Source organism: Pantherophis guttatus, chromosome 1 (genome assembly GCF_059756535.1).
Source record: "Pantherophis guttatus breed Tessera chromosome 1, ASM5975653v1, whole genome shotgun sequence".
Taxonomy (NCBI): Eukaryota; Metazoa; Chordata; class Lepidosauria; order Squamata; family Colubridae; genus Pantherophis; species Pantherophis guttatus.
The window spans coordinates 9,071,574-9,215,752 of NC_142063.1; positions in this window are offsets into that span (position 1 = coordinate 9,071,574).

Consider the following 144,179-nt stretch of genomic DNA (forward strand, 5'->3'; position numbering starts at 1 on the left):
GAGTGTGCCCACCTTTTATACCTGTGGGCGGGGATTCAGGTAAGGAGGGGTCTATGGGAGGAGCTGACCTGGTGGGTGTCTGGGTTAACCCTTGCACTACTGCGCTATAGCTGATCCCTGGCACGGGCAGAGCATTTATGCCTGACACCTTCAAGATGATTTTTCCTACTCTGGTCCTTCAGCTCATTCAATGGTGCACTCATTGCCACCGTATCTGTGTCCATCCCCCTTGCTCCTGGTCTTCTCCTTCTCCTTCTCCTTCTCCTTCTCCTTCTCCTTCTCCTTCTCCTTCTCCATCTCCATCATCTCCATCTCCATCTCCACCTCCACCTCCTTCTCCATTTCCATCTCCTTCTCCTCCTTCTCCTCCTTCTCCAGCTCCTTCTCCTTCTCCAGCTCCAGCTCCTTCTCCGTCTCCTTAACTCCTTCTCCATCTCCTTCTCCATCTCCATCTCTTTAACCCCTTCTTCTTACTCCTTCCCTCCTCCTCCTCTTCCTTCCTTTCATCTTCCCCAGCATCAACCTGTCATAAGTAACTTTTTTCAGGGTGAATGGTTGTAACTTGAGGACTTCCAGTAGTCAATCCTAAAAAATGCACCATTTCCCCACCCTTTTAATATCATCATTATTCATTCTAAGGCTAGTTGCTAATCACGAGCCTGATTTTCTCTACATTTAATCTGAATCCCATTTTCCCTCCCTCTCCTTGATTTTCAGCATTAGAGGTTGCAGATAATTTACTACCAAATAATTTTGCATCCTAGTCTATAAATCGGTAGACCCAACTTTGAAATCCCAGTCCTGCTTCTTCTCGAATACGCTGGGATTTTCAAGCTCATCCCTTGCCCTCTTGCAAATTTGGACACCCATTCGCCCTGTGAAGAAGTTAGTCTGATAGTCTGATTTACACAATATGTTTGTGTAACTTTAGAGAAGTTGTAAAGTGTCAGGGGCCTGGAGGAGAGCAAATTTTGTCTTCCTGTTCAAAAAAAAAAAAAAAAAAAAAAGAATAAGAAAGATCCGGCAAACGAATTAAAATGATGCCCGAGAAGACTGGAAAGCAGATCATAAAAAGACTGAACCGTAAACATTGAATAAAAAGCATGGATTATTAGACAGAAGTGAGTTTCTCAATCTCTCCCCCTCCTCTTCCCTCCCCCCCTCTCTCTCTTCTCCGCAAAAGATGTAATATATCTTGATTTGATAAAGTACCCCATGACATCTGATTAACAAGCTAGTTAAGGGTGCGCCAAATGGCAAGATATTAAGTGCCATAAAAATTATTCCTAAAATGCTCCATCAAGCTGGAAAGATGGATGGAGTAAGCCACAGTGTTTCTCAACTGTGGCAGTTTGAAGATGGGTGGACTTCAATTCCCAGAATTCCCTACCCAGCATGCTTTAAGATGGACAGACTTCCAGAATTCTCCAGTCAGCAGGCTTTAAGATAAGTGGACTTCAATTCCCAGAATTCCCCACCCAGCATGCTTTAAGATGGACAGACTTCCAGAATTCTCCAGTCAGCAGGCTTTAAGATAAGTGGACTTCAATTCCCAGAATTCCCCACCCAGCATGCTTTCAGATGGATAGACTTCCAGAATTCTCCAGCCAACAAGCTTTAAGATGAGTGGACTTCAATTCCCAGAATTCCCCACCCAGGATGCTTTAAGATGGATAGACTTCCAGAATTCTCCAGCCAACAAGCTTTAAGATGAGTGGACTTCAATTCCCAGAATTCCCCACCCAGGATGCTTTAAGATGGATAGACTTCCAGAATTCTCCAGCCAGCAAGCTTTAAGATGAGTGGACTTCAATTCCCAGAATTCCCCACCCAGCATGCTTTAAGATGGACAGACTTCCAGAATTCTCCAGTCAGCAGGCTTTAAGATGAGTGGACTTCAATTCCCAGAATTCCCCACCCAGGATGCTTTCACATGGATAGACTTCCAGAATTCTCCAGCCAGCAAGCTTTAAGATGGATGGACTTCAATTCCCAGAATTCCCCACCCAGGATGCTTTAAGATGGATAGACTTCCAGAATTCTCCAGCCAGCAAGCTTTAAGATGAGTGGACTTCAATTCCCAGAATTCCCCACCCAGCATGCTTTAAGATGGATGAACTTCAACTTCCAGAAGCTGGCTGGGGAATTATGATATTTTCTGCAGCCGCCGTTTTAGTGAATCACCGTGGCTGTTAAGCAAACCTGAAATAAATGCCGTATTTATTTATTTTTTTGGTAAAAAAATTATAAACTGTGATCCCCTGATCACAGGATACTGGAAATGCAGACCGGTTGTCAAACACACAACATACGACAATCACGTGATTGCGAGGAGGGAGGTGTGAATGTGTGTTGTAAAAGGGTTTTTTTTTGTCCTGTTGTAACTTTAAATGGTCACTAAACCACCGTCGTAAGCCGAGGATTACTTGTATTTGAATGGACATCGCCCCCCCCCGTCTCATCGTCACAATTCAAGGCAGCTAATAACGACTGAAAGCACAACACAACAACAATACGGCGCTAAATAGGGAATCGGCCGCCATGTTTTCCCTCGTTCCTTGAAAGAGTTAATTCAACTTCCTGTACTGTTTTAAGTTTTAATTTATTATTTTTTTTGGTTATTTGGTCTCGTTTGTCTTTATATTTATATTCTTTTAATGCTTGCAGGCCAACCTGGGGGATCCAGGTCCCAGAAGGCAAGGCAGCAATCCAATGCCCGAAGAAACTCATAAATTTTAATTAATTAGAATGCCAGAAAGAATCCATTTAAGGTGGATTAATTTTTGGCTTTCTTTCTTTCTTTCTTTCTTTCTTTCTTTCTTTCTTTCTTTCTTTCTTTCTTTCTTTCTTTCTTTCTTTCTTTCTCTGAAAGCAGAAGCAAGAAAGCCCATCTCGCCGCAGCAGTGAACTCTGCCCGTTCTCAGAAGCCCTCTTTCCCTGCTCCAGAGATTCAAAGTGAAAGCCGAGCTCGGGGGTCTCCCCTCCTCTCTCTCCGTGATTTCAACCCGGGCTTTCGTTCGTTCAGAGTCAAGCCTCTGATGTTCAGGCCTGATTGTCAAAGCCTGCATTGGCCTCTGAGCGTGTACAGAGTGCATCCCCGTGTCGAAGGGGAAGGGAAGATGCTTGCTCCATCCTCCTCTTTCGATCGGAGATGCTGAAAGACACTCTTGGAGGCAGGGAGGGTGGATCGGGGCTCCCCGGCTTGTATTTTCACCGGAATAAAGCAATTTCCAGACCTGTGTTTTGCAAACAAGCCGCTCTCTATATCCCCAGCGGTTACCATGGTGACTGCAATCTCTCTCTCTCTCTCTCTCTCTCTCTTTCTCTCTCTCTCCTCCCCTTTTCATTCTTGCTCTTCCCAGAGACGAGAGAAATTCAGGAACGCGGGCTTCTCTCGAAGAGAAGCAGTCGTGAGTGGATTTTTGCAGAAGGAAACCTCGGAAGGCTGCGGTGGAGACTCAGGGCTGGCTGAAAAGGTCTAAGGACCACCAAATGCCCTCTGTTTTCAGGGATGCTCCTGGCTGGAGCCAAGTTGAGTGAAAGAAAGGAAGGACGGAAGGACCAGGAGCCAAGGGAAAAGGCTTGCTGGGAGGCTCCGCCCATTTCCATCAAGCCCCACCCATTTCCACCAGGCTCCACCCCTCTCTATCAGGCTCTATCTTCACCCTTCACCCATCAAGTTCTGTCCATTTCCATCAAGCTCCGCCCACCTCAAGTAGGCCCTGTCTTCCCATCTCCATAAGGTTCTGCCTATTTCTGGGCTCTGCCCAAGTTCTGTCTCCACCCATCTTCCTCAGGCTCGGCCCAGCTCCAGCAATCTCCATTAGGCTCCGCCCAGATCAAACAGGTTCTGTCTCCACCCATTTCCATTAAGTTCTGCCATCTTGATCAGGCTCCGCCCAGATCAACAAGACACTGTCTCTGACTTCATTTCCCATCTCCATAAGGTTCCGCCTATTTCTGGGCTCCGCCCAGATCAAGCAGGTTCTGTCTCCACTCATCTCCGTCAAATTCTGTCCATCTCCATCACGCTCCGCCTATTTTCAGGCTTCCCCCCAGATCAAATAAGCTCTGTCTCCACCCATCTCCATCGGGCTCCTCCCAGATCAAGCAGGTTCTGTCTCCGCCCATCTCCATCAAGTTCTATCAGGCTCCGCCCAGATCAACAAGAAACTGTCCATTTCTTCAGATTCCACCCGTTTCCACCAGGCTCTGCCCAGGTCAACTAGGCTGGATCTCTTCCCATCTCCATCAGATTCTGTTCATTTCCATCAGGCTTCTCCTACGTCAACCAGGCTCTGCCCAAATCATCCTGCTTCTATCTCCGCCCATTTCCATCATGCCGCACCCATTTCCATCAGGCTCCGCCCAGATCAACTAGGCTGGGTCTCCTCCCATCTCCATCAGATTCTGCTCATTTCCATCAGGCTTCTCCTACGTCAACCAAGCTCCGCCCAAATCATTCTGCTTCTATCTCCGCCCATTTCCATAAAGCCCCACCCATTTCCATCAGGCTCCGCCCAGATCAACTAGGCTGGGTCTCTTCCCATCTCCATCAGATTCTGCTCGTTTCCATCAGGCTTCTCCTATGTCAACCAGGCTCCCTCTTTAGGCCCCATGCTCCATTTCCTGCTCCAGAGGACGTCCTGCCTTTTAGCAAATCCGATTTCCATCACCCTCAAAACACAGATATTTATCCTAAAATAAATTGTCTCTAAGTAGCGTTGTCTGCAGAATATGGTCAAAAAAGTCAAGATGGCCGCTGCCATAAGACAGGGGAAACTCTGGCTGGTTTTTTTAATGTGGATCACACACAAAAACGAACAGACAGGCCTTCCACTGATCCCCATAGCCGCCATTTTGACTTATTTGCACCTCCTGTAAGTATCTCTTCTTCTAAAGCCTTGCGCCTTTTCATGAGACTTTTCCAGTGGGGGGGGGACAAAACCCTCAACTCCACCCTCAACCGAACAAACCCTTCATTTTGTTTTTATTCCCTTGAAAATATACCTCCCTAGCTCACCCCCCCCCCCACCCCTGTTTTTCTCTGGCCATTCTGCATTCCCATCAGAAATAAATCTTAAAAAAAAACAGGTGATTAAAACAACCAGCCATGCGCAACGGACAAATGGGATTCGTCTGTCCCTCCTTCCGTAAACAGGCACACCCACGCGCCCACGCAGCAACAACACCGAAAACGGGAGACCACAAATAACGAAATGCAAACATGATTTGCATCCCGAGGTTTTCACAAGAAGGAACTGCGTGGCGTTGAAGAAAAACCCTGAATGATTTGATGAACGAGGAAAGTGTTCGAGAAGGAGTAGGCTTTGCGCGTCTGCCCTCTTTCCTGAGGATTTTTTTGCAAAATAATAATAATAATAATAATAATAATAATAATAATAATAATAATAATAATAATAATTTTTTTTTTTTTAAGAAAAAATCACAAAGTACCGGGATTTGCAAATTGAAGTTGAGCGACTGTGGAAAAAGAAATCGTGTGTTGTCCCGATTGTAATTGGAGCCCTTGGAGCAATACCCAAAGGGCTACCCCGCTATTTAGAAATCCTAAATTTGCCGGACTTGAACATTTTGACTCTACAAAAAACCACCTTACTCAGAACACCTTACATCCTCCGACGATACCTTAACAGTTCCTAGGTCCTTGGTTAGGACTCGAGCTGCTGAGCTATTAACCAGCCTCAAAGGCTGTGAATCTCACTAAAGATTAAATAATAATAATAATAATAATAATAATAATAATAATAATAATAATAATAATAGTAATAGTAATAAAGTATCTTCTTGCAAGGAACTTGCAGGCCTGTGTTATCACAAACCTCGCTCGCTGCCGAATCTAGAAGAATGTTTTTATTTGGGGTATTGATTTTGGACAAACATCCCCGGGCTCCGGACCAAGAATCTTTGGCTCTCGTTACCTTTGGCTGATCTCAAAAGAGCACATTGCAAGAAAATCAACCTCTTTGTCTTCCCACCAAGGTACAAAGCAGCTTGGAAAAGATCCAGGGCTTTGGCAGGCAGCTGTTCGAAGGGCCTGGAGGTGACTCGCATACACAACAGGAACCGCTTGGTGTGAGAGTTGTAGTTTGTGTCAGATCACCGGCTGGAGGCAGAGGAATCTCTGGAGACGGTTGGGTGAAGGGTCTGTTTCCCAGTGTCTGCAAAAAACTTTAGGTTGTCCCAAAAGTTTTCAAAAAGCAACTGGACTTTGTTTTTCCTTGAAGACGTTTCGCTTCTCATCCAAGAAGCTTCTTCAGTTCTGATTGAATGGTGGCGGATGGAAGGATTTATATTCCTTGCAGTCATCTGGTCGTTCACACTCTCTTTGAGAGTCATTGAGGCCACTTGGAGGTTTATCTGTGCCCTCCGGGGTCACCTGAATAGTGCAAATGGGTGCAGAACGTTCTTGGAACTGCTGAAAGGACAGATCTGTATCAGTGGTAGGTTGCCCCCGGTTCGGACCGGTTTGCAAGAACCGGTAGTAAAACCGTCAGGAGGCTCTGGCCACCTCCCCCCGGATATTGTCATAGGTGATCTGCACATGCACAGAAGCTTCTGCGCATGCATGATCCCGTTGCGAACCGGTAGTAAAGATAAGTAGAACCCACCCCTGATCTGTACATTGGAGAAACAAAACAGCCACTTCACAAACGCATGGCACAACATAGGAGAACAAACCCATCAGGAACAAGATTCAGCGGTCCATCTGCATTTGAAAAAACAAACACTGCTCTTTTGAAGACAGCGAAGTCCATATTCTGGACCGCTGATTTGAAAGAGGGGTCAAAGAGGCCATCTACATTAAGGTTGAACAGCCCTCTCTCAAGAGGGGGACGGATACGACACCACCTATCTCCTGTTTATAATCCTTTCAGCAGTTCCAAAAAGGCATGAGTGTGATCCAAGTCCCCCTTGCTGGTTCCTTAAAAAAAAAAAAAAAAAAAAAGTTCCCTCTCTATCCTGTCGCCTGCCTTATGGAACTGCCTTCCCTTGCAGATTCGGACAGTTCCGTTCCTGAAGTCTTTCTATTAGGCTACAAACACCTGACTTCCCACCCCAACCATCTCGGCATCGGGGCCAGGATATGACTAAAGCCTTTCGCGTCTGTCGGATACGTTCATAAGGTATCTGTTCTGCCGGCTTTGATTTGTGCCTTTCGATTGATTCTGCATTATTGATTGCCTATTACGCTTTCTTTTCGCCTTCCCCGGTCTCCGGTTCCTGGGCTGGATGGATAACTGTGTGAAGCAAAGCAGCTAATAAATATTATACAGCCAGCTCAGCCCATTAACTCCAGCGACCCGCTGCTCCCGACAGCTTCTGCCTTTGAATGCAATCAGTCAGTCTGCAAAGGTGCGCCTAGCATCCTTCTGGCGATGCGATGCGATCTGGTCTTTGATCCATCCTGACTTTTCCGTCCCATCACAGCAGGGAGGAAGTCCAAATCAGTCAATCAGAAGAGCGCTGGAGGGGACCTCGGAGGTCTTCTAGTCCAACCCCCTGCTTGAGCAGGAGACCCTATTAGACAAAGGTCTATTCTTAAAAACCTCCAGTGATGAAGCATCTGCAGCTTCTGGAGGCAAGTTGTTCCACTGATGAATTAATAGAACAACAGAGTTGGACGGGACTTTAGAGGACTTCTAGTCCAACTTTTATTTATTTTTATTTATTTATTTTCATATTTGTATACCGCCCTACTCCCGAAGGACTCAGGGCGGTGAACAGCCATAATAAATACAAATACATATAGAAGTTAAAAACTATTAAGAAACAGATTAATTAACTTGCTGCTCAAGCAGGAGATCCTAAACAATATGGAGCCTGGTGGTGCAGCAGACTAATAGCCTGTTATTAACATTCAGCTGCCTGCAATTACTGCAAGTTCGAATCTCCCCAGGCTCAAGGTTGACTCAGCCTTCCATCCTTTCTAAGGTAGGTAAATTGAGGACCCAGATTGTGGGGGCAATAAGCTGACTTTGTATAAATATACAAAATGAAGGCTATTGCTTAACGCACTGTAAGCCGCCCTGAGTCTCCGGAGAAGGGCGGCATATAAATAAATAAATAAAAAAAATTGAGACAACTGGCTGTCCAATCTCTTCTTAAAAACCACCAGTGATAGAGCGCTTGAAGGCATGCTGGTTCCACTGGTTAATTGCCCTCGCGGTTGGGAAGTTTCTCCTTAATTCCAGGTTGCTTCTCTCTTTGATTAATTTCCATCCATTGTTTCTTGTTCTGCCTTCAGGTGCTTTGGAGAATAGCTTGACTCCCTCTTCTTTGTGGCAGGCCCTCAAATACTGGAAGACTGCGATCATGTCTCCCCTAGTCCTTCTTTTCTCAACTTTCCTGCAACCGTTCTTCATATGTTTTCGTTTCCGGGCCTTTAATCATCTTAGTTGCTCTTCTCTGCACTATTTCCAAAGTCTCAACATCTTTTTTTTGTAATGTGGTGACCAACACTGAATGCAGCAGCAGTAGGTTTCACATATTCTTACCACCGGTTCGTTGCACGCCTGCTTCGCGGGCGCGCCTTCCGCACATGTGCCCACCTTCCGCCTATGCACCCAGCCTTGAAAACGTGGCTAAACAGAATGGTATTACACCAGGGCGGGTGGGCAGGGGCAGGGGCGGGGGCGGGCCCACCCTCAGTCACCGCTACCAGTTCTCCCGAACCGCTCCGAACCGGCTGAATACCACCACTGGAATGCAGTATTCTAAGTGTGGCCTTAAGGTAAAGGTAAGAGTGCCCCTCGCACATATGTGCTAGCCGTTCCCGACTCTAGGGGGCGGTGCTCATTTCCGTTTCAAAGCCAAAGGGCCAGGACTGTCCGAAGACGTCTCCATGGTCATGTGGTCGGCATGACTAAACGCCAAAGGCGCACGGAACGCTGTTACCTTCCCACCAAAGGTGGTCCCTATTTTTCTACTTGCATTTTTTACCTGCTTTCGAACTGCTAGGTTGGCAGAAGCTGGGACAAGGAACGGGAGCTCACTCTGTTACGCGGCGCTAGGGATTCGAACCGCCGAACTGCCGACCTTTCGATCGACAAGCTCAGCGTCTTAGCCACCGCGTCTCTTGTAAATGTGGCCTTACCAAGGCTTTATAAAGCGGTACTAATGCTTCCAGTGATTTTGATTCTATGTTTATACAACCGAGGATTGTATTAGCTTTTTGGGCTGCCGTCGCACATGGCTGGCTCATGTTTTAAGTGATCGTCCGCTAAGTCTCCAAGTCATAGCTCTGGCCTTTGATCCATCCTGACTTTTCCCCCACCTGGAGGCCTTCGTCCAATCCCAGCAGGGAGGAAGTCCAAATTCCCACGCCGGTTCTCCAACGTTTGCTCTGCTTCCTTCTGACCCCACAGCGCCTTCCCTGTGCTTTTTGCGCCAGCTTCAGGAAAGGGGGTAGGGGTGCCTGTTTCCCTTCCTGTCCATCTTCATGATGGATGGTCCTTCTTCTGCCAGCGCACTTCATCAAGGCAATTGAAGAGCTGCGCGAGAGATCCTTGGCGAAGCGAGATGGAGGTGCCTGGCTCAGAATCCTTTTGGCCAGAAGGAAAAGCGAAGGGGAGGGCCAGTCCTTGGGCATCCAGGAGAAGGCATGGAGGGGGGGTGGAGGAGGGGCTGGATTTGGCACAGAGAAGCCCACTTTTCACCCTCTTGCATTGACTTGGCTTGGCCAATGACCAGCGGCGGTGAAACAATTCGGCTGTTGTGGAATTTTGCAAGCCCAGGAGATTATTTCTATGCGCGGTGCAGCTTTTGCCAACGTGAGTCTCTTGCCAGAGAGGGGGATTAATTGGGATGTGCGGGAGGGGGGGCTGTTTTCATGTTGAGAGATTCTGAGAAAATAACAACAACTGTCACAACGTTAATAATACAGTCCTTCGCCTCAGAAAGCATCACAGGATCACAGAAACCCAGAATCATGGAATCATAATATTGTAAAGTCACGGAATCGTAGAAACCCAGGATGACAGATTAAAAATCACAGCATCGTAACATCACAGAATCACAGAAGAGAAATAAACTTGGATGGGAGCAAGAAAAGAAGAAAAGAGAGGGAGGGAGGGAGGAAGGATGGAAAGGAAAGAAGGAAAGGGAAAGAAAAGAAAAGGGAAGGAATTAGAAGGGAGGGGATGGGAAGGAAAGGAAGGAAGGAAGGAAGGAAGGGAAAGGAAAGGAAAGGAAGGAAGGGATGGAAAGAAAAGGAAAGGGAAAGGAAGGAAGGAAGGAAGGGGAGGAGGAGGACAGGAGGAGAGGAGAGGAAAGGAAGATGTAAGTAAGAAAGGAAGGATGGAGGGAGGAGTAGGAAAGGAAAAAGAAGGAAAGGAAATGAAAAGAAAAGGGAAGGAATTAGAAGGGAGGGGATGGGAAGGAAAGGAAGGAAGGAAGGAAGGGAAAGGTAAGGAAAGGAAGGAAGGGATGGAAAGGAAAGGGAAAGGAAGGAAGGAAGGAAGGAAGGAAGGAAGGAAGGGGAGGAGGAGGACAGGGGAGGAGAGGAGAGCAAAGGAAGATGTAAGTAAGAAAGGAAGGATGGAGGGAGGAGTAGGAAAGGAAAGAGAAGAGAAGGAAAGGAAAAGAAAAGGGAAGGAATTAGAAGGGAGGGGATGGGAAGGAAAGGAAGGAAGGAAGGAAAGGGAAAGGAAAGGAAAGGAAGGAAGGAAGGAAGGGATGGAAAGGAAAGGGAAAGGGAGGAAGGAAGGAAGGAAGGGGAGGAGGAGGACAGGGGAGGAGAAGAGAGCAAAGGAAGATGTAAGTAAGAAAGGAAGGATGGAGGGAGGAGTAGGAAAGGAAAGAGAAGAGAAGGAAAGGAAAAGAAAAGGGAAGGAATTAGAAGGGAGGGGATGGGAAGGAAAGGAAGGAAGGAAGGAAGGAAAGGAAAGGAAAGGAAAGGAAAGGAAAGGAAAGGAAAGGAAAGGAAGAATGGAAGGAAGGGAAACAGAAGGGAAGGGAATGAAAGGAAAGGAAAGGAAGAAGGAAGGAAGAAAGGGAAGGGAAGGAAGAAGGAAAGAAGAAAGGAAGGAAGGAAAAAAAGAAAGAAGAAAGAAAGAAAGAAAAGTGATCATCCTCATAGCTGAACCTTAAAAGTGGCCTCCGCTCTTACGACCTTCAGAAAGTCTGCAAAGCCCTTCTGCTTTTCTAGACCCCACAGAGATGGATGGCTTAGGGCTGCCTATCGGTTTATGCCACAATTATTTAGACATTATATATTAAATGCATCGGATTGTATTGATCCATGCCGGTTCATTCGTTACCGCTGCTTTCCGTGCACACTCCTTAAGAATGGCAGGAGCATATATATATATATACATGTTATAATTTAACCATAACGTTCGTATTTAAATCAACCCTGAAGCTTCCTTCCAAAGGGCCAGCCGTGACTGAGAGGTCTGCAAACTTTCCAGACTCTCCCCCCCCCCAATATATTACATATATATATATTGTCATCAAGAGGCTCCCTCTTGTAGATAAGATAGCAGCACAAGTCAGGGGTCTTATTACGATTAATAGCAGCTGCAGCTCAAGAGCCATCATTTATTTAGTTTTACGTTTGCGCAAAGGTGCAATGGAAGCTAAGATAAATATTGAGCAGCAGACACGCAAAGAACGTTGATATTTAATCATTCATGGCTTGTAGCGGATAGCAAGGGACCCCGGAGAGGGGGAAAAATAATAATGCAGGGATATTTGGGCCAAATGGGGTCACCTGCAGGCAACAGAGTAGACAAGTGTCACTTAAAGTAGGGCGTGAGGAACCCTAGAGTTCCCCAAGCTGGGTGACTTTGGGACGATCACTAGGAGACTGTGAGTTCTAGACTTGCTTTAACTATGAAAGCCAGATAGATGACTTTGGACAATCACTAGGAGATGGTGAGTTCTAGTCCCGCCTTAGACATGAAAACCAGCTGGGTGACTTTGGGTCGATCACCAGGAGACGGTGAGTTCTAGATCTGCTTTAGCTATGAAAGTCAGCTGGATGACTTTGAACAATCACTAGGAGACGGTGAGTTCTAGTCCTGCCTCAGTCATGAAAGCTGGGTGACTATGGGCCAATCACTCTCTCACTGCTCAATCCACCTCACATGGTGGTTGTTTTGAAGAAAATAGGACGAGGAAGTAATATTAGGGTTCCCCAAGCTGGGTGACTCTGGGCCAATCACCAGGAGACGGTGAGTTCTAGTCCCGCCTTAGACATGAAAACCAGCTGAGTGACTTTAGGTAACCACCAGGAAACAGGGAGTTCTAGTTCCATCTTAGTCATGAAAACTAGTTGGGTGACTCTGGGCCAATCACCAGGAGACGGTGAGTTCTAGTCCCGCCTTAGACATGAAAACCAGCTGGGTGACTTTAGGCAACCACCAGGAAACAGGGAGTTCTAGTTCCATCTTAGTCATGAAAACTAGTTGGGTGACTCTGGGCCAATCACCAGGAGACGGTGAGTTCTAGTCCTGCCTTAGGGATGAAAGCCAGTTGGGTGACTTTAGGCAACCACCAGGAAACAGGGAGTTCTAGTTCCATCTTAGTCATAAAAACTAGTTGGGTGACTTTGGGCCAATCACTAGGAGATGGTGAGTTCTAGTCCCGCCTTAGACATGAAAACCAGCTGGGTGACTTTGGGCCAATCACTAGGAGATGGTGAGTTCTAGTTCCGCCTTAGACATGAAAACCAGCTGGGTGACTTTGGGCCGATCACCAGGAGACGGTGAGTTCTAGATCTGCTTTAGCTATGAAAGCCAGCTGGATGACTTTGAACAATCACTAGGAGACGGTGAGTTCTAGTCCTGCCTCAGTCATGAAAGCTGGGTGACTATGGGCCAATCACTCTCTCACTGCTCAATCCACCTCACATGGTGGTTGTTTTGAAGAAAATAGGACGAGGAAGTAATATTAGGGTTCCCCAAGCTGGGTGACTCTGGGCCAATCACCAGGAGATGGTGAGTTCTAGTCCTGCCTTAGGGATGAAAGCCAGTTGGGTGACTTTAGGCAACCACCAGGAAACAGGGAGTTCTAATTCCATCTTAGTCATGAAAACTAGTTGGGTGATTTTGGGCCAATCACCAGGAGACGGTGAGTTCTAGTCCTGCCTTAGGGATGAAAGCCAGTTGGGTGACTTTAGGCAACCACCAGGAAACAGGGAGTTCTAGTTCCATCTTAGTCATGAAAACTAGTTGGGTGACTCTGGGCCAATCACCAGGAGACGGTGAGTTCTAGTCCCGCCTTAGACATGAAAACCAGCTGGGTGACTTTAGGCAACCACCAGGAAACAGGGAGTTCTAGTTCCATCTTAGTCATGAAAACTAGTTGGGTGACTCTGGGCCAATCACCAGGAGACGGTGAGTTCTAGTCCTGCCTTAGGGATGAAAGCCAGTTGGGTGACTTTAGGCAACCACCAGGAAACAGGGAGTTCTAGTTCCATCTTAGTCATAAAAACTAGTTGGGTGACTTTGGGCCAATCACCAGGAGATGGTGAGTTCTAGTCTCGCCGTAGGACATGAAAGCCAGCTGGGTGACTTTAGGCAACCACCAGGAAACAGGGAGTTCTAGTTCCATCTTAGTCATAAAAACTAGTTGGGTGACTTTAGGCCAATCATCAGGAGGCGGTGAATTCTAGTGTTGCCTTAGACACGGTAACCAGTTCGGTGACTTTGGCCCAATCACCAGGAGATGGTGAGTTCTAGTCCCATTTTAGCCATGGAAACCTGCTTGGGTGATTAGCCCAACCCACCTCACAGGGTTATGATGGGGAAAATAGAAGGCGAAAGGAGTATTCGATAAATTCACTGCCTTCAATTATTTACGAAAATAATAAAGGCGGGATTTAAAAAGTTTTTCTTTAAAAAAAAAACGGATTCAAACGCAAAGCGGTCCAATTGAAAATTGAATCCAGTTGTTACCATCGTGTTGCCCCTTCGGTGAACATCCCCACATTTGATGCCGGACACAATATCTAACAACGTCTTCTGAATCCTTCCTTCTTCTCTTCTATTAAGAAAACACAACATCCTTCGCTTTTGATTCTCCGAGCTTAGAGAATTGCAATCCGTGGCTCGTTTCATCCTCCTTTTAACATGCTGCTAATTTGGACCGAACGTCTGTCTATCCCATTCTATTTCTCAGTGCTAGTTCTTTTCCTTATATTTAAATTTTTATTGGTTTTTTTTTTTTTAAATAATCACCCCAAAAATAAATAAATAAACAAACAGGCTTCTCGGCTTTTTAGTTAAAATCAAGATCTGTTGTTATCTTTTTCGTTTCATTCTTCTTATTTTAGAGCTGCTTATTCTGGGTGGCATTCTGTGTTTTTCAGACCAGCAGACATTTTCTCCCATTAGTTCTCTTTATGGTCAGAAAAGTCAAGATGGCGGCCACAGTGGCATGAGTGAACCTGAGGTATTTTTTTGTATCTTCTGTTTGACCATGTCCTGCAGTGCCTCTGTGCTGAGGTAGATATTTCTCTCAAACCATCCTCTAAGCTGCGTCTCTCAATCTCAGTAGCTTGAAGATGTGTGGACTTCAAGTCCCAGAATTCTCCAGGCAGTATACTGACTGGGGAATTCTGGGACTTGAAGTCCTCAGATCTTGTTGGGGAAATCTGGGATATCTGACTGGGGAATTCTGGGACTTGAAGTACTCATATCTCACTAGGGAATTCTGGGATATCTGGCTTGGGGGAATTCTGAGACTTGAAGTCCTCAGATCTGATTGGGGAATTCTGGAATATCTTGCTGGGGAATTCTGGGACTTGAAGTCTTCATATCTGACTGGGGAATTCTGGGACTTGAAGTCCTCAGATCTGATTGGGGAATTCTGGAATATCTTGCTGGGGAATTCTGGGACTTGAAGTCTTCATATCTGACTGGGGAATTCTGGGACTTGAAGTCCTCAGATCTGATTGGGGAATTCTGGAATATCTTGCTGGGGAATTCTGGGACTTGAAGTCTTCATATCTGACTGGGGAATTCTGGGACTTGAAGTCCTCAGATCTGATTGGGGAATTCTGGAATATCTTGCTGGGGAATTCTGGGACTTGAAGTCTTCATATCTGGCTGGGGAATTCTGGGATATCTGGCTTGGGGGAATTCTGGGATATCTGGCTTGGGGGAATTCTGGGGCTTGAAATCCTCATACCTGGCTAGGGAATTCTGGGATATCTGGGGAATTCTGGGACTTGAAGTCCTCATATCTGGCTGGGGAATTCTGGGATATCTGGGGAATTCTGGGACTTGAAGTCCTCATATCTGGCTAGGGAATTCTGGGACATCTGGTTGGGGAATTCTGGGGCTTGAAGTCCTCCTATCTAATTACGGACATGATTTTTTTTTAACCTGGCACCTTTAAAAAAAAATTTTTTTTTAATCGGTACATTTCTGTCGCTATGCTTGCTAACCACCCGGAGTGATTTGATTAAGGTGGGCGGTCAAATCAATTTGTCTCATAGATAAACAAGCAAACAAAGAAAGCTAAATTATACCCTGCCACAATCTCTGACAAACTCTGGCAGGGTATTCAAAATAAAATAAAATAAAATAAAATGCCACAATTCTGTTGAAAACTCATATAAATAATAACAAGCCACGATTTTAAAAAAAAGGAAAAGAAAAGGGGTACATTGCATTAACACAATCCCTATGTTGAACAATGTTCTGCTTCTGTCCGATTGTCACATCGGCAACCACTTGTCTCTAAATTGCTTGATCAGGGGGTTGGACTAGAAGACCTCTAAGGTCCCTTCCTGCTCTATTCTGACATTGATTGGTTTTTAAGAAGCATCTGGACCAGTGGTGAAATGTAAAATTTGTTACTACAGGTTCTGTGGGCGTGGCTTGGTGTGTGTGTAGGGGGGTAATATGACTGAGTGGGCGTGGCCAACTTTTTTTTTTTTTTTTTACTTTTAAAACCATTTTTTCTACAACCTCTTCGGCTGAAGAGGTTGTAAAAAAAATGCTTTTAAAAGCCTCTGTCGATTCCAGCTGAGTTGCCTGATCAGCAGAGGCTTTCTTTTTTTTTAAAAAAGCCTCTGACGATCCCAGCTGATTTGCCTGATCGGCAGAGGCTTTCTTTTTTCTTTTTTAAAGCCTCTGACGATCCCAGCTGATTTGCCTGATTGGCAGAGGCTTTCTTTTTTTTTAAAGCCTCTGACGAGCCCAGCTGACTTGCCTGATCGGCAGAGGCTTTCTTTTTTCTTTTTTAAAGCCTCTGATGATCCCAGCTGACTTGCCTGATCGGCAGAGGCTTTCTTTCTTTTTTTTAAAGCCTCTGACGATCCCAGCTGACTTGCCTGATCGGCAGAGGCTTTCTTTTTTTTTTAAAGCCTCTGACGAGCCCAGCTGACTTGCCTGATCGGCAGAGGCTTTCTTTTTTCTTTTTTAAAGCCTCTGACGATCCCAGCTGACTTGCCTGATCCGCAGAGGCTTTCTTTTTTCTTTTTTAAAGCCTCTGACGATCCCAGCTGACTTGCCTGATCCGCAGAGGCTTTCTTTCTTTTTTTTAAAGCCTCTGATGATCCCAGCTGACTTGCCTGATCCGCAGAGGCTTTCTTTTTTCTTTTTTAAAGCCTCTGACGATCCCAGCTGACTTGCCTGATCCGCAGAGGCTTTCTTTTTTCTTTTTTAAAGCCTCTGACGATCCCAGCTGACTTGCCTGATCCGCAGAGGCTTTCTTTCTTTTTTTTAAAGCCTCTGATGATCCCAGCTGACTTGCCTGATCCGCAGAGGCTTTCTTTCTTTTTTTTAAAGCCTCTGATGATCCCAGCTGACTTGCCTGATCCGCAGAGGTTTTCTTTTTTCTTTTTTAAAGCCTCTGATGATCCCAGCTGACTTGCCTGATCGGCAGAGGCTTTCTTTTTTCTTTTTAAGCCTCTGATGATCCCAGCTGACCCGCGCGATCATCAGAAGCTTTTTTTTTTAACCTTTAAAAGCATTTTTTTTGGCCAAAGAGGTTGTAGAAAAAATGCTTTTAAAAATAAAAAAAAAGCCTCTGATGATTGCACAGCTCAGCTGGACAATGGGGGAGGGGGCAGGGATTTTTGCTACTGGTTCTCTGAACCACCTGCCTCCATCGCTACTGGATCGGGCAATCCGGTCCGAACCGGGAGCATTTCACCCCTGGACTGGACATACACTTGTCTGAAATGGTCTAAGGGCATGATGGAGAACCTATGGCAGGTGTGCCAGGGGTGGCACGCAGAGCCAGCTGCTCTTCTGTTTCCTGCGTGCACATGCACACCGCCTGGCTAGTCTTCATGGACGACAGAATGCTTGAAAATAGCCAGAAAACCAGCCAGAAAACAGGCTGTTTTCAGGCCATTTTCCGGCTCTTTGGGGGGCATTTTTCAGGCCAAATCCAGCCTGAAAATGGCCCCAAAAACGGCCTGAAAATGACTCCCAAAAACGGCCAAAAATGCCCAAAAAGCATGCATGTGCGTGCCGACCAGCTGGACTTCGGGTTTCCGGCACTCTGGCCTGCACACATGCACGCACATGCACACATGTTCCAGTTTGGGCAAGGTTACTGGTCTAAAGCAGGGGTGAAATGCTCCCGGTTCGGACCGGATCGCCTGATCCGGTAGCAATGGCGGCCGGTGGTTCGGAGAATTGGTAGCAAAAATCCCTGCACCCCCCCCACCATGCCCAGCTGAGCCGCATGATCATCAGAGGCTTTTTTTTTAACTTTTAAAAGCATTTTTTCTACAACCTCTTCCGACGAAAAAATACTTTTAAAAGTAAAAAAAAAAAGCCTCTGATGATCGCGCGGCTCAGCTGGGATCGTCAGAGGCTCTTCAAAGCATTTTTTTCTGCAACCTCTTGGCTGAAGAGGTGGTAAAAAAAATGCTTTGAAAAGTCTCTGACGATCCCAGCTGAGTTGCCTGATCATCAGAGAGGCTTTTCAAAGCATTTTTTAAAAAGCCTCTCTGACGATCCCAGCTGAGTTTCCTGATCTGCAGAGGCTTTTCAAAGCATTAGAAAAAAATGCTTTGAAAAGTAAAAAAAAAAGCCTCTGATGATTGTGCGGCTCAGCTGGGATCGTCAGAGGCTTTTCAAAGCATTTTTTTCTGCAACCTCTTGGCCGAAGAGGTGGTTAAAAAAATGCTTTGAAAAGCCTCTGACGATCCCAGCTGAGTTGCCTGATCATCAGAGAGGCTTTTCAAAGCATTTTTTAAAAAGCCTCTCTGACGATCCCAGCTGAGTTTCCTGATCTGCAGAGGCTTTTCAAAGCATTAGAAAAAAATGCTTTGAAAAGTAAAAAAAAAAAAGCCTCTGATGATTGTGCGGCTCAGCTGGGATCGTCAGAGGCTCTTCAAAGCATTTTTTTCTGCAACCTCTTGGCCGAAGAGGTGGTTAAAAAATGCTTTGAAAAGTTATTTAAAAAAAAAAAAAAGTTGGCCACGCCCACCCAGGCACATTACCCTCCCCCCCACCAAGCCACGCCCACAGAACCGGTAGTAACACATTTTACATTTCACCCCTGGTCTAAGGTCTCCTGCTTGAGCAGGGGGTTGGACTAGAAGACCTCCAAGGTCCCTTCCAGCTCCATATCTGACTGATTGCTAGCTTGAAGCGGTTCTCCACACGAACTGGGAGAAAGGTCACACCCTCCGTGTTATCAGCCGCCGCAAGCCGACCGCCGACGCTCAATTAAGCAGTTTGGCTAATTAGCGAAGGAAACTGTCGGCTGTGTTTAATCCTCTTGATCCGCCAACCGGATCTGTCAGCAGTTGTCGGAGCCCTTTTATCGCCTGCTTTGTCAATGTCCCCATCCGGGGATGACAAGCCGAAACCTCAGTCGCGCGAGATGGAATTGCAAACCGTAATCAGATCTCAGGGTTTCCTTAAGCCTGTTTTTGTACAAAGCAGAGCGGCTGTTTTACAGGTTGCGACGTAAGTAAAGGAGCCGGGAGAAGTTATGGCGCCTCGCGGCAAGAAGGAAAACACAGGTAGTCCTCGACTTACAACCGTAATTGAGCCCCAACGTTACTGCGAAACGTTGGCTGAGTGAGCTTTGCCCCATTCTACGACCTTTCTGGCCGCCGTTGTTCAGCGAATCCCGGCGGCCGTTAAATTAGTCACACGGTTGTGAAGTGAACCTGGCTTCGCCGTGGATCACCTGGCTCATCGGAAGGTCGCAAAACGGGATTGCATAAATATGAGTTCGGTTGCCAAGTGTGAGACTTGGGATCACGTGCTGCGACGGTCGTCAGGGTGGAAACACGGTCGTTGAGTCGCTTTTTTTCAGTGCAGTTCTAACTTTGGACGGTCACTAAATGAACGGTTTGTAAGTCGAGGGCTACCTGTTTTGACTACAAAAGGAAAAAGGAAAAAAGCAGAAGCAAATTGGCAGGATGGATAGGATTCGAAGGGGTAAGTTGTCGCCTTACAACAGTCCAGATCCTTCTCGTGGGGGGGGGATGCTTAAATCTGGCCTGGCCCGCAGTGCTTCTGGCAGCCAAAATGGGGCATGGGGGGGGCATGTGTGTGGCCCCCCCCACACCCTGTTTTCAGCCTGGACGGCCTCCTGCAGCACCCTGCCGGCCGAAACGGGGCACATGGCGAGGAGGTACTGCAGGAGGCCGTCCAGGCTGAAAACGGGGCCCAGAGAGGCCACAAATAGCCCCCCGTGCCCCGTTTTGCCAATGGGAGGCACTGTGGGCTGGTCCTTTGTTATTTCCAGGCCAGCCCCATTGGTCAGATTTAAGCCCCCTGCGGTCCAGATCCAGCCAATGAGCCTTGAGTTTGACACCCCTGGACCAATGGTGAAATCCAAATTTTTTTACTACCGGTTCTGTGGGCGTGGCTTGGTGGGCATGGTGTGGCTTGGTAGGCGTGGCAGGGGAAAGATACTGCAAAATCTCCATTCCCACTCACTCTAGGGGAAGGATACTGCAAAATCTCCATTCCTACCCACTCTAGGGGAAGGATACTGCAAAATCCCCATTTCTTCCCCACTCCTGGGGGAAGGATATTGCAAAATCTCCATTCCCACCCCACTCTGGGGCCAGCCAGAGGTGGTATTTGCCAGTTCTCCGAACTACTCAAACTCTCCGCTACCGGTTCTCTAAACTGCTCAAAATTTCTGCTACCAGTTCGCCAGAACCTGCTGGATTTCACCCCTGCCCTGGACTAGAAGATTTTGAAGGTCCCTTCCAGCTCTATTCTAAGTGATTGATGGATGGACATGATAGCAGTATTCCAGTATTATTTGAGGGGCTACCCCAAAGAAGAGTGGGGGGGGTCAATTTATTTTCCAGAGCAACTGAAGGCAGGACAAAAAGCAACGGATGGAAACTAAACAAGGAGAGAAGCAACCTGGAATTAAGGAGAAAATTCCTAACGGTGAGGGCAATTAACCAGTGGAACCGCCAAAAGGGTGAGGCCCTTCCATGCAGAAGCCGGGAGGAGGCGGCTTCGTGGACGAGAGGGAGGGGAGCCTGTAGCGCCCGAGGCTGATGACCCCTCCTGTCCTCTGCCGTTTCCCTGCCTCCCCTCCCCGCTTTCCATCAGAAAACCCAAGAAAGAAGGGGACCCAAAGATCAAAACAGGAAAAGGACATTAAAATGAGAAACAATTTACAAGGCTAAGAAAACTCCGATCTCCTGTTCGCAGCCAACGCCGTGAGACGGTTCGGCTTGTTCCACAGAATTCTTTTTACGACTGTCTTGATCACAGGCGGTCCTTGATTTGCAACCGCCGTCGGGATCAGAATGTCTGTGGCTAAGCAAGACGGTTGTTAAGTGAATCGCGCCTCGCGCAATCCCCTCTTTTTGGCGACCTTCGGACAAGCCAAGTCAACAGCCCGATTCACTTAATAACCCAGGGGTGTCAAACTCAATTTCATTCAGGGCTGTGGTTGACCTTGGGGGGGGTGGAGATGGGGGGGCTGGGTGGGTGTGGCCGACTGGGTGGCATGTTTCCTCTTTGCACTGGGTAGACCGGGTCGAAGCCACGCAGGCCGGCCCCTTAGAATAGAATAGAATAGAATAGAATAGAATAGAATAGAATTACAGAATAGAGAATAGAATAGAATAGAAAATAGAATAGAATAGAATAGAAAATAGAATAGAATAGAATAGAATAGAATAGAATTACAGAATAGAGAATAGAATAGAATAGAATAGAAAATAGAATAGAATAGAATAGAAAATAGAATAGAATAGAATAGAATTACAGAATAGAAAATAGAATAGAATAGAATTACAGAATAGAAAATAGAATAGAATAGAATTACAGAATAGAAAATAGAATAGAATAGAATAAAAAATAGAATAGAATAGAATAGAAAATAGAATAGAATAGAATTACAGAATAGAAAATAGAATAGAATAGAATAGAAAATAGAATAGAATAGAATTACAGAATAGAAAATAGAATAGAATAGAATAGAATTACAGAATAGAAAATAGAATAGAATAGAATTACAGAATAGAAAATAGAATAGAATAGAATAGAAAATAGAATAGAAAATAGAATAGAATAGAAAATAGAATAGAATAGAATAGAAAATAGAATAGAATAGAATAGAATTACAGAATAGAATAGAATAGAGAATAGAATAGAACAGAACAGAACAGAACAGAATAGAACAGAACAGAACAGAACAGAACAGAACAGAATAGAATAGAAAACTCACTTTAACAACCGTTGCGTTTAGCAAGAGGAATTTTGTGGCTCAATTGTGGGTCGTAAGTCGAGGACCGTCTGTCCTGAAATTGGATTGTTGCCACTGCCATTTTGACTTTTTTGCCCTCCCTGGGGAGATGCTCCAGGGAGGAGGCAAGTTCTAGATGGCCTCGTTTCTCCTTCCTCCAAGTCTTCTCCCCCCTCCCGCTTTTTTTTTTTTTCATTAGCAGCGTCTCCCTGATGCTGTTTGGCCGGGCTCTGAAGAAGAAGAAGAAGAGACGATTTTTATGATGTTTTTACTTCCTTCTCCATCCCTCTCCGGGAATCTTTTCCGGCGTTGCGTTCGCTTAGTGTCAGTGTTGTCAGAGGGAATTTCACGGGCCTAATTAAAGCCGCCGAGCGCGGGTTTGCCGCGGTTCCCTGGGGAAGCCTCCCACCTTCTCCTGTCAACATCACGGCGATAAAACAACATTACGGCAAAAGCGACAAACTTGACAGTGTGACGGGGCTGCGAACGGCAGATGTTTTCCCCTCAGGGAAGAAAATAATTTTGCCAAAGTTACAATGCCAGCGGCTGGAGCTCACACGAAAGAGCCGAGGCAGTGGGACCCGGCCGAGGAGGTCATCTCGGCCATTGGGGTCTGTGTTCGAATCTCGGGAGCCATGGAGATACGGCTGTCGCGGGCACGGCCCTTCATGCCATCAGATCTGTAGAAGAATTCATCTTATCCCACTTTGTTTTACATGTAACTCAAGGCGCTGAACGAAGTTAATATTACTAATATTTTCTTTAAAAACCCACCCCCAACCCTGTGAGGTGGGTTGGGCTGTGAGGGAGTGATTGGCACCCAGAGTCACCCAGCCAGCTTTCATGGCTAAGGTGGGACTAGAACTCACCGTCTCCTGTAATTTAATGATCTTAAATCGAGTCACCCAAGAATACCTACAGTCCGAGACCCACACTTCCCCTTCCTGCCCATTATCCCTTGCATTGTTAGAGATGCCACCCCCTCCCCCCTTCATGGCCTTTTTCTGTTGCTCCCCTCTGGGAGGAGGCTTTTATTTTATTTTATTTTATTTTATTTTATTTTATTTTATTTTATTTTATTTTATTTTATTTTATTTTATTTTATTTTATTTTATTTTATTTTATTTTATTTTATTTATTATTTATTTATTATTTATTATTATTATTTAATTTGATTTATATGCCGCCCTTCTCCGGAGACTCAGGGCGGCTTACAGTGCGTTAAGCAATAGCCTTCATCCTTTTGTATATTTTATACAAAGTCAGCTTATTGCCCCCACAAACTGGGTCCTCAATTTACCTACCTTAGAAAGGATGGAAGGCTGAGTCAACCTTGAGCCTGGGGAGATTCGATCTTACTTTAATTGCAGACAGCTGGTGTTAAATTACAGAGCTCTGTCTGTTGAGCTATCCAGGCTCAAGAGGCTTAATTTATTTTATTTTATTTTATTTTATTTTATTTTATTTTATTTTATTTATTTTATTTTATTTTATTTATTTTATTTTATTTTATTTTATTTTATTTTATTTTATTTATTTTATTTTATTTTATTTTATTTTATTTTATTTATTTTATTTTATTTTATTTTATTTTATTTTATTTTATTTTATTTTATTGTTTTGTTTTGTTTTATTTTATTTTATTTTATTTATTCTGTCATGGTTGTGTAGTATATATTGGAGGGTGTGGCCCTTTGAAATGCAACGAAATTTCATTTTAATGAATACTGATGAGTGTACATTCAAAGTGACAATAAAATTATTGTTCTATTCTATTCTATTCTATTCTATTCTACTCTACTCTACTCTACTCTGTAATTCTCTTCTATTCTATAAATCTATTGTATTGTATTGTATTGTATTGTATTGTATTGTATTGTATTGTATTGTATTATTCTATTCTATTCTGTAATTCTCTCTTCTCTTCTCTTCTCTTCTCTTCTCTTCTCTTCTCTTCTCTTCTCTTCTCTTCTCTTCTCTTCTCTTCTCTTCTCTTCTCTTCCCCAATTCTCTTCTCCAATTCTCTTCTGTAATTCTATTGCATTGCATTGCATTCCATTCTCCTCTCCTCTCCCCTCCCCTCCCCTCCCCTCCTCTCTTCTCCAATTCTCTTCTGTAATTGAATTGAATTGTATTGCATTGCATTGTACTGTACTGTATTGTATGTATCCTATCCTATCCTATCCTATCCTGTATTTCTGTCCTCTTCTCTTCTTCTCTTCTCTTCTCTTCTCTTCTCTTCTCTTCTCTTCTCTTCTCTTCTCTTCTCTTCTCTTCTCTTCTCTTCTCTCCCTGGCATCTATTTCGGGGGTGGGGGGTAGAAAAAGGGAGGATTTGTGGGAAAGCAGAGAAGACGCGGGGGTGTGGGGGGGGGGAAAGAGAAGCAGGAGGAGGAAGCAGGCCTCCCTTTCTTTCTCCACCCCTCCCAACTCACAGGAGCCCCCCTCCCCCTCCAGGCCCATCTTCAGCTCCAGCTGCCGGTCCTGGAAACGAAGCCTTAATGATGCCCGGAGGGGCCTCTGCTCAGCCTCTGCTGCGTGTGTCTCCGGTGTGGCGGTGTGGCATTGTCGAGCTGAGGCGGCACAAATGCTGCTGTGTGCCGCTAGGTAGTTGGGGGGCTCTTTGACCTCAAGCAGCCCTTTGGAGGGGGCGGGCAGCTTTCTCCGTCCTTCTCCCTGTTCTTCCCCCCCCCAAAAAACAGCTCAGAAGGTGGAAGCATTTACAGTTATCCTCATTTAAGCTGAAGAGCGAGGCAAGAAGTCCTCCACTTACGCCTGCAATTGAGCCCCCAATGTCTGTTGCTGAGCGAGACGTTTGTTAAGACGTTGGAAAATCCTGCTTTGTCATCCATTTGTCCTTTCTCCTTTTCTTCCTCCCCTCTATTTTTTTCTCCCTTCCTTCCTCCTTTCTTCCCATTCTCTCCCCTTTCCCCTTTTTCTCACTTCTTTCGTTCTTTCCTCCCTCTCCTCCTTTCCTTCTTTTCCTTCCTTCCTCCCTCCCTCCTTTCTTCCCATTCTCTCCCCTTTCCCCTTTTTCTTCTTCCTTCCTTCTTCCCTTTCTCTCCCTCCCTCTCTTTTCCTTCCTTCCTTTCTTCCTTCCTTCCTTCCTTCCTTGCTTCCTTCCTTCCTGCCTGGCCGCCTCCCTCCCTCCCTTTATTCCTCCCTTCATCCCTTTGCTATCCCTCCCCCCATCTTCCTTCCTTTTTTCTTTCCTTGTTTTCTTCCTTCCCTCCTCCCTCCCTCCCTTCTTCACCTTCTTTCCTTCTTCCCTTTCTTCCTTGGTTTCTCGCTACCTGCCTGGCTGCTCCTTCCCACTCTTCTTTCCTCCTCCCTCCCTCCCTTTCCTTCCTTCCTCCTTCCCTCCCTCCCTCCTTCCCTCCCTCCCTCCTTCCCTCCCTCCTTCCTTCCTTCCTTCCATCCATCCATCTCTATCCCATCTTCCTTCCTTCCTCCCTCCCTCCTTCCCTCCTTTCTTCCCATTCTCTCCCCTTTCCCCTTTTTCTTCTTCCTTCCTTCTTCCCTTTCTCTCCCTCCCTCCCTTTTCCTTCCTTTCTTCCTTCTTTCCTTCCTTCCTTCCTGCCTGCCTGGCCACCTCCCTCCCTCCCTTTATTCCTCCCTTCATCCCTTTGCTATCCCTCCTCCCCATCTTCCTTCATTCTTTCTTTCCTTGTTTTCTTCCTTCCTTCCTCCCTCCCTCCCTTCTTCACCTTCCTTCCTTCTTCCCTTCTTCTCTTTCTTCCTTGGTTCCTCTCTGCCTGCCTGGCTGCTCCTTCCCACTCTTCTTTCCTCCTCCCTCCCTCCCTTTCCTCCCTCCCTCCCTCCCTCCCTCCCTCCTTCCTTCCTTCCTTCCATCCATCCATCCATCTCTGTCCCATCTTCCTTCCTTCCTTCCTTCCTTCTTTCTCTGTCCCATCTTCCTTCCTTCCTTCCTTTTCTGTCCCATCTTCCTTCCTTCCTTCCTTCCTTCTCTGTCCAATCTTCCTTCCTTCCTTCTCTGTCCCATCTTCCTTCCTTCCTTCCTTCCCTCCTTCCTTCCTTCCTTCCTTTCTTTCTTCCTTCCTTCCTTCCTTCCTTCCTCCCTCCCTCCCTCCCTCATTTCCCTTCCTGCTTTCATCACCCACCCTTTTCCTCCCTCATCCTCCATGGGGACTCCACTGTCTGACAGGACGGACGGGAGAGGGAAGGGGGAGAGCCGGGGAGGGGGAGAGCCGGGGAGGGGTGGGCCCCTCCTGAATCCGTATTAACACGCCTCTTGGATGAATTATTTATAAAACAGGTGACCTCATTCATTCAGCCTGATTACACGGGGTGTCACTCCAATTATCGCAGGAGCCTTCAAAGGACCGATGGGAGGCTCAGCCGAGGCGTGCTCTGTGTTTGTGTATATGTGTATGTGTCATATTGTCTGTGTGTATGTGTGTGTGTGTGTGTGAGAGAGAGAGAGAGAGAGATTGTGTGTGTGTCTGTGTGTGTTGTTAGGAAGACTTCAGTGGAACGTGTCACTTTGCCGGATCAGCGGCACGAAGTGGCTTCTTGGTTTCCTCCATAATTAAACGCCACGCTCGCCTGGCCTCCTTGCCTCGGTTTCTCCTTTGTCGTTTGTGTCACCGTGCAGTTAATGACCCACCTTTGTTCCAGATCGCAAGCAAACAGGCACGCACTCACGCGCGCTGCTGAATTCGCCCTTCTTGGTGAGATTTTCTTCGCAGCGCTGCAGGTCTGATGCGCCATTCCCGCCTTCGCTCTCTGATCTATGGACTAGAGATTGCTTGGTGGTCCCCACTCCCTTCAAGCCTTTTCCTAAGCTTGGCTCAGGTCAGGGGTTTCAAACTCAAGGCCCACAGGCCGGATACCATCGGGCTGGCCTGGAAACAGCAAAGGACCAGCTTTGCTGGAGCTCAGGGGAGAGGCACTGGCAGTGGCTCGGTTAAACATTTGGTTGCTTGACCCAAAAAGAATAGAATAGAATAGAGTAGAGTAGAGTAGAGTAGAGTAGAGTAGAGTAGAGTAGAGTAGAGTAGAGTAGAGTAGAGTAGAGTAGAATAGAAAATAGAGAACACAATAGAATAGAATAGAAAATAGAGAACACAATAGAATAGAATAGAAAATAGAGAACACAATAGAATAGAATAGAAAATAGAGAACACAATAGAATAGAAAATAGAGAACACAATAGAATAGAATAGAAAATAGAGAACACAATAGAATAGAATAGAAAATAGAGAACACAATAGAATAGAAAATAGAGAATAGAATAGAGTAGAATAGAATAGAAAATAGAGAATAGAATAGAATAGAATAGAAAATAGAGAATACAATAGAATAGAATAGAAAATAGAGAATAGAATAGAATAGAATAGAGTAGAGTAGAGTAGAGTAGAGTAGAATAGAAAATAGAGAACACAATAGAATAGAATAGAAAATAGAGAACACAATAGAATAGAAAATAGAGAACACAATAGAATAGAATAGAAAATAGAGAACACAATAGAATAGAAAATAGAGAATAGAATAGAGTAGAATAGAATAGAAAATAGAGAATAGAATAGAATAGAATAGAAAATAGAGAATACAATAGAATAGAATAGAAAATAGAGAATAGAATAGAATAGAATAGAGTAGAGTAGAGTAGAGTAGAGTAGAATAGAAAATAGAGAACACAATAGAATAGAATAGAAAATAGAGAACACAATAGAATAGAAAATAGAGAACACAATAGAATAGAATAGAAAATAGAGAACACAATAGAATAGAAAATAGAGAACACAATAGAATAGAATAGAAAATAGAGAACACAATAGAATAGAAAATAGAGAATAGAATAGAGTAGAATAGAATAGAAAATAGAGAATAGAATAGAATAGAATAGAAAATAGAGAATACAATAGAATAGAATAGAAAATAGAGAATAGAATAGAATAGAAAATAGAGAATAGAATAGAATAGAATAGAATAGAAAATAGAGAATAGAATAGAATAGAATAGAATAGAATAGAATAGAATAACAAGAGTTGGAAGGGACCTTGGAGGTCTTCTAGTCCAACCCCCTGCTTAGGCAGGAAACCCTACCCCACTTCAGATTATCCAACATCTTAAAAACTTCCAGTATTGAAGCATTTATAACTTCTGGTGGCAAGTTGTTCCACTGATTAATGGTTCTAACTGTTGTCAAGAAATTTCTCCTTAGTTCTAAGTTGCTTCTCTCCTTGGTTAGTTTCCATCCGTTGCTTCCTGTCTGGGTTATGACAGCCATGAGTTGTTCTTTTCTCTTAATTTAATTTTTCCAACCATTCCTAGCAGGTTAGCCATTTGTCGTTGTGTTTTTTTTTTCCTGCTTCTATAAGAGGCTTTTTGTGCAAACATCCAGAGAGGTGTTTTTGGAAACTTTATATCTCTTCCGTATTCTCAAATGTGGTCCTTCTAATAGAGGGGTCTGCAACTTTAAATGCTCAAAGAGCCATTTGGACCCGTTTCCTACAGAAAAGAAAACACCGGGAGCCACAAAACCTGGGTGGGCGTGGCCAACTCGATGTCACTCACTTCTACCAGTCACATGACCCCCCCTAGCCACGCCTACCCTGCCGGTCATTCGGGCAGAGAACCAGTTGTTAAAAAACACCGGGAACCACAAAATCCTTTTGACATATCTCCCTCCCTCACTCCCCCTCTCCCTCTCTCTCTGCATCTCTTTATGTGTCTCTCTCTCCCCCTTTCTCTGTATCTCGCTGTCTCTGCCCTGATCGCTTCTCCATCTTCCGCCACCATCCTTATCTTCTCAGGCCAGGCGAGGAGTGACCGGGAGGGGAGGGCGAAGGGCGAGGCCAGCCAGTGGTGGGATCACTTGACAGGGAGCCACAGCAGAGGGCCCAAAGAGCTGCATACGGCTCCAGAGCCGCAGGTTGCTGACCCCTGATCTAATAAAATGTGGATTTTTTCCGCCTAAATCCACATTATTGTTTGGAAATACCCAGGGATGAAATGTAAAATTTGTTACTACCGGTTCTATGGATGGGGCTTGGTGGTGGGGAGGTAATGTGACTGGGTGGGCGTGGCCAACTTTAAAAAAAAACAACCTTTTCAAAGCATTTTTCTGCAAAAAAAATGCTTTGAAAAGCCTCTGCCAATCAGGCAACTCAGCTGGGATCGTCAGAGGCTTTTCAAAGCATTATTTTAACCACCTCTTTGGCTGAAGAGGTTGCAGAAAAAAATGCTTTGAAAAGCCACTGATGATCCCAGGTGAGCCGCACAATCATCAGAGGCTTTTTTTTTTTTACTTTTAAAAGCATTTTTTCAGCTGAAGAGGTTGTAGAAAAAATGCTTTTAAAAGTAAAACAATTTTTGTTACCGGTTCTCCGAATCACCCGCCGCCATCGCAACCGGATCGGGCGATCCGGTCTGAACCAGGAGCATTTCACCCCTGGAAATACCCCATGCCATCCAAACCTCAGCTCACGGGTTTTCTACTGCAAAAACATCTTTTGTTTCTCGGCAAGACCCGTTTTCCTTCACCCAAACCGAACGACAAAGCTGCCAAATACAACTTCACACCCGCTCTTCTTTTTTTATTCCTTTGCATCTGGCAACACCTCATATTTAACGCCAGATTTTTCCACCACCACCACCTCCTCTTGCCGTGCAAATTTAAATCTATCTTTTTTTTTTTGCCCTCGCTTCAATAGCACATCATGAACACCAGTTGTCAAAACAGGTATTGTCTGAAATGAAAACACCGTTCTAGGCAAAACATTCATTTGTGGAAAATCCTCCCTAAGAGCGACAATTTTAATTTTCCCCTCCCATCTTATCATGTCCTTCTTCATTTCATTCCACGTCTTAGCATAATTACCTGAAAATAACATACGTATGCAAATCGTTTACTTTCCCCGCCCTTAAAAACCGGTTTTATCCATTGGTTCTGTCCAGTGGGGAAATCTAAAATTTGTTACTACCGGTTCTGTGGGCGTGGCTTGGCGGGGTGGCGGGGTAATGTGACTGGGTGGGCGTGGCCAATTTTTTTTTTTTACTTTTAAAACCATTTTTTCTACAACCTCTTCGGCGAAGAGGTTGTAAAAAAATGCTTTCAAAAGCCTCTGATGATCCCAGCTGAGTTACCTGATCATCAGAGGCTTTTTTTTCTTTTAAATGCCTCTGACGATCAGGCAACTCAGCTTGGATCGTCAGAGGCATTTAAAAGAAAAAAAAAGCCTCTGACGATCAGGCAACTCAGCTTGGATCGTCAGGCATCACCTTGGATCGTCAAACTCAGCTTGACGATCAGGCAACTCAGCTTGGATCGTCAGAGGCATTTAAAAGAAAAAAAAAGCCTCTGACGATCAGGCAACTCAGCTTGGATCGTCAGGCATCACCTTGGATCGTCAAACTCAGCTTGACGATCAGGCAACTCAGCTTGGATCATCAGAGGCATTTAAAAGAAAAAAAAAAGCCTCTGACGATCAGGCAACTGGCCACCCATTCAGGTTATCTCTTCACCCTGAAAAGGCTGAAGAGGTGGGTTATGCAGCAAGCTACTTCCAGACCCATGTGCTGCCTTGCTAATAGCAGAGTTGGAAGGGACCTTGGAGGTCTTCTAGTCCAACTCCCTGCTTAAGCAGGAGACCCTATCCCAGTGATGGCTAACCTTTTTGCCATCGCGTGCCAGGAGAGGGGGGGGCAGGAGAGGGGCACGCGCACAGGAAGTGACATTTTTTGCTGTCCCCAGCCTCCAGAACCTCTCTAGGAGTCTCTATGAGCCTCTCTAGGAGTCTGTAGGAGCCTCTCTAGGAGTCTCTGGAGGCTGGGGACAGGAAAAAACGTCACTTCCTGTCCCACCGAGAGTGGGGAAATGGGCCCTTTCAGCCTCCGTAGGGCCTGCAAGGGAGTGGGAAAGGCTGTTTTCGCCCTTCCCAGATACACAGAGAGGATCTGGAGCCAGGTAAGAAAGAAAAACAGGTCTTCCCCACCCCCCCAGGCCCTCCAGAGGCAGGAAACAGCCTGTTTCCCTACTTCTGGTGGGCCCAGAAGGCCCGAAAATCAGCTGGCCGGCACACACATGCGCCCCAGAGCTGAGCTGGCGTGCCCACTAATATGGCTCCACATGCCACCTGTGGCACGCGTGCCATAGGTTCGCCATCACGGCCCTATCCCATTTCAGACAAATGGCTGTCCAATGTCTTCTTGAAAGCTTCCAGTGGTGGAGCAGCCACAACTTCTGGAGGCAAGCTGTTCCATTGGTTAATTGCCCTCACTGTCAGGAAATTTCTCCTTAGTTTTAGGTTAGTTCTTTCCTTAATTAGTTTCCATCCATTGTTTGTTTCTTGCCTTCTGAAGCTTTGGAGAACAGGTTGACCCCTCCTCTTCTTTGTAGGAGCCCCTCAAATACTAAAAGACTGCTATGAGGTTGACCTCCGAAACCACTAGCTGAGATGGACCACAGGCCGGTCACCTATGGAAAAAGCAGGACGTGGCCACTGAGGTTTAAGTCAAATCTGGAGGTGGCAACCAGATGCTAGAGTGAGCCAAATTCCTCTTTTTTTCCCCTCTCTGTCAGAATAACAGAGTTGGGAGGGACCCTGGAGGTCTTCTAGTCCAACCCCTTGTCCAAGCAGGAAAACCCTATCCCATTTCAGACAAATGGCTGTACAAGCCCTTCTTAAAAACCTCCAGTGTTTTTAAGAAGAGACAATTTCTGAAGGCAAACCGTTCCACCGATGAATTGTTCTCACTATCAGGAAATTTCTCCCTAAGTTCTAAGTTGCTTCTCTCCTTGATTAATTTCCATCCCTTGTGTTAAGGATATTGTTGTTGTGTTACCAACCAGCAGAGTAGATTGCACAGTGAAACGTTGCTGAGAGCAATGAATAAGAGTTATGCAAACTGGTGGATCAAAAGCTTACTTTATAGTAGAAAAACAGTCTCATAGTCTTTAAACAAATCCCAAGTCTTTGCCAGTAAATCAGTCCAGTAGTTACAGAATCTTCAAACAGTAGTTGGTTAGAATAACAAACTCACTCTGGTTCACAAACCACGATGGTTGCAGATCCACCAAACAATGATTACAGATAGCACCTCCTCTCAATGGTAGCTTATCATCACAGCTTCATCATCTCATCATCTTCATAGCAGCTTCATCATCAACAGCAGACTGAATACGTTACAGTACCTTGCTTAAATATTCTCACAACCGGTAATTATGTAATTACAGCATGACTTAGCATTAAAGCCACATAATACAGTTACAGCTTAAAGTTACAATACACTTATATTGCCTGTACAACATAGTTAGGCTCAAACCATATCCTAACACCTTGCTTCTTGTCCTGTCTTCTGGTGCTTTGGAAAATAGATTGACTCCCTCTTCTTTGGGGGCAGCCCCTCAAATACTGGAAGACTGCTATTATTAGCCGCCCTGAGTCTTTGGAGAGGAGCGGCATATAAATTGAATTAATTAAATTAAATTAAATTAAATCATGTCTCCCCCTGTATCCCCCGTCCTTCTTTTCCTTGGACTAGACTAGTGGTGAAATTCAAAAATTTTCCCTTCCGGTTCTGTGGATGTGGCTTTGTGGCAGGGGTGAAATCCAACAGGTTCTGAGAGGTTCTGCTGAACTGGTAGCGGAAATTTTGAGTAGTTTGGAGAACCGGCAAATACCACCTCTGGCTGGCCCCAGAGTGGGGTGGGAATGGAGATTTTGCAATATCCTTCCCCTGGAGTGGGGTGGGAATGGAGATTTTGCAGTATCCTTCCCCTGCCATGCCCACCAAGCCACGCCCACCAAGCCACACCATGCCCACCAAGCCACGCCCACAGAACCGGTAGTAAAAAAAATTGGATTTCACCGCTGCTTTGTGGGCCTGGCTTGTGACCGTGTGGGCGTAGCTTGGTGGTCATGACTGAGCGGGCGTGAATTGGTGGTCATGTGACCGGGTGGGCATGGCTGCACAACTGACTCACACACAATGTAAAAGCAGCTGGACTTCACACAAAATGGCCCCTGCAACAAGTAGGAACCTCACAGACAATCAGGCACAGCTGATTGTCTCACAGCTGATTGTTAGTAAAAAAAAAATGCTAAAGAAAAGTAAAAAAAAAAAGTTCCGAAGATTGACCGGCACAGCTGATTGTCAAACAGCTGATGGTCAGAACTTTTTTTTTTTTTTACCTTTTTAAGTATTTTTTTTACTACCGATTCCGGTGGTAGTAAAAAAGTAAAAAACAGAGTTCCAACCACAGCTGATTGTCGTACTTTTAAAAGCATTTTTTTACTACTGGTTCAGGCGAATGGTAGCAATTATTACTACCGGTTCAGGCGAACTGGCCCGAACCGGTAACATGTCACCCCTGGACTAGACATACCCAATTCCTTCAACCGTTCTTTGTATGTTTTAGCTCCTTGCAACTTGTTGAGACTAAATTCCCCTTTAGCCTAAATGCCACTTTTGCAAATTTGGGCATTTTCTGCTGGCTTCCTTCTCTCTTCTTTGCAAGAGTGAGTAAAAAGGAGCAGCTGTCTTCCACCAGGTCCCCCCCTCCCTACTCCAAGCAATATCTGTTGTATCTTGCTTGTGAATTAAAATGAAAATTCACCGGAGTCACTCAGCCGGATAATGTTCTGTTCAGAATCCAAGCTGGTCCTTCTTCCCCTCTGATGCCCCCAAACTCCCACCCCACTTCCGAGGGACGTTTTTATCTGACAATAAATAGGAATTGATCTGGGTAAATGAAGCAACATTGTTTGAGGAACGGATGGGGGGGACTTTCTTCAGCCTCTGAGCAGTGGTGAAATCCAATTTTTTTTCTGCTGGTTCTGTGGGTGTGGCTGGGTGGGCGAGGCTAGGTGGGCATGGCAGGGGAAGGATACTGCAAAATACCCATTCCCACCCCACTCCTGGGGGAAGGATATTGCAAAATCTCCATTCCATCCCTACTCCAGGGGAAGGATATTACAAAATTCCCATTCCTTCCCTACTCCTGGGGGAAGGATATTGCAAAATCTCCATTCTCTCCCTACTCCTGGGGGAAGGATATTGCAAAATACCCATTCCCTCCCCACTCCTGGGGGAAGGATATTGCAAAATCACCATTCCCACCCCACTCCTGGGGGAAGGATATTGCAAAATCTCCATTTCCACCCCACTCCTGGGGGAAGGATATTGCAAAATACCCATTCCCTCCCCACTCCTGGGGGAAGGATATTGCAAAATCTCCATTCCCTCCCTACTCCAGGGGATGGATATTGCAAAATACCCATTCCCACCCCACTCCTGGGGGAAGGATATTGCAAAATCACCATTCCCACCCCACTCCTGGGGGAAGGATATTGCAAAATCTCCATTCCCACCCCACTCCAGGGGAAGGATACTGCAAAATACCCATTCCCTCCCCACTCCTGGGGGAAGGATATTGCAAAATCTCCATTCCCACCCCACTCCTGGGGGAAGGATATTGCAAAATCTCCATTTCCATCCCACTCCTGGGGGAAGGATATTGCAAAATCTCCATTCCCACCCCACTCCTGGGGGAAGGATATTGCAAAATACCCATTCCCTCCCTACTCCAGGGGAAGGATATTGCAAAATCTCCATTCCCACCCCACTCCCAGCCGGAGTGGTATTTGCCGGTTCTCCGAACTAGTCAAAATTTCTACTACCGGTTCTCCAGAACCTGCTGGATTTCACCCCTGCTCTGAGCTATTGGGAGGTGCAGGCTGGGGAAGTTGGGGGTTAAAAGGCCAGATGGGAAGAGGGACCGAGAGACCCCAAAAGGAGGACAGGGATGGGCTCTCCAGCTCCAACTGAGTTCTCAAATTTCTTGGAGGAAATGGATGGGCAGCAAGGTTGACTTGACTTGGGTTGAACAACAACGTGAAGCCGCCTTGGACCTGGATGGACAGGAGACCACCAGGAAATCTTCAGATACCTTAGGTGTTGGGAGAAAAAAACCAAGGGGAAAGGAACCCTCTGGAAAGTCACTCCTGTTCTGTGGTCCAACTGAGAAGATGCAAGTGTCCACGAAGGGGGCCAAAGTCCCTTTCAGATCTTTAGTTTAGAGCAGAGTTTCTCAACCTTGAGAAGTAAGAGATGTGGACTTCAACTCCCAGAATTCCTCATCAGGCAGGCAGGCAGGCAGGCAGGCAGGAAGGAAGGAAGGAAGGAAGGAAGGAAGGGGAGAGAGACAGGAAATGGCAGAAGGAAAGGAGGGAGGAAGGAGAGAAGGAAGAAGAGAGGGGAGAAGGAAGGAAAGAAGGAAGGGGAAAGAGAGGGAAGAAGTGAAGGAAGGAGAGAGAGGGAAGGAAGGAAGGAAGGAAGGAAGGAAGGAAGGAAGGAAGGAAGGAAGGAAGGGGAGAGAGACAGGAAATGGCAGAAGAAAAGGAGGGAGGAAGGAGAGAAGGAAGAAGGGAGGGGAGAAGGAAGGGGAAAGAGAGGGAAGAAGTGAAGGAAGGAGAGAGAGGGAAGGAAGGAAGGAGAGGGAGAGAAGGAAGGCAAGAGAGAGGAAAGGAAAGGAAAGAGAGAGGGGGAAGTAAGAAAGGAGAGAGAGGGAAGGAAGGAAGGAGAGAAGAAAGAAAGGAAGAAAGGAAAGAAGAAGTGAGAGAGAAGGAAGGAAGGAGAGAGGGGGAAAAATGAAGGAAGGAGAGAGGGAAGGAAGGAAGAAAGGAAAGAGAGAGAGAGAAGGAAGGCAAGAGAGAGAGGAAAGGAAAGAGAAGGGGGAAGTGAGAAAGGAGAGAGTGGGAAGGAAGAAAGGAGAGAAGGAAGAAAGGGAAAAAGAAGAGAAAGAAGAGAAAGAAGGGAGGAGAGGGAGGGAGGGAAGGAAGGGAGGAAGGAGTGAGAGAAAAGGAAGGAAGGGGGAGAGGGAAGGAAGGGGAGAGAGAGGGAAGAAGGAAGGAAGGAAGGAGAGAGAGTGATAAGAAAGGAAGGGAGAGGGAATGAAGAAAGGAAGGAGAGAGAAAGAAGGAAGGCAGGAGAGAGGAAAGGAAAGGAAGGAAGAAAAGTGTGTGTGTGAGAGAAAAGGAACGAAGGACAGAGAGGGAAGGAAGGGAGGGAGGTTTAGAACAAAATTCAGGGTTGCTCTTTTTAATTTTGAGTTCACAACATGGAACATTGGATTTAATTACAGGATGAATGGGAAAGAACTAAAATTACCAGAAAAAAATCTCAATAATCCAAGCTATTAATTTCCCAGGGAAGCTCTGGGCTCCCCTTTGCTGGATGTATGCCAACAAAGGCCAAACAATGGGTGCTGCATTGGGGGGGGGGGTTGGACTTGATGACCTCGGGGTACCCTTCCACTTCTAGGATTCTGTTGTAAAGCAGCCTGTGGAATCCCAGAACTTTTCAAAAATGGTGTCTCCACTTTCTAAAAAGTTAGCGAGGGTTCACCCAGTTGCAACGAGTATCCTGAGTAGACAAAAGCTTGGATTTCATCAAAAGCAGACAAAATAAATAAAAAAAAAGGCCAGAGACGGCCTCCTTTTGGAATGCCTTTTTTTTTTTTAAAGAAACATGGCCTGATTTATGGCAAAATTCCAAAGAGTAAAAACCATCAGACCCAGCAGAAGAAGAAAAAAATACATGTGGGAATAGAAAGATTCATTCTGGATCCCCCAGCTGGAATCAGGGACTGAAGAAAAGAAATAATCCATTTTGGGAGAAATAGACAGAAGGGTCTGTGAACTGATTCCCTCCCCCTCCCCCGCATCAAATTCTCTGAATGCCTCATAAAAAAAAGTTCAAAATATCTTTAGCAACATGTTGATTTTATAAGTCGAAATCAGTGGTGGGATTCAGCCGGTTCGGGTTGGTTCGGGCAAACCAGTAGTTAAATTGCTAGATAGATAGAGACAGAGAGCGTGAGAGATAAAGATGGGTAGATAGATAGGTAGGTCGGTAGGTAGGTAGGTCCATAGATGGATAAGAAAGAGAGAGAGGGGGGGAAGAGTTAGGTAGATAGAAAGAGAAATAGAAGATAGAGAGATGATAGATAGCTAAAATAGATAGAATAGATAGATAGAGAGATGATAGATAGATAGAGAGAGAGAGAGAGAGAGAGAGGTAGAGACAGAGATGGGTAGTTAGGTAGGTCGGTCGGTTGGTCTATAGATAGATAAGAGAGAGAGAGAGGGAGAGAGAGAGAGGGAGGGAAGGAGGGAAGGAGAGAGTTAGGTAGATAGAAATAGAAGATAGAGAGATGATAGGTAGCTAAAATAGTTAGATAGAATAGGTAGGTAGGTAGATAGGTAGATAGATAGATAGATAGATAGATAGATAGATAGATAGATAGATAGATAGATAGATAAAGAGAGAGATGGAGGGAGTGAGAGATAGAGATGGGTAATAGGTAGGTAGGTAGGTAGGTAGGTAGGTAGGTCAGTCGGTCGATCGGTCCATAGATTGATAAGAGAGAGAGAGGGAGAGAGAGAGAGAGAGAGAGGGAGAGGGGGAGGGAGAGAGAGAGTTAGGTAGATAGGTAGAGAAATAGAAGATAGAGAGATGATAGTTAACTAAAACAGATAGATTAGATAGATAGATAGATAGATAGATAGATAGATAGATAGATGATAGATAGATAAAGAGAGAGAGAGACAGAGGGAGTGAGAGATAGAGATGGGTAATAGGTGGGTAGGTAGATAGGTAGGTCAGTCGGTCGATCGGTCCATAGATAGATAAGAGAGAGAGAGAGAGGAAGAGAGAGAGAGAGAGAGGGAAAGAGGGATGGAGAGAGAGAGGTAGATAGGTAGAGAAATAGAAGATAGAGAGATGATAGATAGCTAAAACAGATAGATAGATAGATAGATAGATAGATAGATAGATAGATAGATAGATAGAATAATAGAGTTGGAAGGGACCTTGGAGGTCTTCTAGTCTAACTCCCTGCTCGAGCAGGAGACCTTCAAGGTCCCTTCCAACTCCATTCTTCTGGTCTGCCTTGGGCCAACTCCATCAGGACATCTTCCCCATCCCTTCCAGGCCACAAGAGCTGTCCGAGGTGCTGAAATCGCCTGCCAATCCTAGCTATGGCAATGGGTCTCATCCCTCCTCTCCTCTTGAGGACCCAACCAAGGCGGAGAATGCCCAAAACACGAAAAAAAAAAGAGAGATCCAGCTGAGGACCACCCCACCCAACCCTGAAAGATTGGAAAAACTGTTCACGGCTTCCTCAGTCACCTGGAAGGCCGAGCCCATCTTACCTTGCTACGTATTTCCTCGCGTGGGAAGACGCGTCTTGTTTTATTCATGGCGCCAGAAGCGACACATCGGCCAAGTTCTCCCGTGCGCGCCGAAGAGGAAAAGGCCCCAATGGGTCCCCAGTGCCAGAGAAGCAAAATTGGAAATCAGATCTAGATGGTTGCACTGCCGAGAAGAAGAATCGAGCAATTAGGCTCAGATGAACAGAGTTGGAAGGGACCTTGTAGGTCATCTAGTCCAACCCCCCGCCTAAGTAGAAGACCCTACACCGTTTCAGACCAGTTTCTTCTTGAAAGCCTCCAGTGATGAAGCTCCCACAACTTCCGAAGGCAACTTCTGTTCCATGGGTTGATTGTTCTCGCTGTCAGAAAATTTCTCCTTATGTCCAGGTTGAATCTCTCCTGGATCAGTTTCCATCCGTTATTCCTTGTCTGGCCTTTGGGTACTTTGGAGAATAGGTTGACCTCTTCCTCCTCTGTGGCAGCCCCTCAAATATCGGAAGACGGCTATCATGTCCTCCCTGGTCTTTCTCTTCACTAGACCGGCCATGCCCAGTTCCTGCAACCGTTCATCGTATGTTTTAGCCTCCAGTTCCCTCATCATCTTTCTTGCTCTTCTCTGCACTCTTTCTAGAGTCTCAACATCTTTTTTTATAGTGTGGTGACCAAAACTGGATGCAGTACTCTAGGTGTGGGCTTACTAAGGCTTTATAGAGGGGTATTAGTACCTCACATCAGGGGTGAAATGCTCCCGGTTCGGACCGGATCGCCCGATCTGGTAGCAATGACGGCGGGTAGTTCGGAGAACCGGTAGCAAAAATCCCTACCTCCCCCATGCCCAGCTGAGCCGTGCGATTATCAGAGGCTTTTTTTTTCTCTTAAAAGCATTTTTTCTACAACCTCTAAGAGGTTTAAAAGCCTCTGATGATCCCAGCTGAGTTGCCTGATCGTCAGAGCCTTTTAAAAGCATTTTTTTTTTTACAACCTCTTCGGCCGAAGAGGTTGTAGAAAAAAATGCTTTTAAAAGTAAAAAAAAAAATAATAGTTGGCCACGCCCACCCAGTCACATTACCCACCACCACCAGGCCACGCCCACAGAACCGGTAGTAACAAATTTTACATTTCACCACTGCCTCACGTAATCTTGATTGAATCCAGTGGTGGGATTCAGCCGGTTCGGGCCGGTTCAAGCGAACTGGTAGTTACATTGCTGGCTGGCTCCACCCCTCCCCTCCCTTTCCAAGAGTCTCCACGCACCCAATTTTGGCTTCCAGGTAAGTGCAGGGAGGCCTACTAGGCCCAAAATGGGGTGTGGGGAGGTGTGGCATTCCTCTCCCCCCCCCCGGCAGCCCGTTTTTGCTCCCGGAGGGGTGCAGCAGGCCAAGTGCTGCCTGCCACACCCCCTGGCCACGCCCACCATGGCCACGCCCACCCAGCCAGTCATTAGGGCAGAGAACCGATCGTTAAATTATTTGAATCCCACCACTGATTGAATCCCTCTGTTAATGCAGTTTAGGATTGCATTGGCTTTTTTGGCTGCCGCTACACACTGTTGGCTCATAGCTCAACAGACTAAAAGCCTGTTATTAACATTCAGCTGCCTGCAATTATTGCAAGTTCGAATCTCGCCAGGCTCAAGGTTGACTCAGCCTTCCATCCTTTCTAAGGTAGGTAAATTGAGGACCCAGTTTGTGGGGGCAATAAGCTGACTTTGTATAAAATATACAAAAGTATGAAGGCTATTGCTTAACGCATTGTAAGCCGCCCTGAGTCTCCAGAGAAGGGCGGCATATAAATCAAATTAAAATAAATAAATAAAATAAATAAATATTTAACTGGTCATCCACTAAGACTGCAAGATCCTTCTCACAGTTATTATTGGTATTAAGCCTGGTTTTACCCAGTCCATATGTGTACTTTGGGTTTGTCTTGCCTAAGTGTAGGGCTTTATTTTTCTCTGCATTGAATTTCATTTTGTTAGATAGGGCCCAGTGCAGTGGTGGGCTGCTACCGGTTTGCACCAGTTCGCAAGAACCGCTAATAAAAATTTGTAGTAGTTCGGAGAACCGGTAATAACATTGGCTGGCAATGCCCCCAAACCAGTCCCAGCCCGGTCGCGGCTCGCTTACCCCGCCCACCTCATCAGAGGCTTTTTTTTTTTTTTTTTACTTTTAAAAGCATTTTTTTCTACAACCTCTTCGGCTGAAAAAATGCTTTTAAAAGTTAAAAAAAAAAAAGCCTCTGATGATCGCGCGGCTCAGCTGGGATCGTCAGAGCCTTTTAAAAGCATTTCTTCCTGCAACCTCTTCGGCCGAGGTTGTAGGGGGAAAAAAAATGCCTTTAAAAGCCTCTGGCGATCCCAGCTGAGTTGCCTGATCATCAGAGGCTTCTAAAAGCATTTTTTTTTCCTGCAACCTCTTAAGGTTGCAGAAAAAATGCTTTTAAAAGTTAAAAAAAAAAAAGTTGGCCACGCCCACCCAGTCACATTACCCCCCACCACCAAGCCACGCCCACAAAATAAGCCACGCCCACAGAACCAGTATTAAAAAATTTTAGGACCTACCCCTGGCCCAGTGTGCTCCTGGAGAGACACCAAGGCCTCCATTCCCCCACCCCCACAAATATTGGATATTTATCTTTTTCAACACCAGCATTTTATATCTTTATCTTTCTTTATCTTTCTTTGATTTATATACCGCCCTACTCCCGAAGGACTCAGGGCGGTGAACAGCCAAAACAGTAAAAATACATAAATACAAAATTTAAAAACAGAATAAAATCGAATTAGACAATTTGGCCCAGACAAATTAAAACACCCCAATCACTTAAAAACTGATTAAAATTTACATAATTAAAAAGAGGGAAAAAGATTAGGCCAGGCCCGCCTGGTGGAATAAAAAGGTCTTGAGAGCATGGCGGAAGGTGCGCAGATCTGGGATCCTCCGTATCTCCGGGGGGAGCTCGTTCCAGATTGCAGGTGCCCCCACAGAGAAGGCTCTCCCCCTGGGGGCCACCAGTCAACATTGTTTGGCCGACGGCACCCGGAGGAGGCCCTCTCTATGAGAGCGTACCGGCCGATGGGAGGCTATTGGTGGTAGTAGGCGGTCCCGTAAATAACCAGGCCCTAAGCCATGGAGCGCTCTAAAGGTGGTAACCAAAACCTTGAAGCACACCTGGAAGACCACTGGGAGCCAGTGCGACTCGCGCAGGAGAGGTGTTACATGGGAATGCCATGTCGCTCCCATTACCACCCGCGCGGCCGCACTCTGCGCCAGTTGGAGCCTCCGGGTGCTCCTCAAGGGGAGCCCCATGTAGAGAGCATTACAATAGTCCAGGCAGGAGGTGACGAGGGCATGAGTGACCGTGCGTAATGAGTCCCGATCCAGAAAGGGACGCAACTGGCGAATCAGGCGGACCTGATAAAAAATCCTCCCGGTCACGGCCGTCAAGTGCTCTTCTAAAGACAGCCGTGAATCCAGGAGGACGCCCAAGTTGTGAGCCCTCTCCGCGGGGGCCAATGATTCGCCCCCAATAGTCAGTGATGGCGCCAACTGACTATATCGGGACGTCGGAAACCACAGCCACTCGGTCTTGATTTTCACCTACCTATCTTGTTGGGGTTTTTTTGCCTAATTTCCTCCCCCCCCATCTTTTCCCTTGCTTTAGTTTGGCATTGGCGTTTGATGGCTTTTCAGCCGTGCTTCTGGAACAGGTCGTCCTCGACTTACGACCACAACAGGGTTCAACATTTCCATCACTAAGCGAGGTAGTTGTTCCGGGGAGTTTCGCCCCCATTTTGGGACCTTGCTTGCCACAGCTGTCAAGGGAATCCACTGCAGGTGTTAAGTGAGGGAAAGGGTTGTTCAGCGAATCCAGCTTCGCCCACTGACGTTGCTTCTCGGAAGGCCGCCAAAGGAAACCACATGAGTCCCGGACAATGCAACCGTCATAAATATGAGGCAGTTGCCAAGTGCCTGAATTTTGATCATGTGATCCAATGGGATGCTGTCACTGTTGTAAGTGTGAAATATGGTCATAAGTCAGTTTTTTCAGTGCCATTGTAACTTCAAGTGGTCACTGAACAACTGGTTATAAGGTCTCCCTCCCTCCCTTCTCATTTCTTCTCTCCCTCCCTCCCTTCCTTCCTTCCTTCCTTCCTTCCTTCCTTCCTTCCTTCCTTCCTTCCATCCATCACTTCCATCACCCTCCTTCCTCCCTCCCTCCCTCCCTCCCATTTCCTTCCTTCTTCCTTTCCATCCATCCTTCCTTCTCTCACTTTCATCTCCCTCCTCCCTTCCTCCCCCCTCCCTCCGTCCCTTCTTCCCTTTCTCCCTCGGTACAATGGGGCAAAACTCACTTAACTAATGTCTCGCTTAGCAACAGAAATTTTGGGCTTAATTGTGGCCCTAAGTTGAGGCCTACCTGTACAACTCAGTGAGACACATGCAGATCTGTACGTTGGGGAAACAAAACAGCCACTTCACAAGCACATGGCACAACATAAGAGAACAAACCCATCAGGACAAGACTCAGCAGTCTATCTGCATTTGAAAGACAAAGGCCACTCTTTTGAAGACAGCAGTCCACATTTTGGACAGAGAGGACAACTAGTTTGAAAGAGGGGTCAAAGAGGCCATCTGGGCCAAAATTGAACGGCCCTCTCTCAACAGAGGGGGAGGGATACGACACCACCTATCCCCAGTCTACAACACTGTCCTTCCAGCCGTTCCAAGAAAGTCCCACAGCCATTTGCACCACTGAGAAGACCTTGAGGGCACAGATAAACCTCCAGGTGACCTTAACGATTCTTAGAGAGAGCGCTAACAACCAGAGGACTGCCAGGAATGGCAGTCCTCCACCATTCAGCTAGAACTGAAGAAGCTTCTTGAATGAGAAGCGAAACGTCTTCAAGGAAAAAACAAAGAAAGTCCGGTTGCCTTTTGGGAGAGCCAGCATTGTGACTTGGGTGAGTTAAGGGGCAACTCCAATGTTGGGGAGAGCGTTGTTAGGTGTGGCTGCTCGTTGCTAAGGAATCTGGCCTGATTGTGCGAATCTGCCTGCTTTTTGCTTAGCAACCCACTTAGCAACCTTCCAGCTGTTCAGGGTTTGTTTGTTTTTTACCGTTTTTGACAAAAACCCGAACAGCCTCCTTGCCTCCTTCGAAAGAAGGAGGAGGAGGAGAAAGAAGAGAAGGAAATATGGAGGAGAAGGAGGAAGAGGAGGAGGAGGAGGAGGAGGAGGCGGAAGAGAAGAAAAAGATGGAGGAGGAAGAGACAGAGAAGGAAAGGAGGAGGAGAAGACCTGTCAATGACCTTGTAGGTTTACTACAGGTAATGTCTGCTCTTAAACTGAGTTTAGAAGGACATGGTCTGATCCCAGGTCGTGGTTAGATTGCTCTTCTACATGAGATTCCACTGGGAATCTCAGATCTTCTCCCTGTCTCAGCCTTTGTTATTTTATAATGTAATAATCCACCCCAAGGCCAAATTCTCCTCCTTCTCCTCCACCACTCCTTCTCTTTTTCTTTCTCCTTCTCCTCCTCCTTCTTTCTCCTCCTCCTCTTTCTTCTCCACCACTCCTTCTCCTTTTCTTTCTCCTTCTCCTCCTCCTTCTTTCTCCTCCTCCTCTTTCTTCTCCACCACTCCTTCTCCTTTTCTTTCTCCTTCTCCTCCTCCTTCTTTCTCCTCCTCCTCTTTCTTCTCCACCACTCCTTCTCCTTTTCTTTCTCCTTCTCCTCCTCCTTCTTTCTCCTCCTCTTCTTTCTTCTCCACCACTCCTTCTCCTTTTCTTTCTCCTTCTCCTCCTCCTTCTTTCTCCTCCTCCTCTTTCTTCTCCACCACTCCTTCTCCTTTTCTTTCTCCTTCTCCTCCTCCTCTTCCTTCTTTCTCCTCCTCCTCTTTCTTCTCCACCACTCCTTCTTCTTCTCTTTCTCCTTCTCCTCCTCCTCCTTCTTTCTCCTTCTCCTTCTCCTCCTTTTCCTTCCCCTTCTTTTTCCTCCTCCTTCTCCACCTTCTCCACCAACCCTTTTCCTCCTCCACACCTTCTCCTTTTCTTTCTCCTTCTTTTTCTCCTTCTCCTTCTTTTTCCTCCTTCTCCTTCTCCTTCTCCACCACTCCTCCTCCTTCTCCTCCACCACTTCTTCTCCATCACTCCTTCTCCTTCTTTTTCTCCTCCTCCTCCTCCTTCTTTCTCCTCCTTCTCCTTTTCTTTCTCCTTCTCCTTCTCCTCCTTTTCCTTCCCCTTCTTTTTCCTCCTCCTTCTCCACCTTCTCCACCAATCCTTCTCCTCCTACTTCGCCACCCCTTCTCTTTTTCTTTCTCCTTCTTTTTCTCCTTCTCCTTCTTTTTCCTCCTTCTCCTTCTCTTTCTCCACCACTCCTTCTCCTTCTTTCTCCTCCTCCTCCTCCACCACTCCTCCTCCTCCACCACCACTTCTTCTCCACCACTCCTTCTCCTTCACTTTCTCCTTCTCCTCCTCCTTCACCATTCCTTCTCTTTCTCATTTTCCTTCTTCTCCTTCTCCTCCTTCTCCACCACTCCTTCTCTTTCTCCTCCTTCTCCACCACTCCTCCTCCCATTTTTCTCCTCCTCTTCCTCCTCCATTAAATTAGTGCATTTTCCATTGGGACTCAGGTGGCAAACACATCTGATCGACAAACACATGAAAAAGTAGGATCCTCTCTTCGGAAGGATTGGCTGGGTGGATCCCCAAACTTCAGAATTCCCGTGAACCAAGAGTTCCGGGGCCACCTGCAGCTTATCAGCCGAGCCCTGACTTGGGATAGAAACAGTGGTGGGATTCAACAGCTGGTTCTCTGCCCTAATGACCGGCTGGGCGGACGTAGCCATGGTGGGCATGGCCAGGGGCTGTGACAGCCAGCACTCGGCCTCCTGCAGCCTCCTGGGAGTAAAAATGGGCCGCGTGGGGGGGGGGGCACACCACACACACACACACACACACACACGTGTGTCCCATTTTCGGCCTAGTAGGTCTCCCTGCACTTACCTGGGAGCCAAAATGGGGCATGTTGGGACTCCTGGAAGGAGCGGGGCCAGGCAGCAATTTAACAACTGTTTTACCCGAACCGGCTGAATCCCACCACTGCTTAGAACGGACAAGTCCAACACAAAAAAAGGCCTATGTTGACGAAGACATCAGCTTCCGCATCCAGCTTTGGTTGCCATAATATAAAAAAGATGTGGAGACTCTAGAAAGAGTGCAGAGAAGAGCAACAAAGAGGATTAGGAGACTGGAGGCTAAAATATGCGAAGAACGGTTGCAGGAACTGGGTATATCGCTAGACTAGAGAAAAGAAGGACTAAGGTGACATGTGAGCAGTCTTCCAATATTTGAGGGGCTGCCCCAAAGAAGAGGCAGTCAAGCTATTCTCCAAAGCAGCTGAAGGCAGGACAAGAAACGATGGATGGAAACTAATCAAGGAGAGAAGCAACCTGGAACTAAGGAGAAATTTCCTAGCAGTGAGAACAATTAACCAGTGGAACACATTGCCACCAGACGTTGTGGGTGCTCCATCACTGGAGGCTTTCAAGAAGAGATTGGACAACCATTTGGTCTGGAATGATATAGGGCAGTGATGGCTAACCTTTCTGCCGTCGCGGGCCAAAAGTGGGGGGGAGTGTGGGGGGATCACGCACGCGCATGGCCACACCCATAATTCAATGTGCCCCGCTCCCCATGTGCATGCCCACGAGACCCTACCGAGCTCCCTACTGAGACCCTATCGCTTTTGGCACGCAATGGCACGGTGGGCCCATTAGGCCCATTTTTCGTTCTCCCCAGGCTCCAGAGGCTTTCTTGGAGCCTAGGGAGGGCGAAAACGGCCTCCCCCCCATCCCCGGAGGCCCTCTGGATGCCGGAAACAGTCTGTTTGCTGATTTCCGGTTGGACCTAGAAAGTCTCTGGAGCCTGGGAAGAGCAAAAAACAGGCTTTTCCTCCCCCGGAGGCCCTCCAGAGGCTGGGAACAACCTGTTGCCTGATTTCCGGTGGGCCCAGAAGAATTGAAAATCAGCTGGCTGGCATGCGCATGCGCGCCGGAGCTGAACTAACGCAACGCTCACATGCCCACCGATATGGCTCCGCGTGCCACCTGTGGCATGCGTGCCATAGGTTCGCCATCACGGATATATAGGGTTTCCTGCCTGAGCAGGAGGTTGGACTAGAAGACCTCCAAGGTCCCGTCCAACTCCGTTCTTCCATTTCTGTCGTTGATCTGTCCCCGTCCACACACACACACAAACACAGCCAGCCGAGGGTTAAGAAAGTACTTGGCACGCACACAGGTTGTTATCTCAAACTTGGCAGCAATATAATCACCGTCTGCCAAGAGCTTTTACTGCAACAGATAACATAAAATTACATACGCATTGCAAATAGTCCAGCAAAACAATATCCCTTTCGGCAGCTTCAGACGTTGTTCAAGTGACTAGCCAAAGTTCGTTTTTGTTCGTCACAGAGTTTTACCAGCCACCACCCTCTCTTATATAGTCTCTGGGGTGTGGTCCAGTGACTCAGTTCTAATCCCTAGCACGCCTCCTTAACTGCTGCAACCGTTTATCACGCCTTCGTTGGCGTGCATCCAGGAATGACGGCTCTCCTTCGCTCTCATCCGAGACACCTGGCTCCTGGCCAATCTCCTCTCCCTCGGCCGGCACCTGAGACAGTGCCAGAGGGGAGGGGCCTGGAGAGGGAGGCCTGGCTGACTCCTCTTCCTCATGTTTGGAGCCTTCTTCCTCCGATGAGATAGGCTCAGAGGGCGGGGCCACAACAGTCCTGTTCTAATCGTCACTTGCAGCCGCTGGTACCCGTCCATCTGCAAAGGAGGTCTAAAATTTAAAGGTTACCACCTTTAGAGCGCTCCATGGCTTAGGACCTGGTTATCTACGGGACCGCCTGCTACCACCAATAGCCTCCCACCGGCCAGTACGCTCCCATAGAGAGGGGCTCCTCCGGGTGCCGTCGGCCAAACAATGTCGACTGGCGGCCCCCTAGGGGGAGAGCCTTCTCTGTGGGGGCACCTACAATCTGGAACGAGCTCCCCCCGGAGATACGGAGGATCCCGGATCTGCGCACCTTCCGTCGCGCCCTCAAGACTTTTTTATTTCATCAAGCTGGCCTGGCCTAAATCTTCTCCCCTTTTTAAATGCAAAAAAAAAAGAGCCTTGGTAGTACAGTGGTTTAAGGCACCCTGTTATTAAGCTGGTTATTAAGACCAGCTGCCTGCAATTACTGCAGGTTCGAATCTCCCCAGGCTCAAGGTTGACTCAGCCTTCCATCCTTTCTAAGGTAGGTGAAATGAGGACCCAGTTTGTGGGGGCAATAAGCTGACTTTGTATAAATATACAAAAGTATGAAGGCTATTGCTTAACTCACTGTAAGCCGCCCTGAGTCTCCGGAGAAGGGCGGCATATAAATCAAATTTAAAAAAAAAAAATGCAAATTTTAATTTGTTTTTAAATTATGGGGTATTTTAAATTTGTTCAGCCAAATTATTTAATTTGTTTTTATTCTATTTTAAATTTTTGTATTTATGTGTTTTATTCTGTGGGCTGTTCACCGCCCTGAGTCCTTCGGGAGTAGGGCGGTATAGAAATTTAATAAAATAAAATAAATAAATAAATAAAACCCGCAACCCTGATCAACCCGCACTCCTTTTATAGGTGCACCCCTCTACAAAAGTAGGGCAGTATTTTGATCGCAACCCCGTGCCCAGAATCGTGCACATTTCGCCTCTCCGGTTTGAAAACCTCTGCCGTCTGTAATCCTTATGTCGTTAAGGTTATTTCTCCGCTTTTATTTAATTTGACGCGGGAGCTAATGGACTGTTTTATTAGCAATCTAAGGACATTCCGGCTTTCAAGGTGTCTGGAGTGGAACACAACTTATTGTTGTATTGCCAACAATGCTTCGTTGATAATAAGCCGTTGCACTTACCAAAAACGGAGAGTAAGTCCATTCAACCCGGCTTTTTAGGCTATTAAATGGAATGAATTTGACGTATTTTTCTATCGGTTCTCAATTTCTAGGGCTATTTATATTTATTTATTTTTAAAAAGGTGGGTATGTTTTCTTGGAATTGATTTTAGTACGGCTAGTCCTTGACTTACAACAGTTTGTTTAGCGACCATTACAGTGGTGGGTTGTTACGGTTCACCCCGGTTCGCCCGAACCTGTAGCAGTGGCGACAGGAGGCTCCGCCCACCCATCCGGATGTCATCAAATACACTCTGCGCCTGCGAATCGGTAGCAAAGGTAAGTGAAACCCACCACTGGATGATTCAAAGATACGACGGCATTGAAAAAAAGGGACTTATGACCGTTTTTGACACGTACGACCGCTGTAGCATCCCTAGGGTCACGTGATCAAAATCCAGGCACAGGAAACTTGGCCCCTGTGATGTCTCGGGGCATGGCACGAAAGCAACACAGCTGTTGTGGCTCCGTTACCTGAGCCTGTGTCATCGTCAGGAGAGGACTCCGAGAGTGAAGGAGAGGAGTTGGCAAGGCCTCCCTCTCCAGGACCCTCCTCTCTGGCAATGCCTTCGGTGTCCGCCGAAGGGCAAGAGATAGGGGCAGGGCCAAGCACGTCCACGCAGCCACAGATGGACAGTGATGAGGGTAATGAGTCTTGGCTGGATCCACGCCAGCGTCGCAGAGATAAGCGCGCACAACAGAAGAAAAGGCGTGCCCGAGATTAGGCTGAGTCACAGGACCACACCCCACAGGTTATAAAAGGGAGCGTGGTGGCCAGTCCAACCTTGTGACGAACAAAGCTGAAAGCTTCCACGCCATTCTGCATTGCCGGACTTTTTGCTATAGACTTTGCTGGATTATCTCTGGACTTGATTGACTCCGTAATTATTGAGCTGTTTCTTTTGATGTACCAGGAGTGGGGAGAAGTTATCTCTCCTCTTCGTAAGTAATAAACTCTTGGCAGCAGCCACTAGGTTGTTGCTAAATTCCGTTATCATAAGGAAAAGGATTTTGCCGGCTGGTTTGGTCTTTAACTCTTGAACGTCTGTTGGTGTGTGTGCGTGTGGTTGAGGACAGAACAACAGCCAAAGAACAGGTCTAACTCCCCTTTATTGCTCCAACTTTGCCCCCAAACATCCTCACGTTTACTACAAGTGCTGGAGCAAAACTCTCACACACACATTTAGCAGTCTTTGGCTGTGAGTTGTCCAGTAAGCCAGGTTTAGCCAAACGGTAACCAGGGCCAGCAGTCCAATAAGCCAGGTTTAGCCAAACGGTAACCAGAGCAAGAAGTTCAGCGAAGCAGGCAAACCGGACAAGCCCCACAAGACAGAGCACAGTAATCTCTGGGCATTGGCAAGTGAACACAGATCCAACGATTGTTCCCTCCCATTGGCACCTCCTTACAGCTCAGTCCCCAGGTGTGCCTTGTGAAGGGGGGCGGGGCATTCTCCACCCTCGTAGCCGGCTCAGTCTGCGCAGGGGCGGGCTTCAAAAACTTTAGCAAGGAGTTCTCTGCCCAGTTGCTGGGTGGGCGTGGCCATGGTGGGCGTGGCCATGGTGGACGTGGCCTAGTCGGCCTCCTGCTGCACAACGTGTGTGTGTGTGTGTGTGTGCTGGTGATGACTTTCTGAGACCTTCTGACAACAGGAAAGCCGGATTCGTTTAATGACCGCACGATTCGCTCAACAACCGCAGCGATTTGCTATTGCTAAACCCCCGTGGCAAGAAAGGGCGCAAAGCGAGGCAAACCTCACTTCATGAATGTTTCGCTTAGCACCGTACATTTGGGACGCAATTGCGGCCGTACGTCGAGGACTCTATATCTCTGAATCACCAGGCCAAGAAAGATTTCTTTGCTGACCGAGGACAATTTTTGCAATTTATCAGTTCATTATTAATTAAACTTTTAAAATATTTGATACTTTGCAATAAATGAACCAGCTTTTCTACAACTTCCTTTCTTCCTCCCTTCTTTCCTTCTTTCCTTCCTTTTCTCATTTTCATCTCCTTCCTTCCTCTCTCCCTCCTTCCTTTCTTCTCCCTCCCTCCCTTCCTTTTCTCTTCCATCTCCTTCCTTCCTTCTCCATTCCTCCCTCCTTCCCTCCCTCCGTCCCTTCTCTCCCTTCCATCTCCCACCTTTCTTCCTTTCTTCCTTCTCCCCTCCCTTCCTTCTCATTTCTTCTCTCACTTCCATCATCTCCTTCCTCCCTCCCTCCCTTCTTTCTTTCCTCTCTTTTCATTTCTTCTCTCACTTCCATCATCTTTCTTTCTTTCTTTCTTTCTTTCTTTCTTTCTTTCTTTCTTTCTTTCTTTCTTTCTTTCTCTTTCACTATTTCTTTCTCTCTCTTACACTGTCTCTTTCTTTCTTTTTCTTCCTTCCTTCCTCCCTCCCTCCCTTCCTTTTCTCTTCCATCTCCTTCCTTCCTTCTCCATTCCTTCCTCCTTCCCTCCCTCCGTCCCTTCTCTCCCTTCCATCTCCCACCCTTCTTCCTTTCTTCCTTCTCCCCTCCCTTCCTTCTCACCCCTTCCTTCTCATTTCTTCTCTCACTTCCAACATCTATCTATCTATCTATCTATCTATCTATCTATCTATCTATCTATCTATCTATCTATCTATCTTTCTTTCTTTCTTTCTTTCTTTCTCTTTCACTATTTCTTTCTCTCTCTTACACTGTCCCTTTCTTTCTTTTTCTTCCTTCCTTCCTTCCTTCCTTCCTTCCCTCTCTCCCCCTCCCTCCCTTTCTTAGTATTAGTATTTTGCAATTTAGCAATCTGCGCTTGCCTCATTAGCAATGTTCCCAACTCCCAAACTATTAATATTATTGGGAAAACTTTTGAAAGCTCCCAAATTGGTCTGGATAATTAAAAAGTTTTACGAGGATCGATATTGGAAACCTGCAAGTAATTTAGAAAAAAGAAAAAAGAAAAAAAATACTCGGAATATCTGAAGAAATCAATGGACTAGAATGTTAAAGAATGTTAAATCGATATTCTATGATCTTCAGATATAATTAATAGAGTGGAATCTTCTTTTTCATGTTTATCGGACAGCCCGGAGGGTAAGCCAGACTTCTTCCGTTTGCTGGAAATTAAATCTTTGGGCCGCGAGGATCTTATCCTAACTGTTTGGACCCGTTCTGGGCCGCTTCTCATTTGCTTTAATATTCATAAAGTTGTTAATGGGGTGTTGGGGGGACCTAATGAAATCTCAGGGTACTTAGGGAAAGGATCTGAAACTCCTGCGTGGAAGGCTCCTACGCGGTTTTTGCTACAGGGGAAGTTGCCTCCTGTGGAGGTTGTGAAAAGCTTGCTCAATATTACGATATGCGATCAAGATTTCCTTTGCTGGTTCAGATGCGAGCTCCTTGCTTTACGAAAATATACTTCAACTTTCCTTCCTTCCTTCCTTCCTTCCTTCCTTCCTTCCTTCCTTCCTTCCTTCCTTCCTTCTTTCCTTCCTTCCTTCCTTCCTTCTTTCCTTCCTTCCTTCCCTTCCCTTCCCTTCCCTTCCATCTTTCTTTCTTTCTCTCTCTCTTTCTTTCTTTCTTTTCTTTCTTTCTTTCTTTCTCCCTCCTCCTCTCCTCTCCCTCCTCTCCCTTCCCTCACTCCCTTCTGTCTGTCTGTTCTTTCTTTCTTTCTTTCTTTCTTTCTTTCTTTCTTTCTTTCTTTCTTTCTTTCTTTCTTTCTTTCTCTTTCTCTGTCTCTCTCTTTTCCATCCTCTCCTCTCCCCTCCCTCATTCCCATCTTTCTTCCTCTATCTCTCTCTCTCACACACACACACACACACATTCTCTTTCTTTCTTTCTCGCTTCCCCTCTCCTCACCTCTTCTCCTCGCCTCTTCTCCCCTCCCTTTTTCCTTCATTCCTTCCTCCTTTCCCTCCCTCCCTTTTTTCTTTTCCATCCTCCCCTCTCTTCCCTCCCTTTTTCCTTCCTTCCCTCCCTCCCTCTCTCCCTCCCTCCCTCCCTCTTTTTCTTTTCCATCCTCTTCTCCCCTCCCCTCTTCCCTCTCTTCCTTCCTTCCTTCCTTCCTTCCTTTTCCTTCCTCCCTCCCTCCCTTCCCTCCCTCCCTCCTTCTTTCCTTCCTTCCTTCCTTCCTTCCCTCCATCCCTCCCTCCCTCCCTCCCTTTTTCTTTTCCATCCTTTCCTCTCCTCCCCTCCCCTCTCTTCCATCCCTCCCTCCCTCCCTCCCTTCTGTCCGTCAATATATTCAAACGAATACATTTTTAAAAAGAGTCGGCTCTGAAGTCATCTCGCCCAATCCATTGATCAGTGTAATGAGTTTCTGCATCACCGGGGCGGCCCACCCCGCACCAGGCAAAGACCCCTCAACCCTTCCCACCATCCAGAGCCCCTCTATACTTTACAGCTGGACTTTCCTTTCCCTCCAACCTGCTGCTCCTTTTCTGTCTTCGTTTTCTAGAAAAAAAGCCAAGAGCTCATTAGGGGTTTTTTTTCCCCCTCTCTTTTGAAAAAATCTCCTAAATCGGTATTGCTCCCTGCTTTAGAGGCATTCCAGTTCTACAGCCGAACTCCGCCAATTCTTTCCACCTTGTATAGAATCATGGTGCTAGCTGGAAGGGGCTCCGTGAGATCATCTGGTTCAACCTCCTAGGAACCCCACATCAAAGCAATACCTCCCTGGCTTCTGTTTGAAGGCCTAGAATAATTTAGTTTCTGCTTCCGGGACAACAATAGATCACTCCCCTCCATCTGCAGAGCTACAGTCCATCGGATGTTTGAAGGATATTAATTTGAATATTAGTTTGAAGGATATTAATGATTAAACCATGTCAAGTGTTAATATCGTGCCCTTGGTAAGGGCATACTTGGAGTCCTGCATCCAGTTTTGATCATCAGGATATAAAAAAAGACGTGGAGACTCTAGAAAGGGTGCAGAGAAGAGCAATAAAGATGATTAGGGGATTGGAGGATAAAACATACAAAGAACGGTTGCTGGTGTAAGGTCCCAAAATACACTTGAGTCACCAGAATGCCAAAGAGAGAGACTCAAGACAAGGCTTGCAAAAAAAACCCAGATTTTATTTATGGCCAAAAACAAAATACTGGGTGGAACTATATCCAGAACATACAGATACAATGCATGCGAGGAGATAGCCACACCTTGGGGAAGGTATGGCGTCCTTTTATACCCTCAGAGACGTCAGCTTAGTACCCAATTCTGGCCTCCTAATTTAGGTTTGTGTATTCCTTGTTGCCCTGCAAGGGGGAATAGAAACTTCCCAATTAGTTTTATCTTAAGCATTTCTTTGTTTACCCAATTGGCCACTTAGCCCCCTGGCTCTGGAAGACAGGAGTTTATCCAGATCAAACATAAATTAGGGCTGAGGTGTAAATTATCCCTTGGAGATACGTACCATGCTCTTAGATGGCACAAGAAAAAACAGGGAGAAGATTGATATGGGTTCAGGTCAAATGGCAGGGATATATGTTTGACAAATACCAGATACATTACAGGCCTAATAACAGAATATGTTTGTTACAGGAGATACAAATATAAAGGCATAATATATGTGGTACAAATACAAAGGCATTTATGTATTACAGGTACCTAATGGTTACAGAATTTAGTATACCAGTATATCATATTCTAGTATTATTTATTATATCCTTATTATTGTTTCCCTTCAGAAGGATTTGGGGCAGTGGTGAAATCCAATTTTGGTTACTACAGGTTCTGTGGGCATGGCTTGGTGGGCATGGCACGGGAAAGATACTGCAAAATCTCCATTCCCACCCCACTCCAGGGGAAGGATATTGCAAAGTCCCCATTCCCACCCTACTATGGGACCAGCCAGAGGTGGTATTTGCCAGTTCTCTGAACTACTCAAAATTTCCGCTACCAGTTCTCCAGAACCTGTCAGAACCTGTTGGATTTCGCCCCTGATTTGGGGTGACATCAACCAACACAAGATACGTGTACACTTTAAACCCTAGAAAACACTTGGGGGTTCGCAGGGGTTTGGGAGAACCTCTAGCTAAGATTCTGTGCTCTTCGGAGAACCTCCAAATCCCACTCCTGGCTGGCCACCCCCACCCTGCTCCCCCCCTCCCAGGAGTCCCCAAGCAGCCCATTTTGGATGCAGGAAAGTGTACACGGAGGCTCAGGAAGGGAGAAAAACGGGCCTACCGGAAGTTCGGGAAGGCCGGAAACGGGCCTGTTTCTGGACTCCAGAGGGCCTCCGGAGCCTGGGGAGGCCAGTTTCACCCTCCCAGAGGCTTGAGGAAGGGCACACACACACACACAGACCCCACCATGGTGCAGGAGGCTGACTAGGCCACACCCACCATGGCCACGCCCACCCAACAACCAGGCAGAGAACCCCTTGCTAAAATTTTTGAAGCCCACCCCTGGCAATGTGATATATGCAGTACAGGTAGTCCTCAACTTACAACATTTAGTGACCGTTCGAAGTTACAACAGCCCTGAAAATAAGCGACTTATGAACATGTTTCACGCTTACGACCGTTGTCGCATCCCCACTGTTCTATCCTCACTACACATTAGTCTGTGTGCAGCTCGACAGGCAGCGAAACCCACCGATCCTCCAATAAAACGGATCGTGTGCGTAGATCTGAAGGCTTTATTGGAAGAACAGGATATGGTGAAACTGGGGAAAACAGGGAAACATACAATGAGAACCAAATACAAGATAGACAGTAGAGACCTTCAAATTTCTAGGTTCTACCATATCTCACGACCTAAAATGGACACCCAACATCAAAAATGTCATCCAAAAAGCACAACAAAGAATGTTCTTTCTGCGCCAACTCAGAAAGCTCAAACTGCCCAAGGAGCTGCTGATCCAGTTCTACAGAGGAATTATTGAGTCTGTCATCTGCACCTCCATAACTGTCTGGTTTGGTTCTGCAACCCAACAAGACACACACCGACTGCAGAGGATAATTAGAACTGCAGAAAAAACCATGGCTACCAACCTGCCTTCCATGGAGGACCTGTATACTGCAAGAGTCAAAAAGAGGGCTGTGAAAATATTTATAGACCCCTCGCATCCTGGACATAAACTGTGTCAACTCCTACCCTCAAAACGACACCATAGAGCAATGTACACCAGAACAACTACACACAAGGACAGTTTTTTCCCAAATGCCATCACTCTGCTAAACAAATAATTCCCTCAACACTGTCAAACTAGTTACTAAGTCTGCATGACTATTAATCTTCTCATCATTCCCGTCACCCATCTCTTTCCACTTATGACTTATTTAATCTGTTTTTAATAGTTTTTTAACTTTTGTATGTCTTTGTATTTTATTTTGGCTGTTCACCGCCCTGAGTCCTTCGGGAGTAGGGCAATATACAAATATGATAAAATAATAATAATAATACTAATAATAATAATGTTGCAATATTTTCAGAATCAGACTCAATAAGATCAACAAGAGTTAAAGATTTAACTATATATTCTTTTATTTACATTAGGCATTCTATATTCACTGAATATTCACAGATAGAAGCAAGGGAAATGGTGTAGGTAGCTCCTTATATATACAATGGGTGGAGCTATATGTGGGAGTGGTGAATTATGAATACATTAAGAAGTGAAGAATAAGTTAACCCCTGATACCCTGTCTGTACACTATTTACACATTGGAGAATAAGGCATTTATATCTGACAAATCCCCCTCTAAATGCCGATTCGTTATACAACACCAGTTACATTCAGATTCAGGACAATATAAAACATACAACTTAGAGGTTAAGTATTTATGCTGTTTAGAAGGTAAAGGCTTCGTTAATATATCAGCTAATTGTTCTGAAGTGTCGCAATGCACTGCTTTAATAAATCCATCCTGAGATAATTGTCTCACATGTTTAAATTTTATATCTATATGTCTGGATCTTTGTCCAATGGCATCAGATCTAGATATTTCAATGGCTGCTTTATTGTCTTCATGCATAACAAAAGGCAGAGCAGGTTTTTTCCAGACATCTGAAATTAAATCATTAAACCATACAAGGTTATTTGCGGCCTTGGATAAACAAACATATTCCGCTTCTGTTGTTGAAGTAGCCACTAGTTCTTGTTTACCAGTGTACCAGTAAACTGGACAGTCATTTAAGAGAAATACATAACCGGATGTGCTTTTTCTGCATGAGGTGTCTCCAGCCCAATCTGCATCTGCATAACACGTAAGCTTTGGTTCTTTAATATCATTAGGTTCTAACATTAAACAAAAATCTAGTGTACTTTTTAAATATCTTAAAATTCTTTTAACAGCTTCCCAGTGGTACATTGTTGGTTTGCTGACATGCCTAGATAATAAATTGAGTGGTAAAGCGATGTCCGGTCTAGTCCAATTAGATATGTAAAGGAGTGAACCTATGATTGATCTATAGAATGTATTGTCCTTGAACTCGGGAGAAGATTCATCAGAATTCCTTAGAAAGTCAGTTTGCATAGGGGTATCACAAGGTTTGGCATTGTTTAAGTTGCATTTATTTAAAAGATCTATGATCTTATCTCTCTGGGTAAGTTTGAATCCCCTTTTTGTCTTATTAATTTGGACACCAAGGTATTTGTTTACCTTGCCTAAAGATTTCAATGAGAAATGTTCATTTAGTTTAGTTACAAAAGTTTCTCTTCTTTCTTTATGTTTTCCTATGTATAAAATGTCATCCACATAAATCAATACAAATTCAATGTAATCATCACCCCTCTTGACAAAGAAACAATTATCAGCAGTGGTAGCGTTGAAGTCCATGGTCTTAAGTACTTTTACTAAACAATCATACCACCGTTTACCAGATTGTTTTAGCCCGTATAAACTCTTGTTTAACAACCAAGTCTCATTTCTGTTTGTGTATGGACTATGAGGTGCTCTCACGTATATTTCTTTATCTAATTTTGCGTGTAGGTACGCAGTCTGTATGTCATATTGGAATACATCTAGATTGAGTGCTGAAGCTACCACTAGAGCTGTTTTGACACTCTCTGTTCTTACAGTGGGGGAATACGTGTCAGTATAGTCCTCTGGATATTTCTGTGCATAACCCTGTGCAACCAATCTAGCTTTGTATAGAGTATTTCCTCCCTCTAAATTCTTAATTTTATATATCCATCTGGTACCAATAATTGTCTTATCTTTAGGTGCAGATGCAGGTGTAAATACACTTAGTCCTTGTAAACTTTCCATCTCTTTCTTCATTGCTAATTCCCATTTTTCTTTTTCTTCGTGAGGAAGTTTTAACACTTCCTCGTATGTATTGGGTGTTGTTGGTTCACCATTCATGTGCATTACATAATCCTTGTATTTATTTGGCATTTGATTTCTGGTGTTTCTAATGATTTTCTCGGGTTTACTATCGTTATCATGCAAATATCTTGCTTCCTTTTTTGTTAGTGTATCTGTCTTTATTTTGAGTTGGCTATTTGTCCAAGTTTTGGTTTTGTTTTTATATTTGTTGATATTTTGTTTTTCTATAGTCCCTTTCTCATGAGATTTTGTATCTTCATGTTTATTTGGGAATATCTCATTAAGATGTAATTTAGACCAGTTAGCTTGTTCATGGAACACAGCTGTTCTGGAGACTATAAATTTGTTGTTACTATCAATGAATCTGTATCCTTTAGTGCCAGTCTCATATCCCATAAATCTGAGTCTCCTGGACACATTTTCTCCCTTTCTTCTTAATTGTTTAGGTATGTGTACGTCTGCTGTGACTCCAAATATATGCATGTGTGCTAATTTTGGTTTTCTATTATACATCACTTCATATGGTGTCTTATTTATAATGCTGGACCATGTTCTATTTTGTGTGTAATTTGAATAATGTAAGGCTTCTGACCAGAATTGTTTGCTTAAGCCAGCATCTTCCAATGTGCATCTAATTATGGTTTGTAATGTGGAATTTTTTCTCTCTGCAATCCCGTTTTGGAATGGAGAAAATGGACTAGATGTGTAATGTAACATTCCTTTGTCTTTTAACCATTGTGAGAATTCTTTAGACATGAATTCGCATCCTCTGTCTGTCATAATTTGTTTTATTTTGATGTTGTGTTGTGTTTCTATGCGTTTGTAAAATTCTTTAAATTTTTGAAATGTTTCATCTTTGTGTTTTAATGTGTAAACAAATCCATAGCGGCTATAATCGTCCACTATTGTCAGGAAGTAACGTTTCCTATAAGTGATTGATGGAGTTAATGGACCAACTAAGTCCATGTGTACTAAATCAAAAATTTTGTTAGTTGATCTGGTAGATTTTCTTGGCCTGGGACTAGTTTTTAGTTTTGTAGATTTACATACTGAGCATTCCAGATAATTTTCACAATTCTTTATTTTAACACCTTCTGCGTGTTCAGTCATTTTTTGCACTACAGGAAAACTGGCATGTCCTAACTTCCTATGCAATATGTGAGCACACTCATCATGAATTGGTTTACCTATCTTTGGCTTCTTATCGTTGTGTGCATCTGTGTGATCATGAGATATTTTACATTCATCATTGTCACTGTTGCTAACATTCTCATCATCTATTTCAATACAATCTTCCATATTTGAATCAATGTTATGTAACCATTTTTCTTTTGTTATTAGGTAAGGTAGTCCTCCTTTAGTCACCACAGTGCCTACATTTATTTTATTCTTTTCCAAAGTTGCCTTTCCTTTTGAAAAGACAATGTTAATGTCAGAATCTCTGCTTAGTTTTATGGCACTTAATATGTTATGAGGTATTTCAGGTATTAGTAATACCCCCTCTATTTTTCCTAAACCAGGCAAGGTTACATTTCCTCTACCTAATACTTGAACCTTTTCTTGGTTAGCTACCTTAATTACAAATTTATCTTCTGCAAATGAAGACAATATACTTTTGTTATTAGTGGTGTGATTAGTTGCTCCAGAATCAATAAGCCAATTATTGTTCTCACTTTGTTGTGTGTTAGTGTTGTCTTGTTTATTTAATCCATTCAGTGAACCAGACTTTCTATCCTTTGAATTGCCTCTGCCCCCTCTATTCTCTCTGTGATTTGGTGGGCTCCTATATCTATGCCTTTCTATGGAAGGCTGTCTATAATCGTATTTGTTTCTGTATTCTGATCTATATCTTTCTTTTAAGAATTTTGGGCAATCTCTTCTATTGTGTTCCCTGGATCCACAATTATGACATTTAAATGTTCCACTATATTTTTCTTGGAAAGCTACTTTCCTATATGGTTTATGTTCTGTGTGATTGTTAGAACGATTCCTTCTAGAATTATCTTCTGTTATCAATTTGTTAGATAGACTTTCTATGGATAAATACCCTAGATTGATTGTGTCTAAATGTGACATAAAATTGTCCCATGATGGGTCAAGTGAGTTGATAATGACACTTTTCATTGTTTGGTCTGAAATCACCTCCCCCCTCAAATGCAGTTCAGCTCTTATTTTGTTCAAAGATATTAAATGTTCACTTATGGAAACCCCTGGTTTTATCCTAGATGAAAAGAAGTCTTTAGATATCCTTGTGGTGGTGGCTACACTGTCACTGTGAAACAAATTAAACATGCATTGAATAATTTCTGAAACAGTCAAATTTGGCTTAATGCTGTGATACATTGCAGGAGACACACTAGATATTATTAAGAAAAAAGCTCTATGGTGTAAACAATCTATTTTTAGTGTCCAAGGTCTTTTTGGGGGACTAGTGATAAAAAACAGTAAGTTTTCCTTCATAAAGACAACCTGGAGCTGTTGATACCATTCTTGTAAATTAATGCCATCAACCCTTAGTTTTGGGAAGTCACTGGGTAAATTTCCGACATTATTGGGTCCATTACTTACAACCTGAGGTAGTCCGTGGTCTCGTAAATGCAGAAAATTGCAAAACGGCGTGGGGATGCTCGCTACGAGTCTGCATGATCTTCTCTCCTGTTCATGTCTTCCCGGATCGTCAGCGTAGTTTCGCGCATGCGCGTTGCTCATTTCTTCTTCGGCGTCGTCGTGGAAGGTTCTCCTCATTGCGGCTTGCTCGCTCTGCTCTTCTTCAGATGAGTCGGTCTCTGGTTCGACTTTGGGGGTTCTGGCGACGGTGGCTGTTCTTCCTCTTCTATTGAGAGCGTTGGTGCTTGCTTTGGTCTGCGGCGTAGGGCGGTATCGGCATGGCTCTCTGGGTTCCGGCGTCAGCGCTCTAGTAGTCAGGATGGGAGCGGGCAGGTCTTGAGGCATTGGCTTGCTCGTTCGCTTTTTTGGTGTCTTTTTAGTAATTTTCAGTTTTGGCCCAAATGCAGCAAAGAGCGTTTTCATCGCTGATTTTATTTGGTGTTTTGTTGGATCTTCCTCGCTTTCTGGTTCTGATTCTTCTGAGGTGTTTGAATCTTCCTTTTCGTTTTCGTTGTCCGATAATATTTTTCGCGCCAGAAATTTTGAATTGAGCTTGCTGATTGGCTCTGCTTCGTTCATCTTGGAGGCCGGTTGAAACCAAGATGGCCGCCATTCAAATTTTTGCGCGGGATCATCGTTTTTCTTCTTTGTAATGATTTTCTCCGCAGTCATATTACTCACTATTTTTGGATCTTTGGGTTTTTCATTGGTGATGTTTTTCTCTCTCGCTGCTCCGCTGTTCTTTAGCATATCTTGGAGGTTCGCAATGAGGCTTTCATCATTCTTCTGGCTTTTTAATAGTTTTAATATCTCTGACCTGAGTTCGTTATTTTCTATTTCGATTTCCTCCTGGTCATCAATTATTTCTTCGTCTTCAGTGGTGTATTCTTCGGATTCTCTCGAAATTGCATTCGTGGATTCGTTGATTATTTCTTGTTCCGTTTCCATTTCTTTGCTGTAGGCCCTGGTGTTGGGCCTATCTTTCTTAGACATTTTAAAGCTTTTTATTGAGTCAATTAACCATCCTCTGCTACCAGTTTGTTGCAATATTTTCAGGATCAGACTCAATAAGATCAACAAGAGTTAAAGATTTAACTATATATTCTTTTATTTACATTAGGCATTCTATATTCACTGAATATTCACAGATAGAAGCAAGGGAAATGGTGTAGGTAGCTCCTTATATATACAATGGGTGGAGCTATATGTGGGAGTGGTGAATTATGAATACATTAAGAAGTGAAGAATAAGTTAACCCCTGATATCCTGTCTGTACACTATTTACACATTGGAGAATAAGGCATTTATATCTGACAAATAATAATAGTAATAATAATAATAATAATAATAATAATAATAATAATAATAATAATAATAACTGTATGACTGTAACTTTGTTGCTGGTATCCTTAAGATTCATATTGACTGTTTCCCTATGACTATCATTAAGTGTTGTACCTTATGATTCTTGATGAATGTATCTTTTCTTTTATGTACCCCGAGAGTGTATGCACCAAGACAAATTCCTTGGGTGTCCAATCAGACTTGGCCAATAAAGAATTCTATTCTATTCTATTCTATTCTATTCTATTCTATTCTATTCTATTCTATTCTATTCTATTCCATTCCATTCCATTCCATTCCATTCCATTCCATTCCATTCCATTCCATTCCATTCCATTCTATTCTATTCTATTCTATTCTATTCTATTCTGAAGGGCTACCACAAAGAAGAGAAGGTCCAGGGGGGTTTCCTTCCCAATTATGGTCGTAAATGGAAGACAGCCTGTATTTACTGATTTGTTAAAAGTATTTGATCGCCCTTCTCATCCAGCTGGGTAGCTGACAGTCAGAACAGGATAAAAACAGAATAAAAACACAACCAATAATTGGAAGCCGAAGATGCTACTTAAAGGAGATGGGATGCACTGTGGGAGAAAGATTAAATTATCCGAAAAGATGGATAAGTCGGCTCTGTGTCATCGCCAGCCTGCTTCGCCTTCTCCAAGCAGAATTGCTATTAAGTTTAAATGCTGGATCCCGCTGGACTGAACATGTCCGTTTGAATGAAAAGCCGAGCATCCAAAAGCTTCTAGAATAATAGAATAACAAAGTTGGAAGGGACCTTAGAGGTCTTCTAGTCCAACCCCCTGCTCGGACAAGAAAGCCTATGCCATTTCAGACAAACGGTTGTCTAATCTCTTCTTGAAAACTTCCAGTGTTGGAGCATCCACAGCTTCTGGAGGAAAGTTGCTCCACTGATGAACAGAACAGAACAGAACAGAACAGAATATAGAATATAGAATACAGAATACAGAATACAGAATACAGAATATAGAATATAGAATATAGAATATAGAGTATAGAATACAGAATACAGAATACAGAATACAGAATACAGAATACAGAATACAGAATACAGAATATAGAGTATAGAGTATAGAATATAGAATATAGAATACAGAATATAGAATACAGAATATAGAATATAGAATACAGAATACAGAATACAGAATACAGAATATAGAATATAGAATATAGAGTATAGAGTATAGAGTATAGAATATAGAATACAGAATACAGAATATAGAATATAGAATACAGAATACAGAATACAGAATACAGAATATAGAATACAGAATACAGAATACAGAATACAGAATATAGAATATAGAATATAGAGTATAGAATATAGAATACAGAATACAGAATACAGAATACAGAATACAGAATATAGAGTATAGAATATAGAATACAGAATACAGAATATAGAATACAGAATACAGAATACAGAATACAGAATACAGAATATAGAATATAGAATACAGAATACAGAATATAGTGTTCTGACCTAGACTTCTTTAGAAAGCATGAAGCAAAGTCTTAGTCCCACAAAACCTCTTTTATTTATCCGACTGTAAATTACTTTCATTTACAGTCCGCAAGGCTTGATAAACAGTCTTTCAGAGAAAGGTTATCAACACCCACCTTATCTCATGTGGAACGCTGCCAGAGAGCTAATTGCCAGACGCAGGGCAAGGCCAAACTTGGCACTGAGTCACAAAGATAACTTTCAAATCTTGAATCGGCCATATGAACTAATGGCTTCCTGAGAAAGCTCAGGTCCCGGTCGCTCTTCTTTTATGTCTTATGGGAGGGGCAAAGCCTTACTCCCAAATTGACCCTGTTTTCTTAATTGTTCTTGTGGTCTGGCACCTCTGCGCATGCACACACTGGGAACAGGCTCCCACTGTTCTTCTGCCTTGCTGATGTCAGACTCTGGAGGCTGCATATAACTATCAGATGGCCTTGGCTCCCTCTCTGCCTTTGATGCAGAGCCCACATCTGAGCTTTCGCCAGCCTCCAGAACTGGAACAAGTTCCTCCCGAACCTCCTCACTGTCCGACTTTGCTGCCAGCTCTCCTGGCTGCCGGCGGGTCACAACATATAGAATATAGAATATAGAATACAGAATACAGAATAGAATAAGGAATAGGAATAGGAATAGGAACAGGAACAGGAACAGGAACAGGAACAGGAACAGGAACAGGAACAGGAACAGGAACAGAATAGAATAGAATAGAATAGAATAGAATAGAATAGAATAGAATAGAATAGAATAGAATAAGAACAGAACAGAACAAAGAAAATATGGAATGGAATGGAATGGAATGGAATGGAATGGAATAGAATAGAATAGAATAGAATAGAATAGAATAGAACAAAACAAAGAAAACATGGAATGGAATGGAATGGAATAGAATAGAATAGAATAGAATAGAATAGAATAGAATAGAATAGAATAGAATAGAACAAAGAAAATATGGAATGGAATGGAATGGAATGGAATGGAATGGAATAGAATAGAATAAAGAAAATATGGAATGGAATGGAATGGAATGGAATAGAGTAGAGTAGAATAGAATAGAATAGAATAGAATAGAATAGAATAGAATAGAATAGAATAGAATAGAATAGAATAGAACAAAACAAAGAAAACATGGAATGGAATGGAATGGAATGGAATAGAATAGAATAGAATAGAATAGAATAGAATAGAATAGAATAGAATAGAATAGAACAAAACAAAGAAAATATGGAATGGAATGGAATGGAATGGAATGGAATAGAATAGAATAGAATAGAATAGAATAGAATAGAATAGAATAGAATAGAATAGAACAAAGAAAATATGGAATGGAATGGAATGGAATGGAATAGAATAGAATAAAGAAAATATGGAATGGAATGGAATGGAATGGAATGGAATGGAATGGAATGGAATAGAGTAGAGTAGAATAGAATAGAATAGAATAGAATAGAATAGAATAGAATAGAATAGAATAGAATAGAATAGAACAAAGAAAATATGGAATGGAATGGAATGGAATGGAATAGAATAGAATAGAATAGAATAGAATAGAATAGAATAGAACAAAGAAAATATGGAATGGAATGGAATGGAATGGAATGGAATGGAATGGAATAGAATAGAATAGAATAGAATAGAACAAAGAAAATATGGAATGGAATGGAATGGAATGGAATAGAATAGAATAAAGAAAATATGGAATGGAATGGAATGGAATGGAATGGAATGGAATGGAATGGAATGGAATAGAATAGAATAAAGAAAATATGGAATGGAATGGAATGGAATAGAGTAGAGTAGAATAGAATAGAATAGAATAGAATAGAATAGAATAGAATAGAATAGAATAGAACAAAACAAAGAAAACATGGAATGGAATGAATGGAATAGAATAGAATAGAATAGAATAGAATAGAATAGAATAGAACAAAACAAAGAAAATATGGAATGGAATGGAATGGAATGGAATGGAATAGAATAGAATAGAATAGAATAGAATAGAATAGAATAGAATAGAACAAAGAAAATATGGAATGGAATGGAATGGAATGGAATAGAATAGAATAAAGAAAATATGGAATGGAATGGAATGGAATGGAATGGAATGGAATGGAATAGAGTAGAGTAGAATAGAATAGAATAGAATAGAATAGAATAGAATAGAATAGAATAGAATAGAATAGAATAGAACAAAGAAAATATGGAATGGAATGGAATGGAATGGAATGGAATAGAATAGAATAGAATAGAATAGAATAGAATAGAATAGAATAGAACAAAGAAAATATGGAATGGAATGGAATGGAATGGAATGGAATGGAATGGAATAGAATAGAATAGAATAGAATAGAATAGAATAGAATAGAATAGAATAGAATAGAACAAAGAAAATATGGAATGGAATGGAATGGAATGGAATGGAATAGAATAGAATAGAATAGAATAGAATAGAATAGAATAGAATAGAATAGAATAGAACAGTTGGAAGGGACCTTGGAGGTCTTCTAGTCCAACCCATCCTTTTAGAGAGTCGTTGAGGCCACTTGGAGGTTTCTCTGTGTCCTCAGGGTCACCAGAGTGGTGCAAATGGGTATAAAGCCTTCTTGGAACTACTGAAAGGACTGTGTTGTAAAAGGTTCCACACCCATTTGCACCACTCAGGTGATCCCAAGGACAGCCAGACTTCCAAATGGCCTCAACGACTCTCTAAAAGGATGCAAATGACCAGCTGTCTGCAAGGAGTATAAATCCTTCCATTTCCCCACCATCCAGTCAGAGCCGAAGAAGCTTCTTGGAGGGGAAGCGAAACGCCTTCGAAGAAAAACCAGGAAGCCCAGCTGCCTCTTGAAAAAAACACCTTTGGGACAACCCTGGCCTGGATGACGGAGAATCTCCGTAGACTTCCCTAGCGGATTCTGACAAGCAAAGCCCGATTCGCTTAACAACCATCTAATTCACTTAACGAATGCAGGGACTCGACCTCAACCTTCAATCTCCTAACCCCGCCTTGGGCTGCTGGGTGGTGAAAGCCTCCTTTGCTCAGAAGCACTCTTGTTTATCATGATTTATTGCCTGGAACCACATAACATGTTACTGCATTAACCTAATTTTCATGGTTCGTAGAGCACCTGGCCCCATAAATGAAGCCGGATTTATTTTTATTTTTTTTGCAAGGTGCTATGGTCAAAAAAAATAAAATAAAAATAAAATAAAATCCCTAACCAGAAAGAAGTAAAAAAAGGTCAATGTTTGATGGAGCTGAAAAAAAAACCCAGACGGCTCTCTTATTTATATTTATTGATAGCCAGCCTTGATTATTCTTATGAGTAACTCATCGTAACTCCATCGTAACGCCAACTCTTTTTAAATGATCCGTCGTACGTCAAGGACTATTAGTAGATAGGTGGTGGTATCACCACACCTGTGTATCATTGCAGCTTCTTTGCTCATTGAGTCTCCCCTAACCTTCCTGCTGTGCCAACCCGAGTTATTTTGTAGAGATTAATTAAAAAATAATAGAATAGAATAGAATAGAATAGAATAGAATAGAATAGAATAGAATAGAATAGAATAGAATAGAATAGAATAGAATAGAATAACAGAGTTGGAAAGGACCTTCGAGGTCTTCTAGTCTAACCCCCTGCTCAGGCAGGAAACCCTACTGTCAGCACTTCAAGCTGCATTTACTCTAGTGCTGACATAAGAAGGAGAAGGGAGGCATCTGGAAAGGGATGTTTGACTTTTCACCTACTTATTTTCCCTGGAGATAATATCCCCTAGGAGATGGGATGGGAGGGGGGAAATTCCTTTGAGCTGGAGCAGTAGATTAGGGGTAGAACGACTTGGAAGATGGCCAATGAGTGCAGGGGAGTGGGGAACAGAAAGGGAGGGTTTGGGGTCTGGAAGTCAGTGTTGGCTTTGATGGAGTTGGATTTTAGAATGTCGTGCTTAATAAATAGGAGTTTTCCTTCAAAGACTTTGTTTGAAATGCAATTTATTTGAGACGACCTCGAAACCTGACATCTACACTACTTCAGACAAATGGTTGACCAATCTCTTCTTAAAAACCTCCAGTGATGGAGCATTTACAACTTCTGGTGGCAAGCGGTTCCACTGGTTAATTGTCCTCACTGTTAGGAAGTTTCTCCTTAATTCCAGGTTGCTTCTCTCCTTGATTAGTTTCCATCCGTTGCTTCTTGTCCTGCCTTCAGGTGCTTTGGAGATTAGCTTGACTCTCTCTTCTTTGTGGCAGCCCCTGAGATATTGGAACAATGCTATCATGTCACCCCTAGACCTTCTTTTCATTAAACTAGACATACCCAGTTCCAGCAACCGTTCTTCATATGTTTTAGCCTCCAGTCCCTTAATCCTCTTTGTTGCTCTTCTCTGCACTCTTCCCAGAGTCTCATCATTTTTTTACATCGTGGCGACCAAAATTGGATGCAATATTCCAAGTGTGGCCTTACCAAGGCCTTATAAAGTGGTATTAACACTTCACGTGATCTTGATTCTAGTGATAAGACTACAAGTTAGTCCTGGACTAACAACCATTTGTAACCACTCATAACCATTCGTCCTTCTTTTCTTTAAACTAGACATGCCCAGTTCCTAGAGTTGCCAGGTGTCCACTATTTGAGCAGACAGTCCGCTTTTTTCACATTATGTTCACTATTTTTTTCCACAAAATAGTGGACCTTTTTTTTATTCAAAAGCTTTATGATGAAATGGTACGTAATCTATAGCTGTACAGTCCAAGAGAATAAGGATAGGAGAATCACGTTTTGTCTTGTTTTTCATAAGTTAGAATGAGACAAAGATCAAATATCCATTGAACTCGTATTCTCCGAAAAAATTAATGATGAGATTAAAATAAAAATATATTATAAAATTATGTACAGTTCACATTTTTAAAATGTATTGTAGCTTGTGTCGACTGACCTAAAATGGCGTCGAGTGATGAGAGTGACAGCGGCGAGATTTTGAATTCTTTAAAACGAAAGAGAGGAGTGTGCAAATACACCAAAGACTGGGAAGCTACTTTTGCATGGATTACCAATAACAAAACCAACAGAACAAATAGGACGGCCTACTGTAAATTGTTTGTAAGAAAATATATAATTTAATTGTAATTTTTTAAATTTTTTTTACTACTTAACACCCCCCCCCCCGCTTGTCCACTATTTTTGGGAAGCAGACCTGGCAATCCTATTCCTGGGTATGTCTAGTTTCTTTATATGTTTTAGCCTCCAGTCCCCTAAACATCTTTGTTGCTCCTCTCTGCACTCTTTCTAGAGTCTCAACATCTTTTTTACATCGTGGCGACCAAAACTGGATGCATTATTCCACGTGTGGCCTTACCAAGGCCTTATAAAGTGGTATTAACACGTCACGGGATCTTGATTCTCTCCCTCTGTTGATGCAGCCTAGAACTGTGTTGGCTTTTTTGGCAGCTGCTGCACACGGCTGGCTCCTATTTAAGTGATTGTCCACTAGGACTCCAAAATCCCTCTCACAGTCACCACTATTGAGCGAGGTACCACCTATATTGTACCTGTGCAATTAAAAAGAAAAGAAACAAGAAGCAAGAACTTGGGCTAAAATCAAGAAATGGCTGGAAAAAAATAACAGATCAACCAATTGATAGGAAACCAGAGACATTTTTATTAGGAATACTCACTAGAAAATATACTAAAGAAATAAAATACTTGATTTTACATATTATAACGACCGCACGAATATCATTTGCACAAAATTGGAAAAATAAAAATACACCAATAGAGGAAGAATTGATAAAAAAAAATCTTAGTGTATGCCAAGATGGACAAATTAACAAAAGAATTTAAAGAAAAGGAAGATAAGGAATACTATGCAATATGGAACAAATGGTACAACTGACTGGAGATTAGAAATAGTGAATAATAATGAAAGGGGAGAAATCATAAATGTAAAAGGTTTATAGGACAATGTATAAACTGTACAAAATTAATATCATAATTGTTAGGAATTATGTATGTATGTATGTAGGAATGTAAATAAGAGAAAAAGGGACAAAAAGGAAGGGGAAATGGGGGAAGATGTAAATATTAGAAGATGAGCGTTACGAAACAGTTGTAAAAAAGGAATTTATATTATGTGTCGTGTTTTGTGTTTGTAATATTGTGTTGTGTTATAAATAAAAATAAATTTAAAAAAAGAAGAAGCACGAACTCAGAGGGCAGGCTTGATGGACACTGAGTCCTTTTCCTGCGGTCAGTTTTTTAGGTTTCTAAGGAGGAAAATAATAACAATGGACAGGCCACAATGCTAGTGCGGTTGGTGGAAGATATTATTTGACAAATATCCTTCCCAACCCTGGAGATTTTCAAATATAGACTGGACGATCGTTTGACCGGATGATGCATACAGTCTCCTGCCTTGGACCAGGGGTGAAATCCAGCAGGTTCTGACAGGTTCTGGAGAACCGGTAGCGGAAATTTTGACCAGTTTGGAGAACCAGCATATACCACCTCTGGCTGGCCCCAGAGTGGGGTGGGAATGGAGATTTTGCAATATCCTTCCCCCAGGAGTGGGGTGGGAATGGAGGTTTTGCAGTATCCGTCCCTCAGGAGTGGGGAGGGAATGGGGATTTTGTAGTATCCTTCCCCCAGGAGTGGGGAGGGAATGGGGATTTTGTAGTATCCTTCCCTCAAGAGTGGGGTGGGAATGGAGGTTTTGCAGTATCCTTCCCTCAGGAGTGGGGAGGGAATGGGGATTTTGTAGTATCCTTCCCTCAAGAGTGGGGAGGGAATGGAGATTTTGCAGTATCCTTCCCCTGGAGTGGGGTGGGAATGGAGATTTTGCAGTATCCTTCCCTCAGGAGTGGGGAGGGAATGGGGATTTTGTAATATCCTTCCCTCAAGAGTAGGGAGGGAATGGAGATTTTGCAGTATCCTTCCCCTGGAGTGGGGTGGGAATGGAGATTTTGCAGTATCCTTCCCTCAAGAGTGGGGTGGGAATGGAGGTTTTGCAGTATCCTTCCCTCAGGATTGGGGTGGGAATGGAGGTTTTGCAGTATCCTTCCCCTGCCATGCCTACCAAGCCACGCCCACCAAGCCTCACCACATCCACCAAGCCATGCCCACAGAACTGGTAGTAAAAAATATTGGATTTCATCACTGGGTTGACTAGAGGACCTCCAAGGTCCCTCCCAGCCCTACGATGCTATCTTCTCTGCAATACAGGTAGTGCAAAGAATAGCAACTAAGATGATTAAAGGCCTGGAGACTAAAATATATGAAGAACGGTTGCAGGATTTGGGTTTGGCCAGTCTAGAGAAAGGAAGGACTAGGGGGGGCATGATAACAGTCTTCCAGTATTTGAGGGGCTGCCATAAAAAGGAGGGGGTCAAGCTGTTCTCCAAAGCACCTGAAGGCAGGACAAGAAGCAACGGATGGAAACTAATCAAGGAGAGAAGCAACCTGGAATTAAGGAGAAACTTTCGCATAGTGAAAACAATTAATCAGTGGAACAGCTGCGGTAGGTGGGTGGGTGGGTGAGTGGAGGGAGGGAGGGAGAGAGAGAGAGAGAGAGAGAGATAAGATATAGATAGATAGAAGATAGATAGATACAGTATATAGAATAGATATGGATGATAGATAAAGATAGATAGATAGATAGATAGATAGATAGATAGATAGATAGATAGATAGATAGATAGATAGATAGATATAGATATATAAATAGATAAAATAGATATAGATAGATAGATTGATAGAGATAGATAAATAGATATAGATTGATTGATTGATATAGATGGATAGATTGATAGAGATAGATAAATAGATATAGATTGATTGATTGATAGAGATAGATAGATTGATAGATAAATAGATATAGATAGATTGATTGATATAGATAGATAGATGATAGACAGACAGACAGATAGATAGAGATAGATAAATAGATAAAATAGATAGAGATAGATTGATTGATAGATAGAAATAGATGATAAATAGATGATAGATAGATAGATAGATAAATAGATAGATAGATAGATAGATATAGATATATAAATAGATAAAATAGATATAGATAGATTGATTGATATAGATAGATAGATTGATAGAGATAGATAAATAGATAGAGATAGATTGATTGATATAGATAGATAGATGATAGACAGACAGACAGATAGATAGAGATAGATAAATAGATAAAATAGATAGAGATAGATAGATAGAGATAGATAGATTGATAGATAGAAATAAATGATAAATAGATGATAGATAGATAGATAGATAGATATAGATGATAGACCTGACAAGCAAAGTCAGATTCACTCAACAACCGTGTTACTAACTTAACAACTGCAGCCACTCACTTAACACCTGTGGCAAGAAAGATCGTAAAACGGGGCAAAACTCACTTAACAAACGTCTCACTTAGCAACACAAATCTTGGACTGAGTTTTGATCGTAAGTCGAGAACTCCCTGCATTTCTGTTTCTCCCCAAAGAGTCTACATTTTGTGCCGAGCGAGTCTGGGGGGAAGTCGAGGGACCCCCCTCCTGTCTCTGGGGCCCGATTATCTCAGCTCTGTTTTATCATTCTCATCCCTTCCGAGCCATTGCACCAACATTTTAAAATATCTCCTAATTTTTTCTCCCCGTCTTCCCCGCCCTTCCGCCTTCTCGGCCGAAGCTGGAGATCTAACGAGCCACCATTCTCTCCTCTCCCTATAATTAGCAACGTTTCAGCTGGCGAACAACAGTCGGGAGTGGAAGCCGTGTTTCCTTAATTAAAACAATTAATTGGAGCAGGGAGAGGGAGGGGGGAGAACGAGAGGAGGAGGAAAGCTCTTTAAAAAAAAAAAAAAAACACGGGAAGAGCATCCCAAAAAATGTCTATTATGGGTACCCAGGAGCTGAACGAAGGTTCAGGTACTCTTTGATTTAGGACAGGGGTATCGAACTCAAGGCCCGGGGGCCGGATCTGGCCCACGAGGTGCTTAGATTTGGCCCACGGGGGCCGACATGGAAACAGTGAAGGACTGGCCCGCGGTGCCTCTGCCAGCAGAAACGGAGCTCGGGAGGGCCGCGTGAGGCTCTCCGGAGCTCCGTTTCCACCGGCGGAGTGTTATAGGAGGCTGTCGCAACCGAAAACAGAGCTCAGGCCACCACAGGTACACCCGACATTTTTGCTGGCAGAGCGCTTGGGCCACAACAGGTGTCCCTGACATGAGTGATGTTGAGCTGGCCACGCCCCCTGGCCACGCCCCCCCAAGGTCAAACGGAACCCTGCTGCGTAACCAAGCGCATCATACACCATTTCTGACAGATGGCAGTCCAGTCTCTTCTTGAAAGCCTCCAGTGATGAAGCTCCCACAACTTCTGAAGGCAACTTCTGTTCCATGGGTTGATTGTTCTCATTGTCAGGAAATTTCTTCTTATTTCCAGGTTGAATCTCTCTCCTTGTTCAGTTTCCATCCATTATTCCTTGTCTGGCCTTCAGGTGCTTCGGAGAATAGCTGATGGTCCAACTCTCACATCCATTAAGGTAAAGGAAAAGATTCCCCTCACACATATGTGCAAGTCGTTCCCGACTCTGGGGCGCGGTGCTCATCTCCGTTTCAAAGCCGAAGAGCCAGTGCTGTCCGAAGACGTCTCCGTGGTCATGTGGCTGGCATGACTCAACGCCAAAGGCGCACGGAACGCTGTTCCCTTCCCACCAAAGGTGGTCCCTATTTTTCTACTTGCATTTTTTACGTGCTTTCGAACTGCTAGGTTGGCAGAAGCTGGGACAAGTCACGGGAGCTCACCCCACTACGCGGCACTAGGGATTCGAACTGCTGAACTGCCGACCTTTCGATCGACAAGCTCAGCATCTTAGCCACCGAGCCACCGCATCCCCTTCTCACATACATTATTCCTTATTTTTATTATGTTATGGCCACCAGTGCACAAATCGGGTGAATTCTTTCTTTATACCAAATTCATGCAGCTTTTTTTTTTCCATCGCCGATTCAGAAACGACGCTTTAATTACAGCATCCCCTAACGATGCAAATCCCTCCCCCGGGACAAAAAAAAAAATCTGCAAATAATGTCGATGCGGTAATTACACCGTTCTCCACCGAGGCACGTTCCCGGATTGCAAAATTTCACCCCGGCGGTCAATTCCGTCATGATAAAACTCGCATCAATTGCACGAGGATGTCAGGGAAGCCCATGTCATCATTATAACTCTCCCGGGAGATTTAAGTGAGACCTTCCAACCGGCACAATGGAACATTGTGATACGTTGTGCTTTTGTGTGTGTGTGTGTGTTTTGTTGGCTTGTTATTTTAACGAGGCCCAAGAAACAAAGACAGGCCTTGGAGAAACCAGATGGAAAGGTAAGAAGGAAGAAAAGTAGGTCGGATTCTTAGGAAACTCCAAAAAAAAACCACAATCACTTTGGCTCCAATTGAAGTGTCTCCTGGGAGCGTCTCCCTTTTGGGAATAGCCAACCTTGCGGGAAAACAGCAAAACACGAGCTTCCCGCCTCTTCCAACAACCCTTAATTGTGCAGCAAAGTGAAGCAGAACTAAAGGTGCCCCCCAAAATCAGCGTCCGGGGAATATGTCGGTTTTGCGTTAAGAGCTCCGCTGGCATTTTGCAACACAAAATGTAACACAATAGCACAATACAGGTCTTCCATCACCCCTTGGGACTCTCCGAATGCCATCTTTGTGATTCGCAACAGCGCGGCTTCCTCTCGGTTCTCGACGGCGTTTGTCCCGTACAGAGCAAAGACTGTCGGGAGGGCGCTTAGTTAGTTTGTTTTTTGGCGATTCCCAGGAGGTTTTGGCCCGCGCGGCGGGGAGACGGAAGTGCTCGGCGGCGTAGCGAAGGCAATTCAGCGGAACTGTGATGCCAACAGTAAATCACTTTCCTCTTCAATCCGTTATTTATCCTCTCAGAGCAAATGCATTCTCCAAGGGCCGTCTCCACGCTGGAGAGAAGGAACGGCTGACTTGGGTTGACGGTGGAAGATAGGAAAATATTTGGAGGAAAGAAAGCAGGAAGGGAGGGTGGGTCCTTGCAGCCTTCTCTTGAGGACTAGGTGCTGGGTGAAGGTGGAAAAGGGGAGATGATTTTAGGCCATTCACCAGGAGATGGTGAGTTCTAGTCCCGCCCTAGGCATGAAAGCCAGCTGGGTAGTTTGGAGTTAGTAGCTGGGAGATGGTGAGTTCCAGTCCTGCCTTAGGCATAAAAGCCAGCGGCTTGACTTTGGGCCAATCACCAGGAGACTGTGAGTTCTAGTCCCGCCTTAAGCATGTAAGCCAGCTGGGTGACTTTGGGCCAATCGCCAGGAGACGGTGAGTTCTAGTCCCGCCTTAGGCATGAAAGCCGGTTGGTTGACTTTGGGCCAATCACCAGGAGACTGTGACTTCTAGCCCCGCCTTAAGCATGTAAGCCAGCTGGGTGACTTTGGGCCAATTGCCAGGAGACGGTGAGTTCTAGTCCCGCCTTAGGCATGAAAGCTGGTTGGTTGACTTTGGGCCAATCACCAGGAGACTGTGACTTCTAGTCCCGCCTTAAGCATGTAAGCCAGCTGGGTGACTTTGGGCCAATTGCCAGGAGACGGTGAGTTCTAGTCCCGCCTTAGGCATGAAAGCCGGTTGGTTGACTTTGGGCCAATCACCAGGAGACTGTGACTTCTAGTCCCGCCTTAAGCATGTAAGCCAGCTGGGTGACTTTGGGCCAATTGCCAGGAGACGGTGAGTTCTAGTCCCGCCTTAGGCATGAAAGCCGGTTGGTTGACTTTGGGCCAATCATCAGGAGACTGTGACTTCTAGTCCCGCCTTAAGCATGTAAGCCAGCTGGGTGACTTTGGGCCAATCGCTAAGGAGACGGTGAGTTCTAGTCCTGCCTTAGGCATGAAAGCTGACTGGGTGACTTTTGGTGACCTCTCTCAGTCCAACTCACTTCACAGGGTTGCTCTTCTGGGGAAAACAGGGGGAGGAAGGAGCATCAGGTGTATTTGCCACCTTGAATTATTTATCAAACTACTAAAAGGTGAGATTTTTAAAAAAAATTGCAGGAAATAAAATAAATTTGTGGAGAAATTGCTTTTCAGATCTCCCCAGCCCTGTTTTTTTCTGCAACCTGATGTTTGAGCCTTGCAGTTCTCTTAATGTAGGAAGCAAATCTGGAACTTTTTTTTTGGTTTCTTACAAGTACAGGTAAACCTCAACTTACGACCACAATAGAGCCTAAAATTTCTGTTGTCAAGTGAGACATTTGTTAAGTGAGTTTTGCCCTATTCTACGACCTTCCTAGCGGTGGTTGCTAAGTGACTCACTGCAATTGTTAAGTCAGTAATATGGTTGTTAAGTGAACCGAGCTTCCGTGTTGATTTTGCTTGTCAGAAGGACGCAAAAAGGGATCGCATAACCCCGGGACCAGTGGTGGGTTCTGCCCAGTTCCACCAAGCCAGTAGCGGTGATGATATGATGTCACCAAACCGGTTCTGACCCCCCCGCCTCCCACCACCCACCTCCCCACCCCCCCTGCATTATTCTTACCTTTTATTTGGTCCCACCCCCAATCTATTCCTGTCTCCTGAGTCCCAGCTGATCGGCTAGAGGGAAAAAACTGCTTAAACTCTTGCCAAGGGGCTTCAAAGGGCCACCCTACAGCTGATCAGTGTTAAAAGAAAACAAATGAGTAGACCGGTGCCTCCAAAAACAAATGAGTAGACCGGTACAGCTCTGCAAGCAGTTAAAAGCCTGGTAGACCTGTACCTCTGCTAAATCCTAAAGAATTGTCACATGACCATCAAGCCACGCCCACAAAATAAGCCACGCCCACCGAACCGGTAGTAAAAAATTGTAGAACCCACCCCTGCCCGGGAGGCTGCAACTGTCATAAATATGAGTCAGTTGCTAAGGATCTGAATTTGGTTCACATGACCCTGGGGGGATGCTGCAATGGTCGTAAGTGTGAAAAACGGTCCTAAGTTGCTTTTTTCAGTGTCGTTGTAACTTCAGTCACTATATAGATGATTGTAAGTCCAGGACTACCTATATGGGGGGGGGAGGAAAGCCAGAGAAAAACCCTATCAGCCAAAATATAAGGAAGTACATGAAAAAAATTGCCCCCCCCAACTTCAATCAATCAATCAATCAATCAGAATCAGTGGTGGGATTCAGCCGGTTCAGATTGGTTTGGGCGAACCGGTAGTGGCAACCTGCGGGTGGGCCCACCCGCACTCACATGTTTGGTGTGTGGCAAACCGGTGTTAAAATTCTGTGAAACTCACCTCTGATCAGAAAAGAGCCGGAAGGATCCTTGGAGGTTGTTAAGGAATTCACAGAGTAACCGTTGAATAGCAAGGGTGTGCACATGAAAGCGATTGAGAGTAGGTACGAATAAAACACAGTCAACACACAGATACACTGAGTTGTGTTTACTTTCAGGAAATAGTAAGGCACAGTCCAATAAATAGTCCAGGTCATACACATATAAAGCAGGAGATAGCAAAACGACAGTCCAGGGATAATCCAAGAACAATGTCTTCTTACCAGTCGTCGTAGTCATTCACAATAAACAGTTCTTCTGGATTTGCAAACAGTAGCATACAAAGATATCAGAGAGCAAGAACAGCGAAGAGAAACAAACCATGTTTCTAGCTCCCTCTTAAGGAGATTGGCTATAGAGCTAACCAATCAGGACACAGTATGATGCAATACAGCAGTCTTAAAGCTATATTGAAGGTTTATATATTGCCAACCCAAGAAGGTAGGTAATACTCATTTCCTAACAGAGGTCTTCTAGTCCAACCCCCTGCTCAAGCAGGAGACCCTATAACAGAGATGGCTAACCTTTTTGCCATCGCGTGCCAAAAGCAGGGGGAGTGCGGGGGGTCCACCCCTCTGCTCAAGCAGGAGACCAATGAATGTTTGTGTTGCTGCAGAGAGTCTCCCCCTTCGGGGTCTTTTTGTGCGGGTCGGAGAGGGGTAGAAATTCCGACTTGGGGTCTGCTTCAGCCTCCCGGTGCGGGGCTTCGGGGAAAGGCTAGAAGGAAGTGCCGCTGGTGGAGAAGAGCCAGAGGGCCTCTTTCCAGTGGGACTGCATCATGGCCTGGAACTGGCTGATCATCTCAGCCCGCTGAACCTCCAGATGCCAGTACCTGGGCTTGCACTCCCGCAGGTCTTCCCTCTGCTCAGAAAGCCTATGCTCCTAGTCCTCAGTGAGGTGCTTCTGTTGAGTCTCCTTCTCGGCCAGATCCAATATGAACTGAGCTCTTTTGCCAACTCTTTCTCAAGGTGGCTGCTTAGCTCCAACAACTGCTTCCTGTTGGGACCCTAAGGAGCCAGGGCAGGCAGGCGAGGAGTGGCTGGGAGGGGAGGGGTGAGTAGAGGCTGGCGAGGTGCCCCTCAATGTGAGTGACATCGAGTTGGCCACGCCCATTCAGTCACATGACCACCTAGCCACTCCCACCCAACCGGTCATTAGGCAGATCATATTAGTGGTCCGTGGCATTTAAAATTATGAATTTAGTGGTCCCTGAGGTCCGAGAGGTTGGTGACTCCTTGTTAAGGATATTGTTGTTGTGTTACCAACCAGCAGAGTGTAGAGCACAGAGAAACGTTGCTGAGAGCAATGAATAAGAGATGTGCAAACTGGTTTATCAAAAGTTTACTTTATAATGAAAAAACAATTTCATAATCTTTAAATCAATCCAAGTCTTTGCCAGTTAAATCAGTCCAGTGATACAGATACTCTTCTTACCACACAAACAGTAGTTGGTTAGAATAATAAACTCACTCTGGTTCACAAACCATGATGGTAGCAGATCCATCCAACGATGATAGCACAATGGATAGCAACTCCACACACAATGGTAGCTTATATCAGCTCCATACACAATGGCAGCATATCATAGCAGCTTCATCATCAAACTGAATACGTTACAATACCTTGCTTAAATACTCTCACAACCAGTCATTACCTAATTACAGCATGACTCAGCATTACAATGAATCAACGAGAAAACCTTTAAAGTAACATAATACATTTACAGATTAAAATTACAGTACACATACATTGCCTGGACAACTTGTTAGGCTCAAACCATATCCTAACACCCCTGATCTAGTCCAACCCCCTGCTTAAGCTGGAGACTCTATACTACGCCAGACAAGTGACTATCCATTCTCTTCTTTATTGGAAACGATAAATCTAGTTTTTCTCCAGAATTCAATTCAATTCTGAATAGAGCTGGAAGGGACCTTGGAAGGGACCAGGTCAAGCAGGAGACACTTTACCATTTCAAACAGGTGGCTGTTCGGTCTCTTTTTAAAAGCCTCCAGTGATGAAGCACCCACAACTTCTGGTGGCAAGCTGTTCCACTGGTTAATTGTCCTGACTGTTAAGAAGTTTCTCTTTAAGCTTCGTGCGGACGTGCGTTTTGGCAAAAAATGGCCGAGAGAACATTATACATGTTTGAGGCGGGTAGAACGTAGCTCCAGCATAGGGCTTAAGGATTAATTTCAAATTTGATGAGTTACACCTGAACGGTTTGCCAAAAAGCAGGAAATGAGAAAAACGAAATTGGCGTTATCGGCCCATCCTTCGTTCCCTCGTCTCTTTATCCTCCTTATCCTCCGAGGACCTCTTAAAGAGGAGAGTGGCTTTATTACACTTCTAGAAACGTTCGCGATTGGCCCGTCCTCTTTTTAGGATTCCACTTTTCCGAAGGGGAAAAAAATCCCCGCGAATCGGAGAGATTCATTATATTCATAAATTAGAAGAAGCACCACATCTCCCTTCCTGGTTCCCACGGGAAGACGCTGAATTGATGGGTATTATCTGGGGACAAATTTCCTAGGTTTTTTTTATTGTTGTTCTGCTCTTAATGTTTGAGGCCTGCTGAAATTTCGTTTCACTGGGAAGAAATATTGGGGTCTAGAATGCCCCCGGGGACGGTCAAAGAAGTCAAAATGGCAGCCATGCATTAAAAAAAGGGCGGGATTTTGTTCACACGGCTGTGGGTATAGGCCCGTGATGCCACAGGTGGCACGCAGAGCCATATTGGTGGGCATGTGAGCGCAAGTGCGCGCTGGCCAGCTGATTTTCGGGCCTTCCGGGCCCACTGGAAGTTGGGAAACAGGCTATTTTCGGCCTCCAGAGGGCCTCTGGGGGAGTGGGGACGGCTGTTTTCACCCTCCTCAGGCTCCTAGAAAGGCTCTGGAGCCTGGGGAGGGCTAAAATGGGTCTTCAAGTCCCACCGGAAGTTGCCAAATGTGCCGTTTCCAACCTCCGGAGGGCCTCTGGGGGGATGGGGAAGGCTGTTTTCACCCTCCACAGGCTCCAAGAAAATCTCTGAAGCCTGGGGAGGGCGAAAAATGGGCCTACTGGGCCCACCGTACCAAAAGTGGGGGGAGTGCAATTGAGACAACTGTTAAAGGAATCTTGCCTCATTTTACAACCTTTCCTGGCACAGTTGTTAAGCTAGTAACATGGTTGTTCCCAGCGGCAGGTTTCACATTTTGTTAATACTGGTTCGCCGTGTGTGCGCACTTCACACGTGCATGCATCTTCCACGCATGCGCCCGGCCTTCCGTGCATGCGCTTTGCTCATGCGTCTGCCTTCCGCGCATGCGCCTGGCCTCAAAAACGTGTCTAAATAGGACGGCATAGCGCCGGGGCGAGGGGGCAGGCCCACCCACGATCTCCGCTACCGGTTCGTTCAAACTGGTACGAACCGGCTGAATATCACCTCTGCTTGTTCCATGAATCTGGCTTCCCTGTTGACATCGCTTGACCGAAGGTCTTAAAAGGGGATCGACGTGACCCCAGGACACTGCGACCGTCATAAATAGGAGTCAGCTGCCGAGTGTCTGAATTTTATTTAGGTGACCCCAGGGATGCTGGAACGGTTGGTTATAAGTGTGAAAAATGTTCATAAGTCACTTTTTTTCAGTGCCATTGTAACTTCGGTCACTAAACAAATTGTTGTAAGCCAAGGCTCCCATGTATCATCCTCATTCCTTTCTGCAGATGTTGCTAACGGAATAGCAATAGGCTTGTTGCAATTTTTGAACTCTTCTATTTTCCTCCGTTTAAAAAAATTTAATTTGCATCGGCAACGGTCCGTGGATAATTCTTTGCAAATCAAAACGCCCGGATGTCCTTCATAGGTACCGCTGCGTTTCGCTGTACAGGGGGGGTTGTGAAAAGAACGGATTGCATTGCCTGTTCCTGGGTTTTTTTTCTTCCCACAATGCCCTGAGACAGACATCCACACCAGGGCATTCTGGGATAACAGTCCCCCCCTCCCTCCTTGAGAGATCCTCATTTTTCCCCCCTTAGTGCCCCAACCTTTTGGACTTCAGAGATCACTAACGTCATAATTTTAAATCCCGCGGACCATTAATATGATCTGCCTAATGACCGGCTGGGTGGGCATGGCTAGATGGTCATGTGACTGGGTGGGTGTGGCCAACTTAATGTCACTCACATTAAGGGGCACCTCGCTGGCCTCTCCTTGCCCCTCCCCTGCCAGCCACTCCTCGCCTCCCCACCCGGGCTCCTTAGGGCCCCAACAGGAAGCAGTTGTTGGAGCTAAGCAGCCACCACGAGAAAGAGTTGGCAAAACAGCTGGCTCAGTTCAAATTGGATCTGACCAAGAAGGAGGCTTAGCAGAAGCACCTCACTGAGGACTAGGAGCATAGGCTTTCCAAGCAGAGGGAAGACCTGTGGGAGTGCAAGGCCTGGAGGCTCAGAGGGCTGAGACGGTCACCCAGTTCCAGGCCATGAGTCACTCCCAAGTTGCTCTTGGTTCGCACCAGTTCGCAAGAACTGGTAGTAAAAATTTGTAGTAGTTCAGAGAACCGGTAATAACATTGGCTAGCCACACCTCTGAACCGGTCGCGGCCCGGTCACCGCTCGCTTACCCCGCCCACCTCATCAGAGGCTTTTTTATTTTATTTTTAAAAACATTTTTTCTACAACTCTTTGGCCAAAAAAATGCTTTTAAAAGTTTAAAAAAAAAAGCCTCTGATGATCTCACACCTCAGCTGGGATCATCAGAGGCTTTTAAAAGCATTTTTTCGGCCAAAGAGGTTGTAGAAAAAATACTTTTAAAAGGAAAAAAAAGCCTCTGCCGATCAGGCAAGTCAGCTGGGATCATCAGAGGCTTCTAAAAGCATTTTTTTCCTGCAACTTCTTCGGCCGAAGAGGTTGTAGGAAAAAAAAATGCCTTTAAAAGCCTCTGGCGATCCCAGCTGAGTTGCCTGATCGTCAGAGGCTTCTAAAAGCTTTTTTTTTTCTGCAACCTCTTAAGGTTGTAGAAAAAATGCTTTTAAAAGTAAAAAAAAAAAAAAAGTTGGCCACGCCCACCCAGTCACATTACCCCCCACACCAAGCCACGCCCACAAAATAAGCCATGCCCACAGAACCGGTAGTAAAAAAATTTAGAACCCACCCGTGGTGCAAGCATGCTCGCTTTGCACGCGTGCCTTCCATGCATTCACCCAGCCTCAAAAACATGGCTAAATGGAACGGCATAGCACCGGCATGGGTGGGCCCACTCAGGCCCACCCACGATCTCCGCTGAATACCACCACTAGACAACCCCTCGGGCTGGATCTGACCACATCACGGGCTGGATCCGGCCCGTGGACCTTGTGTTTAACACCCCTGCCCTGTAGTGTTGTCTTGACAAATAGACAGACAGACTTCATTGAGTAATATATGAGTAATATACAGCCTGGAACGTGGTTTTCTTTTCCTACCGGTAATTTTATAATTCATTTATTTTTTTAAAAAAATTGCGCAACTAAAGGAAATGGAACACAAAAACGAGTCTAATCAATGAAAGGGCCATTGCTGCCCTGCAATCTAAGTCAGGGATGAACTCTAATATTTGTTACTACCGGTTCTGTGGGCGTGGTTTGGTGGTGGGGTAATGTGACTGGGTGGGCGTGGCCAATTTTTATTTTTTTTTACTTTTAAAAGCATTTTTTCTACAACCTCTTCAGCTGAAGAGGTTTCAGGAAAAAATGCTTTTAGAAGCCTCTGACCATCAGGTAACTCAGCTGGGATCGCCAGAGGCTTTTAAAGGCATTTTTTTTCCTACAACCTCTTCGGCCGAAGAGGTTGTAGAAAAAATGCTTTTAAAAGTTAAAAAAAACAGCCTCTGTTGATTGCATGGCTCAGCTGGGCATGGGGGTGGCAGCGCAGGGATTTTTGCTACCGGTTCTCCGAACAATCTGCAGCCATCACTACCGGATCGGGCGATCCGGTCCGAACCGGGAGCATTTCACCCCTGATCTAGGTGGCAAAGCTATGTCCAAAACCTTAGCTCAGCCACCATCTAATGGCCATCCGGACATCTGCAGGCCAGACTCGATCAAATCTTACATTTTCAGATTTTTTATTCTGCCACAATTGCAGTCTAGCTTCACGTTGGAAGGTGCGTGTTAAAAGAAAAAAGAAAAAAAGACAACAAAATGTTGGGAAAACGTCTGGGGCAGAAATGATTGCAGCCAAAACAGAGGCGTTCCAGAAACAGGTTCTTTGTCGATAGGTCAACTCAACTCAGGGAGTTAAAGGAGGTCTAGAAGTTTATTCTCATTATAAAATAATTGTTTTGACCAGAAAGCCTCCGGCTGAAATTTTTACCCTTTGCTGGAAAAATGGGATCAGAGGTGGTTCATAAATGGAAACGGTGAGAGCAATTTATAGGCTTCCTGCGTAACTAAAAGAGGTAAGTCGGGAAAATTGACACGGCAGAGTAATCAAAACTCCAACCTTTGTTGTGTTTGTCACAAAAGTCTATGGGGCTTCAATTGCATTGTTGCAGTGGCCATATTGACTTTTCTGACAGCTTCCCTCTCTTGAACACCTCTGCCCATTGGTGGGTTGCTACTGGTTCGCCCCGGTTCAGGCAAACCGGTCGTGGCGGCAGGGGGAAACTCTGCCCGCCCACCCAGACATCATCAAAAATGCTCTGTGCAGAAGTGCCACGTACTCGCAAAGCAAGCGCATGCACCCGCGTGCTCCTGATAGTGAAACTGTAGCGCCAGGATTTGAAACCCACTACTGCCTCTGCCCAAGATAACAAAACAGTTCCTTTGTTCAGATAAGGCAGGGATGTCAAACTCAAGGCCCGTGGGCCAGATGCAGACCATGATGTGGTCGGATCCAGCCCGTGGGGCTGTCTTGGAAAATGTAAGGGACCGTCCTGCGTCACTTCAGCCAATGAGGCTGCGGCCTGGTCTACCCAGTGCAAATAGTAAACATCAAGCCAGGGTGGCTTCGGCCTGGTCTACCCAGTGCGAATTAGGAAACATCAAGCCAATGTGGCTTCGGCCTGGTCTACCCACTGCGAATTAGGAAACATCAAGCCAGTGTGGCTTCGGCCTGGTCTACCCAGTGCGAATTAGGAAACATCAAGCCAATGTGGCTTCGGCCTGGTCTACCCAGTGCGAATTAGGAAACATCAAGCCAGTGTGGCTTCGGCCTGGTCTATCCAGTGCGAATAGGAAACATCAAGCCAGTGTGGCTTCGGCCTGGTCTACCCATTGCGAATTAGGAAACATCAATCCAGGGTGGCTTTGGCCTGGTCTACCCAGTGCGAATAGGAAACATCAAGCCAGTGTGGCTTCAGCCTGGTCTACCCAGTGCGAATAGGAAACATCAAGCCAGTGTGGCTTCGGCCTGGTCTACCCACTGCGAATTAGGAAACATCAAGCCAGGGTGGCTTCGGCCTGGTCTACCCAGTGCGAATAGGAAACATCAAGCCAGTGTGGCTTCGGCCTGGTCTACCCAGTGCGAATAGGAAACATCAAGCCAGGGTGGCTTCGGCCTGGTCTACCCAGTGCAAATTAGGAAACATCAAGCCAGGGTGGCTTCGGCCTGGTCTATCCAGTGCGAATTAGGAAACATCAAGCCAGTGTGGCTTCGGCCTGGTCTACCCAGTGCGAATTAGGAAACATCAAGCCAGTGTGGCTTCGGCCTAGTCTACCCAATGCGAATTAGGAAACATCAAGCCAGGGTGGCTTCGGCCTGGTCTATCCAGTGCGAATTAGGAAACATCAAGCCAGGGTGGCTTCGGCCTGGTCTACCCAGTGCGAATTAGGAAACATCAAGCCAGAGTGGCTTCGGCCTGGTCTACCCAGTGCGAATTAGGAAACATCAAGCCAGAGTGGCTTCGGCCGGGTCTATCCAGTGCGAATAGGAAACATCAAGCCAGGGTGGCTTCGGCCTGGTCTACCCAGTGCGAATAGGAAACATCAAGCCAGTGTGGCTTCGGCCTGGTCTACCCAGTGCGAATTAGGAAACATCAAGCCAGAGTGGCTTCGGCCTGGTCTACCCAGTGCGAATTAGGAAACATCAAGCCAGAGTGGCTTCGGCCGGGTCTATCCAGTGCGAATAGGAAACATCAAGCCAGGGTGGCTTCGGCCTGGTCTACCCAGTGCGAATAGGAAACATCAAGCCAGTGTGGCTTCGGCCTGGTCTACCCAGTGCGAATAGGAAACATCAAGCCAGGGTGGCTTCGGCCTGGTCTACCCAGTGCAAATTAGGAAACATCAAGCCAGGGTGGCTTCGGCCTGGTCTATCCAGTGCGAATTAGGAAACATCAAGCCAGTGTGGCTTCGGCCTGGTCTACCCAGTGCGAATTAGGAAACATCAAGCCAGTGTGGCTTCGGCCTAGTCTACCCAATGCGAATTAGGAAACATCAAGCCAGGGTGGCTTCGGCCTGGTCTATCCAGTGCGAATTAGGAAACATCAAGCCAGGGTGGCTTCGGCCTGGTCTACCCAGTGCGAATTAGGAAACATCAAGCCAGTGTGGCTTCGGCCTGGTCTACCCAGTGCGAATTAGGAAACATGCCAGCAGTTTGGGGAGTGGTGTCAAACTGGCCATTCCACCCAGTTGGCCACCCCCACCCACCTGGCCACACACCCCCACTCTCCCCAGGTCAACCACAGCCCTGATGTGGCCCTCAATGAAATTGAGTTTGACACCCCTGGGATAAGGGTTACCAGGTTTTTTGACTGCAAATATCTAGATGACCAGTAGAGGGGGATAAAGATTTAAGAGTTGCAGTGCCTTTTTGCCGCCATCTAGTGATCACGCAAGGTACTGCAGTTTGGATCAGTAATTCACGTCATATGCTGGATCTCCCAAATGAACCCTGTTGTGACTTAACAAGGTGGTCAGACTCACAAGAGGGAAGGGGAAGACCAAGGATAGAAATAATAAATAAACCAAAAGAAAATGAGTCAATTCAAAGTTAAATATTAGTACCGTGTTTCCCCAATAATAAGCCTGTCAGAGAACTTTATCACGTCTCTGTAGCAACAGAGACAAGACTGTCTTGTGATGATAGATAGATAGATAGATAGATAGATAGATAGATAGATAGATAGATAGATAGATATAGATAGATAGATATAGATAAATAAAGATAGATAGATAGATAGATAAATAGGAGATAGATAGATAGATAGATAGATAGATAGATAGATAGATAGATAGACAGATGATAGATAGATAGAGATAGATACTGTAGATAGATAAATATAGATAGATAGATAAATATAGATAGAAAGGAGATAGATAGATAGATAAAGATAGATAGATAGATGAGAGATAGAGAGATAGAGATAGATAGATAGATAGATAGATAGATAGATAGATAGATAGATAGGAGATAGATAGATAGATAGATAGATAGATAGATAGATAGATGGATAGATAGATAATAGACAGATGATAGATAGATAGATAGATAGATAGATAGAGATAGATACTCTATAGATAAATATAGATAAATAGATAAAGATAGATAGATAGATAGAAGATAGATAGATAAAGATAGATAGATAAATAAATAAATAAATAAAGATAGATAGATAGATAGATAGATAGATAGATAGATAGATAGATAGATAGATAGATAGATAGATAGAAAAAATTATTTATTGGCCGAGTGTTACTGGTCACACAAGGAATTTGTCTTGCTGCATACGCTCTCGGTGTACATAAAAGAAAATATACATTTGTCAAGATGTCTTCCCTGGTCCTTCTTTTCACTAGACTAGCCATCCCCAGTTCCTGCACCATTCATTGTATGTTTCAGTCTCCAGCCCTGTGCACAATCAGAGTAACAAAACACACGGCCCTGTACACAATCTTAGCAAAAGACACTGCCCTGTGCAGCATCTTGCATCTTGTCTTTTTATGTACACTGAGAGCCTATGCACCAAAGACAAATTTCCTTGTGTGACCAGTAACACTCGGCCAATAAAGAATTCTATTCTATTCTATCTCCGTAGCCAAAACACACTTCCCTGTGCACATTCTGAGCAGCGAAACCTTGTGCATCTTTCCTTTGGAAAACTTCTGCATGCCAATGACACCCACACACCGATCACACAATGCCCTCCATCCTCCCCCCACCCACCCCCCGCCATCAACAGCAGCCCCTCTCCAAGCGGCCGATGCCAACCGAAGCTCGGTTCGCAAGGGGTCACCCAACTTTTGGCCCGAAGGTGACCTGGCACAGGAATTCCAACAATAACAACAACAACAAAAAGGCACCCCAAAAGACTGCGCCACGAATGTCACACGCCAAGTCTGAAGTGACGGAGAGAATGTGTAAAAAGAGGGAAAAAAGAGAGAGGGAGGGAGGGAGGGAAACATCCCAACTCTGGAGCTTTGTGATCGTGATGGAAGGGGTGCATCGCCCATCCGTCAAACTTTCTTTTCTGACTTTAAGGGGCAGGGGAAAAAAAGAGAGAAACCTCTCTGTGTTTGTATTTGTGTGTGTCTCTGTGTGTGCAAAGATGGAATTCTTTCTCCGAGCTTAAAGAAGGGAAGTTTTGTCTGGGTTCTCTCGCCCAGCCTCTCCCCCGGGGGGGCCTCTCTCAAAGTTTAGCCCCGTACGGGGGAAAAAAGGCAAGCAAACTGGCATTTTCTAAAGGAACAACACAGCCTCTCTTTCGTGGGAAGTTTAATTCAGGAAAAACGTGCTTTTATTTAAATTCTATTTTTGGGGGGACGGCGACAAAAAGAAAAAGCAGTCTGCTTTAAAACAAAGTCCTGATCCGTTGAAGATAGCTTTCCCCCACTCCTCTAAAAACAAAACAAAACACAACTCTTTTGTTGTCTGATTTCTATCCCTAGACAAACTCTACCCTGTGTAGAATCCTAGAGAGGGAAGGGTCCCGTGAGGGCATTGAGTCCAACCCCAGTTCTGTGCTGGGAATGCAAACGGGGCACTCCACAATTTCTGTGGTTAAACAAGGCAGTTTGTCAACTTGCAAAGCTTTCAAGTTGCCATGAGCAGGAGGGAGGGAGAACTGAAGTGAATTCCATACATTCTTTCTGACCGCAATCAGAAGGAGGGTGTTAGGTTTCACAGCCAGCCAAAGTGGTTAATTGGAGAATGTGATTTACGACATGGCCAGAGAGGAGGGGAGAGACAGGGTCGTAGGGGAACGTAAATCTACGTGGGATCAGTCCTAACTGCATCCAAGTATTGCCGGAATGTTGCTCCTAATAAATGACTATATTTCCTTTGAAGTTTGAATCATGGCTCATGAATTAATTAGGGCATCTTTCGGAAACTTGACACAGTTCTTGTGCCTGATTTCACAGCCCTTTTTTGTTGTTGTTGTTGGGGTTCTTAAGCAAATCCGTGCCATTGTGAATTACAGGTAGTCTTCGACTTACGACCGCAATTGAGTCCAACATTTCCGAAAACAAACCTCCCACCTTCATCCTCCACCCAAACTACAGACGTTTGGCCCCATTGCAAACTGTTGTCAATCCACACTTTTGATCAAGGCGTTGTGGGGATCAGGGCAGGGGTGAAATGCTCCCGGTTCGGACCGGATCGCGTGATCTGGTAGCGATGGCGGTGGGTGATTCGGAGAACCGGTAGCAAAAATCCCTGCCTCCCCCCCACCACCACCACCATGCCCAGCTGAGCTGCAGGATCATCAGAGGCTTTTTTTCTTTTTTACTTTTAAAAGCATTTTTTCTACAACCTCTTCGGATGAAAAAATGCTTTTAAAAGTAAAAAAAAAAAAAGCCTCTGATGATCGGGTGGCTCAGCTGGGATAGTCAGAGGCTTTTCAAAGCATTTTTCTGCAACCTCTTGGCCGAAGAGGTGGTAAAAAAAATGCTTTGAAAAGTCTCTGACAATTTGAGTCGCCTGATCGGCAGAGAGATATTTTTTAAAAAAGCCTCTCTGATGATCCCAGCTGAGTTTCCTGATTGGCAGAGGCTTTTCAAAGCATTAGAAAAAAATGCTTTGAAAAGTTAAAAAAAAAAAAAGTTGGCCACGCCCACCCAGTCACATTACCCCCCACCCCACCAAGCCACGCCCACAGAACCGGTAGTAACAAATTTTAATTTCACCCCTGGATCACGCATTTGCGAACCAGTAGACAAATATGTCCACACATGCGCCCAGCCTCAAAAACGTACCTAAATAGAATGGCATTGTTGTGGTCCGCCAGCAGCCTGCGGAGCTGGCAGCTAAGTCGGACAGCGAGGAGGCTGAGGAAGAACATGGGCCAGTCCTGGAGGCTCGGGAAGGCCCGGATGAGGCTCTGCGTCAGAGGCAGAGATGGGGCCAGGGCCACTGAGGAGTGATGTGTGGACTCCGGAGCCTCCAGAAGCTGACAGCAGAGAGGCAGAGGAACAGGAGGAGCCTGTTCCTAGTGCACGTATGAGAAGAGCTGCCAGAAGGCAAGAGCAGCTAAAGCAGAGAGGACGACTCAGGAGTAAGGCCAAGAGATGATTGGCCCCTCCCAGAAGGCTTCAAAGAGCAGCAACGGCTCTTGGGCTCTTTGCCAGAAAACAACGTTGATAGTCTTGCTGCACTTGTTTTTTTTTTTGTTTTTTTTAAAATTTATATGCTGCCCTTCTCCGGAGACTCCGGAGCGTTAAGCAATGGCCTTCATACTTTTGTATATTTATACAAAGTCATCTTATTGCCCCCACATTCTGGGTCCTCATTTCACCTACCTTTGAAAGGATGGAAGGCTGAGTCAACCTTGAGCCTGGTGAGATTTGAACTTGCAATAATTGCAAGCAGCAGATGTTAATCACAGTGCTTTAGTCCACTGTACTACAGGCTCTTCCTGTACTTATCTCTTGTTGGCGTCTTCTGTTTTTGAACTTTTGCCAAGAGAAGCCTTTGGCAGTTTGCCTAATTATACCAAGGTTGGTGATTAGACTGAAGAATTTGTGTTATGAAGAATTTGTTTTAATTTTAAGTTTGGACTACGCTGAGAATGAGTTAATTCTCAGCTGTTCTACTAAAGTCTGTTTGTTTTGGAACTGTTTGCATCCATTACTACCTACTTGGGCCTGGGTCACACACAGGCATAGAGCCGCGATTTCTGCTACCAGTTCGGGCAAACTGGTCCGAACCGGCTGAATACCACCTCTGGTGGGGATGTTGCGACAACTGTGAGAAGACCGGTCATAATTCTCTGTTTTTCAACATTGTTGTCACTTCGAACAGTCACTAAACGAATGGTTGTACATGATCTGTCCCCGTCCACACACACACACAAACACAGCCAGCCGAGGGTTAAGAAAGTACTTGGCACGCACACAGGTCGTTATCTCAAACTTGGCAGCAATATAATCACCGTCTGCCAAGAGCTTTTACTGCAACAGATAACATAAAATTACATACGCATTGCAAATAGTCCAGCAAAACAATATCCCTTTCGGCAGCTTCAGACGTTGTTCAAGTGACGAGCCAAAGTTCGTTTTTGTTCGTCACGGAGTTTTACCAGCCACCACCCTCTCTTATATAGTCTCTGGGGTGTGGTCCAGTGACTCAGTTCTAATCCCTAGCACGCCTCCTTAACTGCTGCAACCGTTTATCACGCCTTCGTTGGCGTGCATCCAGGAATGACGGCTCTCCTTTGCTCTCATCCGAGACACCTGGCTCCTGGCTAATCTCCTCTCCCTCGGCCGGCACCTGAGACAGTGCCAGAGGGGAGGGGCCTGGAGAGGGAGGCCTGGCCGACTCCTCTTCCTCATGTTCGGAGCCTTCTTCCTCCGATGAGATAGGCTCAGAGGGCGGGGCCACAACAGTACATAGAGGATTGCTGGTACCTTCGGCTTCCCTCTTCTTGGCTGAAAAACTTGTCATTCCCACCAAACCGGGTGTGTAAACCCAATGAAGGGGGAACATGTTCCTCCTGGTGGCCGTACCCTTTTGCCGAATACTCCATTCCTCAGTCTCCAACCGTGCGTCAGCATGCTGGGTGAAGGTACAGAGCCTGTCCGATCGTCCTCAATCCGATGGTGCCTGGGTCGTTTTTGACTTACAACAGTTCATTCGTGTTACAATGGGAGTGGGGGGGGGAAAGGACCGTTTCTCACACTTACGACGGTCACAGCATCTCCGCGGTCTCATGATCAAAATTCAGGTGCTTGGTGACTGACTTGTATTTATGATGGTCGGGAGTGTCCCGGGGTCACATAATCCTTCCAATGAGCAAAGTCAATGGGGGAAGCTGGAGTCTCTAAACAACAGTGTTGCTAATTTAACAGCTGCAGTGATTCACTTAAGAATGGTGGCCAGAAAGGTCATAAAATGGGGCAAAATTCACTGAACAGCTGTCTCGCTTAACAAGAGACGTTTTGGCCTCAGTTGGGGTTGTAAGTCGAGGACTGCCTCTATCTCTCTTTCACTCTCTTTTTCCTTCTTTCCTTCCTTCCTTCCTTCCTTCTTTCTTTCTCTTTCACTATTTCTTTCTCTCTCTCTCTTACACTGTCTATTTCTTTCTTTTTCTTTCTCCTTCCTTTCTTTCTCTTTCTTTCTTTCTTTCAGTCTCTTTCTTTCTCTCTCTTTCACTCTCTTTCTTCTTCCTTCCTTCCTTCCCTTTCTTTCTTTCTCTTCCTTCCTTTCCTTCTTTCTCTTTCTTTCTTTCTTTCTGTCTCTTTCTTTCTCTCTTTCACTCTCTTCTTCTTCCTTCCTTCCCTTTCTTTCTTTCTCTTCTTTCCTTCCTTTTCTTCTTTCTCTTTCTTTCTTTTTTCTTTCTCTCTCTTTTACTGTCTCTTTCCTTCCTTCTTTTTCTTTCTCCTTCCTTCCTTCCTTCCCTTTCTTTCTCTTCCTTCCTCCCTTTCTTTCTTTCTTTCTTTCTTTCTTTCTTTCTTTCTTTCTTCTTACTCTCTCTTTCACTGTCTCTTTCTTTCTTTCCTTCCTTCCTTCCTTTTTTTCTTTCTCCTTCCTGCTTGCCTTCCTTCCTTCCTTTCTTCTTTCCTTCCTTCCTTTTCTTTTTCTTTGCCTTTCGTTTTTTGCCTTTCTCTCTCTCTCTCTCTCTCTCTCTCTCCCCCCCCTTCTTTCTGTCAACCCCTGATTCCGCAAGTCTCCGGTGGTATGTGACACTTTCTTTCTTTCTTTCTTTCTTTCCTTTCTTTCTTTCTTTCTTTCTTTCTTTCTTTCTTTCTTTCTTTCTTTCTTTCTTTCTTTCTTTCTTTCTTTCTTTCTTTCTTTCTCTCTCTCTCTCTCTCTCTCTCTCTTTCCTTCTTTCCATCTCTCTCTCTCTCTCTCTCTCTCTGTCCCTCTGTATGTGTGTGTATGTGTGTGTTTCTGTGCTGAGTGGCCCTTCCATTCCTGCCTTCCATCAGCCTTCCTCCCTGGGGAAATCACTTCTCCGCAGTGCCCAGATGAGACAACGCAAGTGGCCGAGCTTGGTTGCACCTTCCCGGGGATGGCAGGCCGAGGCGGAGCCCCACCTGCGTCACTGGCCTTTACCTGCGCCAGGTGGGAGCCACGGAGGTGAGCCCACCTTCCCCCACTGGTCCCCCCCCTCTTCCCCACATGGAAAATTGGAGGTGTCCTTTCCGCAAAGCCTCCAGCTGTTTCCTTCCCAACGGATTATCCTATAAAAAGGCAACCAGCCACCACCTGACAGCTCTTGATGGATTGAAAGTCAATCAGTTTTGACAAGAGGGGAAACGGCTCCTTCATGCTAATCTCCAAATATTACCGGGCTAAAAAGCTGCTTTTTTTCCTCTCGTTTTCTCTTTTTTTTTTCTTTCTCGCAAACTATCAATTTTATTTTCCACCAAGGAAAGGGCGTCTTGGAGGTCTTCTACTCAGACTCCTTACTCAGGCAGGAGACCCAACCTCTATCACCTCCTTCCTTCCTTCCTTCCTTCCTTCCTTCCTTCCTTCCTTCCTTCCTTCCTTCCTTCCTTCCTTCCCTCCCTCCCTCCCTCCCTCCCTCCTTCCTTCCTTCCTTCTTTCCTTCCTTCTCATCTCTCACCTCTCCTCTTCCAACTCCCTCCCTCCCCTCCCCTTGCCCCTCTTCCAACCCCCTCCCTCCCTTTCTTTTTTCCTTCCTCCCCTTCCTGCTCCCCTCCCCTCCTGTCCTCCTCCCTCCCTCCCTTTTTTCCTTCCCTTCCATCTCCTCTCTCTTCTCCCCTTCTCTCCTCCTTCTCCCACCCTCCCTGATCCTCTCCCCTCCTCCTCCCTCTCCCCTCCTTTTTCCCTCTCTCCCACCCTCCCTCCCCTCTTCTCCCTCCCTCTCTCCCCTCCATGCTCCCCTCCTGTCCTCTCTCCCTCCCTCCCTCCCTCCCTTCCGTTCCATCTCTTCTCCCCTCTACTTCTCCCTCCTTCCCTCTTCCTTCCTTCCTTCCTTTTCCCCCTCCCTGCTGCCTCCCCTCTCCTTCCCTCCTTCCTTTCCCTTGCATCTCCTCCCCTCCTCTCCTCCTTCCCTCTCTCCCTCCCTCCCTCCCTCTCTTTCTCCCTCCCTTCCTTTTTCCTCTCCCTGCTCCCTCCCCTCTTCTTCCCTCCTTCCTTTCCCTTGCATCTCCTCCCCTCCCCTCCTCCTTCCCTCTCTCCCTCCCTCCCTCTCTTCCTCCCTTCCTTCCTTTTTCCTCTCCCTGCTCCCTCCCCTCTCCTTCCCTCCTTCCTTTCCCTTGCATCTCCTCCCCTCCCCTCCTCCTTCCCTCTCTCCCTCCCTCTCTTCCTCCCTTCCTTCCTTTTTCCTCTCCCTGCTCCCTCCCCTCTCCTTCCCTCCTTCCTTTCCCTTGCATCTCCTCCCCTCCCCTCCTCCTTCCCTCTCTCCCTCCCTCCTTCCCTCTTCTTTCTCCCTCCCTCTCTCCCCTCCCTGCTCCCCTCCCCCTCCCCTCCCTTCTCTTGGCTTGCTTTCTTGCTTCCCTGCCTGCTTCTCCCTCCCTTTGCCAAACCTATCAGGAACGGTGGCAATCCCGAAGACTTTCCTTATTATTTATCGATTCTATTTATAATATTTCTACCCGCCACCATCCCCTGACTCTCGGCGGCTTGCAATAATTAGCAGCACCACGAGCGTTTCAATTAAACTGCCCTGCGCTGGCAACTCAAATACACCCAACGCAACACCCATCAAAGCAGACACCGTTAAAATAGCGAGGCGACTTTAGTGTCCGTAAAACATCCCAGAGGAAAGGTGCCCCACAGTTTAGCCCCGTCATTGACCCCCACCAAACCTAGGTGGGATGTTATTAAGTCAAATTTAAATCTGAAACTGGCCTGGCCTTCCTCCGTAACCCAACGGATGGAGATTGGAGTGTAATAATGACAAAAAAATGATATTGATGATGATGATATTAAAAATAACAGAGGGAAGCCACCAATTAATACCTACGTGGGGTCTGAAGGAGCTCCCTAATAATAGAATAAAATAACAGAGTCGGAAGGGACCTTGGAGGTCTTCTAGTCCAACCCCCTGCTTAGGCAGGAATCCCTACACCACTTCAGACAAACGGTTATCCAACCTCTTCTTTCTTTTACTTTTTTTTTCCTTTCTTTTCTTTCTTTTATTAAATTTATATACCGCCCTACTCCCGAAGGACTCAGGGCGGTGAACAGGCACAGAATAAAATACCTAACTACAAAAAGTTAGAAACAATTTAAAACCCAATTAAATAATTTAGCCCAAGACAATTAAAAATCCCAATAATTTAAAACAAATTAAAATTTCAGTTTAAAAATTTAAAAGAAAGGGGAGAAAATTAGGCCAGGCCGGCTTGCTGGAATAGGAGGGTCTTAAGAGCACGGCGGAAAGTGCGCAGATCCGGGATCCTCCGTAAGTTCTTAAAAACTTCCAGTGTTGGAGCATTCGCATTCCACTGATTAATTGTTCTCACTGTCACACATTTTCTCCTTAGTTCTAGGTTGCTTCTCCCCTTGATTATTTTCCATCCATTGCTTCTTGTCCTCCCTTCGGGTGCTTTGGAGAATAGCTTGACTCCCTCTTCTTTGGAGCAGCCCCTCAAATATTGGAAAACTGCTCATGTCTCCCCTAGTCCTTCTTTTCATTCAACTAGACTTTCCCAATTTCAGCAACCGTTCTTCGTATGTTTTAACCTCCAATCCCCTAGTCATCTTCGTTGCTCTTCTTTACGTAACAGCAACTATAACTCATTAGGTTCCAGCCATAAGGCCCAGCCCGACTCATAGAGCCTCGGTGGTGCAGCGGACTAAAGTGCTGTTAAGTGCTAGCACTTAGCTGCCAGCTGCCTGCAATTAGTGCCAGTTCGAATCTCACCAGGCTCAAGGTTGACTCAGCCTTCCATCCTTTCGAGGTAGGTAAATTGAGGACCCGGTTTGTGGGGGCAATAAGGCAACTTTGTATAGAACAACACCACTTTGGGGGGGGGGGCGAAAGCCCTAATAAGCAGGTATCTACAAAAAAAAAAAAAAAAGTATGCAGGCTATTGCTATAATGCATTGTAAGCCGCCCTGAGTCTACGGAGAAGGCCGGCATATAAATTGGAGAAATAAATAAATAAATAAATAAATAAATAAATAAATAAATAAATAATTGCTGACCCTCCTCCTTTTACACACTAAATTGACACCAGTCAGAGCAGAGAACATACAACACCAGAGTTGGAAGGGACCTCGGAGGTCTTCTAGTCCAACCCCCTGCTTAAGCAGGAGACCCTATCCCATTCCAGACAAATGGTGGTCCAGTCTCTTCTTGAAAACCTCCAGTGGTGGATCACCCACAACTTCTGGTGGCAAGCTGTTCCACTGGTTCATTGTCCTCACTGTTAGGAAGTTTCTCCTTAGTTCTAAGTTGCTTCTCTCCTTGATGAGTTTCCACCCATTGCTTCTTGACCTGCCTTCAGGTGCTTTGGAGAATAGCTTGACTGCCTCTTCTTTGGGGCAGCCCCTGAGATACTAGAAGACTATCCTCTTGACCAACTTCTAAGTAGCTATTGAAACTGGGACCAGCTTGATTTCTGGGTGACTCTTCAGGGATGTCCACAGGGGAAGTTGCCAAAAAATTAAAGGACCATCACTGAAGGACTTGAAGCTTTGTGTTGCATGCAGAAAAAGAGACACACGACCGAGGACTCTGTTTTTTGGCTTCTTTGAACCCTTTCTATGGTGGAGACCTCTGGGACAAACCACAGGTTCTCCAGGTCCACCAAGACGGTGCATAAATAATTCAAGCAAAATGTAATTTTGGGATGGGTGGATGGATGGATGGATGGATGGATAGATGGATGGATGGATAGATAGATAGATAGATAAGATGGATACTGTAACAGGATGGATGGATTAATGGATGGGTGAATGGATGGATGGAGGAAGGAAGGGATAAATGGATGGATGGATGGAAAGGGATGGATGGATAGAATGATGGATAGATAGATAGGTAGATAGATAGGTAGATAGATAGATAGATAGATAGATAGATAGATAGATAGATAGATAGATAGGATGGATATTGTAACAGGATGGATGGATTGATGGATGGATGGGTGAATGGATGGATGGATGGATGGATGGATAGATAAGATAGATACTGTAACAGGATGGATTGATGAATGGATGGATGGAGGAAGAGACAGAGGAAGGGATGGGTGGAAGGAAGGATGGATGGATGGAAAGGGATGGATGGATGGAATGATGGATAGATAGATAGATAGATAGGTAGGTAGGTAGGTAGGTAGATAGGTAGGTAGATAGATAGGATGGATGGATATTGTAACAGGATGGATGGATTGATGGATGGGTGAATGGATGATTGGAGGAAGGGACAGGAAGGGATGGGTGGAAGGATGGATGGATGGAGGAATGAATGGATGGATGGATAGATAAGATGGATACTGTAACAGGATGGATGGATGAATGGATGGATGGAGGAAGAGACAGAGGAAGGGATGGGTGGAAGGAAGGAAGGATGGATGGATGGAAAGGAATGGGTGGATGGATGGATGAAGGGACAAAGTAGGGGATGGGGGAAGAATGTGTGAATGGATGGATGGATAGATAAGATGGATACTGTAACAGGATGGATGGATGGATGGAGGAAGGAAGGAAGGAAGGAAGGAAGGAAGGAAGGAAGGAAGGAAGGAAGGAAGGAAGGGTGGATGGTGTCAGAATATTCATGACTGGGAAGACATGGTAACAAAGTCAGCCAATTGGGAGCCGAGACAGACTGGAGCCAGGGCGTGTCTTAGTCTGCAGCTTCTGATTCTGTGCAGAGAAACGAAACTGAAACCAACACAGTGTGTGTTAAGCTCTGAGCTGTGAAGTTGTGTGTGTGAACTTGTCTGCTGATCTGAGCTGAAATGAAGCTGTGAATCTGCCTGTTGGTATTGAAAAACTTACTTCAGGTATTATTGTGAATATAAAGAAGTTAATGAATCCCGCCGCATCAGTTTATCTGTGTGTGTGTGTTTACCTGGATTTGTTTTTTGCAAGAAGCTCTTGACAGATGGATGGATAGATGAATGGATGGAGAGAGTCCAAGGAATTTAAAGCTGTTGACTGTTCCAATCTTAACCACATCTGCTGGACTCCTCTCTAGGTTTCTCCTTCAGCCCCATCAAATCCGGCCTCTTCAGTTTCCCCTTTGAAATGGGGCACAGAAAATCTCCCACAGACAAACCGATGCAGCTTCCCAATCTTTGTTCAACCTTTAACTCCGTTATGGTTAAATCATGGTTGGTTAATGATGAAAATATAACCATTTCGGCCGGGCTAAAGCTTAAACGATGCCTTCCTATTCCCACCCCCTACCCCAACTTCTAAAAAGAGCTTTGAGGACCCACAGAATTGGGGGGGGGGAAAGGGCAGCCAGGAATCCTTCAGCTTTGCAGAGGACAACTCCGCTTCTTGTTTGTCAAATATCTACAAAGCCATCAAGGACTAGGAGCAAAAATTGATTTTTTTTTTTTTAATATATACATTGTCGGTTTCTTCTAAAACCACCGGATTACGAAAGACTTCCAGTTCTTGGAGGGCAATTTGTCTTTAAAAAACATAATATTGGAGGCAAATGGAATATAAAACAAACCCTTTTTTGTGATGGTCATGGCAGACAAGGAAGAAGAAATGGTAGCTACCATTCAAAGTTTGCCATCTCACAGAGCAGGAGTCTCCAAAATGGGCAACGTTGAGACTTTTGGACTTCAACTCCCAGAATCCCCCAGCCAGCCATGCATGTCTGGCTGGGGAATTCTGGGAGTTGAAGTCCACAAGTCTCAAAGTGGCCAAGTTAGCCAATTCCCTTTCTCTAGGCCGCAGATACATGGCTGGCTGGGGAATTCTGGGAGTTGAAGTCCACAAGTCTCAAAGTGGCCAAGTTAGCCACTTCCCTTTCTCTAGGCCACAGATACATGGCTGCCTGGGGAATTCTGGGAGATGAAGTCCACAAGGTTTAGAGTTACCAAGTTAGCCACTTCCCTTTCTCTAGGCCATAGATACATGGCTGGTTGGGGAATTCTGGGAGTTGAAGTCCACAAATCACAAAGTGGCCATTTTGGAGACCCCTGGCCTAGAGAAATTGGTTCCTAAAATTTAGCAGTTCTTGGGTTAATGAATTTTCATCTGATCCAAAATGTTTTGAAGGGGAGAAGATGGATTCCTACCGGGAAGAAGAATTTTGGAAGAAGAAGAGCAAGGGAAGGCAAGAGAGGAACAGATAGTCCTTGACTTACAACAGTTCGTTTAGTGACCAAAATTACCACAGCACTGAAAATAGTGACTTAGGATCGTTTTTTCCACACTTACGCCCATGGTCACGTGATCAAAAGTCAGGCCCTTGGCAACTGACTCATATTTATGACGGTGGCAGTGTCCCAGGAGCATGTGATACTCTTTACCGACCTTCTGACCAGCAAAGTCAATGGGGGAGCCGGATTCACTTAACAACCATGGCAAGAAAAGTCGTAAAATGGGGCAAAATCCACTTAACAACTGTCTCGCTTTGCGATGGAAATTTCGGGCTCAATTATTAATTAAATTGAGGGCTACCAGCTATATATTTCATTGCTTTAGGAAAAGGTACCCCTTGCCATCTTATAACAGAATAATAGAGTTGGAAGGGACGAAATCCAGCGGGTTCTGACAGGTTATGGAGAACCAATAGCGGAAATTCTGAGTAGTTCAGAGAACTGGCAAATGCCTCCTAGGAGTGGGGAAGGAATGGGGATTTTGCAGTATCCTTCCTCCAGGAGTAGGGAGGGAATGGGGATTTTGCAGTATCCTTCCCCTGGAGTGGGGAGGGAATGGGGATTTTGGAGAATCCCTCCCCTGGAGTGGGGAGGGAATGGGGATTTTGCAGTATCCTTCCCATGCCACGCCCACCAAACCATGCCCACCACGCCCACAGAACTGGTAGTAAAAAAAATCTGAATTTCACCACTGCTTATAGGTCATCTAGTTCAATCTTGGTTTGCATGATGGGAGCATGGGGTGGAGGGAGGGGCTTGGGGGGACATGGAGAAAAGGGGAGGGGCTTGGGAAAAGGTAACTCACATGAGACTCCCGAGTCGGATGTCTCAGCTTGCCAAATCCTTAATCCCATTTTCATCCTTTCATTCATTCGTTCGTCCGTTCATCATATTTCCACACCATCCATCTCACCTAAGTGTCTCTGGGCAGCTTACAATAAAATTTTATTTTACAAATTGGCTTATTTGGCAGACGGCTTTTGGACCTGAATCAGATAGATTAAATATCTTGATCGAAGCCAGAAAGAGGCAGTTTTCGTTGCCAAAGATCAATCCTTTACAAGGACAGAAAAATAAAAAATTGAGCTGAATCTATATTCTGCCTTTTGATGGGCCTTGAGATGCACCAGATCTTTGATGACTATAGAATTTTCTCCATCTCGAGAATTGTGGTTCCAATCTAACCAGCTTCTGTCCTGACAGCAATGTTTCTCAACCTTAGCAAACTTTGTGTGGACTTCACCTCCCAGAATTCCTCAGCCAGAATGTTGAGGACTTCAACTCCCAGAATTCCCCAGCCAGCATGTTGAGGACTTCAGCTCCCAGAATTCCTCAGCCAGAATGTTGAGGACTTCAACTCCCAGAATTCCCCAGCCAGCATGTTGAGGACTTCAGCTCCCAGAATTCCTTAGCCAGCATGTTGAGGACTTCAACTCCCAGAATTCCCCAGCCAGAATGTTGAGGACTTCAGCTCCCAGAATTCCCCAGCCAGCATGTTGAGGACTTCAGCTCCCAGAATTCCTTAGCCAGCATGTTGAGGACTTCAACTCCCAGAATTCCCCAGCCAGAATGTTGAGGACTTCAGCTCCCAGAATTCCCCAGCCAGCATGTTGAGGACTTCAGCTCCCAGAATTCCTTAGCCAGCATGTTGAGGACTTCAACTCCCAGAATTCCCCAGCCAGAATGTTGAGGACTTCAACTCCCAGAATTCCCCAGCCAGCATGTTGAGGACTTCAGCTCCCAGAATTCCTTAGCCAGCATGTTGAGGACTTCAACTCCCAGAATTCCCCAGCCAGAATGTTGAGGACTTCAGCTCCCAGAATTCCTTAGCCAGCATGTTGAGGACTTCAACTCCCAGAATTCCTCAGCCAGAATGTTGAGGACTTCAGCTCCCAGAATCCCCCAGCCAGCATGTTGAGGACTTCAGCTCCCAGAATTCCTTAGCCAGCATGTTGAGGACTTCAACTCCCAGAATTCCTCAGCCAGCAAGCTGAGGACTTCAACTCCCAGAATCCCCCAGCCAGCATGTTGAGGACTTCAACTCCCAGAATTCCTCAGCCAGCATGTTGAGGACTTCAGCTCCCAGAATTCCCCAACCAGACTGTTGAGGACTTCAACTCCCAGAATCCCCCAACCAGAATGTTGAGGACTTCAACTCCCAGAATTCCTCAGCCAGCATGTTGAGGACTTCAACTCCCAGAATTCCCCAGCCAGAATGTTGAGGACTTCAGCTCCCAGAATTCCTCAGCCAGCATGTTGAGGACTTCAGCTCCCAGAATCCCCCAGCCAGCATGTTGAGGACTTCAGCTCCCAGAATCCCCCAACCAGACTGTTGAGGACTTCAACTCCCAGAATCCCCCAACCAGACTGTTGAGGACTTCAACTCCCAGAATCCCCCAGCCAGAATGTTGAGGACTTCAACTCCCAGAATCCCCAAACCATTCGTTAAGTGAATCGGGCTTCCCCATTGATTTTGCTTGTCAGAAGATCGCAAAAGGGGATCACGTGACCCCCCCGGACCGTCGTAAATACGAGTCAGTTGCCAAGGGTCCAAATTTTGATTATGTAATCGTGGGGATGTTGCAACCATCGTAAGTGTGAAAACCGGTCGTAAGTCACTTTTTTCAGTGCTGTGGTAACTTTGAACAGTCACTAAGCGAATGGTTGTAAGCAGTGGTGAAATCTAAAATTTGTTACTACGGGTTCTGTGGGCGTGGCTTGGTGGGGGTGGGGGGTAATGTGACTGGGTGGGCGTGGCCACTTACTCGGCGAAGAGGTTGTAAAAAAATGCTTTCAAAAGGCTCTGACGATCCCAGCTGAGTTGCCTGATCATCAGAGCCTTTTAAAAGCATTTTTTTTTACTTTTAAAAGGAAAAAAAAAGCCTCTGAGGATCAGGCAACTCAGCTGGGATCTTCAGTGGCTATTAAAAGCATTTTTTCAGAGCCTTTGACTATCCCAGCTGAACCGCGTGATCATGAGAGGCTTTTTTTTTTTACTTTTAAAAGCATTTTTTCGGTCGAAGAGGTTGTAGAAAAAATGCTTTTAAAAGTAAAAAAAACAGCCTCTCATGATCGTGCGGCTCAGCTGGGCATTGGGGGGGGGGACAGGGATTTTTGCTACCGGTTCGCCAAACCAGACGCCTCCATCGCTACCGGATCGGGTGATCCGGTCTGAACCGGGAGCATTTCACACCTGGTTGTAAGTCAAGGACTATATTCCGTAACCACCTTCCGTTGCAGAGATGAGGCTGGCTCCGCAAGAATTCGAGCTGTGGATGCCATAAGGATGAGTCAGCATTGGGGACTCCTTCCTTATCTCTGAGACCCCCCGAAGGCCGGGAGAAGAGATAACATTGATTCACAACAACTGGACCCCTAACTATGTTAATCTCATATATGGTTTATTAGAAAAGCAGACAAGAGGAAAGCAGGAACAGAATCTTGATACATACAAAATAGAATAAAATAAAATCTCTTGGGAAAAAGTGTATTCAGGAGGGGAAAAAAGAAAAGAATTCCCAGCGGTTCTCTATTTCGGATCTTTTCTCGCCTAAATTTGTTTACATCCATTTTGGATTTTGTTCAAAGAATGCCTACCACAAACATATTCCTCTAGCTAGAATATTTGAATGGACTAAGATGGAGAGACTAAGATACATACAGTAGGTCGACGGATGAGGGAAGGTGGGAGGGAGAGAGAAAGAGAGAGAGAGAGAGAGAGAGAAATGATAGAAAGAGACATAGACGATAGATGGATGGATGGATGGATGGATGGATGGATGGATAGATAGATAGATAGATAGATGATAGAGAGACATAGATAGATAGATAGATAGATAGATGGAGAGAGAGAGAGAGAGAGATGATAGACAGAGAGAGAGAGAGAGAGAGATGATAGACAGAGAGAGAGAGAGAGAGAGATGATAGATAGACATAGAGAGAGAGAGAGAGAGAGAGAGATGGATAGAGATCTATCTATCTATCTATTAGATAGATAGTGAGATAGATAGAGAGACAAAGATAGATAGATAGAGAGAGAGAGAGAGATCTATCTATCTATTAGATAGATAGATAGATAGATAGATAGATAGATAGATAGATAGATAGATAGATAGATAGATAGTGATAGATAGTGATAGATAGATAGATAGATAGATAGATAGATATAGTGATAGATAGATAGATGATAGATAGAGAGACGATAGATAGTGAGATAGTGAGATAGTGAGATAGATAGAGAGACATAGAGAGAGAGAGAGAGATCTATCTATTAGATAGATAGATATAGATAGATAGATAGATAGAGATAGTGATAGATAGATAGATAGAGAGAGAGAGATAGTGATAGATAGATAGATAGATAGATAGATAGATAGATATAGTGATAGATAGATAGATAGAGATAGTGATAGATAGATAGAGATAGTGATAGATAGAGAGAGAGAGAAAGAGATAGTGATAGATAGATAGAGAGAGAGAGAGAGATAGAGATAGTGATAGATAGAGAGAGAGAGATAGTGATAGATAGATAGATAGATAGATATAGTGATAGATAGATAGATAGAGATAGTGATAGATAGAGAGAGAGAGAGAGATAGTGATAGATAGATAGATAGATAGATAGATAGATAGATAGATAGATAGATAGATAGATAGATAGATAGATAGATAGATATAGTGATAGATAGATAGATAGAGATAGTGATTGTCAGGCATAAATGCTCTGCCCGTGCCAGGGATCAGCTATAGCGCAGTAGTGCAGGGGTTAACCCAGACTCCCACCTGGTCAGCTCCTCCCATAGACCCCTCCTTACCTGAATCCCCGCCCACAGGTATAAAAGGTGGGCACACTACTCCATGTTCCAGTTGTTCCTGATGTATTCCAGAGATGATGTGATGAACCTACAAATAAAAGGAGATATATTTTACCTGATGACTCAAGTCTCTTTATTGGGCCTGATCCACCATTCCTTGTAACAAAATGGTAGCAGAGGATGGTTGGTAAGGCCCAAAGATCCCAAGCCACACGACAAGGACCCATACCTACCTGCAGAATGGCGACACCTCCGAAGCAACGGGAAAGCAACCCATCGGATTCGCCGGGAAAGGCAGGAACCTCGACTACCCCCAAAACCACCGCGACGGAAGAAAAGGGGGAGATCGGAAAAGGAAAAAGGGCCCACCACCACGATCAAGAGGAAGAGAAGCTGCGGCTCGACGTCCTACAGCTGCTGAAGGAACGAGCCGGCGACAAGAACCTCCTTGCCGACCTGCGGAGCTTCATAATCGACCGCGAGGTGGCAAGGAGCGAAGAGGGCTCGGACTCCGAACTCGAGGAGCTGGACTCGGTGAGTGGATCGCCCAAAAGGGCACCCCCAACGGCCACCGAGCCCCGAAGCCCCGCTCCAAATTTGAAACGGCGGCCATCTTTGTCCACGTGGTCGGACAAGATGGCCGACCCCCAACCAATCAACATACAGGATTCAAAATGGCCGGCGCGCGAAAAATGCCGGACCATAAACAACGATGAAAGTGACCAGGGAGAGGGAACCGAATCCGACTCCGACCCCTGGTACACCCCCAGCGAGCGGCAAGTGGATAGGGCCATGAAGACCCTCGCCGCCGCCTTCGGCCCAGGCCTCAAAATCACCAAGGAGAGGCCGGAGAGGCCAAAACGGAAGGAAAGGCGAGGAGAGGGACAGCGGAGCACCCACCCGAGAGCCACCGACGCCCGCGATGACTCACCAGCCCACCTTCGCACCCCAGGGACACCGCGCCCCCGATCGCCCAGGCCGCGCACCCCGGACCGCATGGATTGGGGCAGCTACTTACAACCGTCGCCGGATCCTCAGCACCGCCGAGATCTTCATTCCGGAGCTGCAGCTGCCGAACGACACCTTCCGGAACACACCTGGACCCCCAAGGCCGAGGCCGAGGCCTACCCGACCGGCAGAGGCCTCTACAGCGGAGCCGCGACGAACAGGTCCTTCCTCGGCGACGGCGGAGCTGAAATGGACTTCGCGCATGCGCTCTTCCGCCTAGAGGAAGAAAAAAGAAAAAAATTACAAAGCGGGACTTTTAAACTACCGGCAAGCGTTCCCATGCCCTACTGCTGCTATAGAGACATAAGGAACCATGGACAGCAGCCAGCAGTAAGTAATTTTACCACTAGTGCTGGGAACTTACCTGTTGACTTTCCCAAGTTGAGGATGGATGGGGGCAATATCCTAGAGTGGTCACAGCAGCTCCAGGTGGTGTTTCTGAAAGAAAACATGTCACATTTTATTAATGACCCCCCAGAGAAACCATGGACTTTAGAGCTGGATTGCATGCACCATAAGGCATTCTACCTTTTAATTGCCAGTATTTCCCCCACAATTTACCACTGTATTGGCCATAACCTCACGGTGTCCGAAATTATAGGGAAAATGTTTGGATTGTTTTATAGTGAGAGTGTGTCCACCACCACACAAATTTCCAAGGACTTCTTTTCCGCCAGACTTAAGCCAGGGACCCCCATGAGTGAGCACCTAGTGTCCTTAAGCGGTACCAGGGCAGAGCTACACCTTAGGGGAGAAGTTATTTCCGACCAAATAATGAAGAGTGTGATAATCAACTCTTTAGACCACTCATGGAATAACTTCCTGACACAATTAGACACCGTTAGCCTAGGGATGCTGTCTGTGGAGAGGCTATCCAACAGGCTTATCGCAGAAGACAATCTGAGGAGGAGCCGCCCCGGCCCTCCCAGAGAACACAAGAGTGAGAAGAGGGTAGTCTTCCAAGAGAAGCAACACAACACACCCGAGTGCTACATCTGCGGGTCAAAGGGACACATCAAAAGGGACTGCCCCAAGAACTATAGGGAAAGAGGCAGGCCAGAACATAAGTACAGGCAAACAGAAAGGCACACATCCGATGAAAGGTATAGGCGTAGAGACTCACCCATCCCCAGGGATAGGAAGGGAAACAGGGACAGCTCACGCGACAGCAGGACAGGGTCCCTATATGGGATAGGGGAGCACACACACACCACACACCAAGGCACGGACACCAGCTCTTGGCTCCTAGACTCGGGGGCTTCCAACCACACCACATACAATCAGAAATTACTCTCATCATTCAAGAGAGAGGATTTTTCTATCAAAGTTGCTGATCAAAACCAGGTCAGAGTAACAGGCAAGGGGACAATTACGTTACCAGGCATAGGGAAAATAGAGGGGGTACTACTAGTCCCGGAAATACCCCACAACATCCTGGCCGCAGTAAAGCTCAGCAGGGAATCAGGGGTTGAAATGATATTCACAAAAGGGAATGTGAAGGTTAGCAAGAACAGGAAGGACATAGGGAGAGTAACCATTAACCAAGGGTTACCCTACATAAATTTCTATGAGGATTACGCCCACAGCATAAACACCAGTTCAGAGAACACAGAAGACACTGACCAAAGCAAGACTGAAGGTGAACAGATAGGTGGGGGAGAGGTAGATAACGACGATAACACGACACCAGAAACACAGCACAACAAACACACACAAAAGAGACCCTCTATAGGCAAACCAATGCATGACGACTGTGCCCATCTGCTGCATCGCAAGCTTGGACACGCCAGTTTTCCCATGATACAAAAAATGGCAAATTGTACCGAGGGTGCCATAATAAAAAACTGTGAAAACTACCTCGAGTGCTCGGTGTGCAAGTGTTCAAAACTAAAAGTAAAACCCAGACCCAAGAAGTCGTTACGCGCCGCCAAACAAATATTCGACTTAGTACACATGGACCTGGTAGGGCCCCTAAGGCCATCCATAAACTACAAAAAAAGGTACTTCCTCACCATAGTGGATGACCATAGTCGATATGGCTTCGTCTACACCTTGAGAAAAAAGGATGAAGCCTTCCAAAAATTCAAAGAGTTTTATAAAAGGGTAGAAACCCAAAACAACAAACAGATCAAACAGATCATGACCGACAGAGGGTCTGAGTTTTTATCCAAGGACTTCTCACATTGGCTCAGGTCCAAAGGCGTGATTCACTTTACGTCGTCCCCGTTTTCCGCCTTTCAGAACGGGGTCGCAGAACGACGGAACTCCACGCTACAAACGATGGTCAGGTGCGCCCTAGAGGACGCGGGCATTGGCCAACACTTCTGGTCTGAAGCCCTGGTCTACTCTAACTATACATTAAATAGAACATGGTCCAGTGTGATAAACAAAACACCCTACGAGGTCATGTATAACAAGAAGCCACAGATAGCACACCTACATGTGTTCGGTGTAACGGCTGACGTCCACATACCCAAGCAATTACGCAGGAAAGGGGATAAGGTGTCCAGAAGGCTCAGGTTTATGGGATACGAGCCAGGAACCAAAGGCTTCAGGTTTGTGGACAATAATAATAGGTTTGTGGTCTCCAGAACAGCGGCGTTCCATGAGCAAGCCAACTGGTCCAGGTTGCACCTAAACGAGGTACCCACCGAGCGGGAGGGTAGTCCCATCGAGCAAACCCAAACCAAAAACGAGACAGCAAATAGACAACAAGGGAGCAGGCCCAAGCCCGACCTCCAAGGCATCAAGGTTGAGGGATGGAAAGAGAATCATCCCAAGATAAGTGTCGAATCACTGACACAAAGAGAGGCCAGATATCTGCATGACACTGAGCAGGCAGCGACCAGGCCTGTCAGGTCAACCAGAAACCAGCTGCCAAAAAGGTTGAATGATTACGTGATGCACGTGCACACAAACCACATTACGCCAAACTCCTACGAAGAGGTACTGAGACTACCCCAGGGGGAGAGGGCAAAATGGGAGTTAGCCATGGCCAAAAAACTGGACAGCCTGAGGAAGCTGGAGGTATACACCCCCACCAAAGTCCCAGAGGGCAAGAACACAATAGGCACCCGGTGGATATTCAAAGTCAAAAACTTAGAGGGGGGCCAAAGCCTATACAAGGCAAGATTAGTTGCCCAGGGGTTTGCTCAAAGGTTTCCGGAGGACTACACAGACACCTATTCGCCCACCGTAAGGACAGAGAGCGTCAAAAGTGCCTTGGTCATTGCATCCTTACTAGGGCTGGAGGTGCACCAGTTCGACGTGCAGACCGCCTACCTGCACGCCAAACTAGACAAAGAGATATACATCAGAGCCCCCCACAGCAAAGAAACCAACAGAGGGGACACCTGGTTACTCCATAAGAGCCTGTATGGACTAAAACAATCAGGCAAACGATGGTACGAATGCCTGGTAGAGGCCCTGAAGTCTATGGGATTCACGGCGACCATAGCTGACAACTGTTTCTTCACCAGGAAAGAGGGGGACTCACCAGAATACATCCTAGTTTACGTGGATGACATTCTATACATCAGCAAACACGAAGCCAACCGCAACACCTTCGCCAGCAGGCTGAGCGAGCACTTCACCCTAAAGTACCTTGGGAGGATAAACCGATACCTGGGGGTACAAGTCAACCAGACGCCAAAAGGTTTCCAACTGTCTCAGAAAGAGAAAATAGAAGAGTTACTCCATAAGTGCAACATGGCAGACGCCAAAGGATGTGATTCACCCATGCAGGCGGACTTCCTAAAAAACATGCATGATGAATCACCCGAATTTGGAGATAACACGCTGTACAGGTCTATCATAGGCTCCCTCCTTTATATCGCTAACTGGACAAGACCGGACATTGCACTATCCGTTAATTTATTATCCAGGCACGTGAGCAAACCCACCACATACCACTGGGATGCAGTAAAAAGGGTGCTGAGATACCTGAAACAGAGTGCCAATGCATGCTTGACCCTAAAGCCTGTGAAATCCGAAGAACCCATCCTCTCATGCTACTGATGCTGACTGGGCCGGAGACGCCAAAGGCCGCAAAAGCACATCTGGGTACATATTCTACTTAAATAACTGTCCGGTGCATTGGTACACAGGCAAACAAATCTTGGTGGCAACCTCGACTACTGAAGCTGAATATATATGCCTTTCCAAAGCCGCCAACAATCTCATCTGGTTCGACGACCTACTCGCCAGCGTGTGGAGAGAACCAGCTTACCCAATAAATATCTACGAAGATAACAAAGCCGCCATAGAGATATCCATGTCCGACGCTGTGGGGCAAAGGTCAAGGCACATTGACATAAAGTACAAACACGTTAGACAGCTCTCCAGAATTGGTTTCATAAAGGCCATACACTGCGACACAGAAGAACAGACCGCAGACATACTCACAAAACCACTACAGGGCAAGCAACATTCACACTTAGTTTCTAAGCTCAAGATCCACCCCAAGGTACCAACCAGTCAGTCAGGCCTACAGACACGGGTCAGGCATTTAGAGGGGGATTTGTCAGGCATAAATGCTCTGCCCGTGCCAGGGATCAGCTATAGCGCAGTAGTGCAGGGGTTAACCCAGACTCCCACCTGGTCAGCTCCTCCCATAGACCCCTCCTTACCTGAATCCCCGCCCACAGGTATAAAAGGTGGGCACACTACTCCATGTTCCAGTTGTTCCTGATGTATTCCAGAGATGATGTGATGAACCTACAAATAAAAGGAGATATATTTTACCTGATGACTCAAGTCTCTTTATTGGGCCTGATCCACCATTCCTTGTAACAGTGATAGATAGATAGAGATAGTGATAGATAGATAGAGAGAGAGAGAGATAGTGATAGATAGAGAGAGAGAGATAGTGATAGATAGATAGATAGATAGATATAGTGATAGATAGATAGATAGAGATAGTGATAGATAGATATAGTGATAGAGAGAGAGAGAGAGAGAGAGATAGTGATAGATAGATAGATAGATAGATATAGTGATAGATAGCTAGATAGATAGATAGATAGATAGATAGATAGATATAGTGATAGATAGATAGATAGAGTGACGATAGATAGATAGATAGATAGATAGATAGATAGATAGATAGATAGATAGATAGATGGATAGATATAGTGATAGATAGATAGATAGAGATAGTGATAGATAGATAGAGATAGTGATAGATAGATAGATAGAGAGAGAGAGATAGTGATAGATAGATAGATAGATAGATAGATAGATATAGTGATAGATAGATAGATAGATATAGTGATAGATAGATAGATAGAGTGACGATAGATAGATAGATAGTGACGATAGATAGATAGATAGATAGATAGATAGATAGATAGATGAGATATAGATAGATAGATAGAGATAGTGATAGATAGATAGAGATAGTGATAGAGAGAGAGAGAGAGAGATAGTGATAGATAGATAGATAGATAGATAGATAGATAGATAGATATAGTGATAGATATAGTGATAGATAGATAGATAGATAGATAGATAGATATAGTGATAGATAGATAGATAGAGTGACGATAGATAGATAGATAGATAGAGTGACGATAGATAGATAGATAGATAGATAGATAGATAGATAGATAGATAGATGACAGATATAGATAGATAGATAGATATAGTGATAGATAGATAGAGATAGTGATAGATAGATAGAGAGAGAGAGAGAGATAGTGATAGATAGATAGATAGATAGATAGATAGATAGATAGATAGATAGATATAGTGATAGATAGATAGATAGATAGATAGATAGATAGATAGATAGATAGATATAGTGATAGATAGATAGATAGAGTGACGATAGATAGATAGATAGATAGATAGATAGATAGATAGATAGATAGATAGATAGATAGATGACAGATATAGATAGATGGATAGATGGATGATAGAGAGAAAATAGCAATAGCACTTAGTTTTATATACTGCTTCACAGCGCTTTACAGACCTCTATAAGCAGTTTATAGAGATGACAGACAGACAGACAGATGATAGATGGATGGATGAATGATAGGTAAATAGGAGAGAGAGGGAGAGAAAGAGAGGGGGGGCAGGCAGGCAGGCAAGCAGATAGAAAAGGGAGAGAAAGAGGATGGATGGATGGATGGATTAAATCAGATAATTAGTTGGCTAAACTAAGGTAGACAGATCAAAATAGATCAGAGGAGGAGGAGGAGGACTCCTTGTTGCTCTCTGAGCTTTGCTGTTTTCTTGTAGACGTTTCATGATCCAACTAAGTAACATCATCAGCGCCAGAAGGGAGTGGGCTTGCTTTCTGTTTATACATAACCGTAATGGCGAACCTATGGCACCCGTGCCAAAGGTGGCACGCAGACCCCTCTCTGCGGGCATGCCAGCTGTCGCCCCAGCCCAGTTCTACCACGCATGCGTGCACGCCTCCATGCGTCTTCGGGTCTCTGCCGTACATATGCAGGGGGCAGGGTGTATGTGGGGACACGCGCACGCATGCGTGGGGATGGGGGGTGCATGCACAGGGATACGCAGGAATGGGGGGGCACATGCACGGGGAGCGGGGGGCGCATGCACGGGGCACTTGCATTGCATTTGGGGGGTTCGCGCGCACACGTCCCCCGCACCCAATTTTGGGCCTGGCTCGCTTGGTAGGCCGCGGCGAAGACTGGCAAGCGGGTGAGGCACGGAGAACAGCTGGGCACGGATGTGACTTTAGCCACCGGCCAAGGTGGGAGAGGTGAGATAGGGCAGGGTGGCAGAGAGGCGGGGCCAGCCAGTGGTGGGATTTGCTGGTTTGCCAAACTGCACAGAATCGTAACAACCGGTTCACCTGAACTGGTCCAAACTGGCAGCAGCCCATCTCTGCCTGACTTGTCTAGTGTATAAGAATGAGAACAAACCCCACTCCTTTCAAGCACTGGTGACATCACCTCGTTGGGTCATGTTTTTTTTAAAATTTGATTTATATGCCGCCCTTCTCCGGAGACTGAGGGCGGCTTACAGTGCGTTAAGCAATAGCCTTCATCCTTTTGTATATTTTATACAAAGTCAGCTTATTGCCCCCACAAACCGGGTCCTCAATTTACCTACCTTAGAAAGGATGGAAGACTGAGTCTGGCGAGATTCGAACCTGCAGTAATTGCAGGCAGCTGGTCTTAATAACAGGGTGCTTTAGACCACTGTACTACCAAGGCCCAAGTAGTTAGTATTAAATACAAACAGTTCGAAAACAAACAGACTTTATTAGAACAGCTGAGAATTAACTCATCCTCAGCGTAGTCTGAACTAAATGAAAGCAAATTCTTCAAAACACCATTCCTCAGTTCATCACCGACCTTGGGATAATTAGGCAAGCTGCCAAAGGCTTTTTTCTTGGCAAAAGTTCAGAAGCAGAAGATGCCGACGAGAAATGAATACAGTTTATTTATTTATTTATTTATTTGTTTCCATTTCTATTCCGCCCTTCTCCAAACAGGACTCAGGGTGGTGAACAGTGAAACAAGAAGCAATTCTCTCAACGGTTGTTTTCCGGCAAAGAGGCCAAGAGCCGTTGCTGGTCTTTTAAGCCTTATTTATTTATTTATTATTTGAATTTCTATACCGCCCTTCTCCTTTCGGACTCAGGGCGGTGAACAGCCAGATAAAAAACATCTATACAAACATCACAGTTAAAAAATAAAGTTAAAATAATTTATAAATTTGGCCCATAATTTAAAAATTGTCAATGGGAGGGGCCAATCATCTCTTGGCCTTACTCCTGAGTCGTCCTCTCTGCTTTAGCTGCTCTTGCCTTCTGGCAGCTCTTCTCGTACGTGCACTAGGAACAGGCTCCTCCTGTTCCTCTGCCTCTCTGCTGTCAGCCTCTGGAGGCTCTGGAGTCCGCACATCACTCCTCAATGGCCCTGGCCCCATCTCTGCCTCTGACGCAGAGCCCTCATCCGGGCCTTCCCCAGCCTCCCAAGACTGGCCCATGTTCTTCCTCAGCCTCCTCGCTGTCCGACTCCGCTGCCAGCTCCGCAAGCTGCTGGTGGATCACAACAGGTCATGAAACATCTGTAACCCCCCAGGCTCAGAGAGCACCGAGGACCCCCACAGTTCAACCCAGAGCTACAAATATTCTCTTCGACCTGTTTCCTGTTTGCCATGCATTTCTAGGAAACTTGTGACTCCCCCTTTTTAGTCCCCAGATGTCAGCATAGCCAGACGCGGTCTTCCTATACCGTATAACGAGGACCGGGCCCGTTTCGATATTCAGTTTTGTAGAGATTTCTAGTTAGCAGGTGCTGCTCTCCAAGGCTGCGTTATCCGTAAATAAAATATGTTCTTTTTCTTCTTTGCATCCATTTGATCTCTTGCCTTTGTGCTACGAACCGGATCAAACGTGGCTTTTAAATAATCTTTTCGATCCCTGTTGAAAGCGTAGCCTCCTTTTAAAAAAAATAATAAAAATGGGTAAATGTATTTTTGCTGCACATTTGCATTTAAATAAGTGATTTTGCCATGTTTGTTCACAAAGTCTAAACAGCCTCCAAACTTCATTCATATGCAATGGATTCGCAAAAGAAATATCAAAGCTTTCTTTAAATCTGCAGCGCTTCCTGGAATGATCAAGTGCCCCTACAAAGGATCCCCAGATACATCTGGAGTATTTATTTATTTATTTATTGATATTTATTTACTGATTTTTTTAAAAAAATCACAGTACAGGTAGTCCTCGACTTACGTTCGATTAGTGACCGTTCGAAGTTACAACAGTGCTGAAAAAAGTGACTTAGGACCGTTTTTCACACTTATGACCGTTGTGGCATCCTCGTGGCCACGTGATTTACATTCGGATCAGTGGTGGCTAAAGTAAAGTAAACTATGTATAATGGTGATGGGCTGCTCCCGGTTCTATCCGGTTCTTTAGAACCGGTAGTAAAAGTGGCGGGAGGCTCTGCCCACCCACCTGGATGTCATAATTGACGATCTGCACCAGAGGTGGGTTCCTCCCGGTTCGGCCCGGTTCGGCCAAGCCGGAAGCGGTGACGATATGACGTCACCGAACCTGTTCTCTTTGTTCGAGAGCTGGGTCCTCCCACCCACCCGCGTTATTCTTACCTTTTATTTGGCCCCGCCCCCAATCTATTCGCTGCCTCCCGAGTCCCAGCTGATTGGCTAGAAGGGAAAAAACTGTTTAAACTCTTGCCATAGGGCTTCAAAGGGCCGTCCTACAGCTGATCAGTGTTAAAAGGCAGTGTGGTGGTAGACCAGTGCCTCCAAAAAACAAATAGGTAGACCGGAATGCTTCAAGAACAAATGGGCAAGCAGTTAAAAGCCTGGTAGACCAGTACCTCTGCTAAATCCTAAAGAATTGTCACATGACCATCAAACCATGCCCACAAAATAAGCCACGCCCACAGAACCGGTAGTAAAAAAATTTAGAACCCACCCCTAATCTGCGTATGCGCGTGCTCTCCTGTTGCGAACCGGTAGTAAAGGTAAGTAGAACCCACCCCCGATTCGGATGCTTGACAACTGACTCACATTTAAGACGGTCGCAGTGTCCCGGGGTCACGTGATCCCCTTTTGCGACCTTCGGACAAGCAAAGTGTCAGGTTTCGATGTCATCTCAAATAAATTGCACTCCCAAACAATTAATCTTTGCTGAAATATTCCATTTATTGAGTACGACAGATCTGGCCCCGACTTCGTTGTAGCCGATACTAACCCTCTGACCCCCAAACCCTTCCCTTTCCGTTCCCCAATTCTCATCTCCTCATTGGCCATCTTCCAAGTCAGTCTCCCCAGCTTCTGACCTCACCCCACAGGAATGTCTCCCCTCCCATCCCATCTCCTAGGGGATATTATCTACAGAGAAAATAAGTAGGTGAAAAGTCAAGCCTCATCTCCTCCTTTTTATGGCAGCATCAGAATGCTGACACAAAGTCCATTGGGAAGACAGATTCATTTAACAACAGTTTCACTAGCTTAACAACCGCAGTGATTCTCATTACAACATTTTTCTTTCTTTCTTTTAATGACCCCATAATCCCTTGCAGGGTGGAGTCTGTGCCACTGAATGGAGCTAGCAGAATGTTTACTGGCCGGGTGCCCTTCCGGTCGCCAATGTGGAGTTTCATTCAGCAGAGATATTCTCATTGTGCGCAGAGAGAGAAATATCTGTCTCTACCTAGGATCGAACTCAGCCTCCTGATTGCCGCGAGAGCTCTATCTCTTTACAACTGTGGCAAGAAAAGTCGTAAAGTGAGGCAAAGCTCCCTTAACAACTTTGCCTTGCTTAGTAACAGAAATGTTGGGCTCAATGGTCATCACAAGTCGAGGACTTCCTGTATAGATCAGTGGTGAAATTCAAAAATTTTCCCTACCGGTTCTGTGGGCGTGGCTTGGTGGTCATGTGACTGGGTGGGCGTGGCTGCACAACTGACTCACACACACAATGCAATAGCAGCTGGACTTCACACAAAATGGCCCCTGCAACAAGCAGGAGCCTCACAGACAATCAGGCACAGCTGATTGTCGCACAGCTGATCATCGGACCTTTTTTTTTTTTTTTTTTTACTTTTTAAAGCATTTTTTTACTACCAGTTTGGGCGAATCGGCCCGAATCAGTCGCATTTCACACCTGGTATAGATGCGTCAACACAACAATTCCATTGTTACAAAACTACTTCTCTCTACATTAAACGAGGCGTTTCTGACAAGAGGCCTTTTTCAAAAATAGTTTTATGAAGATTATCGTGTCATATTTTTATTTATATCCCATTTTATTATTATTATTTTTTTCAAGATCTTTATATTCAATAGTCCTAAAAGAAAATATCCTGTTTCCCCCCAAATAAGACATTCCCCTGATAATAAGCCCAATCGGGCTTTTGAGCGCATAGCAATAAGGCCAAGCGCTTATTTCAGGGTTCAAAAAAATATAAAACAGGGTCTTATTTTCAGGGAAATATGGTATATATATATCCTGGTTTCCGTTTTGAGGATCTTCTGAATTAAAACATAAATCTGGGCCTAGTATTTTGTGAGGAAATGCAACCATCGATCGAGTAGTCGTATTTTGTTTCTGCGCAAGACTTCCTGTAACTTTAAAGGCCTCGTTGAAAATAAATATTGCTGCTCATAGTTGGACATTACTCTTGGTTCTAGCAGGAAAAATGGAGATCTATCAATACAGGCAGTCCTCGACTTACAACAGTTCATTTAGTGACCGTTCCGAAGTGACAATGGGTTTGAAAAAAGAGACTCGTGATTGTTTTTCACACTGTAACATTCCCATGGCCACGTGATGAAAATCCGGACGCTTGGCAACTGGCTCATATTTACGACGGTGGCAGTGCCCCGGGGTCACGTGATCCCTTTTTGCGACCTTCTGACGAGCAGAGTCAATGGGGAAGCCAGATTCACTTAACAACCGGGTTACTCACTTAATCTGCGGTGATTCACTTAACGACAGTGGCAAGAAAAGTCGTAAAATGGGGGGTGGGGAAACTCACTTAACAAGTGTTTCGCTTAACAACAGGAATGTTGGGCTCCATTGTGGCCATAAGTCGAGGACGGGCTTATGGCAGGATCCGTTCTTCATCCAGCTGTGTTCCGGTCATATGTAATTGGATGGAATCAACACACCACGGAAGGAGGAAAATCTGCAGACCAGGAGGTAGCTGAGAAATGTCCACATTGCTTCCCATTTTGCTCTCCAAAATTGAACATGGAACATAGAATCCTAGGGCTGGAAGGGACCTCGGAGGTCTTCTAGCCTAACCCCCTGCTCAAAGCTAGTCAAAAATTTGTCCAGTCTATTCTTGAAAGCCTCCAGTGACTGTGGGAGACCAGTTGAATAGATGCTGCCTATGGAACGGTCAGATAAGAGGCCGCAAAGCCCTCAGCTGCGTAATGAATGGAGAAGGAGGGCTCAGGTGGGACCCTGCCTAGTTTCTCAGGCTGTAGAGCGGGAGAACTGTCCTTTCAGTCTTGTAAGAGGAGGAGGAGGAGGAGGAGGAGGAGGAGATTATTCCTTCCTTCCATTCTATTCTATTCTATTCTATTCTATTCTATTCTATTCTATTCTATTCTATTCTATTCTATTCTATTCTGTTGCATATTCTAATCTATTCTGTTCTGTTCTGTTCTATTCTGTTCTGTAATTCTATTCTATTCTATTCTATTCTATTCTGTTGCATATTCTATTCTATTCTATTCTATTCTATTCTATTCTGTTGCATATTCTAATCTGTTCTGTTCTGTTCTGTTCTATTCTGTTCTGTAATTCTATTCTATTCTATTCTGTTGCATATTCTATTCTATTCTATTCTATTCTATTCTGTTGCATATTCTAATCTATTCTGTAATTCTATTCTATTCTATTCTATTCTATTCTGTTGCATGTTCTATTCTATTCTATTCTATTCTATTCTATTCTATTCTATTCTGTTGCATATTCTAATCTATTCTGTAATTCTATTCTATTCTATTCCATTCTGTTGCATGTTCTATTCTATTATTCTATTCTATTCTATTCTATTCTATTCTATTTTATTCTATTCTATTCCATTCTGTTGCATGTTCTATTCTATTCTATTCTATTCTATTCTATTCTATTCTATTCTATATTTTCTATTCTGTTCTGTAATTCTATTCTATTCTATAATGAGTTTTCCATCGGGGGACCATGACCAAATTTTTGGGAAGGGGAGAAAGAGAGAGACACGTACGCATGCACACACATACAGACGAACAGACACATGGCGTTTTCTTCCATTTATTAGGGATGTGTGTGTCGGAATAAATCTTACCTGTTTTACTTTCCAATTCACAGAGATATTTCCTCCCGGAAAGAGTTATGTCTCAAGTTTTAATAAAATATCAAGGCATAAATTTGCAGCTCGCCTTGAGGAGGGGGTGGGGTGGGGGGGAATATGGAAATGGAGAAAATGTCTGGGCTTTTGACTTTCTGTCTGTCTCTCTCTTTTTTTTTTTACAGCCCAAATGTCTGCTTTCCTCAAAAAAAAAAAGAAAAAAAAAAGAAAAAAGCATTTTTTGCCGATTTCTGCTGCTGCAATCCAGCGCTCCCTGGAATGACCATCACCCCATTTCAGGGATGGGATGAAATTCAGGTCGTCCTCGATTTACAACAGATCATTTAGTGACCGTTTCAAGCGACAACGGCACTGGAAAAAGGTGACGTATGACCGTTTTTCACGCTTAACGACCGTTGCGGCATCCTCGTGGACATGTGATCAAAATTCAGATGCCTGGCAAACGACTGGTGTTTATGACCGTCGCATTGTCCCGCGAACCCCTTTTGCGACCGCCTGATGAGCAAAGTCAATAGGGAAGCAGGATTCACTTAACGACTGTGTTACTGACTGAACGACCGCGGGGATTCACTTAACGGCGGTGGCAAGAAAGGCGGCAAAATGGGGCAAAAATCACTGAACGGCAGTCGCGCGTAACGGGAACGGAAATTTGGAGCTCAATGGCGGTCGCAGGTAGAGGACTGGCTGTATTGGTGCATTTGGATGGGGGAGACCTGGATTCGAATCCTCCTCAGCCATGGAAGCCCCTTGTAGAATTGTGGGCCAGTCCTAACACACCTCACAGGACTGTTGTTGGTGCATGAGGAAAAAATAGGAGGAGGGAGATCTGGATATTCCTCTGGACATAAATCCTAAAAAATAAAATAAATCTTGGGCCTAGAACAGGGAAAAAGAAGGCTATTGAGTCTATAAAAATAGCTGTATGAATATCAACATTGGCAGCTTTAAGGGGCTTGGACTTCAATTCCCAGAATTCCCTCAATCAACTCCATGGGTTTTAAAGCATGCTGGCAGGGGAATTCTGGGAGTTGAAGTCCACCCATCTTCAAACATGCTGGGTGAAAAATTCTGGGAGTTGGTCCACTCGTCTTAAAGCGTGCTGGCTGGGGAATTCTGGGAGTTGAAGTCCACCCATCTTAAAGAGTGCTGGCTGGGGAATTCTGGGAGTTGAAGTCCACCCATCTTAAAGCGTGCTGGCTGGGGGATTCTGGGAGTTGAAGTTCACCCATCTTAAAGCACGCTGGCTGAGGAATTCTGGGAGTTGAAGTCCACCCATCTTAAAGCACGCTGGCTGAGGAATTCTGGGAGTTGAAGTCCACACATCTTAAAGCCTGCTGGCTGGGGGATTCTGGGAATTGAAGTTCACCCATCTTAAAGCACGCTGGCTGAGGAATTCTGGGAGTTGAAGTCCACACATCTTAAAGCACGCTGGCTGAGGAATTCTGGGAGTTGAAGTCCACCCATCTTAAAGCACGCTGGCTGAGGAATTCTGGGAGTTGAAGTCCACCCATCTTAAAGCACGCTGGCTGAGGAATTCTGGGAGTTGAAGTCCACCCATCTTAAAGCACGCTGGCTGGGGAATTCTGGGAGTTGAAGTCCACACATCTTAAAGCACGCTGGCTGAGGAATTCTGGGAGTTGAAGTCCACCCATCTTAAAGCACGCTGGCTGGGGAATTCTGGGAGTTGAAGTCCACCCATCTTAAAGCACGCTGGCTGCGGAATTCTGGGAGTGGAAGTCCACCCATCTTAAAGCACGCTGGCTGCGGAATTCTGGGAGTGGAAGTCCACCCATCTTAAAGCACGCTGGCTGCGGAATTCTGGGAGTGGAAGTCCACCCATCTTAAAGCACGCTGGCTGCGGAATTCTGGGAGTTGAAGTCCACCCATCTTAAAGCACGCTGGCTGAGGAATTCTGGGAGTTGAAGTCCACCCATCTTAAAGCACGCTGGCTGAGGAATTCTGGGAGTTGAAGTCCACCCATCTTAAAGCACGCTGGCTGGGGAATTCTGGGAGTTGAAGTCCACCCATCTTAAAGCATGCTGGCTGGGGAATTCTGGGAGTTGAAGTCCACCCATCTTAAAGCATGCTGGCTGCGGAATTCTGGGAGTTGAAGTCCACCCATTTTAAAACATGCTGGCTGGGGAATTCTGGGAGTTGAAGTCCACTGATCTTAAAGGATGCTGGCTGCGGAATTCTGGGAGTGGAAGTCCACCCATCTTAAAGCCTGCTGGCTGGGGGATTCTGGGAGTTGAAGTCCACTGATCTTAAAGGATGCTGGCTGAAGAATTCTGGGAGTTGAAGTCCACACATCTTAAAGCCTGCTGGCTGGGGGATTCTGGGAGTTGAAGTTCACCCATCTTAAAGCACGCTGGCTGGGGAATTCTGGGAGTTGAAGTCCACCCATCTTAAAGCACGCTGGCTGAGGAATTCTGGGAGTTGAAGTCCACACATCTTAAAGCACGCTGGCTGAGGAATTCTGGGAGTTGAAGTCCACCCATCTTAAAGCACGCTGGCTGGGGAATTCTGGGAGTTGAAGTCCACCCATCTTAAAGCACGCTGGCTGGGGAATTCTGGGAGTGGAAGTCCACCCATCTTAAAGCATGCTGGCTGGGGAATTCTGGGAGTGGAAGTCCACCCATCTTAAAGCACGCTGGCTGAGGAATTCTGGGAGTTGAAGTCCACCCATCTTAAAGCACGCTGGCTGAGGAATTCTGGGAGTTGAAGTCCACCCATCTTAAAGCACGCTGGCTGGGGAATTCTGGGAGTTGAAGTCCACCCATCTTAAAGCACGCTGGCTGGGGAATTCTGGGAGTTGAAGTCCACCCATCTTAAAGCACGCTGGCTGAGGAATTCTGGGAGTTGAAGTCCACCCATCTTAAAGCACGCTGGCTGAGGAATTCTGGGAGTTGAAGTCCACCCATCTTAAAGCACGCTGGCTGGGGAATTCTGGGAGTTGAAGTCCACCCATCTTAAAGCATGCTGGCTGGGGAATTCTGGGAGTTGAAGTCCACCCATCTTAAAGCATGCTGGCTGGGGAATTCTGGGAGTTGAAGTCCACCCATCTTAAAGCATGCTGGCTGCGGAATTCTGGGAGTGGAAGTCCACCCATTTTAAAACATGCTGGCTGGGGAATTCTGGGAGTTGAAGTCCACCCATCTTAAAGCATGCTGGCTGGGGAATTCTGGGAGTTGAAGTCCACCCATCTTAAAGCATGCTGGCTGCGGAATTCTGGGAGTGGAAGTCCACCCATTTTAAAACATGCTGGCTGGGGAATTCTGGGAGTTGAAGTCCACTGATCTTAAAGGATGCTGGCTGGGGAATTCTGGGAGTTGAAGTCCACCCATCTTAAAGCATGCTGGCTGGGGAATTCTGGGAGTTGAAATCCACTCGTCTTAACCTGTCCACCAAGCTGAGAAACCGTTCGATAGTTTTAAAATTCAGGATTCTGAACACATCATGTTTTCCCACTGGGGTCATTAAAAGCAATTGTTAGCAACGACCTGGATCAAGCCAAGCACCCGAGCTACAACGAAACAAACCAAGATCTAATGTTGCTCAGGACCAGAGTGGCAACTGACCCAGTTTGTCATCCTGAAGGAAGAAACCTTGGAGAGATATTTTCCCCCTCCCCCTCTATCGCAAGAAAACCCCACCTTCCTCTTTAAGTTGGTTTTTTATTTTATTCGAAAGGCTACGCTTTGATCTCCTGCCTCCCTCTCTTCGCTCGCTGCACCTGTTTCCATTTTTATAGCGTTGAATTTATTCATTTGAAATTTTTATAGTATTTTCCATGGGCTTTTAATTGCTGCGAGCCGGCCTCAGCGGCACTGGGGGAGCCACAGATATAAACGGAATAAAAAGAACAGGGTAAAAATAAACCGGCAGAGCGCTTTTGAGAAAGGAAGGTGTAAACATGTAAATAAACAGCCATCTCTCTCTCTCTCTTTTTTCCCCTCGCCCCCACGAACAATCTTATTGCCAGCTCTAATAATAATAATAATAATATTTTTTTTTAAAAAAAATCCAGAATATAGAATCGTAGGGTTGGAAGGCACCCCAGAGGTCGTCTAGTCCAACCTCCATCCTCAAGATGTTGAGACTAGAAAGAGTGCAGAGAAGAGCAATAAAGATGATTAGGGGATTAGAGGCTAAAACATATGAAGAATGGTTTATTTATTTATTTATTTGTTTGTTTAAATTTCTATACCGCCCTTCTCCAAATAGGACTCAGGGCGGTGCACAGCCTAAGTAAAAACAAAACATACAAAATTTAAAAAACAGTATTAAAATAATTAGATATTCTGGCCGTAAATTAAAACAACCCAATTTAAAACCAATTTAAAATTTAGCTCAAGCCAGCCCAGCTAGTTGAAATAAATAAGTTTTCAGGGCCCGACGAAAAATCCGGAGGTCTGTTATTATACGTAACTCCGGGGGAAGGTTATTCCAGAGGGTGGGTGCCGCCACAGAGAAGGCCCTCCCCCTGGGGGTCGCCAGCCGACATTGTCTGGCGGACGGCACCCTGAGGAGGCCCACTCTGTGCGAGCGTACTGGCCGGTGGGAGGCTATTGGTGGCAGTAGGCGGTCTCGTAAGTACCCCGGCCCTAAGCCATGGAGCGCTTTAAAGGTGGTCACCAACACCTTGAAGCGCACCCGGAAGACTACCGGGAGCCAGTGCAGCTCGCGCAGGAGAGGTGTCACATGGGAGCGCCTCGTCGCCCCCATAATCCCCCGCGCGGCTGCATTCTGGACCAGCTGGAGCCTCCGGGTGCACCCCAGGGGGAGCCCCATGTAGAGAGTGTTGCAGTAGTCCAGGTTGCAGGAACTGAGCTAGTCTAGTGAAGAAAAGGACTAGGGGAGACAGGATAGCAGTCTTCCAATATCTCAGGGGCTGCCACAAAGAAGAGGGAGTCAAACTATTCTTCATAGTCGGTGATGGCGTCAACTGACTATATCGGGACGTCGGAAACCACAGCCACTCGGTCTTATCCTACCTGAAGGCAGGATAAGAAGCAATGGGTGGAAACAATGGACCACCCTAGGGATGCCCTTTCCATGATGTCCCGATGCCTAGAGGCGGTGCGGGCCTGGATGGGCACGAACAGTCTCCGACTCAATCCTTCCAAGACTGAGTGGCTGTGGATGCCGGCATCCCCTGTTCTAGAGGTCCCGTCACTTTTGATGGGGGGGAGTACCCTTGAAGTGATATCCCGGTGCCTGGAGGCCGTGCGGATCTGGATGGGGAGGAATAGGCTCAGGCTCAACCCATCCAAGACCGAGTGGCTGTGGTTTCTGACATCCCGATATAGTCAGTTGACGCCATCACTGACTATTGGGGGCGAGTCCTTGGCCCCCACGGAGAGGGCTCGCAACTTGGGCATCCTCCTGGATTCACGGCTGTCTTTAGAAGAGCATTTGATGGCCGTGACCGGGAGGATTTTTCATCAGGTTTGCCTGATTCGCCAGTTGCGTCCCTTTCTGGATCGGGACTCCTTACGCACGGTCACTCAGGCACGCGTCACTTCCCGCCTGGACTATTGTAACGCTCTCTACATGGGGCTCCCCTTGAGGAGCACCCGGAGGCTCCAACTGGCGCAGAGTGCGGCCACACGGGTGGTAATGGGAGCGACATGGCATTCCCATGTAACACCTCTCCTGCGCGAGCTGCACTGGCTCCCGGTGGTCTTCCGTGTGCGCTTCAAGGTCTTGGTTACCACCTTTAGAGCGCTCCATGGCTTAGGACCTGGTTATCTACGGGATCGCCTGCTACCACCAATAGCCTCCCACCGGCCAGTACACTCCCATAGAGAGGGGCTCCTCCGGGTGCCGTCACCAAACAATGTCGACTGGCGGCCCCCAGGGGGAGAGTCTTCTCTGTGGGGCACCTACTGTCTGGAATGAGCTCCCCCCGGAGATACGGAGGATCCCGGATCTGCGCACCTTCCGCCGCGCTTTGAAGATCTTTTTATTCCACCAGACGGGCCTGGCCTAATCTTTTCCCCTCTTTTCTTTTTAAACATGCAAATTTTAATCTGTTTTTAAACGACTGGGGTGTTTTAATTTGTCTGGGCCAAATTGTTTAATTCGATTTTATCCTGTTTTTTAAATTTTGTATTTATGTATTTTACCGTTTGGCTGTTCACCGTCCTGAGTCCTTCAGGAGTAGGACGGTATACAAATTTGATAAATAAATAAATAAAATAAATAAGGGCCTGCAACTTGGGTGTCGTCCTGGATTCCCGGCTGTCCCTAGAAGACCATTTGACAGCCGTGACCAGGGGGGCTTTCACACAGGTGCGCCAGTTGTGCCCTTTTCTAGACCGTGATGCCCACTCATGCCCTGGTTACCTCCCGCTTGGATTACTGCAATTCCCTCTACATGGGGCTGCCCTTGAGGTGCACCCGGAGGCTCCAGCTGGTCCAGAATGCGGCCGTGTGGGTTGTTATGGGAGCTCCTCGTTACTCCCGTGTAACACCGCGCGAGCTGCACTGGCTACCGGTAGTCCTCTGGATCCGCTTCAAGGTTCTGGTTCTTACCTATAAAGCCCTTCATGGCTTAGGTCCGGGGTATTTGCAGGACCATCTCCTGCCTGCTTCCCACCGTCCTGTCTGCTCCCATAGCGTTGCCCTCCTCAGGATACCGTCGACCAGGCAATGCCGTCTGGCGACGCCCAAGGGTAGGGCGTTCTCCATGGGCGCCCCTACCCTCTGGAACGAACTACCCACCGAGCTCCGGACAGCCCCGGATCTCCGCTCCTTCCGTCGAGGCCTGAAGACTTGGTTATTCCAACGAATGGGCTGATTTCTGATCCTTGGGTTTTTATTATTTATGATTTTCATCTGGTTTTAGTGGGTTTTTATTATTGTATGTTTTTAATCTGCGTTCGCCGCCCTGAGTCCTTCGGGAGAAGGGCGGCATATAAATTCTGTAAAATAAATAAATAAATAATCAAGGAGAGAAGAAATTTAGAACTAAGGAGAAATTTCCTGACAGTGAAAACAATCAATCAGTGGAACAATTTGCCTCCAGAAGTTGTGAATGCTGCAACACTGGAAGTTTTTAAGAAGATGTTGGATAACCATTTGTCTGAAGTGTTATAGGGTTTCCTGCCTGGGCAGGGGGTTGGACCAACTCTGTTATTCTATTCTATTCTATTCTATTCTATTCTAAGATACAAGACCTTTTATACCTGCTGCAACCGATAACCTCCCACCAACCAATACACTCTCACAGAGTAGGCCTACTCATAGTACCATCATTAGAACTGTCAGATGTAAATGCCTTATTCTCTAATGTGTAAATAATATATGAACGGGGTATCAGGGGTTAACTTATTCTTCACTTCTTAATGTATTCATAATTCACCACTCCCACTTATAGCTCCACCCATTGTATATATAAGGAGCCACCTACACCCTTTTCCTCGCTTCTATCTGTGAATATTCAGTGAATATAGAATGCCTATTGTAAATAAAAGGAAATATATTTAAACCTTTAACTCTTACTAATATTATTGAGTCTGATCCTGAAAATGTTGCAACAAGCTGATAGCAGAGGATGGTTAATTGACTCAATAAAAAACTTAAAAATGTCTAAGAAAGATAGGCCCAACACCAGGGCCTACAGCAAAGAAATGGAAACAGAACAAGAAATAATCAACGAATCCACAAACGCAATTTCGAGAGAATCCGAAGAATACACCACTGAAGACGAAGAAATAATAGATGAAATTGATGACCAGAAGGAAATCGAAATAGAGAATAACGAACTCAGGTCAGAGATATTAAAACTATTAAAGAGCCAGAAGAATGATGAAAGCCTCATCGCGAAACTCCAAGATATGCTGAAGAACAGCGGAGCAGCGAGAGAGAAAAACATCACTAATGAAAAGTCTAAAGACCCAAAAATAGTGAGTGATATGACTGCAGAGAAAGTCATTACGAAGAAGAAAAACGGTGATCCCGCGCGAAATTTTGAATGGCAGCCATCTTGGTTTCAACAGGCCTCCAGGGTGAGCGAAGCAGAGCCAATCAAAATGCTCAATTCAAAATTTCTGGCGCGAAAAACGTTATCAAACAACGAAAATGAAAAAGAAGATTCAAACTCCTCAGAAGAATCAGAATCAGAAAGTGAAGATGATTCAACAAACTCCCAAATAAAATCAGCAATGAAAACGCTTTTTGCTGCATTTGGGCCAAAACTAAAAATTAACAAACAGCTACCGAAGAAGCGAGCGAGCAAGCCGATGCCTCAAGACCTGCCAGCTCCCATCCTGACTACGAGAACGCCGACGCCCGAACCCAGAGAGCCCTGCCTGTACCGCCCTACGCCACAGACCGAAGCAAGCACCAAAGCCCTCAGGGGAAGAGGAAGAGCAGCCGCCGTCGTCAAGACTCCCAAAATCGAACCAGAGACCGATTCATCTGAAGAGGAGCAGAACGAGCGAGCCACAATGGAGAGAACCTTCCACGACGACTCCAAAGAAGAAATGGACAACGCGCATGCGCAGAACTACGCAGACGGTCCGGGAAGACATGAACTGGCGAGGAGACCATGCAGACTCGTTGCGAGCATCCCCATGCCGTTTTGCAATTTTCTACACTTGCGAGACCACGGACTACCTCAGGTTGTAAGTAATGGACACAATAATGTCGGAAATTTACCCAGTGACTTCCCAAAGCTAAGGGTTGATGGCGTTAATTTGCAAGAATGGTATCAACAGCTCCAGGTTGTCTTTATGAAGGAAAACTTATTATTTTTTATCACTAGTCCCCCAAAAAGACCTTGGACTCTAAAAATAGATTGTTTACACCATAGAGCATTTTTCTTAATAATATCTAGTGTGTCTCCTGCAATGTATCATAGCATTAAGCCAAATCTGACTGTTTCAGAAATCATTCAATGCATGTTTAATTTGTTTCACAGTGACAGTGTAGCTACCACCACAAGGATGTCTAAAGATTTCTTTTCATCTAGGGTAAAGCCAGGGGTTTCCATAAGTGAGCATTTAATATATTTAAACAAAATAAGAGCTGAGCTGCATTTGAGGGGGGAGGTGATTTCAGACCAAACAATGAAAAGTGTTATTATCAACTCACTTGATTCATCATGGGACAATTTTATGTCACATTTAGACACTATCAATCTAGGATATTTATCCATAGAAAGTCTATCCAATAAATTGATAGCAGAAGACAATTCAAGAAGGAATCGTTCTAGCAATCACACAGAACACAAACCATATAGGAAAGTAGCTTTCCAAGAAAAATATAATGAAACATTTAAATGCCACAATTGTGGATCCAGGGAACACAATAGAAGAGACTGTCCCAAAATTTCAAGAGAAAGGCATAGGTCAGAATATAGAAACAAATACAATTATAGACAGTCTTCCATAGATAGACATAGATATAGGAGTCCACCAAATTACAAAGAGAATAGAGGGGGCAGAGATAATTCAAAGGATAGAAAATCTGGCTCACTGAACGGACTAAATAAACAAGACAACACTAACATACAGCAAAATGAGAACAATAATTGGCTTATTGATTCTGGAGCAACTAATCACACCACTATTAACAAAAATATATTGTCTTCATTTGCAGAAGATAAATTTGTAATAAAGGTAGCTAACCAAGAAAAGGTGCAAGTATTAGGTAGAGGGAATGTAACCTTGCCTGGTCTAGGAAAAATAGAGGGGGTATTGCTAATACCTGAGATACCTCATAACATACTAAGTGCTATAAAACTAAGTAGAGATTCTGACATTAACATTGTTTTTTCAAAAGGAAAAGCGATTTTGGAGAAGAATAAAATAAATATAGGCACAGTGATGATTAAAGGAGGCCTACCTTATCTGATAACTAAGGAAAAATGGTTGCATAACATTGACTCAAATATGGAAGATTGTATTGAAGTAGATGATGAAAATATTAGCAATAGTGACAATGATGAGTGTAAAACATCTCATGATCACAAAGATGCACACAATGAAAAAAAACCAAAAATAGGTAAGCCAATTCATGATGAGTGTGCTCACATCTTACATAGGAAGTTAGGACATGCCAGTTTTCCTGTAGTACAAAAAATGACTGAACACGCAGAAGGTGTTAAAATAAAAAATTGTGAAAACTATTTGGAATGCTCAGTATGTAAATCTACAAAACTAAAAACTAGCCCCAGGCCAAGAAAATCTACTAGATCAACTAACAAAATTTTTGATTTAGTACACATGGACTTAGTTGGTCCATTAACTCCATCAATCACTTATAGAAAACGTTACTTCCTGACAATAGTGGACGATTATAGCCGCTATGGGTTTGTTTATACATTAAAACACAAAGATGAAACATTTCAAAAATTTAAAGAATTTTACAAACGCATAGAAACACAACACAACATCAAAATAAAACAAATTATGACAGATAGGGGATGCGAATTCATGTCTAAAGAATTCTCCCAATGGTTAAAAGACAAAGGAATGTTACATTACACATCTAGTCCATTTTCTGCGTTCCAGAACGGGATTGTAGAGAGGAAAAATTCCACATTACAAACCATGATTAGATGCACATTGGAAGATGCTGGCTTAAGCAAACAATTCTGGTCAGAAGCCTTACATTATTCAAATTACACACAAAATAGAACATGGTCCAGCATTGTAAATAAGACACCATATGAAGTGATGTATAATAGAAAACCAAAATTAGCACACATGCATATATTTGGAGTCACTGCAGACGTACACATACCTAAACAATTAAGAAGAAAGGGAGAAAACGTATCCAGAAGACTCAGATTTATGGGATATGAAACCGGTACTAAAGGGTACAGATTCATTGATAACAATAACAAATTTATAGTCTCCAGAACAGCTGTGTTCCATGAACAGGCTAACTGGTCTAAATTACATCTTAATGAAATATTTCCAAATAAATATAAAGGTACAAAATCTCATGAAGAAGGGATCATAGAAAAGCAAAATATCAACAAAAATAAGAACAAAACCAAAATTTGGACAAATAGCCAACACAAAATTAAGACAGACACATTAACAAAAAAGGAAGCAAGATATTTGCATGATAACGATAGTAAACCTGAAAAAACCATTAGAAACACCAGAAATCAAATGCCAAATAAATACAAGGGTTACATAATGCATATGGATGGTGAGCCAACAACACCCAATACATATGAGGAAGTGTTAAAACTCCCTCGTGAAGAAAAGGAAAAATGGGAATTAGCGATGAAAAAAGAGATGGAAAGTTTACAAGGATTAAATGTATTTACACCTGCAATTGCACCTAAGGATAAAACAATTATTGGTACCAGGTGGATATATAAAATTAAGAACTTAGAGGGAGGCAATACGCTATACAAAGCTAGACTAGTTGCACAAGGTTATGCACAGAAATATCCGGAGGACTATACTGACACGTATTCCCCCACAGTAAGAACAGAGAGTGTCAAAACAGCTCTAGTGGTAGCATCAGCACTCAACCTTGATGTATTTCAATACGACATACAGACTGCGTATCTACACGCTAAACTAGATAAGGAAATATACGTAAGAGCACCTCACAGTCAATACACAAACAAAAATGAAATTTGGTTGTTAAACAAGAGTTTATACGGGTTAAAACAATCTGGTAAACGATGGTATGATTGTTTAGTGAAAGTACTTAGAACCATGGACTTCAATGCTACTACTGCTGATAACTGCTTTTTTGTCAAAAAGGATGATGATTACATTGAATTTGTATTGATTTATGTGGATGACATTTTATACATAGGAAAACATAAAGAGAGAAGAGAAACCTTTGTAACCAAACTAAATGAACATTTCTCGTTAAAATCTCTAGGTAAAGTAAACAAATATCTTGGTGTCCAAATTAATAAGACTAGAAGGGGATTCAAACTTACTCAGAGAGATAAGATTGTAGAACTTTTAAATAAATGCAATTTAAACAATGCCAAACCTTGTGATACTCCTATGCAAACTGATTTTCTAAGAAATACTGATGAATCTTCCCCCGAATTCAAGGATAACACATTTTATAGATCAATCATAGGTTCACTTCTTTATATATCTAATTGGACTAGACCAGATATCGCCTTACCACTCAATCTATTATCCAGACATGTCAGCAAACCAACAATGTATCACTGGGAAGCTGTTAAAAGAATTTTAAGATATCTGAAAAGTACACTAGACTTTTGCTTAATATTAGAACCTAAAGACAATAAAGAACCAAAGCTTACATGTTATGCAGATGCAGACTGGGCTGGAGACACCTCATGTAGAAAAAGTACATCTGGTTATATATTTCTCTTAAATGACTGTCCAGTTTACTGGTACACTGGTAAACAAGAACTAGTGGCCACTTCAACGACAGAAGCGGAATATGTTTGTTTATCCAAAGCTGCAAATAACCTTGTATGGTTTAATGATTTAATTTCAGATGTTTGGAAAAAACCTGTTTTGCCTTTTGTTATGCATGAAGATAATAAAGCAGCCATTGAAATATCTAGATCTGATGCCATTGGACAAAGGTCCAGACATATAGATATAAAATTTAAACATGTGAGACAATTATCTCAGGATGGATTTGTTAAAGCAGTGCATTGTGATACCTCAGAACAATTAGCTGACATATTGACAAAGCCTTTACCTTCTAAGCAACACAAATATTTAACTTCTAAGTTGTATGTATTGTATTGTCCTGAATCTGAGTGTAATTGGTGTTGTATAACGAATCGGCATTTAGAGGGGGATTTGTCAGATGTAAATGCCTTATTCTCTAATGTGTAAATAATATATGAACGGGGTATCAGGGGTTAACTTATTCTTCACTTCTTAATGTATTCATAATTCACCACTCCCACTTATAGCTCCACCCATTGTATATATAAGGAGCCACCTACACCCTTTTCCTCGCTTCTATCTGTGAATATTCAGTGAATATAGAATGCCTATTGTAAATAAAAGGAAATATATTTAAACCTTTAACTCTTACTAATATTATTGAGTCTGATCCTGAAAATGTTGCAACAAGAACAATGTCGTCTAGTAGTTCCAAGGGAGAGAGCCTTCTCTGTGGGGGCACCTACTCTTTGGAACAAAATAACCCCTGGAATACGAAGAATCCCAGATCTTCGCACTTTCCAACGTGCCCTGAAGACCTCTCTGTTTCAACAAGCAGGGCTGGCATAAACATCTAAATTCTATGCCAAGGTCTTAGCAGATACACCAAGTTGGCTCAATTTATTATTTTCTGTTTATAAAAAAAAATATATATTATATGTATATGAAATCTTATTCTGTTCACCGCCCTGAGTCCTTCGGGAGAAGGGCGGTATAGAAATTCAATTAATAATAATAACAACAACAACAACAACAACAACAACAACAACAATAATAAATAATAATAATAATAATAATAATAATAATAATAATAATAATAATAACTTACAAATTGAAGTTACAAATTGAAGTTACAAAAAGGGACTTACAAATTGAAGTTGAGCGACTGTGGAAAAAGAAATCGTGTGTTGTCCCGATTGTAATTGGAGCCCTTGGAGCAATACCCAAAGGGCTACCCCGCTATTTAGAAATTCTAAATTTACCAGACTTGAACATTTTGACTCTACAAAAAACCACCTTACTCGGAACAGCTTACATCCTCCGACGATACCTTAACAGTTCCTAGGCCCTTGGTTAGGACTCGAGCTGCTGAGCTATTAACCAGCCTCAAAGGCTGTGAATCTCACTAAAGATTAACTAATAATAATAATAATAATAATAATAATAATAATAATAATAATAATAATACCACCATTCCTGGTTCCACCCTTCTGATTGTTGATCAGAGTTTTTTTTTTTTTAAAAGGTAGGTATCTCTCGCCCACCCCCTATTAATTACTAATGATCATAATTAATAATTTCAAGTCTGTGAAAATCTTGAAATCCTGGCCCTGTTCACAAGACACCTTTACCCAGGAAAGAAAAAAAAACATTTGAACAAGATATTAAACTTAGCTTTGCCTGTATATAAGCCGTATTATGAAGAGGGAACCCAGGCGTTAGGTGAGTTTGGGGTTCGAAAGAGGACAAAATGGAAGATAGGTTGTCCTCAACCGTACAATAGTTCGTTTAGTGACCGTTATAAGTGTGAAAAACGCGACTGAAAAAAGTGACTTATGGCTGTTTTTCACTCTTATTATTATTATTATTAATCATATTCCTATGCCACCCACTCTCCGAGGACTCTGGGCGGCTTACACCAAAGACAGTATACTAAATAGCATATTGCCCCCAACAATCTGGGTCCTCATTTTACCCACCTCGGAAGGATGGAAGGCTGAGTCAACCTTGAGCCGGTGAGATTTGATCCGCTGATCTGCTGAACTAGCAGTCAGCTGAAGTAGCTGCAGTACAGCACTCTAACCACTGCGCCACTTCGGCTCCTTATGACCATCGCAGCAGCCCCATCGTCACAGGATCAAAATCCAGATGCTTGGCAACGTATTTATGACGGTCACAAGTGTCCCGTGATCCCCTTTTGCGGCCTTCTGACAAGCAAAGTCTATGGGGAAGCCAGATTCGCTTAACAACCGTGTCACTCGCTTAACAAATGCAACCATTCACTTAACACCGGTGGCAAGGAAAGTCATAAAATGGGGCAAACTCCCTGAACAAATGTTTCATTGAGGAACAGAAATTTCGGACCCAATGGTGCTCGTAACTCGAGGACGACTTGTAGAGGTTGTCCTCGACTTAACGACAGTTCGTTTAGTGACCGTTCGAAGATACAATGGCACTGAAGAAAGTCAGTTATCTTTTTTTTCATACTTACGACCGTTGGAGTAGTCCCATTCGGTCGCTTGACAACTGACTTGTATTTATGATGGTTGCAGTGTCCCAGGATCACATGATCCCCTTCTGCGTCCTTCTGACAAGCAACGTCCATGAGGGAAGCCAGATTCACTTAACAGTCGTGTTACTCACTTAACAACTGCAGTGATTCACTTAACAACTCTGGCAAGGAAGGTGGTTAAATGAGGCAAAGCTCACTTAATAACTGTCTCGCATAACCACAGAAACTTTGGGCTCAGTAGTGGTCGTAAGTTGAGGACTACCTGTAACTTCGCACTAGTGTGTTGTGTGAACACAGCCGCAGGAGAGGGTGTCTCGTTTAAATTGCATCTCGCTGATCGATTGACCTGGGAAGCTTGGCATTAGGGCCGAGACTTTTATGATAGCCAAGTATAAAAAATGTGCTTGATATTCTTATTGCATGCCCTCTAAACACACAATCTCATTTCATTGTTTTATGGCCCTGGTTTATTTCTTATCGTGTTTGGTATAAATTAGTAATGGAGAAATCTGGTGGAGGGGTTTTTTTCTCTCTCCGTCTCTTAAAGGGGTTACAAGAAATGAATGAGGAATTGGCTTGAGAGAGAGAGAGAAAGACACAGAGAGAGAGAGAGAAAGAGAAAGAAAGAGAGAAAGAGAGAAAGGGAAAGGGAAAGAGAAAGAAAGTGAGAGAAAGAGAATGGGAGAAAGGGAGAGAGAGAAAGAGAGAGAGGCAGAAAGAAAGAGAGAAAGAGAGAGACACAGAGAAAGAAAGAGAGACAGAAAGAGACAGAGAGAAAGAGAAAAAGAGAGAGACACAGAGAGACAGAGAGAAAGAGAGACAGAGAAAGAAAGAGAAACACAGAGAAAGACAGAAAGAGACACACACACACAGAAACACAGAGAGAGACAAAGAGAAAGAGAGAGAGAGAAAGAGAAAGAGAGAGAGAGAGAAAGAAAGAGAGAAAGAGAGAGACACAGAGAAAGAAAGAGACAGGAAGAGACAGAGAGAAAAAGAAAAAGAGAGAGACACAGAGAGACAGAGAGAAAGAGAGAGACAGAGAGAGAGACAGAGAAAGAAAGACAGAGAAAGAGAGACAGAAAGAGAGACAGAAAGAGACACACACACAGAAACACAGAGAGAGACAGAGAGAAAGAAAGAGAGAGACAGAAAGAGAGAGACAAAAAGAAAGAGAGAAAGAGAGAGAGAGAGAAAGAGAGACAGAAAGACACACACACACACAGAAACACAGAGACAGAGAGAAAGAAAGAGAAAGAGAGAGAGAGAGAGACAGAAAGACACAGAGAAAGAGAGACAGAAAGAGACAGACACACAGCCAGAGAGAGACAGAGAGAGAGAGAAAGAGAAAGAGAGAGAGAGAGAGAGAAAGAGAGAGAGAGAAAGAAAGAAAGAGAGAGACACACAGAGAGACACAGAGACAGAAAGAGAGAGAGAAAAAGATACAGAAAGACACACACACACACACACACACACACAGAGAGAGAGAGAGAGAGACTTATAAATAGGAATGGGGGTTTTGCATAGGGGTCAGCCCCATAAAATAAGACAAAATGTTGATATAGTCAGCAGGTGCCATCGCTGACTATTGGGGGTGAATCTTTGCCCCCCACAGAGAGGGCTCGCAATCTGGGTGTCCTCCTGGACGCACGGCTGTCTTTAGAAGAACATATGACGGCCGTGGCCAGGGGGGCCTTTTATCAGGTCCGCCTGATTTGCCAGTTGCAGCCCTTTCTGGATCAGGACGCCCTGCGCACAGTCACTCACGCCCTTGTTACCTCCCAGTTGGACTACTGCAATGCTCTCTACATGGGGCTCCCCTTGAAGAGCACTCGGAGGCTCCAACTGGTCCAGAATGCAGCCGCGCGGGCGGTTATGGGTGCTACCCGTTGCGCCCACGTGACACCTCTCCTGCGCGAGCTGCACTGGCTCCCAGTGGTCTTCCGGGTGCGATTCAAGGTGTTGGTTACCACCTTTAAAGCGCTCCATGGCATAGGACCCGGGTACCTCCGAGACCGTCTTCTGCCACCAATAGCCTCCCACCGACCAGTTCGTTCCCACAGAGAGGGCCTCCTCAGGGTGCCATTGGCCAAGTCATGTCGGCTGGCGACACCCAGGGGGAGGGCCTTCTCTGTGGGAGCCCCTGCCCTGTGGAATGAACTGCCCCCGGAAATTCGTAAGATTTCTGACCTCCGGGTATTTCGCTGCGCACTCAAGACCCTATTGTTCCGCCAGGCTGGGTTAGCAATATAATTTTAAATTGGATGTTTTAAATTTTTGGGGTTTTAAATTAAGCCAAATTTATTTAATATTTTAAATTATTTTAAATTGATGTTTATTCTGTTTTTTAATTAGGCTGTACACCGCCCTGAGTCCTTCGGGAGAAGGGCGGTATAGAAATAAAATTATTATTATTATTATTATTACATAATAATGACATTTTGAATGACAGGACGGAGGAGGAAAGGAACATTCAAAATTTCCTCAGGATGGTGTGACAAAGACACAAGGCACATCAACCGAGGATGCCACCGGCCTCAAATCTCCTGATAATGTTTATGAGAAAAGTGGACAATGGTGTTAAACGGGGATCAATTCAGCTACCCAAAAGACCCCAATGGAAAGATCACCAATTCCATCGGCAAGGGCTGCCTTAAATAAAGAGAAATTGGATAGCGGAGCAGGGATGAGAAAGCTCAGGAACTCACAGGTTGCAGAAACCGAAAATCTCTTTTTCAAGATGTTTTTCACCCCCTCCTCGTTTGCCAGCAGGCTGCAGAAAACAACACCGTGAGAATTAAACATGCTCCTTTAACCACTAAATTTGAGTCCCGGCTGGAAAAATGCAAAAATAAAAAATAAACATACTGTGTTGCTTCGTGGACTAGGCGAAATCAGTATTATACCTCCTGCTTGTTCTTGCTTTCCTTGATGTTGAGTTGTTAAATTAGACACTGCCTTACTCTCATACCAAGGAGGGTGGTGTTAGAAAGCTCAATAGGGAAGAGAAAAAAAAAACCCTTTGATTGGAAGGATCTGAAGAAAAAGGATATTTAACAGCATCCTAAACTTCAGTGGTGGGATTCAAATTTTTTATTTATTTATTTTTTATTTATTTTTATATGCCGCCCTTCTCCGGAGACTCAGGGCGGCTTACAAGGCGTTAAGCAATAGCCTTCATACTTTTGTATATTTATACAAAGTCAGCTTATTGCCCCCACAAACCGGGTCCTCATTTTACCCACCTTAGAAAGGATGGAAGGCTGAGTCGACCTTGAGCCTGGTGAGAATTGAACTCGCAGTAATTGCAGGCAGCTGGATGTTAAATGCTGCCTTAGTAGGAGGCATTAGCCTCCTACGCCACTCAGGCTCCTTAATAATTTAACAACTGGTTCTCTGTCCTAATGACCAGCTGGGTGGGCGTGGCCAGGGGTGTGACAGGCAGCACTTGGCCTCCTGCATCCCCCTGGGAGCAAAAACGGGCTGCGGGGAGGCCGCGCAACCCCCCGCCCCATTTTGGGCCTAGGAGGCCTCCCTGCAGCCTCCTGGGAGCAAAAACGGGCTGTGGGGAGGCTGCGCAACCCCCCGCCCCATTTTGGGCCTAGGAGGCCTCCCTGCAGCCTCCTGGGAGCAAAAACGGGCTGTGGAGGGGGGGGCGCACCACACCCCTCCCGCCCCCCATTTTGGGCCTAGTAGGCCTCATTGTAGGCCTGCATTTACCTGGGATCCAAAATGGGGCATGTGGGGACTCCTGGAAGGGGAGAGGTGGGGCAGGGTGGGGCCAGCCAGCAAAACCCACTTTTTCCAGCAAGCCGGGCTGGCTTAAGAAGAAATTTTTAAATGTTTTAATTGGTTTGTGATTTTTAATTTTTGGGCCAAATTTATATATATATTAATTGTTTTTTAATATTTATATTTCATGTGTTTAACTCTGGCTGTACACTGCCCTGAGTCCTTAGGGAGAAGGGCAGTATATAAATTGGAAATAAATAAATAAATAAATAAATAAATTTAACTACTGGTTCGCACAAATCTGCCCAAACCGGCTGAATCCCACTACTGGGGTTGTCCCATGGAAAGAAGGCATGAGGATGGAACTGCGGGGAAAGTTAAGATGAAACGGGTGGGGAGAAGGAGAAGATTGAGACGGTTGTGGTTGGATGGAAGTAGACAAAGTCTTCAGGATGGAACTGAGGGGGGAAATTAAAAGGGAAATAGACAAGGTCTTCAGGATGAAAAATGAAGAGGGAAGGGATGGAGAGGAGAAGATTGAGAAGGCTGTGGTTGGATGAAAGTAGACAAGATGGGTGAAAACAAGACGGAAAGCATGGAGAGAAGATTGAGAAGGTTGAGTTGGATGGAAGTAGACAAGGTCTTCAGGATCGAACTGGGGGAAATTAAAAGGGAAATAGACAAGGTCTTCAGGATGAAAAATGAAGAGGGAAGGGATGGAGAGGAGAAGATTGAGAAGGCTGTGGTTGGATGAAAGTAGACAAGATGGGTGAAAACAAGACGGAAAGCATGGAAAGAAGAAGATTGAGAAGGTTGAGTTGGATGGAAGTAGACAAGGTCTTCAGGATGGAACTGAGGGGGGAAATTAAAAGGGAAATAGACAAGGTCTTCAGGATGAAAAATGAAGAGGGAAGGGATGGAGAGGAGAAGATTGAGAAGGCTGTGGTTGGATGAAAGTAGACAAGATGGGTGAAAACAAGACGGAAAGCATGGAGAGAAGATTGAGAAGGTTGAGTTGGATGGAAGTAGACAAGGTCTTCAGGATCGAACTGGGGGAAATTAAAAGGGAAATAGACAAGGTCTTCAGGATGAAAAATGAAGAGGGAAGGGATGGAGAGGAGAAGATTGAGAAGGCTGTGGTTGGATGAAAGTAGACAAGATGGGTGAAAACAAGACGGAAAGCATGGAAAGAAGAAGATTGAGAAGGTTGAGTTGGATGGAAGTAGGCAAGGTTTTCAGGATGGAACTGAGGGGGAAATTAAGAGAGAAGGGTTGGAGAGGAGAAGGATGAGTAGTTGTGGTTGGATGTAAGAAGTCAAGTTCTCAGGACAGAACTGGTGGGAAATTAAAAGGGTCTTCAGGATGAAAAATTAAGAGGAAAGGAATCAGAATCAGGAATCAGAAAGAAGGTGGGGGTGTCATTATTATTATTATTTTCCAAAGCACCAGAAGGCAGGACAAGAAGCAATGAATGGAAACTAATCAAGGAGAGAAGCAACCTGGAATTAAGGAGAAACTTCCTGACAGTCAGAACAATTAACCAGTGGAACCGCTTGCCACCAGAAGTTGTGGGTGCCTCCAACACTGGATTTTTTAAAGAAGAGACTGGGCAGCTATTGGTCTCAAATTGGATAAGACTTCTCCCTTGAGCAGGGGGTTGGGCTAGATGAGGTCCCTTCCAGCTCTGATTACACACACACAACCACACACACACACATATATACACATACATACATACATACATACATACATAAGTGGTATTCAGCCGGTTCGGACCTATTCAGGCAAATAGGTACCGGCAACTGCAGACGTAATGTCGTCCTATTTAACCATATTTTCGCAGTTGGGCACATGTGCGGAAGGCGCATGCGAGCAAATGTATGCATGGAAGGCCGGGCGTATGTGCAGAAGGCCAAGCACATGTCCGGAAGAGGCGCGTGCGCGCGAGCAAAGCAAGCATGTGTGCACGTGGCGAACCGGTAGGAACAATTTGTGAAGCCCACCCCTGTATGTGTGTGTGTGTGTATGTGTATGTATGCATGTGTGTATGTGTATACCAGGGGTGGGTTCTAAATTTTTTTACTACTGGTTCTGAGGGTGTGGCTTATTTTGTGGGTGTGGCTTGATGGTCATGTGACAATGATTTAGGATTTAGCAGAGGTACTGGTCTACCAGGCTTTTAACTGCTTGCAGAGCTGTACCGGTCTACCCATTTATTTTTTGCAGGCACTGATCTACTCATGTATTTTTGCAGGCACTGGTCTACCCATTTATTTTTACAGGCACTGATCTACTCATGTATTTTTGCAGGCACTGATCTACTCATGTATTTTTGCAGGCACTGATCTACTCATGTATTTTTGCAGGCACTGGTCTACCCATTTATTTTTACAGGCACTGATCTACTCATGTATTTTTGCAGGCACTGATCTACTCATGTATTTTTGCAGGCACTGGTCTACCCATTTATTTTTACAGGCACTGATCTACTCATGTATTTTTGCAGGCACTGATCTACTCATGTATTTTTGCAGGCACTGGTCTACCCATTTATTTTTGCAGGCACTGATCTACTCATGTATTTTTGCAGGCACTGGTCTACCCATTTATTTTTGCAGGCACTGATCTACTCATGTATTTTTGCAGGCACTGATCTACTCATGTATTTTTGCAGGCACTGGTCTACCCATTTATTTTTGCAGGCACTGATCTACTCATGTATTTTTACAGGCACTGATCTACTCATGTATTTTTGCAGGCACTGATCTACTCATGTATTTTTGCAGGCACTGGTCTACCCATTTATTTTTGCAGGCACTGATCTACTCATGTATTTTTGCAGGCACTGATCTACTCATGTATTTTTTGCAGGCACTGGTCTACCCATTTATTTTTACAGGCACTGATTTACTCATGTATTTTTACAGGCACTGATCTACTCATGTATTTTTGCAGGCACTGGTCTACCCATTTATTTTTGCAGGCACTGATCTACTCATGTATTTTTGCAGGCACTGGTCTACCCATTTATTTTTGCAGGCACTGATCTACTCATGTATTTTTGCAGGCACTGGTCTACCCATTTATTTTTGCAGGCACTGATCTACTCATGTATTTTTGCAGGCACTGGTCTACCCATTTATTTTTGCAGGCACTGATCTACTCATGTATTTTTGCAGGCACTGGTCTACCCATTTATTTTTGCAGGCACTGATCTACTCATGTATTTTTGCAGGCACTGGTCTACCCATTTATTTTTGCAGGCACTGATCTACTCATGTATTTTTGCAGGCACTGATCTACTCATGTATTTTTGCAGGCACTGGTCTACCCATTTATTTTTGCAGGCACTGATCTACTCATGTATTTTTGCAGGCACTGGTCTACCCATTTATTTTTGCAGGCACTGATCTACTCATGTATTTTTGCAGGCACTGGTCTACCCATTTATTTTTGCAGGCACTGATCTACTCATGTATTTTTGCAGGCACTGATCTACTCATGTATTTTTGCAGGCACTGGTCTACCCATTTATTTTTGCAGGCACCAGTCTACTCATTTGTTTTCTTTTAACACTGATCAGCTGTAGGGTGGCCCTTTGAAGCCCCTTGGCAAGAGTTTAAGCAGTTTTTTTCCCTCTAGACATCAGCTGGGACTCAGGAGGCAGCAATAGATTTGGGGTGGGGCCAAATAAAAGGTAAGAATAATGCGGGGGGCTGGGGGGGCACAGGGGGTGGGGGGCGTGGGGGGGCACAGGGAGGGGCAGGGGGGGCAGAACCAGTTCGGTGATGTCATATCGTCACCGCTACCGGTTTGGGAGAACTGGGCCAAAGCGGGAAGGACCCACCACTGGTGTATACCCTGTTTTCCCGAAAATAAGACATCCCCTGATAATAAGCCCAATCGGGCTTTTGAGTGCATGCGCTAAAATAAGCCCCCCAAAATAAGCCCTCCCCGGGAAATATTTAGATGCATACGCAGCCAGTCCCCACCATTTCCTCTGGTTTTCTCCACGTACTATAATAATAAAAAAATAAGATATAAGATATCTTATAAAATAAGATATTAAAAAATGATAAGACCCCCTCCGAAAATAAAGCTAAGCGCTTATTTTGGGGTTAAAAAAAAATAAGACAGGGTCTTATATTCGGGAAAACACGGTATATATATTTGTACAGTTTGTCAGCAGAAAAAGGGCCCAAGAACTTGTGAATGAGATTTCACAGAACCTAGGGCTGAAGAACAACTAAGTTTACATAGGTAAAACCTGGCTAGAGAGAATATGCATACATATATACATATATACATATATACATATATACATATATACATATATACATATATACATATATACATATATACATATATACATATATACATATATACATATATACATATATACATATATACATATATACATATATACATATATACATATATACATATATACATATATACATATATATATATATATATATATATATATATATATATATATATATATATATATATTTGTGTCTGTGTGTGTGTGTGTAAAAATAACAGGTTGCAAACAAGCGGCATCTGCAGGGAAGGAGCGATGCAAACAGTGCAAGATAACAACTGCAAAGCCGCCCCTGCTTTCTTGAAGATTTACACTCACACACACGCCTGAAACTTCTCTCTACCAGGATAAAAGATACCGAACCATATCGCGAACGGTGTGGGAGGAAGCGAGCTTTATCTACGATTCCTTCCTCCTCTTTCCTCCTCTCCCGCTTTTCATCTTTTCTTCTTTGTCCTTGTTCTGCTCGCTGTCGGTGCATCGCACAACGGCAGCCTGCCTGACCCCCAAAAGGGAAGAACATGTTGGGCAGGGATGTAATTAAAAAAAAAAAAACAGAGAAAAAAGACAAGATGCTGGAGCACCAACAGTGGACAAAAGATGGACCACGATGCTCTAAATATTTCAGACAGGAAAAGAGGAGGCAGGACTCCTGTATCCTTTACTCGACGGTTTCATATTGTAGAAAGTTAACGCCCACCTACCCCTCCTACAAGAATGAAATATTTTGAGGAATATTTTTTTTAAAAAGGCAGGATAAAATATTTCCCCTAAAAGAGAAATTTTAAAAAATCTTAAGGGAGGCAGAAACTCAGAGCCGCAGCTCCTCGCCGCCAGCAGATATTTTGTGCCCATTGAGAAAGATTGGGCCAGCCTATCTACAAAACAAAAGACCCTCAGCTCCAGGGTGAAGGGATTAAGACGTGACCCTTCAGGACATAATAGGATTAACCCACTAAGACACAGGGCTCACTACATTGCACAATCTCCTAAAGACGTTGCATCACCCCCGGCAAACTTCAACCAAACCTAGCTCAGACAAACATGACCCTTACATGGCCCTATGGGAGTCTGACAACAGCCAATAGAATACATGTTCTTGCACAGGAACAGGAAGCTCAAGGGCAAAGCCCAAGAGAAGGTCTAAATACCCCCCACTCTCAACTCCATGTGGTCAGCTGCCCAGAACCATGTGCTTGGTAGTTCTGCTTCATCATTAAACCATCTTTCCAATCAGCCACCACCCTCCGTTTTGTCTCTCCTGGCTTGGAACTGAACCAGATGGATGTTTCTTCCCACAATATCAAATCAGAAATCTGGCTGACGTTGTCTTAACCTTGACGTCCCCTACTCTCAAAATGTGTCCTCGCATCTGGTTCGGCTTCTGTTCAAGGTACTCGTCACCTAATTAATTCCAGAGGTCCTGTAGTTGGGCTCCAGGACGGCAGGGTGGTTTCGAGGGGGGGGAAGGTAACTGGAGGAAAGGAAACTGGGATAAGGGAGAAGATAGTATGGTCCCAGTTGGAAAACTGTTGTTTGTTTTCCCTGCTTAGAAATGAGCAGAGGAAAGGTTAAAGGAACGGCTGTCTCCAGGGGAAGGAGATTGACAATTGGGTTAAGAACAGCGTTGCTCAACTTTAGCAAGTGGGTGTTTGGACTTCAACTCCCAGAATTCCCTGACCAACATCTGTGAACTTCAACTCTCAGAATTCCCCATAAGCAGAGGTGGGTTTCAGCCAGTTCACACTGGTTCGCCCGAACCGGTAGTGGAAATTGTGGAAACTGCCCACTAGTGGTGAGTTTCAAATTTTTTTACTATCAGTTCTGTGGGTGTGGCTTTGTGGGCGTGGCATGGCTTTGTGGGCATGGGAGGGGAAGGTTACTGCAAAATCCCCCTTCCCTCCCAATCAGCTGGGACTCGGGAGGCAGAGAATAGACGGGGGCGGAACCAGTCAGAATTTTTACTACCGGTTTTCCAACTACTCAAAGTTTCTGCTACTGGTTCTCCAGAATTGGTCAGAACCTGCTGAAACACGTCTTTTAGGCTGGGCGCATGTATGTAAGGCACGTGTGCTAGCAAAGCACATTCACGCAAGGCTGGGAAAGTGAGTGAATAACACCCCTGCCCATAAGGATAGGTGGACTTCAACTCCCAGAATTCCCTGACCTGCATCTGTGAACTTCAACTCCCAAAATTCCCCAGAAGGATAGGTGGAATTCAATTCCCAGAATTCCCCGGTTAGGAAGTGGACCTCACTTTTTAGGGAACCGCAGAGTTCCCTAAAAAAAGTAGATTTCAACTCCCAGAATTCCTTAGCTAGGAATTCCCTGGCCAGCATCTGTGAAGTTCAACTCCCAGAATTCCCCATAAGGATACGTGGACTTCAATTCCCAGAGTTCCCTACCTGGGAAGTAGACTTCAACTCCCAGAATTCCTTGACCTGCATCTGTGAACTTCAATTCCCAGAATTCCCCCAGAAGGATAGCTGGAATTCAATTCCCAGAATTCCCTGGTTAGGAAGTGAAGTAACTCCCAGAAAAGAAGTAGATTTCAACTGCCAGAATTCCTTAGCTAGGAATTCCCTGGCTAGTATCTGTGAACTTCAACTCCCAGAATTCCACAAAAGGATATGTGGACTTCAGTTCCCAGAATTCCCCATAAGGATATGTGGGAGACTTCAACTCCCAGAATTCCCCCAGAAGAATATGTGGATTACTATTCCCAGAATTCCACAAAAGGATATGTGGACTTCAGTTCCCAGAATTCCCCATAAGGATATGTGGGAGATTTCAACTCCCAGAATTCCCCCAGAAGAATATGTGGATTACTATTCCCACAATTCCCCAGAAGGATATGTGGGACTTCAATTCCCAGAATTCCCTGGCCGGCATCTGTGAACTTCAACTCCCAGAATTCCCCATAAGGATATGTGGACTTCAATTCCCAGAATTCCCTGGCTAGGAAGTGAAGTAACTCCCAGAAAAGAAGTAGATTTTCAACTGCCAGAATTCCTTAGCTAGGAATTCCCTGGCTAGTCTCTCTGAACTTCAACTCGCAGAATTCCACAAAAGGATATGTGGAATTCACCTCCCAGAATTCCCTGCCTGCCCACCCTCCCACAGCAGTGTTTTATAAACTTCAGGGATCCTCCTCCCCGTTTTTAAAAATTATGGAAGACCCCCCACCATCCTCTGCCCTTCCCCAAGGAAGCCCCCTCCCTTTCCTTCCCGCAGGTCGTTTCGCCCCATTCCCTGCCTCGCTTTTTCATCCTGGTGAATAATTAATTTTCCCATCAGAAGGAAATCTCGCCAGCAGCCCCCATCCCCTGGCACACATCGGCCTGTCACCGGGCCCCTCCCCATAAATCTTTTAAAGCCGCTAGAAAAAAGGGAAGGGGCTCGGCTGGAAAGTGAGGAAGGGGGGGTGTTGATTGTCACACGAAGCTGCTACCTGCCTCGATCAAACACTCCAGCTGCGGGAGAAAAGGAGATGGGGGAGTCATAAATCTCCATTTTTGGGGAATAAATTCTTGCTGGAAATAGGGGAGGGGGGCGTGGGGAGGGGGCTAAGCAAGCAGTGGATCAGGGCCTTGCATTTTATCTGCACCCCACCCACCAAGCCATCTCTCAGAGAGTCAGACGGGATAGAAATGCCTTTATTCATTTGAGTTTTAATCCCACCTCTTATTACTTTCTAAAGACACTAGTCCTCAAGAGTTCGTTGAGTGACCGTTCAAAGTGAACAACGGCGCTGAAGGAAGGGACTTAGGACTTACACTTACGACCTTGACAGCATCCCCAGGAACATGTGGTCAAAATTGAGACGCTCGACCACCGGTTCGTACTTATGACCGTTGTTGGTCATGTTGGGATCCCTTTTTGCGACCATCGGACGAGCAAAGTCCGTGGGGAAGCCAGATTCACTTCACAACCATGTTGCTAACTGACTGACTGCGGTGATCCACTTAGCAATGGTGACAAGAAAAGTTTAAAACGGGGGAAAACTCCACTTCACTAATGTCTCACTTAACAACAATAATTTTGGGCACAATTGGGATTGTAATTTGAGGACTACCTGTAAATCAAGATGACAATCATACCTAATATAGGAAGTCCTTGACTTATGATCACGACTGAGTCCAAAATTTCTATAGCTAATTGAGAAATCTACCTCTCTATCTGTAGCTACCTATCTATCTATCATGCATATTATCTATATTATCTATTATTATATATACAATATATATTATCTATATGTCTGTCTGTCTATCTCTTTATCACTATATCTGTCATCTACCTACCTACCTACAGTATTATCTATCTATCTATCTATCTATCTATCTATCTATCTATCTCTATCTTTCATTTATCTATCATTATATCTATCTATCTTCTGTCTATCTATTGATAGTTCTATCATTTGTCTGTCTATCTATCGATCTATCTATCTATCTATCTATCTATCTATCTATCTTCTATCTGTCATCTATCTCTATCTATCTTTATCTGTCTGTCTGTCATCATCTATCTATCTATCATCTATCTATCTATCTATCTATCTATCTATCTATCTATCTATCTATCTCTATCTTTCATTTATCTATCATTATATCTATCTATCTTCTGTCTATCTATTGATAGTTCTATCATTTGTCTGTCTATCTATCTATCTATCTATCTATCTATCTATCTATCTATCTATCTATCTTCTATCTGTCATCTATCTCTATCTTTATCTGTCTGTCTGTCATCATCTATCTATCTATCATCTATCTATCTATCTATCTATCTATATCTATCTATCATTTATCTATGTCATTATATCTATCTTCTGTCTATCTATTGATAGATCTATCATTTGTCTATCTGTCTGTCTATCTATCTATCTATCATCTGTCTATCTATCTCTATCTATCTATCTATCTATCTATCATTTATCTATGTCATTATCTCTATCTATCTACCTATCTATCTATCTATCTGTCTGTCTATCTTCTATCTATCTGTCATCTATCTGTCATCTATCTCTATCTATCTTTATCTGTCTGTCTGTCATCATCTGTCTGTCTATCTAT